General features: G+C 38.3%; 4 protein-coding genes across 8 annotated transcripts; 3 read left to right on the forward strand and 1 right to left on the reverse strand.

Annotated features, from left to right (window-relative positions):
- The first annotated feature begins 217 nt into the window (after positions 1 to 217).
- Positions 218 to 4904, forward strand: LOC147216949 (uncharacterized). The gene is made up of 4 exons (XM_086176791.1): positions 218 to 366; positions 1645 to 2227; positions 2328 to 2429; positions 3207 to 4904. The coding sequence occupies exons 2-4, from the start codon at positions 1649 to 1651 to the stop codon at positions 4302 to 4304; spliced, it is 1779 nt and encodes a 592-aa protein (XP_086032917.1). The 5' UTR covers positions 218 to 366; positions 1645 to 1648; the 3' UTR covers positions 4305 to 4904.
- A 6797-nt stretch (positions 4905 to 11701) lies between these two features.
- Positions 11702 to 34770, forward strand: patl1 (PAT1 homolog 1, processing body mRNA decay factor). The gene is made up of 20 exons (XM_086176784.1): positions 11702 to 11783; positions 13646 to 13751; positions 14660 to 14872; positions 14976 to 15216; positions 17235 to 17328; positions 17663 to 17743; positions 18440 to 18640; positions 19553 to 19654; positions 23284 to 23370; positions 24001 to 24218; positions 25677 to 25821; positions 28414 to 28534; positions 28641 to 28738; positions 29242 to 29301; positions 29386 to 29531; positions 29614 to 29773; positions 32027 to 32152; positions 33943 to 34034; positions 34144 to 34293; positions 34452 to 34770. The coding sequence occupies exons 1-20, from the start codon at positions 11769 to 11771 to the stop codon at positions 34471 to 34473; spliced, it is 2478 nt and encodes an 825-aa protein (XP_086032910.1). The 5' UTR covers positions 11702 to 11768; the 3' UTR covers positions 34474 to 34770.
- Positions 34771 to 41332: 6562 nt separating this feature from the next.
- On the reverse strand, positions 41333 to 70734 carry LOC147216951 (glycine receptor subunit beta-like). Its single transcript, XM_086176849.1, has 11 exons — positions 70596 to 70734; positions 63848 to 63977; positions 58656 to 58762; positions 56970 to 57037; positions 54696 to 54922; positions 51371 to 51453; positions 50647 to 50784; positions 45154 to 45306; positions 43605 to 43753; positions 42442 to 42597; positions 41333 to 42082 (listed from the first exon to the last, which is right to left on the reverse strand). Exons 2-11 carry the CDS (start codon positions 63970 to 63972, stop codon positions 41789 to 41791), a joined length of 1500 nt encoding a protein of 499 aa, XP_086032975.1. The 5' UTR covers positions 63973 to 63977; positions 70596 to 70734; the 3' UTR covers positions 41333 to 41788.
- Positions 70735 to 77594: 6860 nt separating this feature from the next.
- LOC147216952 (glutamate receptor 2-like) lies at positions 77595 to 144045 on the forward strand. 5 transcript variants are annotated; one of them, XM_086176650.1, is made up of 20 exons: positions 77595 to 77834; positions 84941 to 85081; positions 91322 to 91561; positions 92824 to 92945; positions 94391 to 94465; positions 100401 to 100454; positions 101738 to 101896; positions 102229 to 102396; positions 104610 to 104714; positions 104817 to 104924; positions 105372 to 105435; positions 105978 to 106120; positions 106703 to 106918; positions 108705 to 108859; positions 109369 to 109567; positions 111768 to 112015; positions 122313 to 122427; positions 128711 to 128845; positions 131331 to 131506; positions 142891 to 143359. In XM_086176650.1, the coding sequence occupies exons 1-19, from the start codon at positions 77735 to 77737 to the stop codon at positions 131499 to 131501; spliced, it is 2718 nt and encodes a 905-aa protein (XP_086032776.1). In that variant the 5' UTR covers positions 77595 to 77734; the 3' UTR covers positions 131502 to 131506; positions 142891 to 143359. The 5 variants fall into 5 exon arrangements, with proteins under 5 accessions (XP_086032776.1, XP_086032777.1, XP_086032780.1 ...); XM_086176651.1 differs by lacking the exon at positions 122313 to 122427 and adding an exon at positions 123209 to 123323; XM_086176654.1 differs by having other exon boundaries at positions 128711 to 128840; positions 131325 to 131506; positions 142891 to 143350.
- The last annotated feature ends 134 nt before the right edge of the window (positions 144046 to 144179 follow it).

Raw genomic sequence — 144179 nt, forward strand, 5'->3', positions numbered from 1 at the left:
TAATAAAGGATTTATAACGTCAGTGAACGTTGTCACCCTATCGCAAAACCGACCGTTGTCCTCCCAGACTGCGAGAGATTTCCTGCAAGTTCTCAGGTGTCCTTCCACCCATCGTAACTCCGAGTGCAGTATAGGAGGACGGAAATCGGAAAAAATCCACAGAATTATCGGCGACTTTTCAGTTTTATCCTCCCTCCAGCAGATGGCGGCGGTTCTTTGGCATAACTAAACATAGACAGCACGACTGCCCGTTGCAAACAAAGATCGAAATTTGGCTTGGCGCTGTCGCACAATTTCAAATAAAAACACGCACGAATGGCTGGCAGATTTGGTGTTTTATACAACATTCATTACCCAACGGAAAAGGTAATTGTCACGTATTTCCCTCTACCAGCAGTCGTTCTTGTATCCAACCAAATGTAGCGGCATTGCTAACTGCTGTAGCATTGCCGTGCTATTTCTGTATTTTTCCTCAGTATTATGCGAAAGACCCTTTATTTATTATTTTAAACTTCATTTTTAATCCATATTGCATATTTACAAAGCACAAACGTCTCACATCCGTTGTGCAAAGCTGGCTAGCTAGTTTTAGCTACCTTGATTCTCTCAAACGATACTGAAGTTCGGGAAGTGTTTTCTTAATATCAATTATTTCCGGTCAAAGCCAATCGATTTTTTTTGTGATATATATATATATTTAAGTCTTACGTCCAGACACACTTCAGTGTTCTCGGTGTAAATGAATAAGAATATCAAACATCACGTTCTCTGTAACAGAAGAGTTAAGGCGACGGTTCCGCAGATCATCCACGTCTTACAAGGTCTCTCAGTCATTCAGCACTTTTACTTTTTGCGTCATAACTAAGAATAATAACATTCCATTAAATATAGCCTTTTGTGAGCACGATGCTACAATAATATGTAATGCAGTCTATTTAACTAGAAGTTAGCTAGATTACCACATAAAACCAGTCTTTGGTTTGGCTCTGTGGTGATGGTTTTTCCTGAAATCATTCCTTCATCTGATTGAAAATTATCATTAAAATATATCACACTACTTAATACTTGAAGACATCTAGTAGTTTCTTCTGCTTAACTTTTCTACTACTATAAAACCCCCCAAAAAGGCCTTGGCTCAGGTGGTAGAGAGGGCATCACCCCCTCAGATTGGCAGCACAACTCCATCTGATGCTAGTGCTATTTTACCAAATGTGTTAAAATTAGGAGAGCTAGGTGATTTATTGGATTTTTTTATTCTTTTTTTACATGAATGGTTATAGAAAACTACTGTCTGTATCGTGTTTACATGTCGTTTACTTTTTGGTTTTTGGTTTAACAAGTCTTTGGTATCATAGCAGGGCAATAATTGCTATTTACAAAACTTTGCAATTTACAAAATTCTGCTGCAAAATCACTACTGAATTTAAAATTACGGAACAATGCCAGGACTGTGTTTTTTATTTTTCTTTACCTGTAAACATATTATATTATTAATTACTAGGAGGGTAAGAGGTGTTTTTTTTTCTCGTTTGTGTAGTCAGGTAGATGGTCATTCTATTCAATCAGTCATTTATCAACAGGCCTTGTCAGTCTAAATAAATGCTTGTGGTTTTTAAAATTGTTTTGGTCTTTTTTTTGTTGCAGAACCATGTACAACAGGGGCTGTGAGAGGACAAACTCAGACAGATCTACCTATGTCCATCAACGGCAATATGTTGAGCGGGGCTCAAGGCACAGAGAGACACAGCGCACACCGTACCAGAAATACAGTGGGGATGAGAAAATAAATAGGAACAGAGAGCGAAGTAACTCTCCCTATAAGGTCCACTCTAAAACCTGGAACAGATGGAGCCACACAGGGAGATGCTTTTCCTCCTCTGACTGTTCTAGCCCAGAGAGGAAGAAACGAAGGTTTATAGAAGATGACGAAGACAAATACAGACACAGACCTGAGGCTGAAGACAAACCGTACAGACACACGCCAGAAATATTCTCACACTCACCTGTATGCAAAGAGGTCAGACACTCATTGCAGCAGGAGAAGCTTGAGTATAAAAAAATCGTCAAAGGCTCCAGAACTAAGCATCACAATCAAGACTTTACATACCGGGTCCCACATGATAGTCCCACATACAAATGCAAGTCTGGATATTATGACAGAGACGGTCAGCGAAGGAGCTGCGACCAACCAACTGAGAAGATTTCATCACCTGATAGATCAACAAAGGTTAGTCACAAAATAGCCTCAGTAGTTATTGACTGATATTTATTTTTCACCTGATGCATCTGTGGTTTCATGGTTGATTGTCTATATGTACATTGAACAGAGTTACATCAAATCAAGAGAGAAGAGTAGCAGTGCCTCCACAGACCACAAAGACCATCATCATGCGCAAATGAAATTTATTTCGGATAGACCTACAGAACAGGTGGGTTTATTTCACAACAGATGTATATGGAGAACTTTCAGTGAATACTACAGTCTTAATTGTGTCAGAAAGTGACAGAATAACATTTTGCAAATGATCGATTTAGGTACTGAAAGCAGCTGACATTTCTGTGATGCTGCCTTTTGGTCATGTTAAGCACCCAAAGTCCAACATCCTATAAAATGGCCAAAAGTCCACAAAACATGGTGTTAACATGTCTTTGAACATGAATGTCTGGTTGGCTAGAAGTCCAACAGTGGCTCTTAACACTGCCCTGATTCGAAATTCAAACCAAAAATACACATTTGTTCCTTTGTTTTTTTCTGGTATAAAATGATGGTAAATGAATATTTTTCCATGTTATCTTTCTGAAAAGTAATTTTGCTGCTAAATCAAATCACCATTCATGCACTAGATTAAGATGTTTCCTTGAAAGTAAATTCAGCTTTTCTGACAAATTGCTTAGCAGTATCACAAGCTAAAATTAGCTCAACAGTTAAATGCTACTCAGATATCAAGATTTCACCTCCAATAATCAAATATCAGTTTTGTGGCCCAATTTTCTTTGTAGCAGTCTAAAAAAAATAGATGTCAACAATTACCACCATCACCAGTTGTCACTGAGGGATCTTCATGTTGTGGATGAGCTTATGTTCACAAGTAGCTAATTATGGTTGTAAGGTCAGGAAATTGATTGTCTGAAGGAGTTAGTTGAAGAAAATCGCTTGTTGCCACTACAGGTAAATTTCACTTTTATCGTTTTGTATTTCTCCCAAGGGTTTAGAGCCAAATATAACCCATCAAAGCACCGTTGCCCATGGGATGAGATCCACCAAGGGTTTCCAGCGTTTCCTTGAGGTGCTCAACAAAGGCGTAAATGTCAACACACTGACCAAGATTGTGACTGAAGCCCCTGCAAGAGCGAGTAAAGATTCCTGTTCTCCTGCTCCCCTCCAAAGCACTAATGGTAAGCCATGGTGCCCCAATACTGAGATTCAGGCATGGAATGGGAGCCAGGACGAGGATAACCGGTCATCCAGCCCAAATTCCAGTTTCCTGTCTGATGACAAGTCAGTGCACGGGCAGGACAGCAAATACTTCATCCCCAACAGCAGTTTCAAGATGCCCTCTGACCCTGGGAAGACCGCCGGGAACCCCGAAGATGTGGGCAAAAACAAAGAGATACAAGATGTTCTGCAGGCAATTGGTTTGGATTTAGGCTTTGAGGAACTTGGTAAAATGTCTTGTCGTATCCAGGAGCGTTTATATGGGAAGAAGAGAAACAAGTGTACTCAGCAGTGTACGAGAAACCAGGAAGATAGGCACTCATTCTCCCCAAGACGGCAGAGAAGGTCCTCGTCATCATCATCTAGTGGGTCAAGTTTTAACCCTTTAGCTCAAGACTGTAATGTAAAAGAAAATAACCACGCTGAAATCCCTTTAGCGCAGGAATATGAAGCCAGCGAATTTGTTAAGAGCACCAGTTCACCACAAGACAGTCAGATGTGTGAAAAACAGGAAAACACGGTTTTCTTTCAAACCTTTTCTCCTGCTGCATTCCCCAATGCCCCTACTGTTTCAAATTATTCTCCAGTCAGCAACACCTCAATGCCGTACCCACAATTCGCCCATAGCCTCCCCCAGGTTGAGCCAAGGCTTCTCCTGCCTCCCCTTCTTCCTTACCCCTATGTCCCTCCTCTCAATGCGTTCCCATCGGTGCTGGCTCAAACCGGACATGTCTTACCCCAACACATAGCAACCCCCCAATGCAGCCTGCCGTGTTTGACACCCAGTCAACATCCCATTCCTCCACAAAAGTCCAAATTAACTAGGCCTCGCTGTCTACAGGTGATCAAAACTGAACAACCTGTTTGAGAAACGGTGCATAAAACAAATTTTCAGTCTACAAAGAGCATACTTTTCTCTGGAAATTATTATCGTAGATTTCCAGACAGGGAGCATTTTTAAACATGTATGTGCAATTTCAACAATCACTGAGTTTACAAAAGATGAAACAATGTATAAGACACTAAGATGTTTCCCATGCTGTGATTTGAGTCTGTTTGCTCCTTTGCATCCTGCTGACGTAGAACTCAGGAGGAGATGGTGAACTTGTCCATTTCAGCAGGATTACAATATTTTTAATGGAGGGCCACAGGGTGCACACAAGGTGGGTAGATTTGGTTGGCATGTCTCTACTGCTTGTCTAATTACACTCACTGCAGTTGCAGCAGTTGGATATGAGGTGTTTCAACTGAATCTTCCAACCATAGTATCACCCAAGTAAGACAGAAATTCCTTTCTGACAGAAATCCCTGTCAGTTTTCCATTTATTTTTGGGGGTTAGACACACTAGAAAAAACATTCTATACATATTAGTATTGTAAAAATGTAATCAATGATGTTTCTTGATGAAAACCAGGTCAATGACTGTTCATGTTAAATTTTGTCGAATAAATCCAAGTTAAACATTCATACGTCGTGTTTAATCAGTGGCATTTAGCATGATTCTGTGCACTTAAAGTCTTGAGAACAGAAACTGGGGAACATGAATCCTACAGTCAAATAAAATTCTTTGACGTGATAAATAAACATACAGTAAGTACTGATTGTAAATTATCAGTTTCTTTGCTATCTAGAAAGGCCTCTTCATTAACATTGTCTCCTCTATCATGTAATTTCATATTTTAGCCAATTGCATTCATACTTTCAGATGTAATTCAGATGTTATATTTCTACTTTAGCCCTTTCTGTGTATAGTATGAATGTTCTCCCCTTACCCTCATAGGTTTACTCCAGTTAATTCCACAGTCCAAAATTAGCACTTGGTCAGTTGAATTCTAAATTGTCCCCAAGTATATTCTTGAAGATAATCACATAAAATTAACAGCAATTTGGCACAAGATTAATTAGTATAAAGATAAATACAAATTTAATTCATCTTATGTTTTATTCACTGGCATAATGATAGGTTTGGCATGCATGTCCAATGTTGGACTTTTTAAATCCAGAAAGACTTCCTTCTTCTAAGAGCCAATGAAATGTGAAATTGCTCACTTTGGCCATGACTGAGAAAAATGCATGGATTGATTGAGAGGAATTGCCTTTTGATTTTAAACCCAAATGGTGTTTTTGTTGTCTGAGTTCTGTGCAAGGTGCAGATTGGCCATGATAAACAACTTACAGTTTTCCAGGACTCTACAGATTCTGCAGGACTCACCGCTGAGAGAATTGCATGTTCAGAAGCAGAGATAAGAGAAAAGGCAAGAGTCTACGAATGAGTAATGATTTTGAATATTGGGATGATGGCAGGACCAACTAGAGTTGGTAGACATGATGCAGAGAAGGAGGGTGGGGAGCAGGTTTTAAGTTGTACTATTATGGTATTGACAGGAAGTGAAATGAAGTTATCGTGAAGAAGGAGTTTGTTAATGTTCTGTATTGATGATATATTCTGAAGGAGATCAGTATCTACAAAGTAGTGGTAGGTGTGGTACTTTGTGTTCCACAAAGTAGCAGAGATCAGTAAAGGTGAAGTGAGTAGTGTATTGATTATGGTTAAGAGACTAAAGGCAGTTGTTCCTGATGATGTATGGGTGGAGGTATGGATGTGTCTGGGAGAGGCAGTGTTAGAAGTTTCTGGTTAGATTATTCAGCTGGATCATAGAGTGAGTGGAAGGCTGAGGAATGGAGAAATGTGATGCCCCCCATTTTTAAGAATAAAGGAGATTTGCAGAAGTGTGGTTACTATAGATGAATAAAGTTGGTGAGCCATACAAATGAAATTGTAGGAAAGAGTATTGGAAAATAAACCTAGAGGAGAAGTCAGCATTTGTGAGAAACAGTGTAGTTTAATGACCAGAAAGAGTACTACAGATGCACTATTTGCTTAATGAATGCAAATAGAGAAGGTCAGAGGAAGCTGTGTTATGCTTTTGTCAATCTCTAAAAAGCATACAGCAGAGTGCCAAGAGACAAACTATGGTATTGTATGAGTCTGGAGTGAGAAAATCAGGAAAAATGAAATGGAAGGTATACAAGACAGTGGTGAGACCAGTGATGCTGAGTGGTTTAGAGACAGTGGCATTGAGGAAAAGACAGGAAGCAGAGCTGGAGGTCAAATATATGAAGATTTTGAGGTTCTCTTTGGGAGTGACAAGAATGGAAAGGATCAGGACTGAATCCAACAGAGGGACGGCACATGATGATGATGATGATTGTTAGATGCTGTAGATATAAGATCAGAGAGAGTTGTACCTGTGGTGGCTAGGGAATGTATCACAGTGAATATATCAGTAAAAGGATGCTGAGGTTGGAACTGCCAGGTAGGAGGCCTAGAGGAAGACCAGAGTTGATTAATGAATGCTTTGAAAGAGGACGTGACATTTGTTGGTCCAGCAACACTGAAGCACATCCTAGTGGGATGCAAGACCAGCCTCACCCAAGGCCGTTACACCTGGCGGCACAACCAGGTACTAAAAAGTCTTGCAGCAGTGCTGGAAACTCCCTGGACGAGCATGTACGCCCTTCCTTCCCCGTCCTCCTGTTGGCATGCAACTCCATTCGTGAGGGAGGGGCAAGCCAGCCTCGCCCCCATAAGAGCTGACCTTGGGCAACTGGGCAGTGCACAGAACTGGAAGCTGCTAGTGGACCTGGACAAGAAACTTTGCTTCCAAGCTGAGATCGCATCCACCAACTTGCGATCAGACCTCATTCTTTGGTCATCGTCACTTAGGCTCGTCTACATCATAGAGCTCACAGTGCCCTGGAGGGAGGGTGCAGTGGAGGAGGCCTATGAATGAAAGAAGCTGAGGTATGCTGAACCTGTTATAGATGCTCAGCAACAAGGCTGGAAAGCGAAGGTTCGTCCATTGGAAGTAGGCTGCAGAGGTTTCATAGCCCCTTAAAATCTAGGCTACTCAGAGAGATGGGAGTACAAGGACATGCCCACAAACAGGCAGTCAAGGACCTCTCCAAGGCTGCTGAGAAAGGGAGCCAGTGGTTGTGGTTGAAGAGAAAAGATCCAACTTGAGCCTTCAAGTGAGCTGATGGCATCTAGGAGGTGAACCTGGGACACTGGGATTCACTGCTGAACCCTCTGGAGATGTCGTGGGCCAATCAGTGAAACATCCATGAAGGAGGGCGCTCACTTGAAAACCCGAAGGAAGCCATCGTTCACTTGAACCCCACAGTCTCATCGGGGCCTTAGGTATGCTTTTATTGAGGGATATCAAAACCTAGTCCTACACAACAGCTCTTTTTATCCATTGTCTCTGAGAGGGGCCGGGTGATCAGCTGAGGTGATGCTTGTACTTAGTATAACTTAAACTGACCCCCATTCCAGCTGGAGTCTTGGAATACCGTAATATCCAACAACTTTTCATAGTGGACAGTGATGCCATTGATATAAGGATTGAGGCTTGATGCCATGTGGTCTGGCTTACTAATGTCATACCTTGAGTCAAGCACAAAACATTATAAAATGATCTGACATAAGCTGCAGATACTAGAATTGGCACTACAGCATTTTCTGTCATATCTAAAAGCAGCCATTTCCTCATTAACACACAAATGATGTCTTTCTCAACATTTTTCTGATCTTTCAGTGTCCTGTGGGCCATGTTGTCCAATTGCTGGAAGCCCTCAATGCAGTATGTAAACTGAAGACTCTAAATCCTCCACAGATGTGATGCGAGTGAATGTTTTCTTGTGTGGCCTTGTGATAAGCCTTATAAAGAACAAATGTATTGTAACATTGAAATATTTACACAAGTACCTGACAGTTTTGCCTTCTGAACAGGACTGCTTTATTTACCATGCACAAGGATTTAGCTATTCTTGTTGCCATAAGCCACACCAACACACACAGAACTCATCGCTCTTGTAGCATCCTTCAACAACCGTTTCTCACTCCCCTCCCACAAACTGCTCTCCCTGCATTCCTTGCTCACATCTTAAAGTGAGAGCAACAGCGGAAAACATCAATAGTGAGAACAAGAAGAACACCAAACACACATACCTTAAAGATCCATCCCTTGTCTACTACTCATCCCACTCAGAATCACAGGGCATGCAGGAGCCTATCCCAAAACCTGGAGGAAACCCACAAACACAACATGTTAGTTCAGCACAATAAGGAACCCTGTTGTAATCAAATCAGGGTCCTTCGTGCTGCGAGGCAGAAGTGCTAACTACTGTGCCGCCCCCCCTTAAAGATTATAACAGTATTTTATTTTTCAGAAAAAATAAAAGTACATATATTTTTACAAGAAAAATTGAGAAGTAAATATGTTGTAGCAAGTAGAGTGGTGTGTTTTTGCACTTTTAGGTGACACTAGGTGACAGGCTTGTGGTGCAGTGGGAGTTTTTGTTAGCTCTCAAATATTCATATTTTATCAGGGTTACTGACATTTTTTGTTGTAGTTTTGGGTGGTAGTATTTGTTCGAGAGACCTGATACAGTTCAAATCGGGTTTAATTCAAAGTGGTCACACCGAATGAAGCCGTAATGTTAAACCGTAATTGATGTGTTGTCTGAAGTTGTGGTTTTCCTGAATGTTGGGATGGGAAATACCGAACTTTACTTTTCAGTACTATCAGATTATGATGCTTATACTTTTTGCACCTTAAAGAAAAATCACATGATTGCACAGTGTTAATTTATAATCTTACTGAAAAGGCAAAGTGAGACATGAATAAAAGTTATGAACTACTGAAAAGAAATGCAGAGAAAATGGCAATAAATACATCAATGAGTTAAGTGAATAAAAATAAAATGAAAAGAACATGTTTGTGTTTTTCCATCCATTGTCTGTCGCTTATCTTGCACTCAGGGTCACGGGGGATGCTGGAGCCTATACAACATGAATAACAGATTTTTAGTAAATCATCTAAATGTCAAATTTATTTTTATTTGTTGATTACTGAGTTCAACAACATGATCTCATATAACATTTTATCACTTTCTCACTCGTCATCGGGTGAGGTACACCCTGGATGGGTCACCAGTCGATAGCAGAGCAACATATGCAGACATACAACCACACAATCACTTGAGGTAAGTTTTCTAATTTTTTTGCACTTGACCCGTTGCATGTTTTTGGACTGTGGGAGGAAACCGGAGAACCCAGCGGAAACCCACACAGACACAGGGAGAACATAGAAACTCCACACAGAAAGGTCCCCTTGTCAGAATCGAATCAAGGTCTTTTGTGCTGTGAGGCCGAAGCGCTAACCACTGCCACTGTGCCGCCCCGTTTGTGCTTTTCATTATAACAATTACCTGAGACTGTAATGAACTTTTTTTATTGGTCCTGTTTAGATATTTTGTCCATCTGGCAGAGCACAGCTTACTTCACAGTGTCTTACCAACGGTACAATTTGCACAATTCTGTACAGTTATTCATAATGCTTACATTATACATATAGTCATCCATATATTTATTGATGTTCACAATTTGATGCTACTACCCCATGTGCCCCCCAATTGTCCCTTGTGGACAAATGGTACTTTTTTCTAATTCTGATCTAAAAAACACACCTATAACCTGATATAACAGAGATGTAACTTCCATTAATAACATTCCACAAAGCAAAATCATTTGTCAATATTTTGTGGTATAGCACAGGTATGTATTTAAATTTGTCAACTAAATGAAAGAGCGATGACCATGGCTTCATCCAAGATTGAATGCTAGGCTGCATATTTGGGGAAGTTTAATAAACCAATGATACATTCAATTTCTCATCACTCATAACACATTAACTGTTAGCTGTCCCTGGGTATTTGGCTTTCATGAGACTATCCTGTAATGTTTTCGAATGGACGGGAGGTGGTGGAGGGGACTTTGAGCATTTCTTGTTGTTTTCAGCTTTACCTTTGGCTGCGGATGAAAAATAACTCCACACTGCGAGCATTTTCTCTCCAAGTCATCTACACTGCTCCATGAGCAGAAGTGTGGGACTAAACTTGGCATGACCAAGCTTCGGCAGTAAACCTTTGATTCTGACATCTGATAGGCTGCTATAATCAAGTGACACAGAATGCCCTCTTAAATACCCCCGGGCTGGACTATACATATATATATATATATATATATATATATATATATATATATATATACATATATATATATAATCTTTATTGAATTTATAATGCATAACAAAAAAAACATATACACAAGCATGATTAAATTCAATCGTATGATATTTGACAGGCATAGGGGCGGCGTGGCGCAGTAGGTTGAGCAATCATGGTTCATCCATGATGGGTTAATTATTTATTTTTTTAAATAAAGGATAGATCATAAGGAAACGTAAGGACACTTATTTTGTATACAAACAATTAACTGTAACAGAAAACAAGAATAAAGGCCTGTGAGAAATTTGAAATCAATAAATTAAAATAAAAAAGGTGGCAAGGGGAATACAATATGTATTTAGCTCAATGGATCCAAAGGAATATCAATCATAAAACGGTATTGGATTTTTTGATTTTTCTATATGTTTTAAAGATTTCATATATAATTCAAAATCGTTTTTAAAGAATTTAAAATTGAGGGGACATTTTTGCATTCTGTTTTTGTGTATGAACTTGGCCAAACCTAAAATAACATTGACACAGAGTTCATCTCTTTCGTTTCCTTAAGGTAAACCAAATGTTATATCATCTCTGATGGAGGCTTGTCTTTAATCCATTTTTGAGGTTTACTCCAAAAAACGTGTATTTTCGCATGAGAAAAATATATGGTCCGTGGTATAAAAATTGTCTTCTCAAAGTGTACAAACATTACCTTCAATATTAAAGTGTAACCACAATAATTCTTTAGATACGTTGATGTTATTCATAATGTTAAAGTGTGTCTCTTTTGCCTTCGTGGGTATGGATAGAGTGAGATACATAGTTCTCAGGGAGGCAATCGATTCCATATCAAATGTATTTAAAATATTAAATATTGATAAAAATATTATTTGTTAACTATTTGTCAAAACATATTTATTAATATTAAAATATTAATAAAGACAAAAAATAAATAAAATCTTCATCAACACGTAATCGGTATTTCTACAAAATAGACGGGGAATAAAATGTCGGGAATAAAACACCATTCTTCGTGAAACTTTTAAGAATGCTGTCGTAGGCGAATTTAAAGCAAAGGCGATAAAAATACGCGAGTAAAACAGTAACGACAGAAATGACGAGCACGCGGAAAGTGCTCGACGTCGGCGACTTCCTTGCGTGCTCGTTCACGTTGTCTCATAACGTACGTGAACGTCCCAACTGCGTCATCCGCACGCCGCCTGCCTCTCGATGCTTCTTTCGCAAAAAGCTTAAAGACAGATGTTTCGATTTCAGGTATGTTGTTGGCCGTAAACACACCTTGGCAGGTTCTTAAGGACAATTTGTAAAGTTCTTTTGAGGGATGGTGTCAGTTTTGTTTTGTGCGAGTTTTTGTACGACGAACGTTACCTATTGTTTACACGGCTGCAAAATTCAATGTTGTTGGCGGGGCCTGTGAAGCAGCCTGCGCGGCTATGATTTTAGGTAGAGCAGACGTTTTTTTAGTGAGCTCTGCACTCTCTGTTCGTTTTTCTGAATATTTGCTGGCTGCCGTTAGAAGAACTTTGTGTTCCTTTTCCAACGATACATTGCAGTAAGTTGCGAGAGCGAAGATAGCACTCCTTAAGAAAATTGCTGCGTGATGTAATGTCAGGGTTAGCATAAACGCTAGCTTCTTTCCCTGCTACCTTCGAAGTCATCGATACGTCTTAAGTTCTTGTGATTTAAATAAAATTAAATAAAGAAAATTTTTACCAATTGGTGCTCACTCTGACACTATAAACGTTGACAACGTAACATTGTGCTTTTTTCCCGGCGATTGATCGGGATGACGATGGAAGAAAGGGGTTGGTGGTCATAGCGTCACACTGGACGTAACAGCCCCATGTTTTCGTTATTATTGTGATGTATTTCTCAATTTTAACGATATTGTTTAAAAGTTAATTGGATGTGTTGGCATTTTGTATTGCTTAATGCTGTAGGGTGGGGAATACTTGATGTCCACTGAACAATTCGGTATGTTGCTCCAATCGGTAAAATATCCATCCATCCATCCATCCATCCATCCATCTATATATGTGTTTCTTTATATATATATATGTGTGTGTGTGTGTGTGTGTGTGCCCATTAAATGATGATCGAGGTCTCTGATCATTCAACATTTTGGCTCTGATCGTAATCTTGAGTTAGATTATATAGTGATAGTGAGGCCAAGTTGATGGTCTGAAATATATTACAAAATGATTTTTTTCTATACTTCAGACAAGTAAAATGCAAACCATATAAATACACTGTTGACAAAGGGGGCACACAACAAAAATGCAGATGGCACAGCACCAGGAAGAGTAAGGCTTATTCAGTATTTTTCTCAAAAACACAGATACTGTAGTGTTTAATGTTTTGTAATGCGGATAAGATTGTGAAGTTTCAAAATGACGTGCATAGCTGCTTCATATTTCTTATTCATAAAATGCAACCAAATGTTTGCTGGATTAAAGGTGGATAAATTTAAGTTTGCAGGAATCTAGATTTTGCTACGCTCTACATTTAGCTGCAAAATATATCTGGTATGATGAAGACATTTTTAGTAATCTGTCACCAATTTTAAATACCCAAGGAGACATTTAAATATCAGATAATTTGTTGCCTCAGTCAAATGATGGTGTCAATGTCAAGCTCATTTAGGTCTGAAAATAGTACTGATTCTCTGGACAGCTCATTCTCAGCAAAGACTCACAGGAGGAGGGCAGGATAAGGAGCCCATCTTAGCTGATGGTGGGTGCAAGGCATGGTACAACCTGAACCGGTCACAAGTCAATCACTGGACCAATATAAAGATCTGTCAGATTAAAACATTTGTTTACTGTCATTATGACAATACTTTATATTCCCTGCATGGAATGCATGGCTATTTTGAGTGACCTAATTAATTTTCGTAAATGTTTAAAAACATTGATTTGGCAAGATGGAAACAGATAATCCTTTATTAGTGGAGAAGATGAAAGAAGACAAGAATGGAGATTCAAAACGATTAATTTGTTGCTGTTCTAATAGTTATAACAATTATAATCTGCTGCAACAGTATTTCTTACCAATTTAACTCTCCTCTTTTGCTTTGAATGATCTTTTCACTGTTTTGTCCATGTGATTTTGTGTAGTCCCTGGATGATGACTGTACATTGGAGGAAGAAGATGAGGGTCTGGCAGAAGAAGAAGATGAAATTGATCAGTTCAATGATGACACCTTTGGAGCTGGAGCAATTGGTTAGTTGAGCTGGGCACTATATACAGGTGGTCCTCACTTAACCATGTAAACGGTTAACAACGGCTCGGAGTTCTGACGGGCTTTGCAATACCATTAAAATACGCGTGGAATACGCTAGGAGTGAGTTGTATTGTATAAGATAAGATAAGAACAACTTTATCTTATCTTATCTTATACAATACAACTCACTCCTAGCGTATTCCACGCATATTTTAACGTTAAGCTTACCCAGGCTTATAATTGGCTTATATTCATGCAAATATTAACATTAATTGATAAAAAGGTAAATTAGTACAGTACAAATGGCCAATATGTATACAAATACTGTACGGTAGTATGGTAGAAACTGTGTTGCGCTTAATGATAGACCCCTTGGAACGTAACTCCATGGTTAAATGAGGACCACCTGTAAACTTTTAGACACCTTTATAAAAATAAAAGATAGCAATGTCTAATTAGTTGAAATGAAAATGAAAACATCAACCACAGAGCACTACTGCACTTTGTCCATAATATACTGGTATATTTTAAATGTGGAATTGAGCTCAGAAACCTTTCAAAAGCAGTCAAGAAGAAGGAATCTCACACACTGTTACTGATTTTGTCTTTTAACATTTTACATTTTAACTTTTTATTTTTTTTCAAAATTTAAATATCATTTACAAACGTTTTAATTTTTCTTTTTCTATTTAACGATACTTTCTTGTGATTACGTTCCAATTTCCTTGATCGTTTTTAGTGAGGGTGTTCCACACATATTTTATCAGACAACGACTGATTTTATTGGTTTCTTTGTTTGTTGTCTGATTAGAATTTGTCACAGATGATTGTTGGTCATATAATCATTGTAGCAAATCAGAATGTTGTTATTTCACTCTTAAATCATTTTCTATGGCTTGTTTTCCAGATGATGACTGGCAGGAGGAGCACAAGCGCCTCACAGAGCTAGATGAAAAGGGAGCTCTAGGCGGTGGTTTTGAGGGGATAAGGGGAGAGTCAGATTTAGGTGGAGCTGGAGACTTGTCTTCTACCTGCACCTCCTCTGCTGCCATCCATCTCCCCCATCCATCATATCTCCCCTCATTGAACTTCTCATCGTCATCCAAACTGCCACGCCCAGGTCAGTGATGTCATCACCAGGAATTGACCTATTCAAGTGAAAGTATCTTAGACATGATGATAATGAAACAACTGTAATACAGTAAGTCAAAATGGCGTTTCAGATGTGGAGGATCGAAGAAGGGAGGGTGACCTGGCTGAGTCTCTAGCTCGACTAATCCTCGAGGCTGACCCAGCCATCGCTGGGGTCGGGGCGACAGAGAGGTCATGTCCTTCCCCGACCTCCAGGATGGGAGAAAACCCCAGAGCCAGGGTCCTGACCCAGCCCACCTCCATCCCGAATCTGACTCAGTCCCACCAACATCCCCATCATCCCCAACGTCAGATTCCTCTTGAACCCTCCGCCTCAGGTGAACGTCTACATTTGTCAATGCCTTTAACTGATCTTTGCTTTTAACAGTATTCAAACTATCGCACCATTGCAATGCTAAATTCTCATATTGATAAAAGTATCCTAAATATTTTTTTATTTATATTCAGTTTTACATTATTCAGTATTGAATAATCTACAAAAATCAGCAACACTAAGCTTTGACAGTCAATTTTAATATTAGGACAATGACGGGAAAAGCTTGAACGTTTGATATGATGCAGAGAGGCGGGGGATGTACTGTTCTTTGAGGAGACCAGGTGGAAAGGTAACAAAGTTAGAAGCTTAGGAGCAGGACTCAAGTTGTTCTATTATGTTATTGACAGGAAGAGAAATGAAATATGAGTCATTTTGAAGGAGGAGTTCGTTAGGAAACTAAGTAAAGTAGTACAAGTAAGAAGTAAAAAGAGTTCCAGATAGAGTATGGGTCTGGAGCAAGAAATTGAAGATGTGATGCTCAATATTGTCAGTGGTTATACCCTACAAGTGGGATGTGATTAGAAAAGGAGGAGAAAGTCTGGAGTAATGCTGGGTTTACACCTCATGATTTTTACAGTCGCAGGTTTAAAACTGAAAGTCGGAAGGAATTCCTCAGAGTCTTACTGGAGTCGCAGCATGCTTCTGTGATCTTGGTTGTTTTAGTGTAAGGTGGTCTCAGTCTTTTCTTAGTCATGGGCCTTCGACAATATCAAATGTGCTTGATAGTAATGCAAGTCTTTCAGTTTTTACGGTGAGGAAAGGCAGTGGGCCCTGACGATGTACCTGTGGAGGTATGGAAGTGTCAAGGAGAGGTGGCTGTAGAGTTTTGAACTAGATCATTCTAAAGTTTAGAATGATCTAGTTCCTTTAGAATCTAAAGGATCTTAAGAGGGTGATAGGATGGAGAAGTGTACTGGTGCAGATTTTTAAGAACTAGAGTGATTGGCAGAATTGCGGTCACGATAGAGGAATAAAGTTGATGAGCTTGAAAGTAAAGTTGATTATTATTATTATTATTATTAGTATAATAATTGTATCTTAATCCAGTCAAATTGAATTTTGGTCATGCTGGTTTGAAGTTCTATCTATATAGGCATTCAAATGTGTCATGCAAATGTTATCCCTTTGAACAAACAGAAGATGTCGGACTTTCATTAGTGAACGTTACAATAGCAGCATAAACCTCAGTGAAAGCTCCAAGTGACATTTGGCGATGAACCACATACTTTGTAGCAAATCTTACCTTTTTCTTCAGTTTGGAGACCAATGCTTTCCCTCATAATTCATGGCTTCTTATGGATTGATGGCTGCAGGCCGTAATTATATGATTGGCATCAGTTCTGTGTAAATAAAAGACTCCGTTAGCTGTGGTCTAAAACTTTCATGGCTTTCCCTTAATTTTACTTGTGTTTTCCAGACTCTAAATGATGGATCATAAGAATGTATTTTATCCGTCTGATTTTACCACTACTTAAATTCCTTAGGAAAGCTTTTTAGTCAATAAAATGTCTGTTTTTTTAAGAGTGTCCAGGAAAAGTGATAAACATTTATTTAACAAGAACCTATGTAGATATATAACAAAGTCTCTTTAAAATACATTAAAATAAATAATAGTAAAATAAAAAAATAATGCGCGGAAACTGGGGAATTTATTGAAAGGTTGCAAAAAGTTTTATGAAATTCTGAGAAACGTCTTGAATTATTTTTGTACAAGCTAAGATATACGTGACCGTTTGGAAAAGATCCTTTCATGTTAGCACTACAATTACAACTGGATTTTCTCTATTCACTGAAAAATGGAAGGTATTCCTCAATCAGCTTGACTGTTATAGAAAATGTTTTCAAAAGGAAAAAGCATCCTGAATGTTGCCATCCTGAATTGTTATCATCAATTTAGGAACACTGCTGGTTGATTTAGAAGCATATTACTGTTGCCTGCTATACCATTGTAATACCTTAAGTGATTTTTTGAAAAGAGGAATTGTCTGTGTTTCACTGTCATTCTGTGCCTTACCTCAGGCCTTTCCACTGGCCCTTCTCCCACAACCCTGCTCAGCTACCAGCAACAACAGCACCTTCTTCGCCGGGGGCCTGGAGCGATGGGCCAGGTGACAGATGTTACTTTTACTTGTCTGAAAACAAGGCCTTACACCATTTAGTAAATATGAGGAGAAAAATCATTTCCTGTCATAAATTAGTTGTCTGATAAAAAACATTGAATATTTAATCACAACAGAGGGTTTTTTGTTGTCGTCCTTATGATTTAATTCCCTGTGTCATTTGAATTAGCTATTTAATTACTGGACATTCTGCTGCCAGTGTAAGGTATAAAGATTGAATTATGTGCTGGATTTGGGTTTATGGTTGTTGGTTTAGTTTACTGAGTGGCAACTAAAGGTCATAGATTTAGAAGCGCTAACTATAATGTGTGGTCTTCTTCAGATGAACTCTCACAGTATCTGGGAGAACAGTATGGGCTTTGGCCCAGTCAGTGTCACCCCTGGACTAGTTACACACATGGAGGTGAGTAATTTGATTTGAATTGATTCCTTATGTAATGGGTGATTCTTAATGTTAACAATATACATTGAACACAAAGAGTTAAATGATAGTGTTTTGGAAGTTGTTTTTTTTTAACCTATGTATATACTCTATGCTTGTAACATGGAAGCAAGAGAGACAGCAATATGCGGTGGATATTTTTAGCTACTCTTAGTTTTTTAGCCAAAATACTGAACATTAGACCAAATTTCGCTTCTGATTGAATTTTCAATAAATTAATGACGTCTCGAGTTTTTATGTTTAACAATGTAAGAATTGAAATGTCTCTAAAGAGCAGCCAAAAAGAATGGACACATGTAATATTTGAAATAAGTAAAAATTATAGTCTCCAATTTATGATATCAGAATCCGATGATATTGAATTGATAGTGCTTTGCTTTTCATCAAATTGAGTTAAAATATCAATCTCCCAGCTCTGATCTTTAGATAGTGATAATAAAAATAATAGGTGGGGGTAATAATCATTGCTCTTTGAGTTGCAGTAGGTGGCAGCCCAAAAATGTAGGCTGACCTTTGTTTTTTCAAATGTCCGTGTGTAATTAAGAAAACGGAAAAATACAATGAAGAATAATTTGGAAAACACTGCCAAGACAAAGAATTCAGGTCTCTTTCAGCTTGTGAAGAAAGCTGTTTTTCATTTACATTTTCTATCTACAGGACAGTCCACTTTTGTCCATAATTAAGGAAGTTGGTCTCCCTAAAAGACCTCCTCAGTCGAGGAATGATGAAGGACGGGATTTGTCAGAAAGAGTCCCACCTCCACGCTCCTCCTCTCCTGTGATTGGCTCCCCTCCAGTGAGAGCAGTTCCTATTGGCACCCCACCCAAACAACCAATGAGCCATACCCTGAATCATCAGGTAAATAGCAGACTAGAGTTTCCATTCATCCATCAATCGCCTGCCGCTTATCATGTACCGAGAATCGCGGGGGTGCTGGAGCCTATCCCAGCTGTCATCGGGCGAGAGGCGGGATACTGGTCACCAGTCAGTCACATATACAGACAGACTGAAATTTTCAATTTTTTTCCCCAATTAACCTGCATGGTTTGGGACTGTGGGATGAAATCCACACAGACACGGGGAGAACATGGAAACTGTTCTGGAGAGATCCGATGGCTCATAGTACCCAACTTGTGTGCCAATATTCTTGTAGAAACCCCACCCAAATGAACCTTCCATTGGATAATGTCATAAGTCATCTATTAAGAAAGTGAAGACAGAATGAGCATAATCCCATTAACTCTCTAGGACCTCTGTGAGAGTGAAGGGCTGGTCCACTGTTCCAGGACATGAATGGAATCAACATTGTTCCTCCTGAGTCAGTGGTTTGATAGTATGCTGTCGTTGCCCTTCCAGTACATTGGCATTAACTTTCTTTTGAATACAAAAACCATGATCCCCTTTTGGAACACACCCTCTAGTTATTTTTCTTAAAACTGAGAACCATCCTAACCAGCAACCCCCTGGGCTTTAAATCCCTGGGGATTTAAAGCGGGGTTATTCTTTTCACCCAAACGTCAGTGCGTACTGCAGCTGGTCCTACGAATCATTGACTGGCATCATTGATCTTTGTCCTAGGGTGTTCTCGTAACCGATACAATTATGAACGACCTTAGGCTCGAACATGGCTGCTGTCATGCTCAATCAGTGCTTTGCATGGTTGCCCAACAACGATACAACACTTGGTTTGGATATATATTTAGACTGTAAATGCTATACTTGAATCAGTAATAAATGCATTCTCTTTTATGTCTGTGTTTGTGTGTTTAGATCCACCATTCCACAGCAGTACATGTGAGAGCCCCAGTTCAGCACAGATATCCCCCTCCTTTCCCTGATCGTCTGTCACCAAATACGCTCCTCAATATAGCGGTGAGTCTCTCAACATGCTACCTCTGCGGTATTCGATGTTCAATACCAATGTTTACAGCAAGTGTCAAACTTAGGGCTCATAGCCTACCAATCCATTTTTGTGACTTGGGAGAGCTTGCAAAAAATATTTCATTGTTGCATGCTGCTTTGCATGACTACAGTGGCCCTAAGCTATATGCTTTAATGATATAACTATATATTCCCATTTGAATAGTTGCTCAATGAAAGCCTCATTCTGTCAGGGAATTGTAATGGGAAAAAGTAAAAATACTTTGCAGAAGGAAGGTAGTTTTATTCAGCAAAAAAGAAAAAAACAATAAAACATTTATTCATGGAGGCTAAATGTTTACATAATTTGCTATTTGGGAGTATCCAAGAATTCAAATCTGCATAGGCAATAGGATGCCAAACAGAGAAGTTATACTTACCTTGGCCAGCAAGAAAAATTCGGAAAGGTTCAAGATTTGAGAAGCCGCCTCTGCTTTCAATTGAATCTACTTGCAAAGTTTATAGCAGAACTATGCATCTATTTATACCAGCTTAATCTGATAAAATCCGCTAAATTCCTTTCACAAATTGCTTTTTTAAAGCTGTGCGTCCAGAAATCTGAAAATATATTCTTACACTTTACATTGTCAAGAGACATTATTACAGACTGAATCAGGGAACTAATAGGAAGCTTGCTGAAGGAGAACAGTTACATTTTCATTAGCTATTAGGGAAAAAAAGCAATGACAAATCTGATAGTCTATCTAACAGGAGGGTTCCCATTGTTTTGGGACACACTGCAAAATGATTGACCAATCCAGCATTGGAAAACATATGTAATCTGAGAAAAAAAATGTAAAATGTCCCAAAGAAGCTTAAGTTGTCCTCCAAAATTATAACCCCCCCCCCCAACGACTCAAGCTTCCTTGAGAGTGAAAACAAATAAGTTAAAGGTTTTGCAACTGCATATCTGTTGAGGTACAGCTCTTCTTTGCTACTTGCCAGTGCAGCATCTCAGTTGATGTGATCAGCTATTCAACTTTGTATGTTTGCTATAAGCAGAAACATTCTTTGATTTCAGCAGACAGGCAGCTTACGGATGGTTAACTATGGTTAATGGGTAGTCTTAAATGTGCCACATTTCAAGTATGGAAAAGTACATCCTTGCAACACACTGGGGAGTGGGATAACTTGTATATGATATGTGGACTTGTCTATCATAATGCTGCAGCTTAAATTATCCTGGAAAAGTCCTGCAAAATCATTTCAGATAATGATGGGAACAGTTTTACAGGGCAGGAGATCCTATCTGTGAATTCCCTTCATGGGATAGCAATGGGGATTGCTAGTTTTTCTGAAGTTTTTAGGTAAATCAAACTTAACCTTAAAAATCGTGGTGAGGTTACCATGTCCTCTCTGTCTTTGAAGTTACTGGCCCAGTATTCTACTCTGTGATGTCTTGGTAGGATATGAAATAGTGATAGATTCTCTGCAGTGACTGCTCATGTTGATGTAACTTCAGAGTTCAGTAAGGTATGGCTACTGGCTACTCACTTGTTTCTTGGCATTAATTACATGGTTCAGGACAGGGTCTTGTATGATGCATGATTAGGAGGTTAACATTTGGGGATACAGTGGGGTGTCAAAGGGAAGTGACATAAAAAGGGTGAAATCTCAGGTTTTATGTTATGTTTTATGTTATGACAGGTCATTGTTTATTGTGACCAGTAACTAATTTGCACCAAGTTTGTGACCGTTTGGGCTGGTTGAAAGCCTTACATAGGTGTCTAATACTGTTCGTTAAGTTGAGGAGGGATCTGTCTGGTATGTTTAGGGCCAGACACAGTCTCCTTGTAAACTTTAAAAGGAGGTGACACTTTTTGTTGCTCTTACTTACTGATAGTAATGTATATATTGCTGTGCATTGCTGTTAGTGTTAATGAAACCCCATGCTGACAATAGTTAATCTATTAAGTCATTTAAGTTGGGGTTGTTTGAAGGCTTGAAGGTGTGCTTAGAGAATTTTGTTATTTTAACATACTGCAGGACTGTCATTGCAACATTTTCAGCAGATTAATTGTACAAACCTAAGATAAATGTTATACATGGCAAGTGTTAAAGCTCAAATATGTAATCTGACAAAAGTACTTAACTCAGCTGTGACTGAGAGAAAAAAAGTCAGATTACACCTACTGCTTTTTGTCTGACTCTAATCTTAATTTCAGATGTGTGATTTCAGAATCAGAAATACTTTGTTGATCCTGTAGGAAATTGTGTGATACCAGATGCCCCATACAGAAAGAAATGAAAAGAAGTAAAATGAAACTAAAATTAAGAAATGAAAATAATAAAATATAAGTGATGTCAGAGTATATGATACATAAGTTACCAGAGTAAAATACTGAGATATCATGATGTTATTACCGGACCAAGAATGACTTCCTGTGACGTTGTTAGTGGACCCTGGTAGAATATTTTTGAAGTTTTCTTCATCCTAAGAATTATATAGAATATTTTACAATAAAATTTAGAAATATGAGAGTGTGCTTGCATACAGTACTTTCACATCTACGTATATGGATATATATTCTTACTGTTAATGTCTGCCCTTTTTGGGTCAACCATAACGGCTAGCATTGAATGTAGTATGCTCTGACTCTGAAACAGTAAATATCACATCCATTTCACTTGAACTACAGTGACAAACCTTATTGTGTGTTTCCAAATGTTTTATTTACTGTTTGATGTTGCCAACAACATCCGTCAACAGACAACCGTGTCATGATTAGTTATTTATTCATTTTTGTATTACTGCCTGCATGGTGTCATGATTTTGTGAACTGTTTTTAAAGGGGTTACGCTGGACTTTTACAAAGCTTCTTGAAACTTCATTGGCCACAAGACTAACTAATTTTATTTTTTCAAATAGATATACCAAACAAGAAGTATTCACTTAATGTTGTCAATTTTGTATGTGTTGACAGTTCTTTTGACCAGTGTTCTCAAACCTTTCTTTGCGGACAGATCACCTTGATAATTCTTAGTGTAATTGTTGTTGTCAGTGGTGGTGGTGAGGTTGGGGGCTCTTTATGTGGCAAAGTAGTTTTGAAGGTTACATGGGTTTGTTAGCTACCCTGTCACCCCGTGTCGAACCTGTGAATCACCTGCTGAGATGAAGCCACAGTTTAAGTAGGGCTCTTGGTATTTTAAGTGCAACTCTTTTTGCTGCCATTCTGAGTGTGGCGCTTTCTCCTTGTTTATATAAGCTCTCCCGCGGCATCTGTTTGTGGGCCATCTTAGCATGGTTTAGCTGGCCAACTTGCCGATGCATGGAAAGACCCTAGAACTGAGTCAATTGCAGGAGTGAGGCACTGGTGCAAGTGGCAATTTTCCAAAATAACATACCTGGTAGACTAATGAAAGGATATAGGCATGATTTTAAACAATGTTCTTTCTTTGTGGCCCGACACCGAATGGTCATCGGCCAGGTACTGGTCTGTGGCCCGGTGTTTGGGGACAGCTGCTTTAGACCATTTTTGTTATTTTATGACCTACTCCAGTGTTCTTGTTCTTCTTTTGCCTCAACAAAAAAGAACTCTAATGTCATTATTTTGAGATCTTAATGTGTTGTTTTCATTCAGAATTCACCACTGTGTCGAGGTGCATTTCCTCCCAGAGTGGGTCCAGTTATCTCTCAGATTCAACGGACCCAGCTGCTAAACTCTCAGGTACAGTTGCTAAACTCTCAAGTACATAACTGTAACACATTCAAGGACATAAATACACAAACATTGAAACTGCTAATGAGACACTTTGAAAGATTTGTTTTCAATTCATAGTGCCTCTGAGATGTGGTTGCCAGTGATATACTGAATTCAGTAGGGCGTAATACTTTTAGAGTTATAATGTCAAACAGAATATGAAAAAAACAGACATACCAAAATAGTGAATTTAAATGTAGCTTAATGGTTCAAATGGCAAGCAAATGGTGTTAGGAAATGGTCCGGAAAAGCGGAACCAGTGCTTTCCCCTCCCCTAAATGTTTAGTTGCCTTAAGCAAGAATTCTATCTCTGTGTTTGTATTCATTTTGTGATTGTGATTGTTGTGTAATAACATTAGGAAATATTTAAAGAAGTATTATAATATTATAATATTTAAAGAAGCTCAGTTGGAATTGATCCCGTTGGCGATTAATAAAATGTACTAAATACAATAGTAAAGCAAATAAAGCAAATAAAAATCTGAAATGAATGGATAATTGTTTAATTTACGGGCATAACTGCGCTTCATATCAAGAAAAAAATCAGCTGCAATGAGTCTGTCTCTATTCACTTTACTTGTGTTTGTGTGTTTCCAGGTGGCAGGTCTTTCCCACAGCAGTCCTGCTCCACCCTTGTTACCTGGTGGTGGTTTCAGGCCATTCTTTGGTTGCCCCCATCCTCCACATGGTCATAGAATGGGCTTGCCGCCACCTCATGGACCCCTTAACCACACACCACCCATTCGGCACAACACCACCCACCTACATCCCCAACACCGCCGAATGCTCACACAACGCATGCAGAGTAGAGGAGGGTAAGAGTGTGTGTGTGTGTGTGTGTGTGTGTGTGTGTGCGTGCGTGCGTGCGTGCTGCGCGCGGAAAAAAGTGTCAGGCCTGCACACTAAACAAAGAAAGCATTCTTTTCAGACTCCTATCTTAAACGATTCACAGCAATTAAAACTGACTCAATGTATTATGCATTAAAAGTAATTAGATAGATATTGCAAAAATTAAGGCATTAAAAAGCATTAAACTCAATGTCTAGAGGCATTGAAAAATTAAATATACTTGATGGGGAAAACCATTGTTATTCACAATTTATTTTGATGAAGCTATAGAAATAATTTCGATCGGAATACTGTGATGATCGACAGGTGGAACCCTTTAATTGGCTGTTTTTGAAAGTTACAACTCTGGATGTTGAACATGGCGAAAGAGCGGAGTGTGGTGGTGTGTCCAGAAATTGGGAAAGTGTAATTTTCATCAAAGGTGGTTAGTGAAACATATTTGCCAATTGGTCTTTCACAGAAATCATGTACTGTATATATATTTGTATTTTATCGAATGGCATGTTTATTATTATTAGTGACAGGGACATCTCCCAGTCACTCCCTGCAGCTAATGGGTGCTATGTAAATAAGGGACTGATTTTGTTTTAAAAAGATCAGTGTTATCTAATTCAGAACCAAATTCTGTCTCTAGTGGCTCTAACATATAGCTCCAAGCATTTTAGTGCCTGTTTTTCTGACCACATTTGTAATATCAGATTGACAAGTGTCAATTGTGCGTGAGCTTATTTCTAGTGCCCTCACTGGGTGTGCACATCCTTAGTGTCTGAGAGGACAAAAGAAGACAAAGAGTGGAACAAAAGAGTTTAACCTGCTTGATTTTATGCATTATTTGAAGCTGTTACAGATTCTTAGTGTCTTACATGATCCTTTCGGTTTAGATTAGAGTTTAATGACACTTGTCTTTTGGACCCTTTCCACTACACAGTTCGAGCATGACTTGGCTCAACTTGCAGTCAGGGCCGGGGTAGGGGGTGGTGGTAAAAGTGGGGGTGGCCAGAGCTCTCCTAGCTGTCATTGGGGCAAGAGGCAGAATATACCCGGCAGTTGGTCACTGGGCCACGTTTAGTGATATAGAGCAATTCATTCCATTTCCAGCTAACCGACTGCATGTTTTTAGAGAACATGGGAGAAAAACAGAGAACTCAGGTGAATCCAGGAACCTCACAGGTTGTGTATAAAACAACATCACAACAGTGATATAGAGAAGGTACTAAGAAATGATGGAAAACCACCCAAGTCTTGCAGGAACTGTGGAATGCAGTGCACACATTTAGTACTGCTTTATAATGCACAATAATATCCTTAATAGTAAAATGAAAAACATTGTCCTCTTGACCTGGATTTTGTGACATTAGTGTAATATCGTAATATCGGTGGATAGAATACCTCTTGTAAAGACCTTGACGTGTCTTCTTTTGCAGGGACCGAAGCAGGATTGGAGGTGATCGGCGCAGCAGGGACCCCTACAGCAACCTGATGACACAGAAAGAGAAGGAGTGGGTCACCAAAATTCAGATGATGCAGCTGCAAAGTACTGACCCATACCTGGATGACTACTACTATCAGGTTAGTTAGGTATTGACTGATAAACTATGCTGGTGTTCTTTATTGTCCTTTTCGTCATTTAAAGCATTTTTCACACCAGTAAGTCCACAACGTTCACGTTGAAATATTACCAGTCCTGCAAAGAGCTTCAGATAACTTTCCTCTATCTTGTTGTCACCACCCTATATTGCTGTTTCATTCCATATTTATCAATTTTTGACAAATATAGATTGATATAGAGTATGACATTGGAATATTTTCAAGTTGGTGAGTTCTTTACAGTTTAAAACAGAAAGATAAGCTAATGTTTCCTGTTGTGACTCATAGCCAAAACTGCTGTGATATTTCTGTTACAGTTATTGTTATGAAGAAAAAACTGTCAGCAAAGGGAAAATTTACTTGGCAGATGTGTAAACTGTCGAATTATTTTTGCAGAAGAATAAAAGAAGTCGTTACAGAATCAAGACTGAAACCCTAATTATTTGGAATGGACTTCAGGCTTTGATTCAGTCTACAGAGAATTAAGCTATGGACAATAGTAGGGGCACCTTTCTTACTGGTGTGTTTTTATCAAATCCTAGCCAATAATAAGCCTATGACCTCTGTAAATTGGTCAGACAGTCCAAAATATTCTGAAATTGTTTTAGCTCTGGAAATGGCAAGCAAATGGTGGAAAAGGTTTAGCTTGATCCTTAACATGACCACCTTTTAAATGCTGGACCAGATATTATAGTCCTTTGATCCTTGGCTTTTTTCACCACCTGCTTTCATTAGTTGAACCAACCACAGTTGGTATAGAAAACTGTATTGAATATTAATTCATTTTGGTGAGATGGATATAAAAAAATTTATCTGTATATTGATATGAATGCTATCAACTGTTCATGAGTTACAGGTAGGCTAATATGTAAGGTAGCCTGTTAATCACTGCTATTTTTATTGTCTGTATCAAAAGAGAACAAAACATGAAGACTGCTCTTAACGCCTTTTCAGTATGGCTATAGCATCAAGTCAGTGAAAGGGAACCCCAACTTGGTGGAATATTATCCCCGTTTTATAGCTTGTGCTATAAGAATTTGATCTCAAAAATATCCTAGACATGAGAAAAACGTATCACTTGTACGCTGCAATTTTTGCAGTGCATTCTGGGTCTTTTTCATTTCGGCTGTTAAGCACAGCGAATCATCTCCCTCCATCCAACCCCACCCCCCACAAGTCGCTGTTACCCTTGAGCCGATCCCAAGCCTAGAAGAATGCAGAGCGTTGTGTCAGTAAGCACAACCTGTGTAAAACCTATACTACTGTGAATCAAACACACAACGCATTATTGGTAATGACATGAAATGGTTGCTGTGCTCATGTTTTTTGCTGGGCTACCTAGTGGTGGACGGCGTGTTTGCATTTTTTTTTTTGTCACACCACTTCACAGACAGCGGCGTCCAAGTGGATGCCAATCGCTCACCCTGTTTGCTCATCAGTCAGACCTGGGATCGTATCACAAAGCAAAAAGCACTAAGCCAGGGCTCGTATCTCAGAATATTCATAATTTGATGCGCTAGTAAGCCAAGGTTCCAATTAATAAGATTTTCAAAGTAATCAGGAGTGAATGAGTACCACTAAAACAGGCTATGAGTAGACAAACCGACTATGAGTATTTGAGTAGAATAATAACATATCAAGGTCAACAAGTGCTTATCATTAAAGTTCCCTTTAAAGTTCTGGGATTGAGCTAATCAGTTCTGTTGTTGAGGGAGTTAAAAAAAAGTTCCATCTACTTAGTGTTAATTAAATTAACAACAGGTATACTGGAGGGGCAAATATGAAATGACCCCAAAACAGGAGTGGTATTACAGGTGGAGACCACTGACATTTTCCCTTCCTCATCTCATTAGACTGTTTACAAGTAGTTTTGCATTTTGTCAGCGAAAGTGAATATACTGGCACCATGTGGCAATACCTGAACCCTACTGAAATTGAGTTGGCCAACTCCTTTAGGATTGCACTTCAATATGTGCCATTGCAAGTTTTAGTCAAGTATCAGAAGTCTCAGAGTATGGAGGACAATCCAGGAGACAGGTAGTTACTCCTTGTAAGCTGGACAGGGCCATAGAAGTTCCTTAACACATCAGCTGGACCTGTATCTGCTCCTTTTTGCAAGGAGGAAACAGACTGTTTCCTGACCACTGGTGTGCATGTCTGACCAAGCAATCCGAAATGGACCACTAATGGCCCAAATGTCTGCTACTGGGCCCTATGCTCATCGCCCAATGCCACGGAGCAAAATTTAACAGATGTAATAATAATTTACCAATGCTCCATGGATGGGACAGCTTATTCAGACCATCTATCCATCATCTGCCGCTTATCCTGCACTCAGGATCAGGGGAGATGCTGGCGCCTGCCTCAGCTGCCATCGGGTGAGATGCAGGGTACACCCTGGGCTGTTAGCATGTCAATTGCAGGGCCACATATACAGGGAAACAGTCATTCACTCACTTACTCATTCCCACGCAGATTTACATAATTACATATCAATTTCAAATTTGTCCACCTTCAAGATGTTTGTTTTTTGATTAAGTATGGAATTAATATCATCTGAATGTCCACATATAGAACTACTATGAGAAGATTTCGGAAAAGCGCCTGGAACGAGACAGAGACAGCAGCAAGAAGGAATTGACCACCAAACTGATCACTCCTCAGGTGGCCAAGATTGAACATACCTACAGGCCAGGTAGATTATCTGCTCTGCACCTTGTTATGAAGTGCCTGAACTTCTGAATGTTTTATGATTGATTAATTTATTTATTTAAATGTATCCATTTTTTTAACCCCAACAGTCCAGTTTGCAGGCTCCCTGGGAAAACTGACTGTCTCCAGTGTCAACAACCCCCGCAAAATGATTGATGCTGTTGTAACCACTCGCACGGATGATGAGGTACTTTGAAATTTTTTGGCACATTAATGTTTCTGGGTGTACAAGCATCAATCTGTTAATCTCTATTCCTTACAAATGGAAACTTCTTAGTTTTTTAACTGAAGAAGCCTCTCAGATGAGAGGCAAAATATCTAAAAAAAAAAAAAAAAATTTAGCAACTCCTTAAAATTTTACTGTAAAATTGCAGAATGTTTTTGATGCTATTTTATTCCATTCAGCCCTGCTCATTTATTGGTTTGCAGTTTACTAGTCGTGTTAGGAGCATCTCACATTGTTATGCCATTCAGTTAATCACTTCATGCATGAGGATGAATCATTTAAACAGAAATTTAGAAAATTCCTAAAATATTATTGCAATTTTTTTTTTAAACCAGAATCTAAAATGCTCACTACATTATGCATAATGCATTATGTATTATTTTGATGAAAGTCTTTTGCATTATAATGTCACAGCCAGGGTGACCTAACAAGCATATTGGTTCTTTCTCATCTCTTGCAATCAGGAAAAGAGGGAGAAGCAAGTATGGAATAAGAGGCGGCAGATACTCTACATGGTAGAAAAGGTGGGATGACGACGGCTGTAAATATAAAGTTAACACTTTCCCTTTCCACTACAGTAATCTGAAATCACATCTGTCTGTTTTCAGATGTATAGTTTGCTGCTGGAGGTTCAGGATTTTGAAAAATGTTTTGTCCACGCACCTGAGGAAGATCGGGAGGCTCTGCTGGAACAGCATAAGACCAACACTATGCAATTGTGCAGATCTCTGCAAGAGAGAGAGTGGGATGACCGGTACAGTCTAGATAGAAAATGTGGAAGTATATAGTACTGTATTTTGCACCCCACTAAACCAATTTTTCTCCTGTGTCCTAAGAGTGAGTGACGAGCAGTGTGTGATGATCATGTCAGTGAGGAAGGGCAAACGGCTCATATCCAGGCTTTTGCCTTTTCTGCCATCAGCCCAGGCTACTGCCGTTGTCATGGTCATTGCTCGCAATCTTCCCACCCTCGCCAAGAAAGATAAGCAGGACCAGGTAACTGTGTTTTTGTAATTTGAGAAATAATCAGTCAGGCTAAATAGACTGTATGAAAATAAATAATCAGGTTGATAAATAATCAGATACTGGAGCATCCTTACTTTTGGATCTACTGTCATAACAAGCTGCAATAAATGTCAGTTTGGTTACAAAAAAACATTGATTTTAGTCACAAAAGTGTAATAAAAGTGAATTTTGGTCTGTTTATGTGCACAGACAAACACGCACACACAAGTTGACAGAATTGTTGTTACCCTTGTGTTAATGAAAGATCACTGTAATAACTTGAAAGCCGACAAAAGTAAATAATAAGTTACAGATTTTAGAAATCAACCAATGGAAATCAGGCATTGCTTTTGAATTGTTGTTCAACAAAATCATGGAAAAACTGACTGACCTGGGCAAAAATGATACTATTAACTAAATACATTGTTGCACAATCTTTTTAGGCAATCAATGTAATCAAGTGATTTCTGTAACTGTCAATGAGACTTCTGCACTTGTTAACTGGTATTTTTGCCCACTTCTTATTGTCTCAGGTTTGAAAGGTACCTTCTTCAGATAGCGTGTTTCAACTCCTTCCACAGATGTGCAATACAATTTAGATAGGGACTTATCGAAGGCCAGTTTAGAATAGTCCCAATGATTTGGTTGTAGCCATTCTTGGGTGTTTTTAGTTGTGTTTTGGTTCATTATACCGTTGGAAGATCCATGACCTGCAACTGAGATGAAGCTTATTGACACTAGGTGGCGCGTCTCGCTCCAGAATGCCTTGAGAGTCGTGAGAATTCATTATACCCTGCATAGATTCAACACACCCTGTTCTAGATACAGCAAAGCAGCCTGAGAACATAACTGAGTATCCTCCATGTTTAAGTGTTTTCTTTTCTTTTACTGCTTTTCTTTGCATCTGTGACGGTAGCTAATGTGCCTTCCGAAATTGCTCTACTCTTGTCTAATCTGTCCAAAGGACGTTCTCTCAGAAGCTTTGTTGTTTGTCAGTATGCCTTGTGGCAAATTCCAGTCTTGCTTTTTTATGATTTGCTTTCAACAGTGGTGTCCTCCTTGTTCGTCTCTTTGACTCAAATAGCGACGGATGGTGCGATCTGACATTGATGTACCTTGACCTTGGAGTTCTGTCTCTTAAATTTGTCATCAGTTTTCCACTTACAGCCATATTCAGGAAGGCTAGATACAGTGCCTTGAATCTTAAGCCTCTGAATAATACATGCTATTGTACTTAGAGAATTTTGGCTTGGCTGTTTGGGATCACCATTGGAAGTGTCTTCTGGGATCTCCAACCCATACTCGCAACAGAAATTTCTGTGCACGCAGCTAGCCACCTAGTTTTGATGATCCTATGCACTGTTATGGGCTGGATTGTCTCAGGGACTCCTGTATATAGCCTATGCTTGGGGTCTTGTCTGGTTTGGTAGACCCCTTGATCGATCTTTGTTTAAGACTTACTGTTATTCTGCCATGATCAAGGCCTCTGTGCTGTCTTTTAGTCAAGCTTTTTCCAGGCACTGGTGTGTTTCCCCCCCCCCAATGTCAGCCACTCCTCTAAGCTTTAGATGGTATGTGCCATCCAGGGACTTATCTGTACATGACAGGCCTCCTTGCTCCTTACTGGGCTTCTGCACCTTGAGGCATTCAATCAGTAGGCGATCTTTGGGGGCCATCCTCCTGATTTACTGCTGAAGGCTTGCTTTTTCCTCATGGTTAATGTCTCTGAGGCTCACTTCTACTTCATAGTCTCAGGACACTAGACTTAAGATGAAACCCTCCATGCATTGTTTGGAGCTTCCTTGTCTTGAAATATATATATATAGCCCCTTCAGGGGTTGCTGTGACAAATTGTCTGCCTTCATCTAACGACATCCTCTGCGTCATTGTCTCTTACACAGACTTACTAAATACATGGCTTTTTATCCAGATATGCAGACTAGTGAGAAGATATAATTTTACTATGCGTTCAGAGTATCACTTGCTTCTAATTAAGGTTGGTGGTGGTGTTAGTGTGTGTGGCTCTACACTAACCCTATGATGACATTAGCCGTTGGGATAACCAAGGCTATGTAATTAATTAATTATATTAGAATTTTGCTGTAATTGTCCATAATGCATTATGTTCATTATGTAATTGGGTTGTAAATCCTCGGTACTTAACAATTTACAAATAGACACACACATAACATAGCTGGCAAGTCGGACTATATGATCAAGCCTGACTCCCTTTCCCATATCCAGGTTCTGTGTTGCTTAGTGGAGCCGGTTTCTACCATCATCCAGTCCTTATCTAGCTCCGCCCTCACAGACCTACTTCAGGAGCTTCAGGGCTGCGATGGACAACTGGCAACAATACTGCACAACAAGGTACAAAAGCACAGACAGAACAATGGTAACAGTGTTACACTGGGTGTACAAACACACACATACTCTTATGGAAACAGGTGCAAACATACCTAGCTTGAGTATTGTACAACAAGGTGACACATGCACACAGATGGCCACAGGAAAAACAAGGTACATAGACATACACAAAACTGTCCACACTAGTTTACAATAAGGCACACACAAACAGAACAATATCACTTGGGTTTTGCTAATTTTATTGCCTGTTTATGTATTGTAAAGGTATTTTATTGCCTATGTGTATATTATATATATTGTCTATTTGTACAGTTTTATATTTGTATTGTCTTCCCAGGACTACAGATGGAGATTAGCTATGAGCTACAATCTGATACAAACATCTCCGCCTCTGTGCTTATTGTAATTTTACACTGTCCTGATAAACTTTTTAAACTAAACCAAAAACTTGATAGTCTTGCAAATCAAGATTAGATATACTTATTTTATCTGCACTTTAAGATGCACTGAACTAAGGACCAAAATGTTTTGAAAACTTATGTACAACCCGTAATCTGCTAAATGTTGTGCCTGTCAGTTAATTGTTTTCAAGTGCCATCCTCTACAACCAACATTTGTTCAATTTGAATAAATAAAGGTCAAAAACAGTCATGTTTTGCGTAAATAAAATGTCACATGCGTTTTGTTTTTGTAGACATAGAAAAAGCATATGACAGGGTGCTAAGAGAGGAGCTCTGGTATTGTATGAGGAAATCTGGAGTGGCAGAGAAGTCTATTAGACTGGTGCAGGACATGTATGCTGGCTGTGAGACAGTGGTCACTGTGCTGTAGGGGTAACAGAGAAGTTCAAGGTGGAGGTGGACCTCCATCAGGGATCAGCTCTGAGCCCCTTCTTGTTTGCAGTGGTAATAAACAGGCTGACACATGAGGTTAGATAGGAATCTCCATGGACCATGATTTTTGCAGATGACATTGTGATCTGTGAGAGTAGAGGACAGGTTGAGGAAAATCTAGAGAGGTGGAGGTATGCTCTGGAAAGGAGAAGAATGAAAGTTAGTCGCAGCAAGATAGAATATATGCGTGTAAATGACAGGAACCCGGGTGGAACAGTGAGGCTACAGGAGGTGGAGATCAAGAAGTTGGAGGATTTCAGGTACTATCAGCCAGAATGAAAGGAAAGGTGTACAAGACAGTGGTCGGACCACCGATGCAGTATGGACTAGAAACCGTTACAGTAACGAAAAGACAGGAGGCAGCGCTATAGGTCACAGAGATGGAGATGCTAAGGTTGTCTTTGGGAGTGACCAGGATGGATAGGATCAGGAATGAGTCTCTTAGAGGAACAGCATATGTTAGATGTTTTGGAGAGACGGTCATGTACAGAGGAGGGTTTGTAAATATATGGGTAGACGGATGCTGGAATTGGAGCTGCCAGGGAGGAGGTCTAGAGGAAGACCAAAGAGAAGATTGATGGACGTAGTGAGAGAGGATATGAAGGTAGTTGCTGTGAGAGAGGAGGATACAGAGAATATGTTTAGATGCAGAAGGTTGACTCGCTGTGGTGAACCCTGAAGGGAAAAGCCGAAAGAAGAAGATGGTTCAAAGTACTTTATTATTTTTTTTGCATATAAATGTTCCTCAGTGTGTGTGTGTGTGTGTGTGTGTGTGTGTGTGTGTGTGTGTGTGTGTGTGTGTGTGTGTGTGTGTGTGTGTGTGTGTGTGTGTGTGTGTGTGTGTGTGTGTGTGTGTGTGTGTGTGTGTGTGTGTGTGTGTGTGTTTCCATCTGTCTCCAGTTTGGTGTGACTCTGCTGTATTTGATCTTGAGTGAGGGAGAGAGGATGCAAAGCTCTGATCCCAACTGTCAACTGATGGATGACAATCGATGGTGAGCCACTTAATGTGTCACACTGATATCACACATCATTGCACTTTTAACAAAACTGGAACTTCTATGCAAATCCTTTAAAATGTATTTATTTTTCACCTTTCCACAGGACTGAGTTGGTGTTTTCGGTTACAAGGGAGCTCCTCACGGTTTCCTCCTCAACTCTTTCGCCTCCTCTCTTTACCCCTTCCAACCTACTCTCCCTCTTCTCACGTTATGTTGACCGGCAGAGTCTGGAATTGTTACAAGACAAGCTCAAGTGAGTGAGGAACTCAAGATACCAACTTATTTCAGTGTTAAAAATGATACTCTATGTATTTATTTCTTTGTAGCAATTCACAATGTTCTGGTTTCAGTGATCAAACCAGCAGCTTGAAAAAAGTCATAGGAAAAACTAATCATTTTGTTTTTTTGTAGGATCTCTGCTCTGTCCAGGTAGAAATTGCCACATCATCACGACCCCTCAACATGATGCAGAACTGTGTGTGTGTGTGTGTGTGTGTGTGTGCGTGCGTGTCTGTTAGCAGTCTTAAGGACATGGTTGTTCTTCATTTTAATTCAGAAGAATCTGTTGTCACCTTTTTTTAAATTTTCGGTGTGTTTGTTTTTATGTGTGTGACAGAAAAAGTGTGACACAAGAAGCTTGAATGAAAATAAAATATCAGCATTTCTAACTTTCTTGTTTACGATTATGCCTATGATGAACTTTCAAATTAAAAGTATTTCTATTATATAATCTTGCAATTGTTGCAGTCTTTTTGTTCCATTCATAAGTGTCATATTTTTAACCCAGAATCAAATATCATATTGGTTAAAATTGTTCAAATCCAGAGGGAGATTTAACTCCTTGAATGTCAATTTCACTCATGTTTTTTTGACTCTTAAAAAGTCAAAATATGACACAGATTAACTGCACCTATACAAAAAAGCATGTTATTTTTTTGTTAAGAGGTATTTTTTTTATATTTATTTGCTATTAAAGTTAGTCAGTTGTGATGATTTCTGAGGTGTGAGGAAAAAGTTTGTTCCTGGCTGCATTTAGGACTTAAACTGTAAAGGACTAAGCATTTAACTAATTTCAATGTTCTACAAATATTTATGGTGAGAAATGCAAAAAGATGTTACAATAGCAGTTTGTGACAATCTCAGACAGGTATTGGGAATGTAAGAAGCCGGTGAAGTCAAATCCCTGAAAAAATGTAAAATGGTCTAAGTGGTGACGGTATGACATTATCCGAAGACGAAGGAAATATCCATATATTCTGTATCTCTTTCTGTTCGGTCTCAAGTAAATACTACTGACTGTGTGTTTGTGTGTGTGTCTGTCTGTGTGGTACCTGTCTGAAATCCCATTTTTAAATCCTCATTAAGGTGTCATTTGGTAGCTAAAACCTCCAAAATGTAATAATCGATAAATGCTTTTCAGCATCATACATTGATCAAGAATTCCAGTGTCAGTGCTAGTTAAAAATCCATTTACACACTCAATTAAAAATGCATATTTAAAGGATTTATATGATCAAGTGCACTTCTAATGACCATCTAAACAGGTTGTTATTCAAATATGTATGTCAAGTCATACTGTAAGTTGTTTCAGACATTACAAACAAAATAACTATCCCTTAATTGCTATTGTTCCTCATCCATAGATGTTGAATCCGTTTTTGATAACATGATATAAAATGAAACACATAATAGACTAATCTAATTGAAAAGCAAAAAATTTCATTCCTGTTTCTGCAAACACTTAATAAATGGGGCATTGAGCATTTATTGACAGTAACATTTCAAACGTAACGTAAAATAGAGATGCAGGATTTCAAGCAAAGGTCTGATGATGCTCTCAGTGCAGCACTTAGGTATATATTTGTTTGTCTTCTTCTCCTTTCGACTTTTCCCGTCACAGGTTGCCACAGTGAATCAAACTTCTCCATCTAAACCTATTCTCTGTATCCTCCTCTCACACCAAATACATTCATATCCTCTCTCACTACGTCCATAAATTTTCTCTTTGGTCTTCCTCGAGACCTCCTTCCTGGCAGCCCCAATTCCAGCATCCGTCTACTAATATATTCACTATCCCTTCTCCATACATAACCAAACCATCTCAGTCTGGCTTCCCCGACCTTCTCTCCAAAACATCTAACATGTGCTGCTCCTTTGATACACTCATTCCTGACATGCATATATCACTATACTGATATATAACTATTACTGTACTATTCAAACTTACATTTGTTTGTGTTGCACATTTTATCAAATAATTCAACATAGTCTTAAAAGTTTAAATAGCTAACAAGAATTTTATTTATTTTGATGTAAGTACTGTGAGCACACTGTCATTAACAAAATATGAATAGTGTTGTCAGGTCAAAGGTAAGGTGAATTGGTTTTTAGTTAAGCCAGTATAGGTACAGCTTTTACTTAACAAATATTTTATGTTTAGCTTTAACGCTTTCATATGTTTTAAGTAATTTCTAGTTACAATGTTTTAAATAAGAATTAAGTTCATGTGGTTAGATCTGGGTAATTGGGAAAATAGTTAACTTTGGCTGATGATTAAATTGAGCTAACATAGAAATGACTCAGTAAATAGCAGAAGCTACAACAAAAAAGGCCTCACCAGTACACTAGATTTTCATAAAAAAAACAACCTTTTTTATGCAAAACTTTTTTTTATGTAAATGTATTTTTTTTTTTGCATTTTCAAAGATAGTGATTTATAAGACGTGACTTGCGAACATAAATAATAAATAAAAAAATAAAAAAATAAATAATGAATTCAAGAAAACACTTCAGAATGTAATCATGTGTAACGTAACCCTATCCTTATTCACTTATAGATATTTTGAGGACCAGATCAGAAAGTGATGATAAAAAAATATGAATATGCTGTGTAATAGAATATTAAAGCCAAAAATTGTCACTTTTGAGTGAGTTTTGAAACGTTTAAATTTGCTTACTGTTGAATCTGCACCAAAACTTTATTTTCCTCTTAGGAAATTTCATCCAGAGTACTGATTTTACCGGGAGGTAAAAATCTTGAGAGCAAAAATGAATGGACAGTATGTTTATTTTTTTATGTCTTGAAAATATTATTCATTTATCATTTGTCAATACTATCTAATCCTACTCAAAGGGTATTAAGGGGTAGACCTGGCTGTCTAACAGCCTCATATAATCACAATTGATGGTTTAAACTGCCATTATGTAATAAGATACCCTGAAAGTTTGTGTGTAGTTTTCTAGCAACAGTGCCACAAAATATAAAAACACTCCCTCATGAGAATCTTATTATAATACCGTGGAGCCGTAGTTACATGACTTAAAAAATGTAATTATTCACAACTGACTGTGACAATGGATTTTAACAAAATGCATGATTTAAGAACACGAGATGAAATGCTGTACTTGTCAGCAGCAATCTATGCAGGACTCAAGGATTTCAATTTCTATTTAGGCAAAAATGACATTTTAACTGTTATAAGCTGGTTTGACCACAAGATGCAGACATTGTTTTAGAAACATGATGTCAAACATTTCCAATTGTATGACAAGCGGTGCTATAAGCACCGAGTAATAGGACCAATGAAAAATATGGAATTAAGAGATAAGACGGGCCTGTCCCATTCGCTGCCCAGTAGGCAAGCACCAGGGACTTAAACTTGATGCGGGCTTCTCTAATTGGGAATAGCTTCAGGTTGTGTGTCTTAACCTCTCATAGGCCATTAAAATCTGTATGAGCAAGTATCATGAGGCAGGATTAAAATAAATGGACATTGATTTTAATAGGTTTATCTACGTTCCCGTGGCCACGAGCCGTGGGTCGTGACGAAAAGAACACAGTCACAGAACCAAATGACTAAAATGAGCTTTCTCCTCAGGGTGTCTGAGCGCTCCCTTAGAAATAGGTTGAGGAGCTTGGCCATCTTGGAGGAACTCAGAGTAGAGTCGCTCCTCCACGTGGAGATGAACCAGGTGTGGTGGCTCAGGTATCGGGTTAGGATGCTTCCTGGATGCCTCCCTGGTGAGGTGTTTCGGCCATGTCCAGCCGGGAGGAGGCCCTGGAGAAGACCCAGGGGAATTCCTGGGGAGAGGGAATTCGGGGCCTCTTTGCTTCAGCTGATGCCCCCGCAACCTGATCCTGGATAATTGGAAAACGATGGACAGATGGATGTTTCCAAGAGATATATAAAAACAAAGTTGAACAATAAAGCCTTCAGGAATTTGAAATAAAACTTGTTTTTCACAATGATGCGAGATAAGGTCCTTAGCTATATACTAGCTTTGACTTTTTCTTTCTTTTTCTTTTGTTTATTGGTATCCTGATAGGATGTAAGTATCATTTACACATAAAAAAGTGAATGTAGAATTTTCTGAAAAGATTAAATGACATTTCATCAGTTGGCCTGAAAATTACATCGTATATATCTGTAAAGTCCCCTGAAATAATGTTTAGATTGATTCCAAGTTCGTACCCAAAAACATAAAGTTAAAATTTTTTGCTTCAAACCAAAATGAAGCTGAAATGTAATGTGCGACTGTTATAAACAGTTAAGTCCATTTGTTAAAACAATAGTTTCTCCTCCGCTCATCCTCTTGCAGGACCTGGTACTGTCAGAATCGCGGGGTCCCTCTCCCGCCTATTTCCAGCTTATCTCAATCTGGCCTCTCTGATTTTATCTCCAAAACATCTAACATATGCTATCACTCTGATGTAACTCCCAAATAAAACCTCAGCATTTTAATCTCTACTACCTCTAGTTCTCCCTCCTGTCTTTTCCTCAGCGCCACTGTGTCCAAAACCAAAAAACTTCACAGTTCCCACCACCATCGTGTACACCACGGGTGTACACTCATTTTGATCCGAGGGCCACAACTGGCCTAATTTGATGTGGTTTTCTTTTTCATGGGAGGTCTTCTGAGCCACAATTTGTCTGGTCCCTCATCCGGCACCTGTTTACCTTCGGTGACCCCCGACAACATAGCTCCCAAAATCACTGGGACACGCAAACCACTGGGTGGAGTGACTGAACTCTGAACTTTACTTGCTTCGTTTTTGTGCATGACTTAATATGCTCGGAACAAAATGACTTTGGGTTGAATATCTGGTGTTTTCCCAGCACCAATATGGATTTGGCAATTGCAACAGCGGCAATAGCGCATGGCACTTCACTAGACTGTTTGTCTCTTTGGTTACCGCCTACTGTTCAAAAGCATACTGTTATAGTAGAAAATTCTGAACTGTTTGGGAGCATGTATGGTTGTGACTGACTGAAGATCATTCAAGACAAAGTCCTGCCCCAATGCAACCATGATTGCAGGATGAGGGATATAAACAATGAATTATTTTTTATGAATGTTTGTGCAGACTATTTGGCTCATGGGCAGCTCAGTGGTTCATGCTTCCACCCAACCCAAGGACCCTGGTTCCATTCCCAGAGTGGACCTTTCTGTGTTGAGGTTTACATTTTCCCCGTGTCCACGTGGGTTTCTTCTGGTTTCCTCCCACAGTCCAAAACCATGCAACAGGTTAATTGGAAAAATTAGGACAATTGCCCATATGTGTGAATGATAGTGAATGGTTGTCTATTAACCGAATGTGGCCCAATCACAAATGATTGACTTAGCCATGTGGTGTTGTTTGGCGAGATCTGTAACACGGACACCACTCACATGTTTAGCTATTGTCTCCTTCTTCTGATCGACTGTAATTCTTACACCACTATCACTAGCACTGGTCATTTTTGGGGAGCCATAATGAGGGTAGCTTGCTGAAAAAAATATTTATTATATCAGGAGAATGTGGTGTACTAGATATGACTACAGCTATGCTACAATGGCGAAAGCCTGTGGGTTTGTTGTGTTTGTTCACCAAGGCTTGTTAGCAAGATAGATTCTAAATTTGATCGAAAAGTCTGTTTATAAGCCGATTTGTTCGTGATTAGGAGAGTTTATAGGCTGCAGTTCTACTATACACTTCTATGAAGCAGCAAATTATTTTTTATTTAAAAACTCACTTCATGATTAGACAGAATCTAATTCTGACTAAAACAACGATGAACTTGTTTGCTCGTAATGTAACACACTTTTGTACCAAAATACACTGCTCAAAAAAATAAAGGGAACACTTAAAAAACACATCCCTGATCTAAATGAATGAAATATTCTTATGAAATACTTTGCTCTTCACACAGTTGAATGTGCTGACAACAAAATCACACAAAAATGATCAATGGAAATCAAATGTATTAACCCATGGAGGTCTGGATTAGGAATCACACTCAAAATTAAAGTGTAAAAACAAACTCCAGGCTGATCCAACTTTGATGTAATGTCCTTAAAACAAGTCAAAATGAATCTGTGTTGCTTCCTGAGTGGACACTATGATTTCACAGAAGTGTGATTGACTTGGAGTTACATTGTGTTGTTCAAGTGTTCCCTTTATTTTTTTGAGCAGTATATATGCAAACAGATTGAGTACCTGCTGGAGACCACTGAACTCCAAATTCCCCTCAAAAAGAAATGTGAAAGGTCAGAGTCCCAAGAGATTCTTCTCACAGACCAATTAAACTCTGTTGTCTCCTCTCTCAGACAATTGATAAATCTTAAATTATAGATCATCACCCTCCCTGTCTCAGTCTACTTACAAGTTCATGACTCTTCACTTCTCTGACCCTGCTGTTAATAATAATAATAATAAAAAAAAAAGCAGAACATGATAAATCATGGTACACAAAAATCAGAAGCAAATGTCTGAGGTTTGTTTTCTTGTGTGAGGTTTTACCTCATGATTCAACTGGCTATGACTTTGCCAAATTCCCCAGCTGTGTGTGTTTGATAATGTGTTATCTAATCAGGAGTATTACAGGAGAGGAAATGTTCTCCAAATTTTAGCAGCTGCAATATTAGTGCATTGATACATATACTGGTGTAATAGTCATAATACAAACATTTGGTAAACATAAATATGCAGTCTTTAAATGCTTAGATTTTTTTGTACATGGTGGAAAATACCCTCTTCTGCTCAACATTGCATTTGTCTCATGTCTTTCAGGTCTTGTCCTGGACAAATGCATCGTTTTGGAGAACACTTCATGAATGAGACACCATTAAACTCGGCATTGCACGCTAAGACACACAGAAATAAGTGTAGCAGATAGAACAGGAAAGCACTGAATGTTTTATGTCTAAAATACAGGCAAGTACAAACACAAATTTGCTGTTTTTTTTGCACCAAATTAAAACATTATCATTGTGGAAGTAATGATGAAATTACTTTCAAGTAATTGTTGTAATGTTTTATTGAATTATATAAGATATTCATCAAGATGTTGGGAGCATATACTTATATTCTCTAACATAATATTCTCTAATATAATATAATGTATAAGTAGCAGTGGACTGCTGACGATCTCAGGCCTTACTTTCTTGGAAAAGCATTTATTTCTTATTTACAGCATAGAGGATTTCTCTAATGCCTGGGCAGTTTAGTGAGTACAGTTTGCACAGCCACTTTTTGGTCACAGATTCACATGCATTACTATCATGATGAATGAACTCAAAGGAGCTCTAAATGTCCAAGCAATTTAATCTAAAGCCTTACCTAGGGACTCCAATTAATTTCCCCAGCAAACATGATTCTAGGATGAAGGAAATCTGGACTGAGTCATCAGATTATACCGTAAATGAGTTTACTTTGTTTTTACTCAATTCATTTCGATTCACGATGCAAACCAGTGCCTCTTATTAGCTCACAAATAAACTGACCAGTAGACAACATTGAAGAAGAGGAAAGAAAAGGGGAAGAGAGCCCTTGCATAGAGGTCAATGCGTTTTGCAGCAGCAGGTATGACGGGTTTAGATGGTGGGGCCTTTTTGTTGGCTTTGCTCTGAGATTTAAGGGCCCCTGTCACTTCAACTGGTTTACCATAACAGTCAAAGTTTGAAAGTTCAAAGTCTCGAGGTAAAGATCCTACAATACTGAAGTCATTGGAACGAAGGTCTGACTTGGAGGTACAAACTTTCTTACAGCGAGTTTCAACCACCTGGTAAAAAAAAGAGAAAAAAGTTAAAGTTTGATGAGTGAAATATTCAAAGAGCCATAATGTATAATGTGTCATTGTTGAATTTCAGCTGCACTCTTTGTAGCCAAGAGTAATGAAAAGTCAGTAACAATTGCACCTAAACAAATGTAAAACAAAAGAAATAATCAACAGTAAGGGTCTAGTCAAAACAAGTGTTGCCATTTTTTCTTCTTAATGCAGGTATTTACACAATCTGAGAAACAATGATGTTGTCTTTATTTCCAGTCCAATTGTGTTATTATTATTTATGCGCCAGACTTAATGTATGCATTGAATGAATACTTTCAATGAAAATATTTTCTTTGTGGATTAATAATTACCTGCAAAATATTTACATGTATGGGTGTTCCACCAGTCCCATTCAATGTGTTAGGTTTATTTGAAGGCTTCGTTCCCTCTTTTTCTTTCAAAACTTTCTCTTTTGCGGCAATTTTGGCCTTTTCTTCCTCAATCAGTTTGGGACTGTTCAGTATTACCTTTAGAGGCAGAAAGAAACAAGAAGAAAAACAGAGTATTTCAATGTAGTTTAATAGAATAGATCAACAGAGTGAATTGTGTAATTGAAATATTCATGCAAAACAAAAGCATTGTTCACTGTCTACTTTTTTTTCCAAATTGTTTTATGTATTTCTGATCTCTTTCTGATCAGCGTTATTTTTCGGTGCCTTTTGGTTCTCTAACAGCTAAGATCATCTTAATTTGTGTGTGATTCCTATGTGATTTGATATTAAAAAACAAAGGGAGTAGGATTTCAGTTTATTTTTGCTTTTAACATTTACTAATGGAGAGATTGAGCAAGGAAACCTCACTTGATACATATAATATCATATAAGAAATTGTGTTTTATTAGACCAAATCTCTCTAAACAAACCTTGTCATTGTGCATTTATTAAATGATTAAAAAAATACACAAGCTCATATATTCAGGTTTTTATTTCAAACATGTGCAAGGTACAGTGAATAGGATGGCAGTGCCACTGTTATGCTTCATACAATTCTGAGCTATTGAAATCTTATTTGTTGATGTGACACATCATTTTCATCTGTTGTTATGATGCAGGATAAGATAACTATAGCTAGTAAAGTGTTCTTTATTATGCTGAAAACACCTTAATCGTCAAATAAGGCATTCAATTCTGAAATTAATTGCAGATATTTTAAGTTGTTCAGGCCACATAATGATTTAAGTAGTTATTCATTTTTGCTGGGAAAGCCCCTAAGCGTTGAGGGTGTAGAGTATGAGTTCACAATTCAGTTGTTTTATAATATACTTAATGTATTATAATTTCAATGACATGCTCTTCCACAGACCACCCTATTGACATATAAATGAAGAAAAAATGTTGTGAATAAAAAATTCTATACCTACTGAGACACGTGAATTTCGCGTGTGGCCCATTATTTTCGTTTTGTCATTATTCAATAACTCTTGATTTAAGCTTGGGATTTTCATCAGTAATTATGTATGTATGAAATAACACACCTGTACCACAGCGTATTCCACCAGGGATGAAAACCCAAAAAGTAGGCAGGCAATGAGCCAGATATCGATTGCCTTTACATAGGACACTTTTGGAAGCTCTGAAGCCAAAGACATACTCTCACTGGAAAGAGAGAGTACAGACAAAATACCTGGAAACACAAAATGCAAATTGGTTTCAGTTGAAAAGCCAACATAGAACTGATGAATATCTAAAATGAAGACAAACTAATCATTATCACAATGTGATACTATGTGTAATGTCATGCTATCACATTAAGCATCCCTTACATTTCAGTCAACATGTCTGATACCATGAATCATGGATAATTTGAGTACAACTAACTACTAATATTCCAGAAGCCTTGTCTTCCGAATTGGCCTTTTAATAGAAGTGTCCCAAAAGACCATCAAAAGGCTGGAACATAATGAAAATGCAGCCGCAACAGATGAACAGACCAAATACTCAGGTCAGATTGATCTGCTTTATAAATCATTTGACTTCCCAGCACAGAGAATGTGGTAACCACAGAATGTGGATCGCCTATGAAATACGACAAACTATTGCGACAATGTTAAGTAAATATGCACAAAAGTAAAGACTTAAGACAAGCGAATCAAAGTATTTGAATTTAGATTTCTTTCTGCCCCTGGGCGCTCCCCAATTTTTTCCATCGAGGTTTGAAGAAGCACATTTTAATTTCTGCTCTTTTGGCACTTATTCATTTTTGTTAGAATTCTGTGTTTGCAATATGAAAAATAGAATCCTCAATCCAAGCACATGTATATTTATAGAATCACCCAAATGCCTTGAAAATTGTAGAATTTGGAGCAAAATAAAAAAAAAATAATCCAAAGCAATAGCCACAAACCAAAATATATATATGATGTGTTTCATTGACATTCTCAAAGGTCCATAAACATAGTTAAACAACTCCCAAGCGCTATATATCAAGGCCATATTTTCATAGGTTTTGTTATTTTTGATTTTTCAAAGGCTCCTTCAAAACAGCCATCATTAATTAACAAACCCAAAATTATTTCAAATGAATGAGTGAGTGAATGATTGTTTGTCTCTATGTTTGTCTCTATAAAAAAACAAAAACAAACATAACATAACATAACATAACATAACATAACATAACATAACATAACATAACATAACATAACATAACATAACACAACATAACAGAAAACTCTAATAATGGATGTTCTGCAAATCTGAACTGATTTAATCATTCATATCTTACAAATACAGTATTACCATTCTCCTCTATTGCATATTAGACAATGTTAATAGTGCAACTGCATGTTTTGAAAGATTTGTTACAAAATTTGATTTCACATACATATTTGTAAATATATAAGATATTGAATGCAAGCAATTAAACATTTGAAATGTCATTCATTCTTCCCTCATTGCTCTTTTGTACTTGCAATATTGAACAATATCCTTTACACCTCAACCATGGCAGCTACTCAGGCGTTGTATAGTCAACTGTCAACACGATATGTGAATCATTTCAAATTTACTGTTCAAAATGTAACTCACCAAGGGGCACCCTTGCTGCTGAGGCATCAGGGTTAATCCAGAAGGATAACCAAGACAAGACAACAATCAACAAAGTTGGTGCATAAACTCCCATCATGTAGAAACCAACCTGGCGACGCAGTGTAAAAATCACTTCAACACAGGTGTAGTATCCTGGAAAGAAACACGGAAAAAAAAACATGTGCAGAATTGCTGGAACTATAGAGGGATAAAGTTGATGAACCATGCAAGGAAGTTATGGGAAAGAGTAGTGGAAACTAGACTGAGAGCAATAGTCAGCATTTGTGAAAAGCAGTATGGCTTCATGCCTAGAAAGAGTACTGCAGATGCAGTATTTGCTTTGTGAATGCTAATAGAGAAGTACAGAGAAGGCCGGGAAGGCCGGCTGGAGCTGAATTGTGTCTTTGTAGACCTCGAAAAAGCATATGAAAGGGTGTCAAGAGAAGAACTCTGGTATTGTATGAGGGGATCTGGAGTGGCAGAGAAGAACGTCAGACTGGTGCAGGACATGTATGCTGGCTGTGAGACAGTGGTGCAGTGTGCTGTTGGGGTAACAGAGAAGTTCAAGGTGGAGGTGGACCTCCATCAGGGATCAGCTCTGAGCCCTTTCTTGTTTGCAGTGGTGATGGACAGGCTGACAGATGAGGTTAGACAGGAATCTCCATGGACCATGATGTTTGCAGATGGCATTGTGATCTGTGATAGCAGGGAACAGGTTGAGGAAAATCTAGGGAGGTGGAGGTATGCGCTGGAAAGGTGAGAAATAAAGGTTAGTCACAGCAAGACAGAGTACATGTATGTATGTGAATGAGAGGAAGCCGGCTGGAACAGTGAAGCTACAGGGAGTGGAGATTAAGAAGTTGGAGGATTTCAGGTACTTGAGGTCAACAGTCCAGAGCAACGGAGAGTGTGGAAAAGAGGTGAAGAGACATGTTCAAGCAGGTTGGAATGGGTGGAGAAAAGTATCAGGGGTACCATGCGATAGAAGACTATCAGACAAAATGAAAGGAAAGGTGTACAAGACAGAGGAGGGAGAGTGAATATATTGGTAGACGGATGCTGGAATCGGAGCCGATCTTCTATTATTTGAACTGACCTGTTTTGGGTTTCTCTATTTCCAGATTTGTTTGTTTCCACGGTTTAATACTTTCCCATATCTATTTTATACACAGGTACCTAGACCCAAACTAATATCAGGTGGGGTAATGGGCAATCATATCATTTCAAATGAATTCTGACCATAAAATGTGGACAGAATATGGTGGGGTTTTAAAATATGGTGATATTTTCTCAAACCTATTTCTCTGTCATAGTGCCAAAAGACAGATGAATCACATTAAATCCACAGTTCCATTTTTAGCCATAAAATTCCTTCATTGGTTGCAATTGCAGTTCCATCAGTTAAGTGGAATCCCCTTCATGTGCTTTAATAATGAGCGAAAAATAGAACTCCGATTAAATAAAACAATTCTTCTTTTTGCATTAAGTGAGAAAGTCTTTATCACCAAATTGATGTTGGTAGTAGGTTGAAGCTATGGACCTGAGCTGCAAAGTTGCACTGGTAAGGTCCTTCACGAAGCAAGCAGGGTTTTCAAATCCTAATATTTTGGTTTTGTCACCATTCATGGAGCATGACTTAGGGTACATTTTCAATATTGATAGGATGTACATTGGGCTCAGTTGCATGAATTTTGGGCATGACATTGTTTCTTTTGAATGCTAAGAGCTCTCCTCACCAGATGGAAGCTTGTACATAATCAGTATTTGCAGTTATGGCTGGTATATTTTTTGCTCTGCCTTTTATCAACCAGGCCCCTATTGACACTGGATTGAAGTGTCAATTCAGTGCCATTTACCTGCAGTGGCGCAACAGATAAATGCCTAGGCATTTTTTCAAGAGGCAGAAATTTCCCAATGCAGCTGGACCTAGTTTTTCCTCTCTTTCTAGCTTAAAAACACTTTGCTGATAACCTGCTGGTAAGTCATTTCAGTATAAGGACAGTCAAAGTTTGAGAAGAAACAGCACTAGTGAAATGTCTAAACTTTCAAGCAATGATTAACTGCTATCAATAGTTTGCTAAACCTCTGCATGTTAAGTGAAGAAACGAAGTAAGCAAAGTAGTAGCTATGTACAAAGGGACCTCCGTTTTATATCTTGGACAATTTTTTTGTCTGACTCAAGCTTGTTTTATAATGATTCTTGATCTAATTTACTGTGTTTGCTTGGCTTGTCATGAAGAGTCATCCTAGATGTCTCCTATCAAAATGACATCACAAAGAAGTCATTGTCTTCATTAAAGAGAATATAGTCACCGCTGACATTTGATGATGACACAATGGACGGCATTGACTTTCACATATTTCACATTTTAACTCATTTCTGAGGTTACTGATAAATACTGCCAATCAAAATTTCCATTACTTCAACTGTAGTAACTACTATCTGCATATAAGAGAGCAGGAGGATGTAATGAGATACTGGTGGGAATTATACTAAAACCTAAGGCCTCTACTTGTTAGATTTCGACAGCAATTCATGGCATATACTGGCAAGAATTGCATAACAAGAAAATGCTTATACTGGTGTGAAATCTACCGCTGCAAAAGGCAAATACTTAGTAGAATTTCATAACATGCACAAAGACAGTTGGAATTTTACAACATGGAGGTGCAGGATATGGGCTATGAAAATACTGTGTGACCAAAATGACGCAAGAAACCGGCTTGTCATATACTGATAGATTCCTTGTGAAATCTGCCTTTTATAGTGATGAATATATTAACACCGTATTGGGAGTCCTGATTCGAGCAATGTCTATAATACAGTACAGTGAAAGAAAGTTAACACCGTCCAAATGTCCTTACAACCTTTAATCACGTTTTAAGGGCAAGGCTAATGTTTGAAGGCAGGAGGAAGATGAATAGATGGGAGGAGGTGATTATTTTACCTATTCCCTTTTCCCTCTTCCTTTAAACTGACCACTGCTTTGCTTTCAAAATCCCTTTAAAACACGCCTTTAACTGTTATTTTGGCAGACAGGAAAACAAAATAAATATAAAAAGAAGACAGCCAGCAAAGAGAAATGGATGACAGAGTCAATATTATAGTTTCTACTTTAAAATTTCCATTTGCGATTCCACAGTTGGCTTTTGGTACATCAGGTTGAAATTGGAGCAACAATTTTTAATTCCATCCATCCATCCATCCATCCATCCATCCATCCATCCATCCATCCATCCATCCATCCATCCATCCATCCATCCATCCATCCATCCATCCATCCATCCATCCATCCATCCATCCATCCATCCATCCCTCTTCTGCCGCTTTTCAACCAATGAAACCAACCATGTGTTGTCACTGGGTTGACTGTGCACAGTGCTTTAACATAATCTTAAGGCACTATACAGGAAGTTACCAAGTATTAAGTTCATACATTTGGTCTTATTATAACATCAGTTTGAAAATCTCATTGACAATTGAATGAACATTGATCACCCAAATTAAAATCAATTGCCAGAAACATGTGGAACTACCGAGAAGTTAAAATGAAGAAGAAAAATCATTTTACTATTTAAGCACTGAAGAAGCTTTACCCATGATAGGTGAAACATAATAAATGAAAGAAACAAAGTCCAGTTGCCACAATAAGATTTGCAAACAGGTGAGGAGATGACATAAGATAAGATCTTTTCCCTTTCGGTGTTTCCCTTCAAAGGCTTTCATAATGGATCATCTGCCTCCATCTTATCCAGTTCTGTGCTTTTTTTCTGAAAGGTTGAATGTTTCCTCAGAGATCCTGGGGGTGAATCCACTTCTTTCAGATATATTATATGATGACTAGGAACTAAGATCCTTTGGGGCAATACCAATCACGTGACCCACTATTGCCACATCGTGACCACATGTAAACAACTTTGTGAGCCCAATCTGCCTCAGGTGGAAATTAAGTTCTGAATACATCAATGATCCAGTTATATCACTGATAATAACATTGCACAAACAACTTTAATATAACAAACATACCTGGTTTCCAAGTAACCAGATATCTTAATGCTGTGATCAGGTTCTTTTATGGTGATGCTGCATTTTGCTACTTGATGGATGAGGTTACCTGTCCTTTACAGTATCTTTCCACTACGTCCCCTTGCCCTTCTCTGCTCTTATTAAAACTCTCTGAATACTTTAAGCTCTTTCATACATTAATAAATCACATAAGAACCAAGGTGATACGGGAATAACTATTAATTTTTAGAACTATTCTTATATTTAAAAGGAAAATGTTAAAATACAATATTTGAATATACCTATGTATTTTGACCAAAGTTCTGACTATTAACATGTACAAAAAAACACACCTGCTACAGCATGGCAACCATTGGATACTGTTTCAGTAACGATGCACAAAAAGCAGAATGCAATAAAATTTTATGTAAAATATCAACCAATGAAAGAATAGAATTTTTCCAATATAGAACAAACACATTGTTGACTCTTGGAGTGTTCATGCCACATGCAAGTATATTTGTCTACATATTTACTTGCTCTTACTAAATCATGCAACTTTGATTTTTGATATGTCTTTAGTGTTATTTATTACAACACATATATAGTGTTATTTTTCCTGAATCAAATTTTTAGATTTTGAATTACAGATTGTTTCTTTTCATTCTGATAAGAGTGAACATCCCCATACTGTTCATATGCTTTCCTCATTGTTTGAAATTTTTTCCTACACCATTTTATGCAGTCTTTGCTATTAAACCATGAATAGCATTAAGTCTGTTCAAAGGTAAAAGTAAGTTTTTACAAATCTTTCAGCTTTAACATATTAACAACGAAAGTAATAGATGACCTCTCTGAAAAATGACAAAAATTAGATGACAATTAGCCACCAAGAAGTAATCTTGGCTGATAAATGATTGTGAAACGTATGACATCATAAGGCTCTTATAGGCTACTGGTAGTTATAACATGAAAAGTAGATGGCCATATAGGGTGAATTTGAAACAAGACACATCTAATCTCGGTTAGTAGGCTAATCGGGGCTAAAAGTAAACAATTGTGATATTGCTTATGTGAGCCATAGAAAGCGCCAATAGAGGCAATTAAATTAAAAACAGTTGTTGAAGCCGCTAAAACATTTTTACATTACATCATCTATGTAGCAGTAAAATGAGGCTTCAACTATTTCTTCAACATAGACTAACATCTTTTAGAATTAGTATTAAAAAAAACCAAACTTTATTCTCCCTAAAAACTTGTGAAATTGAAATTATGTGGATTAATTACTGATACAAGACACAAATTTCAATTTTGTGCTCTTTTGAGGCAAAATTCAAATACTCATGTTTCAAATAATAGATGCATTTCTAGTTGTTAAATAAATCATATTATAAAGAAAGAAGATTGATACAATTTTTTTTTAGTCCCTTTATGCCTCATCATGCGCCCTGGTGGTGTAAAATAGGAGCTTGTTTGAATTTACTTACCTGTTCCCTGATAATATTTTGTGCAGTTTCCATATTTTATGTCTTCTTGTTTGATGTCAAACTGGGGTAGAGCAATTTCGTCCATCTGAACTGGGTCCGACTGCCACTTAAACACCAGATCACTGGTGGTATATCCAACTAACAATAGCCAAACGAAAAAAAAAAGAAAAAACAAATGGCCTTGAGATACACAGTAGAAATTTTACATACTCATTATGTTTATGTTTTGGCCCCAATGATATGATGAAACTGATCACTTGGGCAAAAGAGCTGTAATATTTATGTCGGCTTTTCTCTTTTTTTTCTTTCTTTCTGGGACTCGGTTTTTATACACCCAATTAAATAAGCTCACACTATTCCTTTTATGCTGAAGATGAGATGAGCAACAATCCTCAATACAAATAAAACTTACACCTGCCGCAATGTTCTTTTTTTCCCTAAGTCATAGATTTAATGTATTTCCTGGCTCGCCATATGCAGATTAATCAAAATGATGGGTGTGGGAGTGGGGGTGAATCAGCCAGTCATGAGTAGGATTTGTGGATAGATATACTGGCAGCAGCACTTTATCAAACCATAATCCAAGTACCTTGCGCATACAAAAGTAGATCCTTTTTCCTGTATTGTTACTGTGAAATCAATCCACTTTACTGGACCTTACTATTCAACATTATTATAAACCAATTATAGAATATTAGACATATTGTAAAAAGCATGTACTCACAGCTTTCCAGCTGCATCTTACACAGTTGCGTGTCCATGGGAAACAGTGTAAGATCCAAGGGACAGGACAGTGTGACGGACAGTCTAAACACAAACAAATAAACACTCAAAACGAAAAACACGAGCAGGATTTATTTATTAAAGCTCACCATCATCTTGCTTCTAGGGAGTGGAGCGGGGTATCTTTTATGGATTATTTTTTGTAATTGCCCCAATGGGACAAATAACATTTTTGGAATCTATATTGAATTTGAATTTGTAAGAGTTCAGTTCTCATTGTTTTTCATGTTTTTAATTTTGTTTTTATTTTATTTTGACACGTGTTAAAGACATATTTTTTAAAGCATCACAGATTTAATAACTGCTGGTTTGTGTTCTTCAGATATAAAGATACATTATTTTGTTTTCTTTACCAGCAGAGGAGGCATACTTATTTAAGTGATGAGACATTGTCGAGTAAATGTCAAGCATCATTTAAATATCTTGAGGCTGAGTTACGCATCCCCTTTTTTGGAAATCAAACTATGATCACCCTACTTTATATACAGAGGGGCATAAAAGTATTTAATAAGCCCCCAATTGAGCAAGTTAATAAATAATAATAAAATTATTTGATAATAATAAAATATAATAATAGTAATAATATAAATATTATATAATATTATATAATAATAAATAATAAAAACTAATGGGAGTGGCCTGTAACTTTCATCATGGGTAAACTTCAACTATGAGAGATTGAATGAGAAAAAAAAGAAAAATCCAGAAAATCACATTGTCTGATTTTTAAAGAATTTATTTGCAAATTATGGTGGAAAATAAGTATTTGGTCAATAACAAACATTTATCTCAATACTTTGTTACATACCCTTTGTTGCCAATGACAGAGGTCAGATGTTTTCTGTTACTTTTTCACACATGGTTGCTGCTGTTTTGGCCCACTCCTCCATGCAGATCTCCTCTAGGGCAGTGATGTTTAGGGGGCTGTTGCTGGGCAACATGGACTTTCAACTCCCTCCAAAAATTGTCTATGGGGTTGAGATCTGGAGACTGAAACGCTTCTTACAAAGCCACTCCTCTGTTGCTGTGTTTGGGATTTTTGTCAAGCCGAAAGACCCAGCCACATTTCATCTTCATGCCCTTGCTGACAGAAGAGGGTTTTCACTCAAAATCTAACGATACATGGCCCCATTCATTCTTTTCTTTACGTGGATCAGCCGTCCTGGTCCTTTTGCAGAAAAACAGCCCAAAAGCATGATGATTCCACCCCCGTCTTCAAAGTAGTTATGGTGTTATTTGGATGCAATGCAGCATTGATGGTAGCCTTTGTTACTTTGATTCCAGCTCTCTACAGGTCATTCACTAGGTCCCGTGTGGTTCTGGGATTTTCGCTGACTATTCTTGTGATCGTTTTGACCCAACGGGATGAGATCTTGGGTGGAGCCCCAGATCGAGGGTCTCGAGGATCGGTGGTCTTGTATGTCTTCCATTTTCTGATAATTGCTCCCACAGTTGATTTCTTCACAACAAGCTGGTTACCTATTGGAAGATCAGTCTTCCCAGCCTGGTGCAGGTCTACAATTTTGTGTCTGGTGTCCTTTGACAGCTCTTTGGTCTTGGCCATAGTGGAGTTTGGAGTGTGACTGTTCCAGGTTGTGGACAAGTGTCTTTTATTCTGATAACCAGTTCAAACAGGTGCCATTACAGGTAACGTGGGGGACGGAGGAGCCTCTTAAAGAAGAAGTTACAGGTCTGTGAGAGCCAGAAATCTTGCTTGTTTGTAGGTGACCAAATACTTATTTTACAGAGGAATTTACTAATTAATTCATTAAAAATCCTACAATGTGATTTCCTGGATTCTTTACTCCCATTTGTACCTATGATGACATTTTCTGGCCTCTCATCTTTTTTTAGTGGGAGAACTTGCACAATCGGTGGCTGACTAAATACTTTTTTGCCCCACTGTAGCACTGTTCCGGATACTGAATTATTCTCTTATGTCAGAACACATAAAGGGATTCTTGAGAGATAATGCACCAAGTTGTTTTCATTTTTTTTTATGTTAGTTTTATTTACAGAGTCTAAGTGTGTTTTAAACTGCTTCCAGGGAGGGATTAGCAAATGAAGTTGTATTTGGCAAAATCAGACAATGGAATGAAAGGTATATTTATAGAAGCAGCTCAGCACTGAGTTGTGGAGTTAATGCATCACCATACTGATGGTTCCTACCAGTGACGTGCAGTCACTAGAGGCAGGGGAGTCATCACGGAAAGAAAAAAACTTTTTTTTTTCAAAATTGCTAAAAAAAAGATTCACATTTACCATTCAAATATGAAAAAGAAACGTGCGGTGACACAGCAACCAGCTTAGTCCACTACGGATTGCACAATGATTATGCTAAATGTGCTGGCATGCTATGCACTGAGACTGCATTGCTGTCTCTATGTATGTCACTATTAAAAATTTCAAGCACTTTTAAATATGAAATAAATTTCCATAGTTTAGCTGATGTGCATAATGTATTTTCATCAACAACTGTAACGTGTTTCTTGTGCTGAGTGATCATAAAACGACTGCGAAGAGACATTAAGTGAGGCACGCAGTAACCATGCCTCATGGTAGGGGGCACTGGTGATCCCAGGGATCCTTCTTACTACTCGGCTGCAGAATAATAAAATTAGCAATAGCAAGCTACAGTAAACGTCAGTTTCCACCAGTCATGAACCTCACCGCATGCCACTGGTTCCTGAATATATCACCACAGTCTTAGTCTAAAACAGATACTATTATGGCACACAAATACAGAATGTGTATTAAGTGTAATCATCTTTCAGTTTTTGCCCATGTTCAACGGAAGGTGTCAAATAGTTTTAGCAACAGAGTAATGATTGAATAAAATGTGACAATGATAGTCTTTCAATAATTTCTTGAGTCACTGTTGACACAGAAACCCCCACACACAGTTTTTTCTATTTGATTTTTTTTGTATCTTTATCCCAGTATTTCTTCCAGAAAAAGAAAAGATAGCAACATTTCATACTTATTACTAGAGGTGGCGTTATCTTTTAAATATAATATAACTTGGTTTTTATTGCGAATTTAGATTGTCTAGTGAGATTTGATCCTCAGAGTTTTTCCAGTATAGACTTGCTTTTTTATCACATCTTTTATTTATCTGATGGTATTTGCTGAAACTATCCACATAATTTACTTTACTGTGACCTGCATAAATACTGTTGAACTTGATGTTATATATGGAGGATACCCTGTCCCTCTCAAAAAAAAAAACATTAAGAAAACATTAAAAAAAAAAAGATTGTACGTACCTCATACTAATCAAGACATCTCCGTTCCTGAAGATGAAGAGAAGGATGTTGTCCTGTGTGACATCATGAAAGTTGGCATTTTTTTCATTGGCAAAGAAAAGGTCAGGTTTCCACAAACACTGGAACATCTTGGGGTCAACAGTGAGGGCTTCACTCTTAAAATCAGTAGGAAGTTGAAGGCGAGGGTCATTCCATCTCTGGCGAAGAAAAATATTCACCCTGTAGTCCTTCAGAGAAAGAAAACACTAAATCAACCCACTTAGAGTTGAAAAGTTCGGTCATCTTGGAGGAGCTCTGAGTAGAGCTGCAGCTCCTCCATAGAGAGGAGTCAGATGAAATCTCTTTAACGCAATTCAGAAATTTTAGAAAGTTTTTTTTCCTAGAATAATTGGCTTAATTACTCTGAAGACTGCGGTTTGGATTTTTTTTTCCATTACTGCTTCATCATACAGAGTTGTTTCCAAATTATTTCCAAATTCTATGATCACCTATGACCTGTTTGACTGAGAACTTTATCAGACAGGAGTTGAAAGAACAGCTTACAGATGGACTTTGTTAGTTTATTTAGTAGATTGGTTTCAAGAAAGTAAAAATTATTGAAGTCATGTATATTATAATTACGTAGAACATTAGTATTGTATATTACAATTTATTGGCAATTTTTACGACCCCAATCTAAAGTGTCCTCACTGTAGAAAATGCCTCCTTGCTCTTAAATGTTTATAACTGCCTAGATTTGTCATGAATTCCAAAATTGGACAGTTATTTTAAACGCATGTTTTTACATGTCTGATATATGTCTAAATTACTGTAAAAATATTTGAAATATACTTCTCACCAGTTTGTGGATATCGTTTTCTTTTCCATTACATTAATAGATCAATTTAGACTTTACTTTCTCTTGAATGGCTGAATCTGTAATCCATTAGTGACTATCAATATTTTGCCATAAGTTCCTTTCATAAACTGAGCATATGATCACAACTGTATGTCTGACACAAAAATATTCTTATTGCTTCATCCATGGCCAGATGAGGTGAGATGGTTTGAAAACTAGAAGAGTGGCAGTGCATTATTCTCACTGCTTGTCTCGCTGTCACTAAGGCAGCTGGAAGGCAAATGCAGATCAGGGATAGATTCTGCATTGTGTCCATTGTGTCTGTGCCATGTGGAAGATGGCACGACAAGATGGCTTTGTGATTATGCAGAATCACATCAAATGCAGGTTACAGATAGATAGATAGTTTTATTTAATTTAACATAAGTTGACAGTTGACTATGAGACTACATCTGTACATTTAATGCCCCGTTGCCGTCACCCCATGGATAGGAGGCTTCACAGTGTCATTATTGGACTCCCGTTGTCTGCCTTTAAATGTGAGCGGAGTTTGTTTGCTACACACCTTGTAGCAAACATAAGGATACCGGCTCAGTCTGGCACCTTAATGTCAATCCAGTAGGAATATTTCATCAACATCCCAATTACATACATATTTGCCCGAAAGGCCGAATTTAGATACCGTCTGTTTTTTTTTTCCCTCTTTCATCTGTTACTGCTTTTAAACTGAGGGCAGTTGTTTCCACACAAATTCTACCTCTGTCCGGGACAGAATGTCAAACAATATCATCTATTCAGATTTGTCCAAAGTAGATTGAACAAAATTTGCTGGAATAGAAAGTACATTTTATAATGTCTTGCTAAGTTGGCACTTATCTGGTCAGTTGCTGGAGAACTGTGGTTTGACACATTTGTCAAAAAAAAAATCATTCGGGGAAAAATATGTTGGCAAAGAAAGCAAACTTGTTATATACATATATTTTCAACATGATCCAATATCATATCCGATTTTAGACTGTAGGTCAAGATATTGGTAAATATAGACATATACAGACACAAAAGAACACCCTTTTCTGATGGACCATCTCTTCTTAGCACATCTTGTGTGCTACATGTTCATATAAGCATGTTTACATGCAGACAGACATATGTATCAAAAATTGTCAGGGAAATGGCTAAAAGACCTTTTCGTGATTATTTTTCTACACCTCTTCCATTGAACTTTTGTCATGCAATAAATCAAAATGTCACATTAAATTGCTGGAAATGAGACCTAATACAGCAATCATAATTCAAACAGTTGTATATAACTGTCTAATTTTAGTATTACTATGATTGTGTTTGGGTCACCCGTGTCACAAAGCAGCAGAATGTGAGACATGAACATGTGTGTGTGTGTGTGTGTGTGTGTGTGTGTGTGTGTGTGTGTGTGTTACCATAGTAGTCTCTTGGATGGAACCAAAGCTGTTTATGAATATGTTCACCCGTGACTCTACTGGGATACCTGGAACACAAAGGACAAAAAAAAAGAGGTTATGATGTGATTCTTCATTGACATGTAATACATGGATGTGAGTTAAAGAGTTGATGTGACACTTGGGGAAAAAAATATTCCACCAATATTTGCTTACTAAATTACCAATAGATTTACAGTCAATAAAGTATTTAGCAGACATAATTTAAAATGGCCCAGACAGTAGTATTACCATTATTCTGAATTAATGTTTTTTTGTTTTATTATGCTAATCTGGGAGCATTACAAAGCAACACTTCAACAGGCTAGGAGGAGTTTATTTTTGTGACCTTATGCATGCGTTTGGATTGTGGGAGGAAAACAGAGAACCATGAGGAAACATGAGGAGAATATGCAAGCTCCACACATACACCCGTGTTGGCATTGAACCAGGACCTTCTTGCTGTGAGGATCGGGGGTTCTAAAAACCATGCCATAAAAAATAATTTCATAATTGTGACAATAACATAAATCAAAACCCAATAATCAACAAAGTTCCAATTCATAACATACAAAAGTTTATAGCTCATTGATGTTTAAATGCTACAATTGCCTTCATTAAAACCTAAAGATTTTCACTGTGGCGAAGATTTAAATCTACTGCACGTCCATTTGTCCATGTAGTTCCAGTATGGTTTCATCAGTCCATGGAAACACAACTCACACACACACACACACACACACACACACACACACACAGACACACGCACACCATAAGATGGTGATTTGTGGATGACTTTGTTAACAAGGAAGATGAAGAGGACAAAGACTGAGCAGAGGATGAAGGTCAGCATCTTCCATATGACTGGGGAACTGCAGCTAATGTGATTAGAGAGAAAGGTAGGAGAGTACTTCCTTAGTACTCAACCATGTAGTACTTAGTACTGAACCATGTAGTACTTAGTACTCAACCATCTAGTACTTAGTACTGAACCATGCATGTGGGGGAGCTTTTTCTCTGCCTTGGAGTGATCATATCCTGCTGCAAGCCATAATAGCATACTATTCGATTATATATTTGTGTACTCACGCTGATCAAAATCAGCGTGAGTGACCAGCTCCATAATACTGTGTAGGCCCTGACTTAACGGAATATGAACATTACAAAACATACAATGAAGCCACTGACTTGCCTTCTTTTCATAAGGCATCCTGGTGCCATGTTTCCTCCAGGCAAGGAATGCAACAAACAAGTGAAGAGCCACATAACATGAAATAATACCTGAATGACCTTCCACAGAGTTCAGACACACACATGCAATGTGGGAAGTTATGGGAGTGTACAGCCTTTAGATTCAGAAATGAGGCTCTATATCCAAAGAATTATAACATTTTGCCCTCTGACACTTTTCAATTAGAAAAAAATATTAATGTTTTTAGTGAGCTTACCCATTATCATATAACCCATTTTCCTACCTTCGTTTAACTTTTTGGTTGCTAATGACTTCTTCAGATCAGGAAAACCCCTAAGAGCTGCAGATGGTGATGCATTGCTTCCCATAATCTAGCTGTTGTTAGCCTAAAATATCTCAACCACAAATAATTTTAACAAAATCTATCAGTGTAACATGTCTTTTGTTTATCACTTACCTGTATTTTAAAGTATTACCTTGAAAGTTAGGCCTTATTCTTGGATCATAGCTGACCATCAGACGGTTCAAGATGTTGGAAGTGGAGTTAGCCGGAACCTGGGCTAAATCTTCGGGTGACAGCTGACTGTTAAACAAGATTTTTTATGGAAAAAGGAGAAAATAATAACTATCAAATGCATTTAAATCTCATCTCTAGATCTTGCACCCTCTTACAAAATATCTGACACCTACCTGAGAGGATGCATTGCCTGCAGTCCGAATAAAAAAACTTAAAAATCAGCCAATAAATGTTACGATCATTTTATTTTATTGTGGTAGAGACATACAACCATTCATTCCCTCATTCACACACCTGGGCAAAATCTTCACTTAATGATTTTGGATTTTGGGAGAGAACGCAAACCAGTGTGTACCACGCCATCTAGTATTTCACATTTTTGAAATAAACACCAGGAAATTGTTTAATTGACTGATTTATGCACATTGAGTATCAATATTAATAAAAGCATGTATTCATGTATTCAATTGAATCTACAGTTTTCACCATTGATTTATGCATCCCTGAATAAGGAAGGACTGATATCTGTAAGCTGTTTAATCAACGACCGATATTTAAATTGGACGTCCTACAAATGTTTGTGGTGATATTCATTGAAATATTCCAAAATTATCATTTGGTGCCAGTGTCATAATTTCTTCATAACAGCCAATCTACGTTGCCATAATTGCCTGGTTTTGTTGGGTGAAAAGAAGAATTTTGCTTCATGTTACACAGTTGAAGGTCATGTTTTGAAAACTCTAGTAATACGTTAACATTATCAAAAAATGCCTATATTGATGATGCTGTTTTAATTACAGTTCACAAAGACGTCAACACATTGGCGAGTCGCAAATGTTGGGGTTTATATCGATGCTTGTTTTCTGTGTGATTTTGGGGTTGCTGGGAATTATGTGGATGTGGTTTGGGGTGCAATGACTTCTTTTTTTTTTTTTTTTTACCTGGAATTGAGTGGGAACAGTAAATTGTATTGCTGGCCTGTGTGGCGTGGCTGTGGCCAACAACAACTATTGATGTGTTTCCCTGACTTAAGTGTTACAATCTCCTCTGCCAGAGTAAATTGGGGGAAAAGTGAAGCTCTCATGTTTGGAGAGTGATGTGGAGGCCTCCTTGTTCTCCCCTATAACCTATCCTGAAGGTGAGAAAGGATAAAGTCCCAAGGTATGTTTCAGTTTAATGATAACGCTGTGACGAAGAATTGGGAGGGTCTTGCACAGAAATGAGATGGCAAGGTGGCAAAGTGGAACTGGTTACATTCACAAATGTCAAATAGATGCAGAATGTTGGTCTTAAATAACCTGGTAGGCTCCCTACTGGGGCATTGGCTAGACTGTCTGGACCCTCCATCAGGTCTCTTGGCCCAAGTACAGTCAAAAATTATCATTTTTTTCTGGAATGGTTTGTATTGAAGGCCACAGCCGATTTTGTTTTTACCTAGAGACGAGGGGAGTCAGTGCCGTGTCCACCTGGGCAGCAGATTAGTCACATTAAGAGTGCAATTTGTTCTGAGTTACCTTGCGGGACCTCCTGATTTAGTTTGTAGGCAGGTGGCCAGCTGCATTTGCAGGCGCATCAATAACCTGCCGCTAGATGCTGCTCTCTTTTTAACTGATTTTAGATTGTTAAAGCTAAATGGTTTACCTTGTTTTTCTTTTGAAATTTTTAAGTCCTGTGTTCTGTTAAAATGGCACAGCTTAGGACAGAAAGAACTGCCTCTCTGTATAAGCTGCTATTTATTTGTGTTGCCAGGCTGGATGTGTGCTGCAGCTCCACCCCAGGACTGTCAAAAAGACAGTGGTTTTAAAGCAGCAGCTGGAGACAGCAGATCCTGTGCTCACCATGCTCAGATGGTGGACTCTCTGCTAGTGATCAATTCTACCGGGATGGTAAAGAGAGGGTAGGAACTCTGGAGGCAGAAACTGTCCGCAAAAGAAAAGAGTCTCAAGATGCCTTCCCCGATTTCAACCTAAACCCTGGACACTCTACATTAACTGAAGGCAATCGACAAAAGAAACCTGCATTACAGAACTGTGTGTGTGTGTTTGGACAGACAGACTGTGTGGACATTCCCCCCAAATGGAGGACGCTCGACAAGTCACCTCTAAAAGGTGGCTGGTGACGTGCATTGGAGGATCCTACATGGCGCTGTTACAGCCAACATGTTCTCAGCTGTGATAAATCCCTCCATTTTAATCAAGTGTCCTTTCTGTGAGCTGTGTGACTGATCTTTTCAGACCCTTAAAATAATGATTTTAACCTTTTTGGCCCCACTTTCTCTGGCCCTGTTTTTATTTGCTGTGTCAAATATGACAAAAACAACCCAATTAAATGTGAACTTTAAAACTTTTTAATTTGGGGGAACTAAACTGGCTATTTATATAACTCTGAGGGACGGATTACATTCTGGGCATAAACTAGACCCTGTGGCATTGTGAAGGTGCAACATGAAGCCAAGGCTGAAGTTGAGGGGCCACAGGGAATTTGAATACATTTTTAGAGCTGTGGGGTTTACAGGGTAGGGCACTTTATGTATCATCTCCAAACAAGGACATCTGGAGTTCTGAACAATCCTCTTTTTGAATCTTATTTAGCCACAATCAGGCAGTTGTTACCATAACTCCACTTGTGCAGTGTGTTTTTGAAAAAATTACCCTATAGGTAATGATGGCAGTCATTGTTTGGATTAAATTATAGTTTATAACACTTTGGATATAGACTATGATCATCAGATTTATTACTATCTTCATTTGAAAGTGGAATCTTGAAAGGACTGAGATCATTATTTAATTTTACATCCAGACTTACGGTATATAAACATTGAACTTCACATACTCGATGTGACTGTATGTCAGGTGATTTAGGACCTAAATAGAGTCCCAAATAGGCTGACAGCCAACATTTTGTCTGCGAGCCGATTCTGGTCTGTGCACCCAACACGGACACGTCACGTTATGAATGATGCAGGAATTAATTCACTGAAACTCCAAGTAAAATATCATCAAATTAATCGCAGGTGGCTCAGTTGGGAAGCCTATATCTGTCTCCAAGCAGGAAGTTTCTTGGTTCTGTTCTGACTAAGGTGCCTGTCTGTATGGCGTTTGCATGTTCTCTTCATGTCTGTTAGGTTTCCTCCCTTCACAAGGGTAAAACATGCAGTAGGATAATTGGAGACTTAAAACTGCCAGGATGTGTGAATTTAAAACTGATCAGTTGTATGTCTCGCTGAAATCAACTGGCGACCAGTCCAGGATATGCCCCGCCTTTTATATAATGACAGTTGGGCCTCCCTTGTGCCCCTAATTGCAGGATAGATATTGAATGAATTAATATTATTAAGATTGCTTTAAAACGTATTATTTAAAGCAATGGCCACTCTGTGCTACAATTCTTTAATAAATTGTTGTACTTTTGAAATGAAAACAGGATGATTAAAGAATAAAATAATGAAAGCCCTACCCCACAGCTCTTGAGCAGTTGAATACAATTAGAAATACAAAACCGTTTTTGTTTTGAATTAAAAAATTTTTGATACAATGAAGAACTTGATCAGTTTGACCCTTAATACATATCAATACAAACACTGCTGCTTCTGTTGACAATTGATTGGCACTTAAGATCATTTGGATCTACAATTTTAATGTGATATCAAATCATACTTGATAACTGCAATGTAATAATCTAACTTTAAATCTCAAAGTCTTAAACTGGTGCTTATTAAAAAAACAATTTGTATTAACATGTATATGTTTATACATCACCTTATCCCACCCCTGGCCACTTTCATTTCATGCTCACAAACAGCCCTTTTGTTTTTGAGAATTAAATATGTAGAATCACTGTTAGCATCTATGCCCATCTTTTTTCCCCACACGCCTCAGTGATATAGCTGGCAGTTGTGGTTAAAAAAAGGTCTACAGTTTTATAGTTTTGCAAGTATGTTGTGAAGTGTTGTGGGGAGACTTGCAAGACAGTCTTCCCAGCACCCTTTGGTTGACGCTTTGTTAGACTCCTATTGTTTTATGCTTGAAAGCCCAGGTGTTTATGTTAGTGTCCTTTACAGGCACATGTGATGCACTAACCCATGTGTACTTTATGGAAGGATGGACTGTGGCGGCACCACGACCAAGACTGTTTTTGTTGTTAATCATACCCTAAGGATTTTGTATTTGTTGCATGGATATAAACCTACATGTTGATTAAGAACATAAATTTTGCAGAAGTTATACATCTTCTCCATTTGCTTGCTGCAATCCTGATTACCGCAACATAAAATGATACCCGTATCGATATAAACAATAGATCTATTTTACTCTCTTGCATCAGGCAGACATAATAAGATAAGACCATCTTTTAAAACATCATGCACATGATTCATGTAAATCTGAATATTTTTTATTACATAAAAGACACACTGGATACATTCCTGCAAAAAAAGTCATTTTTGTAATGACCCTGGTCAATCATATGGTTGCTTTCTAATTAAAGGGGCATCAACCAGTCAAGACAGAAGGCTTCCCATATTGATCTTATATCTGTACAGTCTGCGCAGTAAAAGGTAGTTTTTCCTTGATGTCATCAACCTTATGCTTGCTTGGGGGGGAGGGGGGAATGTTGGCTCTCTGTTGGAAATTCCAAAAAATGCAGTCTGGAAAGATCCTACGTATAAATTTTCACAAGACAACTCTACTGTGATTTGGGGCTACATGAATAAAATTTGACTTGACTTTCTTAGTGCCATATGAGAAGTTAAATGACAAATTCTATCATATACACACTGTCAAACACTTTGGATTTTCTACATTTTCTACATTACCAAGAAGATGGAATTTGGAAAGTTGCAAAGTATCGTGCGCCTCATATGTCATTTAAGGACACATCTGTACTGACAAGAAGTTCTTAACTGATGAGCTCTATCTCGACAATGAACACAATATTAGGCAATTTCACTTGCATGTATGATATTAATTCTAGTTGTTGTACTTGGTGGAGATTTAATGTTGGATAAAAGGCAAAGAAAGAAAGTATGGTTATGAAAAAATGAAATAATATTCCAATAAAGTGATAGAGTTGTAATGAAAGAAAAATATGACTAGATTACTGAATGAATGGCCATGTGTTTGAAAACAGTATGTCTGAAAAACAATTACTTACGAAGGACAGACGACTTGCTTGCCTTTTTTCCCCTTTTTTGTGGATTTTCCTTCTTTTGCTGATGCTGAATGCCAGCAAAAGAACAACAACATCAGGAAGAACACTGCCTTTATTCCAGCAGCCATGATGCCTGAAACAGAGTAAAATATTTCAGCATATACTTTAGTACATGAACAAAATGTAATTTTGACTTTTGTGTCAGTAATATAGATCACTTTGAAAGAGAAGTATGCCAACAGGGGTGGTAATGTTCATTAATTCATTCATTCATGCATTGCCCTGTGGTGGACACTAAGAGCCTTGGCCTCTCACCCCATGGGACTAGGAGGTGGGGGTTGTGGTTTAAGCCAGGTATATATTCGTGATTGCCTTCATCATGGCACCAATCATTGGTGAGGACATCACAAATCTACATTTAATTGACGCCGTGTCGTTCACCACCTATCCATGTGAGACTGGGGGTGCGGCTCTGAATGCATACTAACTTCTTAGCATCAGGGGATGTGTACCAGCGTTTGCTGCTGGATTTTCTGTTGCTAACAACGCCCACATTTTCCACCGCGGCTACTAGGTATGGTGTGGAACACTTCATCCGCGCGGCGGGACTGCCTAGACACGGCCAAGTTGGCAACTGCTAAGGTGGAGTTCACCACCATGGAACATATGGGGATAGTGTGGTGGTCCAACAGCCCGTAAGCCTCCTCACTTGACATGGTATCCAAGGCCGACAGGTCGTGGTGCCCCTGCAGCGACCTTTGCCAGTTGAATACAGTCACTGTGAATGACCGTTGTCCCATCCCCCACATCGAAGGCTTCTCTGTGTGGCTGTCAGATGCAACAGTGTTTTCCAAGGTGGACCTGGTGCATGGTTATTGGCAGGTGCCCGTCTGCGCAAAGGATGTGCCCAAGACCACAGTGGTCATCCCATTTGGACTTTCTCAAGTTCCTACGCATGCCTTTTGGTTTGAAGGGCGCCGCTCAGACCTTCCAGAGGCTCATGGACTCTGGGCTGTGTGACCTTGCTTTTGTGCTCGTCTATCTTGACTGGTGACCAGCCCGTCGGTGAAGGAGCATCTTGAGCACCTGACACAGGTTTTCTGTCACCTGGACGAACACGGCCTTATGGTCAACCCAGCCAAGTCAGTTTTGTTGTTGGTGATCAACTTCCTGGGTCATCGCATTTCTCTGCAAGGTGCAGTTCCGTTGCCTGTGAACGTACTGGCGGTCACTGAATTTCCGTGCCTGGCCCTGGTAAGGGCATTGCAGGAGTTCTTGGGCATGGGGAATTTCTATAACCGTTTCCTTCCTCACGCTGCCCACCTCCTTCAGCCGCTTTATGGTGCTTTGCGGGCCAGGCGGGGGAGCGACAGTCAATTGGATTCAAAAACGGGTTCAGGCTTTTGGCAGGGCTAAGTGCACCCTGGCTGACACGGCCCCTCTTGCCCAACTGGCCCCCGGTGGTCCCATAGCATTGCCGACTGATGCATCAAACATTGCCGTTGGGGCCGTGGTTGAACAGCAAGTTGCAAATGTGTGGCGACCCCTTGCATTCTTTCACTGCAAACTCCAGGATAGCGAATGCAAATATTGTGTTTTTGACAGTTGTTGGCCCTGCTTCTGGCAACAAGTCGTTTCCATTTTCCTCTGGAAGGCCGCTCATTCACAGCGTACGTGGATCACAAGCTGTTAATTTTCCCCATGTTCAAAGTGGCTGAGCCATGGTCCACTCGCCAGCAGCGACACCTTGCGGCCATTTCAGTGTTTCCCAAAAGCATTTGGCATGTGGCCGGAAAGTGGCGGAAAAACCCGTTGCAGATTGCCTGTTGTGCACTTCTGGATGGACGTCTCGGCTATGGCCACCGACCAGCCCGTCGACCTGGATGTTTTCACCATGATGTTGATGCATACGGGCCTCAAGCTGGAGGAGGTGGTGGTGCAGGAAGGTGACCCTGCTCACCTCTTTGACGTCTCTACTGGCTGTCCTCGCCTAATGGTTCCAGTGGCTTGGCATCGGCAAAGGACGACCTTGATGGATCGCAGGCGATGCATGCTGGTTCTTGGCCAGCCACTCAGGGTCCCAGGACATTTTTGCCAGAGAGATCTGCTCCCCCTTTCCATCCGACCACGGTTTTTGTTTGGGCCCCCTCGCCCTCGGTTTCTGGGCCCTGTTCACCACTGTTTCCCGCAACCTATTGTACCTGTGGAGCTCATGTTGGCCCGGTTTGTGCTTATGTGACATGACACTCACCGCTCGCCCCTTCCGCCCCTGTGCAATGCGCCATTCCGAGTTCTTGCACTAAGAGTTTTGTGCAGAACCTGTGGCGAGTGATTTGAGCCGGGTATACATTCACCCTTGGAAGTTCACTGGTTAGTTGTTTGTTGGTTCTCATTGATTAAAGTTGAACTAATCCACGACTCTGAGACGCCATCACCATTTTCAACAAATCCTGATCTCAGTCATACTAACTCATGAGGTTCCCAAGTCAATCCCAGGCCAGAGAATATTCAGTCCCTCAAGTGAGTTCTCAGTTGACCGCAGGGCCTCTTACCAGGCAAACATGCTTAGATTGCCTCTCATAAAAGTTATAAAGTTGTAAAGTTTATGGTCAAAGTGACAAATTGAGTCAAATGTGTATGCTGAAAGCTTTGTTCTCTGGCTCAATTCCCTCTTCCTCATAGATAAAACTAGCTGTGCCCACATTTGTGGATGCCCAATTGAGGCTCTGTTCCTACCCTGCAACCTGAACAGGGCCTGAATACAAATGAACTCCTTCAATATAGGCAGTAATTTCCTTTGAACCTGTAGGGATAATCAACTAGCTACCGGTACAAAATCATGGCCTTAACAAAGAGGTTCAAGTTTCATTTGGGCGCTTTTGAGTGTATTTGGCAGCAAACTGCCCCAGTGCCCACTGCAGGTCTAGTGGTAGCAAGGCAAACAAGTCAACATTTTAAAAAAAAAAAACAAAGAAGCAATCCTCAGGTCTCCATTCCTTACACTCTCCTTCTCACAACTATGCCTAGAAATCCTGCCTATGATGATCGAAATCAAACAAAATTAACAGAATGGGTGACAAACGGCAGCGCTTGCAGAGTCGAGCACCCTACAGTAGTGTGTTTGAGGTTGTGTCAAGAATGCAGATGCAGGTCTCGCAGCTTTTGTACAGAGATCGGATGGCTGGGAGTATTATTACTTCTCTTAATCAGTAAGCAAATGTAGAAGGACCTATGCATTCCCATAAAAACTTAAGGATAGCAACAAAAATGAGAAGCTGTTCCATTGATCCACATCTTGAATAGAATCTACTCTTCTGATTCAAAGGATTGATCACCTGCTGGACTCTCCTTTTCAGTACCCTGGTGCATCCTACCATTGCTTTTTGTTTCTTAATTACAAGGAAATATGTTATGTTGGAGGTTATTGGTTATTTATTCTTTGCTGGCTGCTTGGTTTAAGTAACTAAAAGTTTAAAATGTAATGGCAAAGATGACTTCTGGTCTGGCATGCCTGGGAATGTAAGATGTTTCATACCTATTTGGATGTTTGGAGGGTATTTAAATTAAGATCTCCATAACTAAGATTTACTAATAAACATCAAGCTACTTAAATACAGAATAAGAGCTGCATTGAGAAAACTTGCTTTCTTTATCATGAACACAGTAACGAAACACTATTAGGAATGACGATTGCGGCCAGGCTAAATAAAGCCAACTGGATACATCCCTGCAGGCAATTGACAAAGTCATCAGAAGACTTTCTTAGTAAGAATGCCAAGAAATAGCCTTATTGTCACATTCAGTTATACTTACAGCACAACATCAGCAAAATTTGACCACTGTATGTAACCCATCCTGGATGAACCAGGAGCAGAAGGCAGCTAATGAGCAGCACAAGGGGAGAAGTTATGGGTTCAGTGTCTTGCTCCCCAACACTTTAAACAGGCTGGAAAGAGTACGGTAATTGAACCAGTCATGTTTGGCTCCAAGGACGACCACTATCACAACCTGAGCCAGGCAGCCCCCTCATACAAATGCACATGAAATTGCTCTACCGACTACCCTCACCAACATCACTCTCAGAAATGAATGAGCTCATACACCTACAGTACCAGCAATAACATTATTACCACACACTAATGAGGTGAGCAGCACTAAATTCAATTCTTCAGAACTGAAGACGCCTCTTGGATGAGAGGTAAATCATTTCAAAGGAGGAGAGTCAAGAAAAATGAATGAAAATAAATGAGTATAATACATTGATATCTTACTTTTACATAAGTGGACTTCAGGATTTCAGTGACATAATTAATTTATCAAACAAAAATACTTGCTGTTGAAAAATAGCTGTAGTTTCATTTTCACAGTTTTGTCACGATATGAAGTATGGCATTAAAAATACAGAGGATTTCAGGGGAAGCCAACCAAACAACAGACAATATTACATGTTCAGCAAATTATGTAAGTACAGCAAGCAAGTCACCTTGGCTGTATGTCATCCATCTTAATATAGCCTGTACTGCATATATGCAACATATGCTCTATTTTCTGATCATATACTGTATGTAACCAGATGGTACATGGTAATAATTACATTATCAAAAAAAAAACACTGAACTGTCTTAGAATCTGTTTGTTCCGCCTGCTGTATGTTTTTTTATGATGGAAAGCAGGGAGCGTATTCGCAACGGTGTGATAATGCTGCCATGGTATTTCGGGGTTAGATTGAAAAGTCAAGAAGTTGAGACATGCCTTGCTTAGACAATGGTGAGACAATTTAATCATACTGTAAGGGAACTTATTGATAAAATATGAACACCTTGTGGTAAAATGTGATGCTGTTAGCTGTAAAAAGCCACTTTCTGTTTGTTTATTTTGGAAAGGATTGCTAATGGCAAAAAACTGCCTGTATGCCGCCAAAGCAAAGTGTCCGTGTTCCAGGGGCCTCGCAGCATGTTCTTTTTTTCGTTTATTTCCTCATTTCCTTGCTCCTGCACATTGTAGTTTGGACATATCTTGTAAATTGTTGTTAGTGTTTTATTTTTCATATTTCGGGAAATAAAGGACCCCAAACTTTGACATTCCACGACCCCAATTTTAGTTCAGTAACACACTCATCTGTTTTTAAGTGTCGTTTCAAGTCATGCAAAGGCTGACTGATAGTTTAATATGAATCTATTAATAAGGATAACTATCACTGCCAATTTCCCTTAATACAATAAACTGTACATCCTTACAGGCTTTTTATTGTACAGCTTAAATTTAAACAACTCACTCTTTCTTTCACAAAGGGAAAAGAGAGAATAGATACTACCTGATGCAACATTGTCATGTTATCTCTGTCACAGACATGTGACCCTTTATCTTCTTATTAGCCTATTTTGCGTAACATTGTGTCAACTCAGAGATGCTCTGCATGAATTACTGCTCAATGACCCCTATTCGTCTTTTGTGAACCACAAATTATGTTTTGCTATGTCAGTTCACTGAAAGATGCTTTCACAGTTTGGTTCCGACAATGTCTGATGAAAACTAATGTATTTGATCTCTCTTGTTCTTCTGACCTGCACTGATTAGCTTGATTTAATATTTCCTACAAACACTCTGCACAATCCTCAAGTATGATAGTACGCTCTTGCTATTTGATAATAGTGGCTGTCTGAGAGTGATAAAATTCCCCTACCACCCAAAGACAATGTACTTGAGATGATCTTGTGTAAGATAAAGAACCCCTTTCTCTCCTTGATGATCTACTTTAGCAGCCTCTGCTCCAAGTGCCAAAAGATCAATTTAAATTCAAATTTTAAAAACTTAATTTGCGTATTGGCCAATTTACATATCCAGTAGAGTCCATATTTTCAATCATTGCAATGTCTTGATATAGCAGTTTTTACCACAACCAAAGTGTATTGACCGCATATGAATTTAATTATGCTGTTAAGGTACAGTGTACACAAAAAAGACTGGTTAAATACGGCTGTAATGGCATTGTTCATTTGAAAATAATCTGCACCTTGAAAGCCATCGCTCTTCTTTTACTTTGACTGGCTTGCAAGCCACTTAAAAATTGGAATTTAAATGTTAAAAATATAATTAATGGTGTGGTAGTATACTGCAGGACTGGGTAGCATATTCTATATTACTTCAATAACAAGAGTGTAGAATTCCAAACAATATAGAAATGCATACACCAAGCAGCTTTATCATCCAGTGAAGGAAGCATAGGGAAGGATAGTGGGGTGGTGGGTGGAGGGCACTGCAGCTTTAGAGTACTATTAGGACGCAATGACACAGCTTGCTGAAGCTGGTCTGGTCACATTAAAAGATACTATTAGGACGCAATGACGAAGACTGCTGAAGCAAGGTGCTTGCCAAAACTCAAAAAGATAATTTCCACTTTCCTGGAAAACTATAATGGGTGTAATATCCTCTTAAACATATTCATACAAAATGTAAATGCATGTACACGAAGACAGGATACACAGTCAAAATCAAAACCCATTGGCTTGCAATATTGTCCTTGTTTCTCTCTCTTAAATACACATGTGCATACTCACACACACACACTGACACACTGACACTCTCTCTCTCTCTCGCTCACACACACACACACACACACACACACACACACACACACACACACACACACACACACACACACACACACACACGCTACACATACATTTTACCGACATCCGCAAAGGAAAGGTAGGACACAGAAAGGAACATTGCTTCTGTGGTCAGGTCTTACCTCTGGTTGGAACATCAGTTCTGCTGCATTACAGGCATTTGGTCGTTAGTCACTGAGATGCTGTCATGGCTGGAGTCAGGCTGTGTGCCTTTCCTCTCTCACTCCCAGTGCTGTGTGCGTTCCTTTATCTGCACTGCTCTTGCATCCTATTCCAAGTAACTCTGTGGAAGACTGCTTACAGAGCAGTGTGAGGAGAAAATAAACCACACTATGCTCAAGAGTCCTATTTTTATAAACGTCTAAAAATGCTACTTCTTTTAAAGATTTTTTGAAAATATGCTCAGAAAGAAAGAAATCACATTATATTTTTTCCTATAAAAGAACTAATCCTATACATGACACAATGATAATAACAATGATAAAAATAATAATAATTGAAGGAAAAAAATGGCTTTCAAAGTTATGTGAAATATCTCACGTGAACAATCTCAGTTCATTCCTTCTTGCTTTTGATACTTTAAAAAAGTACATTTAGACAAATTACAATGAAGTGGCATAATTGTTCCTGTTTTGATTGTTGCATTAGTTTTATTACAACATTCTATCATGGACATGTTTGTCATCAACATCATCATTGTTTCTGGCGAGGTCATGGTGGCAGCAGATTGGGGGGAGTGTGTGTGTGTGTGTGTGGGAGGGGGGGGGTGGTGTCAGCCCATGTTTCCCTGTTACCATTAGTGATTCCCAGGTAACTCTAAGGCATTCACTGGCCAAATACGATTTATAAACCCCTCCCTGACCAGGAGCCATCCTTGTCATGTTTTTTGACCACCAAACTGAGCTTTACTCTGAACTCACCAAGGAAGTGCATGGTTCTCATCTCTCCTTTTGGGATAAGCCAAGGCACCTTGCAGATGAAACCCATTTTAGCCACTTGTATTCGAGACCTTGTTCTTTTGGTTATTCACAAAACTTTGAGACCACAGGTTGGTAAATCAAAGATCGATTAAGAGAATGGGTGTCAAGCCACCTGATACAGTACCTGTATCATCGCAGGTGTTCCACAGATTCACCTTCCCATTTCAAGCACCATTTCACCTTCATTGTGAAAAAAACTTCTCTTCTTTACTCTTTTGCCCATCAAACTTGCACATGACCATTCTCTACTTTCTGGGACTGAACCATGGCCTCTGATTTTGAGGTACTGACTCTGCATTCAGCTGCAAAGCACTGCATTAGCTGCTGGAGGTCATATTGATGAGAGACCAACAGCAACACATTCTTTGCAAAAAGCAGAGGTTGGTTACAGGTCCAATAGAATGACCATGTCTTCGAAAAGCTGAAAAGTAATTCTGCAGTACCTATACCAGATATTCCCTTCAACCCAACTTCATATCCTGTTTGAGAAGATTATGAACAGAATCAGTGACAAAGGACAGCTCTGGTTAAGGCCAACCCATTTGCACATGCAGCAGCTTAGACATTACAATGACCCAGTGACCCCATACTCATGTAGCATCGCTTATGGGATATTTCTGCAGTGTAAAAGCACATGAAGAGGAGGCGACTGAGTGCCCCCTTAATCTACAGGATCTGTGTGAGAGTGAAGAGCTGGCTCCCTCTCATGGCCTGGGCAGAATTTGCATTGTTCCTTCTGAATCAAATGTTCAACAATCACACTGATTTTCCTTTAGAGACTTGGTATAACCTTTCCACGTGAGGCCGAGCATCAACTTGTAGTCAGAACATACCTTCTAGCAGCCCCTCATCCCTGGCAACCCAACCCCTTTTTTAAAATAGGGACCACCATCCCTAGCCACCCTTCCCCCAGCACTGTCCCCAAAGGTAACTTCTAAGAAGGATGGCAGCCAGGGCAGCCTCACAAGATCCAACATCTTTAAAGTCTCTGTCCGACACTCATCCACAAATGCAGCACCACCTTGCAGTTCATATCCCATTGGGCATTTAAATCAACCTGGATTCTGTGAAACAGAGAATGAACTGATGTCGAAAAGTACTAAACTAAATTCCACTGAGATTTCAGGACTCCTCAATTCTAGATTCGTACATTTGTTGTACTGGATAATATCGTATATCCCTGCAAGCAAGGGGAAAAGTGAGCCGGTTTGATCTGGTAACGTGTTCTGCATGTTTAATGTCTTTCTTTTGTTGTGAAATAACAGCAAGCAGCTGTGTTTTGTGTTACTTTTTTCAAGCTTAACAATACAAAACAGCTCCGAAAAGAAACTGCTTATGGGCTACCGACTGGTGATTTTGCGCAGCAGTACATGAGTGCGCGTGCACGTCTACCATTGAAACACAGTGACATTTTTGTGAGTCTTGTATGTCTTGAAAATTAACCACTATTTGAAACATAAAGTAACTGAAGTGGCAAATTGAAAGTCTTTGTCCAGAGGAGGCAGATTGATGCGATAAGAATGGCAGATTAAAGAACAATCTTTAATCATGTAAAAAAAGAATTCTTCAATGGAGAAAAGGCCAACAAAACAAAAAAAACAAAAAACTGAACTTGAGTAAAGTGTCAACTTTAGAATCTCCGGATACGAAGTACAATTAGTCAGAAAAGATGCACTGACAATTTATTGGAAAAACAAATCCAAAACTCGAAAAACATTACAAACGGAAACATAGATTCTATATACACATGCGCTCTGATGTGAAAACAGATTGATATTATTAAGTCTAGACAGGGTCAAGGAATAGGTGTAGACAATTCACAGCCTCCTGGTCTTGACAGTATTTCAGACACCTATTAGAACATGTCACTTTCACATGCACAACTATTTCACCCTGGAGAATTTCACTGAATGCAATGAAGACGACTTATTGCTACACAAGTAGGCACTAAAGTGCTTGCACACATCCAAGAATGACTGATAATTCTCATGATAAACTTATTAGGCTAGAACTAATCAACAGCTGTCACCAAATTGTGAACCATTGGACCAAAATGAACTATATTTTGAGGAGATGCACTGTAGACATGACTATTCTGCATAGGCCTGAATAGGCAAATGAATAGGCAGCAGGGGAGAACAACAACAGCAACAACATCATAATTGACAACAGAATGGAACAGTAAGGGTGAAAAATAGACAACCAAAAATAAACAACACTATAAATAGAGTGACAATAGCAATGGCAAAAAAAAATGATGAAACATAACTTGGCAGGATGTGTGCGGGCTGGGACCGACAAGGACAAGAAAGACAGCAGAGTTATGGCATGACATGTGAATGGGTGAGGTAGTGAGATTTTGAAAGCAGCGCAGATGCACCTCGGGCCGGTCAGAGTTGTGTGAAATTTAAAACAGTTACTTCAATATGATCTGAATCAGAATCAGAAATACTTTATTGATGTCAGAGGAAATTTATATCCCTGTTTTCTCCTCAAAATGTACAAATTCCCTTTGAACCCTAGACATGAAAATACCAGTATATTCTTCTATTCTCTCTTTACAAGCAAACAAAAATATATCTTTGCTTTCTAATTATAAAAAGTTTGATTTTACAAATCAATATTCAAATTTCATCCAGTTACATCCATATTGAACTTAATAGAGACACCGCTAAATAAAGATTTGGTGGAGATAATATCAGATGTTTGGGGCGATGTCTTGGACCAAGAGGCGTGGTGTTATTTCACAGGAACCACAGGATTTAGGGTTAAAGCACTACGAGACTATGGTAGCATCAGCCCTCTTTTTTGGAGTAGTCTGCTGGGCCGGTGGCACATCAGCAGAGGACAAGAAGATGCTGAACAGACTGTTGAGGAAAGCTCACAAGGAACGAGGAAATGAGGAAAGTTCTTGTTTGGACGACTGCAACTCCCTTCTTGCCGGTGCCCCATTGGTGACCATCAGGCCTCTGGAGCTTATTCAGAAAGCGGCAGCCCATCTGGTGTTCCAAATTCTCCCACACAACTCTCCTTATGTCCCTTCACCGACTCCCGGGTGCCCACATTAAGTTCAAGTCCCTGTTGCAGTGAATGAGGCAGCCCCGTCTTATCTCCAGGTTATGGTCAGGCCACATGTTCCTGACCGTCCCCTCCGATCTGCCACCTCTGGGCGACTGTTCACCTCATCACTTAGACCGCTCAAACTGGTCTTGCTCCTCAATGGCAGAACAAACTCCCGAAAAAGGTCAGAACAGCGGGGTCGCTGCCCATCTTTCGCCGTAAGCTGAAAACATACCTCTTCACCAAGCACTGCCCTGCTAATCACGCTTAGCCTCCAACCCCCCGACCCCCCCTCCAAAAAATAAAATAGAAATGATGTACTATGAACTGAATGTATGTATGTACATGGTTCTGACATGGCTGTTTGGTTGAGTGGTCACTTCTGACTTCCGACTACAGGTAGTTCGGATCTTCGGTGACTGAATTGGACTTCTTGTAAGTCCCTTTGGATAAAAGCATCTGCCAAATGACTGTAATGTAATGTAAAAAGCCAGCTCTACACTCATTGGTGGTGGTGGGAGAGAAGAGCATGACAGCCAAGCTATCATCTCTGATGGACAACCTGTCCCACCTGCTTCAGGACACCATCATAGCACTGAGCAGCTCTGTCACAGACCGACTGAAAGAACAAAATGTTTGAAGAAGCTGTATTACGGGTCGTTCCTCCCTGCCTCTGTTGGACTGTACAACCATCACTGATCTCGTTGGACAACCATGCTACTCACGTCTTGTGCACTATGGAAATTGACAGCTTAAGTATGTGCAATATCTTGTATTCAGTCACTGTTTACACTAAATATAAAGCCTGGATTGTATATATTCTGGAAAATAATGTCCATACATAATGTCTTATTTTCTATTTTTATTGCCACTACAGTATGTTATGACTATAGTCTATTTTTATGGGTACTCCAGTTTCCTCCCATATTCCAAAAAACATGCAGAAGGTAAATTGGAAAATTGCCCAAATGTGTGAAAAGTTTTGTGTCCATATGCTCTGAACTGTGTGTGGCTCTGCGATCGACTGGCAACCAGTCTGGGTTGCATCCAGCCTTTCTCTCGCAGGCTTTCAGGGAGAAGTAAAACGGAGAATTTTAAAAGACAACTTAACTCTTACAACGTACTGTTTGGGGTGCTTTACCTACCTTTTTTTTGGGGGGGGGGGGGGGGTGTCTTTGTTTTGTTTGCGTGCGCCTTGAATACAGCTCCAAACTTGTATTTATGCCTCATTATGATTCAACATGTGTCAGCCAAACCAATAATACCACGTCTGACAGGCTGTTTTATTACCTGTTAAAGATGATAAATGCATAAAATTATTACGTTCTGCAACAGGAGCTTTAGTGCATATATATACCCTCACCTTTGATATCACACACATGCAATTTGTCTTCATTAAAAAAGATGCCTTGTTTTGAGCCTTTGGGTATTTGAAAGCAAAATAGCATCCTTTATTATTGCGCTATTAATACAAAGTCTGTGATAACATCAAACCAGACTTTGCATTGATTGTAGAGTATTAAGATAAAAGTCACTTAGAGGCAAGAAGTGAAGCGGCCTCCTGGATGAGAGGTGAAAAAAGTCCAGTCACAACAGTAAGATTTGACAACAACTGACTGAGATCCTTCACTGACACTTTTGACTGTCCATCTTTTAACCATAGGTTTCATGATCAGTGTGTAGTAGGAGTAGCAAAACCAATAAAATATGTGTGTATGACCCAAACGTGGAGTGCTAGAAATAGTCATATTAAATTATATGAGGTCTCAACCCAGATGCTCCACACGGACAATGATATGAAAAGCTAGAATTGGTTGACATCATGCAGGGACGGAAGTATATGCTGTGGATTCAAGCAACCAGGTGGAAAGGTAACAAGGCTAGAAGCTTAGGAGCAGGATTTAAGTTGTTAAATCCTGTTGTTAAGTTCTATCATACTGGCAAGTGGTCCAGGGTGCTCCCTGCATTTTGCCCAGTGACCGCTGGGACAGGCTTTAGTCCCCCTGCAACCCTTTGTGCAGGATAATGTGCATGTGTAGATAATGAGTGAATTAAAGAATGAATGAATGCATTCAACATAATTATATTGAATATGACCGCTTCATTTGTATCACTATGTTCTTTAATATGTCTCCTCTCTTTTGGGATTCATTTTCTTTTGTCTATTTTTCCGCATCCACCACCCTGTGAATCCTCTTTTCCTCTTATGACTACCCTGTTACTAATTATTTCAATTGCTTTATTTATTTATTTCACCAAGGAAAAACATCCCATTAAGATGACGAACCTCTTTTTTCAAGGGAGTCCTTGCCAAGATAAGCAGAAATAAATACACAATTTTCCAAAATTATTCTGTTAAAACTGAAGCAAAAATGAAAATATTATGAAAAATAAAAATAATTTTACTAGCCCTTTAGGAGAAATAAGTGCATGTTACGGGAAATGCCCTCAAGAGGAGTCCCAGTTTAGTTTTTAAAAATGCTCAATGAAATAAAAAATAAACACAGTCCGTTTCTTGACTTATAGCAACATATTACGTTTAGAAGATGCAGAAGAGACAACCCCCTCCTTTAACCCACTTCTGTGAAATTTAACAGAAAACACCACACGATCCTATGAATGGGCAGAGTAAGGAGCAGCGCTTCTCGTTATAATTGAGGTATAAATGCATGTAGACAGTAATCCGAGTATTGGCCTACAAATGAAAGTGTGCCAAATGCTGATCCTTCGCTTGGCCAGAACAGGCCACGATCAACATCTAACATTTGGACAAATTGGTGTCCAAATCGTTTTTCTTTAACATCCGCAAAATCACAACAACGAAGAGATTAAAAAAAAAAACGATATCGGTGCATTCTTTCTGTTTCTTTTATCAAAACGTCGTCGCTGCATTTCGTTCCGGTTAACACCAATCACAGCAACGGAAAATAAATCCGTAAATATCCGAATCAACTCGGAAAAATGATACATTTCGTTCGTTAAGAGCATCTTTGAGCGGCTTCTTCTCTCATCACTTGACTTCGGCCGCTCGGCGTCACCGGCGCCGCTTTCGGAAACCCTCGGGTTTTTCCGTGTCTCTTCGGTAAGAGACTGGGCGCGTGCGCTCGCGCACTCGAGTCCAGCGGTGAGAGCGCATCCCGGATCCGCAGGGCTGACGCCATGAGATCGAGCTGTATGTGAAGGAGGAGATATCTTCAGCTAGAAGCCGTTATTTCGGGATAATGTGGCGCAGAGGGACGCTGAACGCAACGATGAAGCTGATGCTGGTAGTGTCACTGTTGTGGCGCAAGGCCTTTTGCGGATCGCCGAGCGTTCAGATAGGTAGGATTTTCATTTCTGTCATGACGCTGCTTGCGCTCAACCCAACCTCCACTTCATAAATGAGACTGAATTCATCCCTATATAATGTGTATTTTGACATCCCACATCCACCGTGTCCTTTTGTCGGGCAGTGTTATATCTGCCCGTCTTGTAAGGTTTGAGAAGGCCTTCTTAATGTACGGCTGCCGCTGCAGTGTTCCAGTTATGTCAATATTGCTGTGAGCTTTTATAAGCGTGCTTTCTCTTATTTGCGGCTGTGCACATGAATATTTCTCTTGAATAAATATGCCGCATTTGCTTAAGGAGGGCAATTGCGAAATGTATTGAAATCCACCTCTGGCGTATTTCTAACAACTACATGGAATTGCAGAATTATGTGCATAGGTTTTATGATTAGCTATCGAGGACAACTGGTCTGTTCTTCGAATTACATTAAATGGTTGCATGCTGTTGACCATGTAGACGTTTTGATTTTTTTTTTTTATTATATTTGTTGTTGTTGCTATTGTTATGTGTGTACATTGTGTGTTTCTGTGTGTTTAAATGCTGATACACATGTATGTATTTCTCCATTTCTCCTATTGTCTGTCTTTGTGACGCCAAAACCAAACTAAGACGTATGTGCTTTTTAAATCTGAAGTCAAATACACCATCCTCTGTAGAACATCCCCAATCATATTATTTCAGATACAAACGGGGGCCAGGGATAAAACATGCCAAACCCAGTGTAGGCATTTCTTTATAAATACCTATAATTGTGATAGTCGGATTGAAAGGCGATGAGGTTGCCAATCGACTGCCTGGAGTCATTACTGAACCTGCAAAGTGTGTTGTATATTAATTTTAAGCTCAGCAGTTTTCAGCCTGTCATTGACATAGGTGGGTGTTTCAGCTCTTAGCCAGTATGAACAATTACTCCCCCAGTGAATCTCCTGCAGAAACTGCTGCTGTGACACACTACATACTATTTTGAGGGTTAAGCCGAGCTGATACCAGGTTTGAAGTGCATTTATCAAAATGGTTTTTAAAATAGTTTAACTAAAATGATGATAATAGCAATGATATTGATAATTAGCATTGTTATTATTATTATCGTTGTCATCACTGATCTCCAACCTTTGCATGAAGTAGACTCCAACAATGTGTGGTAACGTCTAATTTAATTTAATTTTATCTACGGGGTAGAATGGAATTGATACACAAGGAATGATGGATGGGATAAAGTAATGGTTTTGAGGGAAGCCTGAGACTTTCAAGTTACCTGAAGTCATCAGTTTCAAGTTCAGTCGTAGTTCAAGTTACTTTTCCTTTTTTGAATTAAAATGGGACTTTTTTCCATGTAAAAAATTACCTACTAATTTACTGGTTTAAAACTTGGAATCCTACCGGCCATCATCAATACTGTAATTGTATGGAATAGTTGATTCCTCTTTTACTCAATTAACTCAACTCTTCACCCCAAATAAACAAACAAAGGGCAAAACTCACTAGTAGTAATTGTAAGATATACAATCACCCAAGACTGGCTTTCTGTAATGGGACTGACATGCATAATCAAGACATACTATAACAAAAGCAAAAATGGCAAAATTGGATACTTGGGGATATCATTGTTTTGATCATGTTAGTTAAAACGAACATGAACCCTTTTATGCATGGACGTCACGCCTCTGACTTTGCTTTGTATGCAGTGCTCACACATGGTAGGCACACACACACGTGTGAGAGCACAGACACACACAGTATAGCAGTTTCACCTGATTACAATGGAAGTTAATTGCTAGTCACCATTTTTTGTCCTAACTTTTAAGGTTGTGGCCTCTGGCTCAAGTTATATAAATGTTTAACAATGCTTTGGGGAAGTGGGAGATTGACATAGACAACTTATTTATTGATTGAAAATCCAGAATCATTTGAGCATTTGAAAGTATAATTTTTGTGGCATTCACTCAAGAGGTATAGAATCAAGTGTGTCAAACCCACTGACAAGTAGAGAAGCATGGATTTTGTAGCCTCACATAAAAACTGGCAAATCCATCAGCGCTTAGATAAGCTGAATTTGAACACAAGACTCTTACAGATAATCCTTTCATGTCATTCAAATGAAAGCATTTTAACCTTGAGTGGCACATGTCCCCCAAAGATTGTAAGCAAAGTAGCATTAGACAGAGGATACCAACAATAAGACATTGCAAATTGACAGGAGGTAACCACCTCAGGATATTGAAGCTGGACAGAGGGTCAGCACATTGAATTTTCACCTTTTCAAGTGTAACATCTGCTTATTGAACAAACATATGCCTACCTCAGATACTGGAAAGGAAACTCAGAATACCTCAAATTGTGCAACTGTTCAGAAATACTAAGAACTGCATGGCTGAAATTTCATCATTTGCAATTTTATTCAAATAGGATGGGGGTATCTGATGGCAGTACTCTCTAACTGCCATTAAGACATTGTGATTGAGTTATTGTTTCAACTAATTGTGATGGCTTTGTTTTCATTGGAGTTCAGACAGAAATATCTCTATGCAGTTGTAAGCTGTGGGTTTATGCTGTTTAGAAATGATGAGAGAATTGGTCTGTCAGCTTTTAATTTTGAGCACACCAAAAACAGTGCAGTGATAGAAGCCCATAATAGTAGCCTCCCACTGTACCTCACTCAAAGTTTTTCACAAAATATAACACTTATTAAACTTTTGGATAAACAATTCAAACATAACAAAGTGATGGCCTGTAAAAGTCACACTCAAAAATTGTTCTTAAGTCTATATCCCATACATCTTAGTTTCATTTAGTCATCAAAACTTTTGTTCAATTGTATCCAGGAGGACCCCCTGGCATGCCACTGCACTATTAAATTGGTGTGGCTACTATTCATCTTGTCTTCTTCCATATTGTTACTGATGTTATTTACTCTATTGTTAAGGTCATTTATATTGTTTTTCTTGGATATATTTGGCCTATACTGTTGTGGTCAAGCAGTGTTCTACATAGTCTGTGCCATTGCATTAATAGCAGTTCCTGTGAGCTGTGATAAAACAGCATTTCAATAATAAAGGGAAATTTAAATATATATTTATATATATATAGATATATATATAAAAGAGAAAAATAAATAAATCCATCCATCCATCCATCTTCTACTGCTTATCCTGCATTCAGGGTCGCAGGTATTGTTGCTGTCATCGGGCAAGAGGTGGGTTATACCCTAGACTGGTCGCCAGTCAATGACAGGGCCACATATACTGTATGGAAAGACAACCATTCACTATTTCAGTCGCATATCTGGGCCATTTCCCCAATTTTTCCAAGTAATGAAACCGGAGAACGCGGTCGAAACCCATGCAGACGTGGAGAACATGATGCAAAACAGAAAGGTGCCCTATCGGCATCAAACCGGGTCCTTCAAGCTGTGAGGCCACTGTGAACCACTGTGCAATTGTGCGTCCCTTTTTTATATTTATATTTATATTTATATTTATATATTTTTTATCAATATGACTACTATCGTTTCTCCAACATTATTAGAACTTTCATATTCTGGTCTGCAGGAGTTAAGGAAAGAAATTAGATGACACACAGCTGAGCTCTATACTAAACTGCACACAGAGAAGGAGCTTAGCGTTGTTAACAGCATAAACACTAACTTGCAGTGTTATACTTGCTATCATGACAGTCCTAGTGACAGGTATGGAAACAGTAAAACTCTGACTACTGCAACAATATATGACATTGAAAAAGTCTTCATCCAGCTGAAGGGACAGAGGAGCCATATTTGAACATAATCTGTATGATACATCCACTTCCCTTAGATATCCCAAAGACATGCAATTTGGAGTACTTGTTTGACAAATGAAAAAGCACTTACCTGCTCCTTGTGAAACAGTGATAAGTTTTTTATGTGAAGTTATTAATTCTTCACAACTATGAATGGCCACATTCCAAATCCTGTATTCTCATCTAAATTTCTACCTCTGCTTTGAATAGATGAGTGTTGATTGGACACTGATAAGACATCCTGGAAAAAAAGGCAATCAACAGGTTTCTCATGCTTCTAGTCAGTATGGGTGGTCCTACTGTTTGAATATAATTTTCAAATATGTGGGGTGAGTTCTGTGAAATTGTCTTATGTAGTCTATCACTGATGTGTTCCTCCTACAGACTATTTAAAGACTATATGAGTCAGGTTGCAGCGATTGTCTCACTTCATCTGTTCACATTCCTGTTTTCTCCTGTTTTCATACGTTGCGGTACGTTGGATCAGGTGGCAGGGAAGACAGCCGGACTTACCTGGTCAACGGAAACATGCAGTGAGGGGAATGTTTGTGAAGGACCTTTCAGGAAGGTCTTAAACTCCCCATCTCCGGAAGAACATTTTGTGCGTTCCAAAGGAGATTTTGGGACATGGAGACTGAGTGGTCCATGTTCAAAGCTTCTATGGTGGTGTTGGTTGGAAGATGTGGCTTGAAGACCATTTGCAGCACTCAAGGTGGCATCACCAAGATGAGCTGGTGGACGGCAGTTGTGAGGGAACCCATTCAGCTGATGAAGGAGGCCTTCATGGTTTGGTTGATCCAGAGGTCTCAAGAGGTAGCAGACTTAGGGGGGCTTTGGAGATGGACTTTCACTTTGGCTACAGACAGGTGATGGCAAACTGTTTGGTGACTGTGGAAGGGAAAGCGGGGAGTAATCGAGGCTGTGTTGGGCATGGAAGGGTATCTGTTGACCCGACTTGAAAATAAGTGGTTGACGATGACGATGATGATAATGTGGACGATAATCGACAAAACATATGTACCCAAAAAATATATCTAGTATGATGAAGATTAAATTTGGTCTCTTGATTTGGAAACTTAAATAACACACCCATTCAGATTAAGTTTCCAAATCAACAGATTATCAAGTGAAAATAAATAACACATCCATTCGGATTATTTTCACTGGCATAACCCAATATTTGTAATACAAATTAACTTAAAGATGGTAACAATATTTAATGCTTTTAGAATTGTTGTCATTTGGGAAAGTTGCCTTTTAATAACAACCACCATGCATAACTGTCTCACTGTCAGTAGAAGGAACAGCAACATATGCCAAACCAATAAACAGTGCATTATACTTTTATATCAAAGACATAACCAGACATTGCCAGGGAAAACAGATTCATGGTAATGCAAACAACCAGTACCTCATAAGATACTATTGAAAGATAAAGAACTCTATGACCATAAGAGCACATTAGCCTTTCATATATTGATTTTTTGCTAGGAAGGATGTTTTTCTGAAGACTGAAGAGAAGCTTTTTGGATGTAGTGAAAGAAAACATGAAGTTAGGTAGTACAGACAATAGGGTTGGATGGCGGAGGTTGATTTGCTATGGCGACTCTTGAGGTGAGCAGCTGAAACAGTAAGAATAAGTAGATGCTAGAAAAAGATGTTAGGAATTTTATATCAATCAGTACTTAATATCACATTGTGACTGCACCTGTTTCAATGTATTTAAGCTTTCAGATCAGTGCAGTTATTCCTCCTGCTATATCCTTTCTCTGGGAAACACCCCCTCAAGTAATTCACTGATTGGGTACAATTATTATGCCTACACAGCCATTTATCTCAACCTGGTATTTGTCTCTAGTTTTGAAAGGACCTAACATTCAACAGAGACCCTACATTGTAAAAGGTACTAGAAAATGCACTTCGTTCCAAAATCCATCCTCTGTAATATTTGGAAACTTCGAATGCAAACTGAGAAGTGCCAGACCCAGATAAGGGAAATTTGAAATGGACATGTTTTGTTATTTCACAGCAAATTGTTGTTGGCTGTAAACATTTAAAGTTTTCAGAATATAACTGTGCATCTTTCATAATGTAATGAATGCATTCCTCTCCTTTGTGTCAACATTTTAATTTTATTATCATTGTCTTTTCTTAAATGTAATAAAAAGTATCTAAGTGCCCCGTTGCTTACGGAGGCAGTTTGGCAATTTTTCATTATTTACATTCAACTGCTATTATGATCATAAGTATACCAGTTTTGAATCCTCTTAGTAGTTCTGTAGTATCTTCCATAATAGAATATACAGTGTGCAATTTACTACAGCCGGGAGATTACTTATAAATTTGGGCTAGGTTTTGTCTTGGACATTGAAAATGGTTTTCGGAGTGAAGAAAAGAGACATGGCCAGGTCTCAAAGAAAACTGACACGCCTCTATCTCATGCCAAAGTTGGAACTGATAGAAGAGGTGAGTTTAATGGTAGATGGCACAACATGTGAAAGAAGTTGTCATGGCGATGTGATAGATCCAAGTTGATTAAGTAAATACACATGTAGTAGCAGATGAGGCTGATGGAGTGTTTTGATTGGCATCTAATGCTGTCATGTATGTTTTCCATAATTTAACATAATGACTTGAAATTTAACTATAAAACTAAAGTCACTCAACTGGCCTGACTTTGGGGTACAGTTTTTTATGCTACATTGCAATCACCCCATGGACAGGAGTCTTCTTGGTGTCATTTATGGACTCTCATAGTCTCTCCTTGAATATGAACTGAGTAAACACTTTGTTGCAATTGTAAGTATGTTCTGTTTGGCGCCTTAACATCATTCCAGTATAAAACATTTAATCAACATCCCAATTGTCATACAGTTTTGACCAAAATGCCAAATTTTGTTACTGCCTGATTTTTTCCCCCCTCTCTTCAATTTGTTATTGTTCTTAAACTTGTTCCAGTTTTTTCTGTACCAGTTATACTTTTCCAAGCCTTTCTGAAAGTCTTTTTTTTTACCCCAATGTTGGAAAGATTTTGTACCAATGGTCATTACAAACCAGACACACCTTCTAAGAGCTAAAAATGTGAAGATCCTCCAACCCAATGTTTTAGCCTTTTCAATTTGACCATGTTGTAAGCTTTTCATATTAACTTATAGGACTAAATATACCCTTGCTTCTTATGATATCCCCCAATGGCAGGTGCCATTTTAACTAAATAAGCATTTCAATCATCTGTGGTCAAATTGTTGTGACTGATCTGCAGCTAATTCTGTTTTTCTTTCCTCCCTGTCTCACTCTGACCTTGTCTACATCTCCATGTGTCTCAGGTGGCTTGTTTCCTCGGGGGGCAGACCAAGAATACAGCGCATTTAGGGTTGGCATGGTCCAGTTTGGGATGGCGGATTTCAGACTGACTCCACACATAGACAACTTGGAGGTGGCCAACAGCTTCGCTGTCACCAACTGCTGTAAGTTTTTTGTGCTCTGTCATTTTGACTATGGCTTAATACTATAGAGGTGGTATGTTGTTTTTTTTTTTTACAAGGCTGATGGGATTTCAGGCTCAAATAATGTTAATGTTGGGGCATTGACTCAGTCACGCTCCTACTCAACCATTCAGTTAATCATGTAAATTTTTTTATTTGTATTTACTGAAGGGACTTGCACTCAGGGAATGCCGATGCAATAAAACAAACATAAAATCCAGCAGCGTCTGGGACAGAATGTTAGACAGTTCACCGATTTACGTTTGTTCAAAGTAGGCAATAGTAGATAGATAGATACTTGTCAAAATCTTCTTGTTGTGGCAGATAAACTTGAATTTCTTCACTTGAGGACATTTCAAATCTCATCAGAGAGGTTTCTTCAGTTCTTCAATGGGGAGTTATCAGATATACCTGCCAGGGTTGCAGGTGGGCTTAGGTTAGATAGATAGATAGATAGATAGATAGATAGATAGATAGATAGATAGATAGATAGATAGATAGATAGATAGATAGATAGATAGATAGATAGATAGATAGATAGACATGGTCAAAAAATCTTATTGGTACTATCTACAAATGAAGAAATATACATACATACATACATACATACATCATGTATACATGTCCAAGAATCCCACTGTGAAATAACACTGGAAAAAAGTATATACAGAGATAAGACTCCAGATGAGGTTTCTTCTCTCTACTTAGGTGATGTTTTATAGCATTATAGTACCACGCAGAAGAGTAATAATACCAGAGATTTTCTCAAGGATACTAATATTAAAAGTTGTCACAGGTTGTCATTGTCTTGTTGGGGATATGCTTCAAGAAAAATTACATTTATCAAAAAAAAAATAATATCTCAGTAATTGTAAGAAAGCACAAGAAACACACAACATTCAGACACAAAATACAAATATTTACATAAGTTTTGCTCAAGATTTATCTTGATGATGTATGTTTTGTCAAATGCTGTTGTTATACCTGTAATCCTATTCTACAATTACAAGAAAGTACAAGTGATAAATAGGGTTGGACGATAGCAGGATTTTCCTTTCATTACAATACTATTAGTTAATGGTACTTATTCGATATTGATACTGATACTTTCCCGCTTAAAGCAAAATCTGATGGTTGCTTGGTGTTCATTAGTAATTTTATTGCAAGGCCAATATGAAATAACCTGATATAAATTCAGAATTCTAACTTCCATTTATATTCTGATAATATTCTGATATATTTTGAAAACCAAATTTTGTCAGCATTTTCCACTATAGTATGAGCATATGAACCTTTATCTTTCTCAACTTCATGAAATAGCAATTGAATGAGTTGTGAATGTGGTCTTCATCTGCACAAGATTCATGTAGCTCAGTTGCATATTTTGGGTAGTTTAATAGATCACACATCACACATTAATTGTCATTTGTATGCCAAAGTTTTTTGCCTTTCATGAAATTCTCCTTCACTCAGCGGTGGAGTTTCTGACTAAATTATTCAACAGGATCTGAGAGAGTGATAAGATGTCTGAAGAATGGAGACGCAGTGTGATGGTGCGCATTTTTAAGAATAAGGGGGATGTGCAGAATTGCTGGAACTGTAGAGGGATAAAGTTGATGAAGCATACAAGGAAGTTATGGGAAAGAGTAGTGGAAACTAGAATGAGAGCAGACGTCAGCATGTGTGAACAACAGTATGGCTTCATGCCTAGAAAGAGTACTACAGATGCAGTATTTGCCTTCAGAATGCTAATAGAGAAGTACAGAGAAGGCCAGAGGGTACTGCACTGCGTTTTTTGTAGACCTAGAAAAAACATATGACAGTGTGCCTAGAGAGGAACTCTGGTATTGTATGAAGACATCTGGATTGTCACAGAATTATGTTAGACTGGTGCAGGACATGTAGGCTTGCTGTGAGACAGTGGTGTGGTGTCCTATAGGGGTAAGAGAGAAGTTCAAGGTGGAGGTTGGACTCAATCAGGGATCAGCTCTTCTTCCCCTCTTGTTTGCAGTAGTGATGGACAGTCTGACAGATGAGGTTAGGCAGGAATCTCCTTGGACCCTGATGTTTGCAGATGATATTGTGATCTGTAGTGAGAGCAGGGAACTGAGGAAAATCTAGAGGTGGAGGTATGCGCTGGAATGGAGAAGAATGAAAGTTAGTCGCAGCAAGACAGAGTATATGAATGTGAATGAGAGGAACAGTGAGGCTACAACGAGTGGAGATCGAGAAGTTAGAAGATTTCAAGTACTTGGGGTCAACAATCCAGAGCAATGGAGAGTGTGGAAAAGAGGTGAAGAGACAGGTTCCGGCAGGTTGGAATGGGTGGAGAAAAGTGTCAGGAGTACTATTTGATACTATGTGATAGAAGACATCAGCCAGAATGAAAGGAAAGGTGTACAAGACAGTGGTGAGACCACCAGCGATGCTGTATGGCCTAGAAACAGTTATAATGACGAAAAGTCAAGAGGCAGAGCTAGAGGTTGCAGAAATGAAGATGCTAAGGTTCTGTTTGGGAGTGACCAGGGTGGATAGGATCAGGAATGAGTCCATCAGAGGAACAGCACATGTTAGATGTTTTGGAGAGAAGGTTAGAGAAGCCAAACTGAGATGGATTTACATAAACAGCGGATGGATAGTGAATGTATTGGTAGACGGATGCTGGAATTGGAGCTGCCAGGCAGGAGATGTAGAGGCTGACAAAGGAGAAGATTTATGGATGTAGTGAGAGAGGATATGAAGGTAGTTGGTGTGAGAGAGGAGGATAGAGAGAATAGCGTTAGATGGAGAGGGTTGATTCGCTGTGGCGACCCCTGAAGGGAAATGCAGAAGAAGAAGAAGAAGAAGAAGAAGAAGAAGAAGAAGAAGAAGAAGAAGAAGAAGATGAAGAAATTCTCCTTCACTGTTTATTAATGGACAGCAGGTGGTACAGGGACTTCGGGGCTTGCTGGTTGTGTTCATGGTGACGTTCAGCCTCATTGAAACTGTCAGGGTGTGTTGTCTTCAAATCCTTAAAGAAGTTGCTAGTGTCATTGCTATAAGGCACCAATTTCTTGCATGAGTCTTGGTTGTGGGTGAAACATTGCACCACACTGCGCTTCCTTTTCTCTCTGCCACCCATATTGCCATGGCGCTGCTGAGTTCACTCAGATCAGCGGAATGCGATCGAGGCTTTGATTGACTAAGGCTGCACAGTTGGACAGTCTGCCAAAATCATGTGACATGTAAAATCATCTACTATACACCCAGGCTGATTTTTACATGCCTGAAACTCCCAGAAGTGAAAAAAAGACACTATTTGTATTAGCACAGTGGTATTGTGATATTTCAAAAAGTATCTATTCCAAAATATCAGCCAGCAGTTATCGATGTACCGAAATGCCCATTCCCATTGTTAGAAGCATTGCCAACATACTGATTTATTTTGGAGAGTATTCATGAAACTTTTTCATGGCATTAAAATAACAAAGGTAATATGTACTGAACCGTTAATAGTTTTTGAGCTATGCGGTTGTTGGTTTTTCGTGTTAGTCTGCTTTGGTTTAAAAGTTGTATTGACATAATTTGCATATTGATTTTTTGTGAATCTGTTATTACTTCTTTGTGATTGTCATTGAGCACAATGTCTTTTATGTTTGCTGTAGCAACTGGATTGTTTCTTGAGGACAGTTTGACGTGTATATATGATATATACTGGAATGTTATATGATAAATATGTTATACATTTGAGGTACCTCTTCAGTTTTCAGGAAACTAAATATATAGAGCTGTAATGACAAGCTGAATTAATGAGTACCGTGACCTGGATGACTAACAACCTTACCAGACATTAGACTATATTATTTTCCCATCACTAGTTGCATACAGTATGCAACAAATGATTCATGTCAAAATGTTATCACACTTCATTTGCAAAACCTTTCGAATCTTGTCTTATTTATTCTGAAAAGATGATGTTTAATCTTTAAATAGGGCACTGTAGAGTCAATTCATGCTCAGAAACTAGATCAAAGAGGTAAAGCAGAGGCAGTGTACTCTTGTTACATCAGAATGTGATGTAACAATGGCCTTAGGCACAGGGCTCTGCTATTTTAAGCACAATGTATTGGACTGAAATGAATACATAGAGAACTTCTATACTCTTGCCTTTTTCTTGGTAAACACATCAGAAGTTCCACACTATTTTAATTATTATTTTACAAGAAAAGTGACCAAATATTTAATCAAATGCAAGCACCAAAAATCATACTTAATATCCCAAACCTAATTTGTAGCTGTTTTTCGAGTAATGCTAGCATAGAATAGAAGCAGTAATAAACTGTGTTTTTGTTAAAATACTGATGACTATTGTATTTCTCATGTATGATTCAGGTTTCACTTTGATATAACCAAAGCCCAGCTTTAGCAGTGTCAAATTAGATATCGCATTGTGTTATTGTGCTTGTCTATCTCAATATATTTTGTCGTTCAACAGTTAATAAATGTAGCCTGGAAATCAGATGAATCTGACGATCTTAGAATCATTCTATTCAACAAATTCATTCATTAGATTCATTGTTGTTTCCCCCACTTTTGAGAAACCAAAAATTCTTGTCATTAATGTGGGAACAGGATACAGGGGTCTAATGGAAGGATGGACTAATAGCCACTCATCATCAAAAATGCACAGAAGGCTAGAAGTGTCATTGGGTGTTCCCTGGACATTTATTGGGTCTTTTTTCATCTTCTAACTGGTAATAGTTTAGAACAAAGAAATATACTTATTTCATACTTCATACTTCAACCCATATTTTTACCGTACTTCCAAGGAACCCTCAGTTAGTGCAATTCTTGGCAACACCAACTAAATGCTGTTCTATATTTTGGATGTTAACATCAGTTTGTTTGTTATCGTTTCAATCTCTGATTAACTTTTGTGTCATTGGTTCCATTCATTCTTATTTTTTATGGTCTTCCCATTTTTGTCCCAAGCACAGTCAGGTCTGTGGTCATTTAGGCCAACAGGATAATGAAATGAACTAAGAGACCAGAGCAGGACAATATGCTGTGGTAAAATGATCTGGCACTGCAAGCCTATGGGGAAAGAGTTATGATTATGTAAAAATATCTAATAACATATCAAATCAACTTTTCTTTCTTTATTCTTTATCTCTTTGTTTGAATGGTAAAGATAGGTGTTGTTTAATGTACTTTAGGTAACATGTTTGTCAAAAATAGCTTATACTATCTGCAGAGTCATCAGTCAATGAGTTGCTTGTTTCTGATGTGAGGGAGGAAGCCATAGAACCCAGCAGAACTCCAAAGAGACCGGCCACAGTCAGTCAATGGAATCAAACAAATCATTTTCTTATTATGAGGCACTGCTAATCCTGCACCACTGGACTGCTCCACAAGGATCATTCTAGCTGTCCTTTCTTTAAAGAATAAAAGAATGTTTTGAATGTGAGTTTTCTGTTTATTTTGCTTTGTTGTGCTTAGCTGTAGGCTAATACCCATGAATAATTGTTATATACATGTAAATATACATATATTTGGGGGGTATATTTCAATCCAAATTGGCAGCACTTAACTATGGGCTGATCTGCCCTATAAGTCAAATGCTTAAAAACTGCCCCATTTGCATTCCCAACCAATACATGCGTTTTGCAATGTGAAACAAAATAGTTTGCCACATTAGGTGATCTGATGTCACGCAAAAACCTTTATCCTTTGACGAAAAGAAGTGTTGAAGCAGAAGCCAAAAGTCCACTCTGACTAAATGTCAATAAATTGTCTACCCAATTAGTAAAATGGCATTTGACAGAAACTTTATATCAGTTTATACCTAGAGGTCTTTTGTTAATTGGAGTTACTGGTTCAATCACACATCTCCCCAGAGACAGGTAGGGGTACTGTACTCGAACAAGGTACCCAAGATATGTTTGCCACCCTTATTTTGTCTACACTTCTTGCTGGAGAAAAAAGTAATATTCTCACTGCAATGGTATTGCACTATGAAAATTCTTCGTAGAAGCTGATTTTCAAATTAATAAAATAATACAAAATAATGTAAAATACATATCTAATCGTAATATTTCATCAGTGCATATTTTTAATGTTTGGTGTGAACACAATTGAGAATGGATGAAAGGGTGATGAGATCAAGTATTGTGAGTATCACCAAAGTGACACAACATATAAGTCAATATAACCTTGAATCTTTTTTCTCTATCCCCTTTCCAGTTTGTTCACAGTTCTCTCGAGGAGTCTATGCAATTTTTGGTTTCTACGATAAGAAGTCAGTTAATACGATCACCTCCTTCTGTGAGACTCTTCATGTCTCTTTCATCACACCTTCATTCCCAGCAGAGGGAATGAATCAGTTTGTTCTCCAGATGAGACCCGACATAAAAGGACCACTAGTTTCTCTGGTGGAATACTACAAATGGGACAAGTTTGCCTATCTATACGACAGTGATCGAGGTAAGTTCACCATTATTTTAATTCTTGATTGGACCTGCTGTGTAAAAACTTGATTTCTTTTTTCATCACAATCAGGCTCAAGGTTCAGCTGCCTAAATATCTGTACGATAAAACACTTTTTTTCACCCCTTACACAAGTGAACTAAAATGATTTACCGATACAGAATCAACAAGGGCGTAATTGGAACCAAAGAGCTTTGTAATTTATTTTCTGGGACACACAAATGATCGGATGTTTCAAAGCCAAGGAGTCTCATTGCCAACTGTGATGTGTTTTCCCGCTATTTTTATTGTCAAATTGAGAATGTGAAAGGTATGATGTGGCCCAATCAATAGTGTGGCATCTCTTTAAAAAGAATGAATGCAGTGGCAAGTTCAGTAGCATCGAGAGGCATAAAAGACCTTAAAAGTGGATGATCAAAGAATACATTCCTCTCCAATGGAAAACAAACACCTAAAAGTCACAAAAATTCTATTTAGATTCAGCACCTGTGACATGTTAACTAGTGGTAGTATGCCTAAACTTGATATGCCAAGGTTCTAGTTGTATAGGCATTGGACAGTGTTAAGGAATAGAATTATACAAACAATAACTGTCTGATCATTGAGATGAAATTTCTATCAAACTCCTTATAAAGGTATGTATTGTATTGAATAAAAGCTTTGATTTACACCTGTGGTGAAAAAATCATTTTTAAAATCATTGCTTAATTTTGCAACATTGGTGCTTTTGACAAGGCACTGAAAAAGAAATGCAAACCTTTTCAAAGACATTACTTTCAATACTCAAATCCAATACATACCTCTGATCAATCTGTTTTGGCGGGAACTGTTTCGAGGGAACTTAACCATTAGTAGTCAGTGTATTTGTACACTATGATTTATTATCTCAATCGTAATAATTTTAGACATAGTGTGTACATTAGAGCAGTGATATGTCCTGTTGAATTGACCAGGCTTTTGATATTGAAATGCGCAGTACAAACCTGAAAATATCCCATTCACATGTTTGTAAGTTTATTTGAACTGAAAGAATATTGACCCCGGGTAGTCACAGGCATGCAAAGAGTTATGCTTTGTGATTTTTTTGAAAAAGTTTGTAATTCAACATGATGTTTTTAAAATTATGCATGTCAGGTTATTTTGATAAACTTTGAAGGACAAGGGGCTTTTCCTTTCCCATTGAAAGGGAAATGGAAATGTATTTAATTTAGTAAAGTATTTATAATATGAAGAAAAGTTTCATGTGTTTTTGTGTGTAGGTCTTTCTACTCTTCAGGTCATTTTGGACACTGCTGCTGAAAAAAAATGGGTTGTCACAGCAATAAATGTTGGAGACCTGAAAGATGAGCGTAAGGATGAAGCATACCGTTCGCTATTTCAGGTATTCTCCTCCCTCATGGTTCATAATTCAGGGTTTTTACTCATACCTCAGCTAACTGGAACTACAATGACTATAATGTGTTTCTTTTTATGTATATATAGGAATATTTAATGGTTTAGAATGCAGTATTTGTTATATGATAATCAAAAATTCACCACCAAGACCAACCTAATGCATATGCTTTCTACTTTCTATTAATGACTTTTGTCCAGGGAACCAAATAATTTATTGTAACGATCGAGGATATGCTACTATACTAACAGGTACATTTAACATGATAAAGGAATGTCTTTCATATGCTACCTGCATAAAAGACAAAAAAAAATCATACTATACTATTCTATACTACACTATGTTATACTGAAATTTCATTTGGATTTAATCTGCATGGCTCAGCGCCATAAAAGTAATTTTAGAATGCTACTTCATAAAATTACATGCCTCAACTCTATTATTATAATGAACAGAGATCAGTTATCGTTACAGTTGCAGTAATTTTTTGATAAACCTCAGAAAAATTCTCACAATGCTTCAGGCACCTGTCATTAAAGCTTATTTACCAAACTTAGTTTTTGAGACGTTTTTCCTCACATTGGTTCAAAAGAACCCAGGAGGGTTGACCAGAGTTATAGCTTTATAGGGTTTGGACTGTGAAGGTTCTCAATCATCCAGGTCAGGGTGAATTCTTGTCGAAATCTTCTTTGGGGCAACTGTACTTGAATTTCTTCACTTTACGACGTTTTACTCATCATCCGAGAGGCTTCTTAAGTTCTGAATTTCAGAAGAACAAGAAGATTTTGACAAGAATTTTATAGGGGTTCTTTTCGATCAGGTGTGAGTCATTAACACATTATTTATAAATCATTGCAGGATTTTATGTGTTCAGGAATTTGATAATTGTTGAAAATCCCAAGACATGCCAGTTAGGGGATTATAATGTTGTTTTTTGTGTGTGTGTATGTGTGTGTGTTTGTGCGTTTGGTGTCATTTTTTTGTCTGACCTTTCTTTTCCAGTCCAGACCCCATGAAATACTTAAATGACAAATACTTAGCATCGGTAGCAACACATGGAGGAATGCTTTTTCTTTTGGAGGCTGTAAATTTCAGACTTGCCTACATGCTAGTGTCCACAGTTAAATAAGTCTTGCATCGTATTAAAACTTTCTGATGACCATTTGTGTAAATTGTTTATGTAATCAATTTGTTCTATTATTGTTTGTCTTAAAGTACATAAGAAGTATTAGAATGTCAAAACTGTGGGGTTGTTAGAAAAGCAAAACGAAAATTTCAAGTATTCAACATTTCAAGTAATTTAATGTAAAACATTCTAGAAGATGACTATTGTAATCTTATTAAGTAGACCCACGCCAGTCACAGTATGACAGAGTTTAATTGTGTATGTTTTTGAAATTGTTCAGTAATGATTCTTATTACTTGTGCCTTAGGACCTGGAGATCCGTAAAGAGAGACGTATAATCCTAGACTGTGAACAGGACAAAGTCAAAGACATCATGGAACAGGTTGAGAAAAATAATAGTACTACTTCTGCTGATTATGCACGAACATCATCTATCCATTTATTCATTCAACCATCCACCATCCATCCAAGGTTGAAACAGAGACTGGGTAAGCTTCTTACATGCCTTTCATGGGTAAATAGATATTTTGTCATAAACAATTTCCTAAAGGCTTTATTTAGATATTTGTGCAGTTGTCCGGGTTACCGTCATCATATCTAGTGATGCTATATATTTTACTTGGATTATTATTGCACAAGGCAACAACCGCATAGATACAGATTTTCTGAAAGTCTCAAGTTAATCGAAATAATGCCACAATATTTTAGTTGTGATTTCTCATGTGGAGACAAGAAACCAGTATCAATTGCTAGAAATGTCCAAATGGCTGCATGACATCTGCATATTCATCGCTAAGCTTCAACCGTGTACAACATTGAGGAGCTCTGAGGGCTCTGTTCCCCTTCACAACTTTTATCAGGTTTTCTTTGATTGACAGAAGAAAATCTCAACAAAAAGAAGGACGCATAAACATTTTTGTGAAATATAAAAAATATAGACATTTTGATACTGCACATAAATCAAGTTCCCTTTAATTATCCCATGTGATTAAATCAAAGAAGAGGCTTTAATTATCAATGAAGTTAATGACTGTACAGAATATGACCAGTCAAAAAATAAATCAAATTTGTAACCACACATTACTGTTACCATCAGGTTTATACTGCATTCCAAAAAGGAATTGTAGATGAAACACTGATAATCTGTGAAAGTCCTTCTTTACTGAAATAAAAAAAGGGGAACAGTTTTTCTATAAGATTCTTACATTTATTGTTAACACACATAGAACCTATAGTACGGTACGTGAAATCATCTAGGACTCTTTTAGTGGATTCCAACTTCTGTATTAAAAGTTAGAGGATGTATTTTTTTCAATTTGTGCATTGTCATATATATGATAAATTGTTTTATTGCTTATTGTTACACATTAGTCAAAATCATTTCTAACATCGAAAAACATTTGATAACTTAAGATTATTCATCACAGAAAAATATACAGAAGTAAGCAACATGCAAAAATAAACAGCCCCTCTCCCCTGCTGTATGTTTCCTCTTAATAATAATATGAGTTGTTCCTACATTACTACCAAAGATTGAATGGTGAGACAATAGGGGACTTATACACATTTTAATTATCTAAACAGCAAGGCCCAAAGGGCACAGTGCAGCGTGCTCTCATTTCATTAAAGTATCACTTAACATCTGTTAGGAGCCATACATGACCAGTGGGAAAGGAAACTGTTTCAATGGGGTCATTCTTTCTCCCTTTGATCATTTGTAGATGTGTAGGACAGGTTGTTTTTTAAATATGGTTAAATAAAAAGAAGGTCAGTGGTTATACCCTGTCAAGAAATTGTTTGTAGGTATTATGATGACAGGTTTCTCAAGGGAAAAAACAAAAGTTAGTTCTTCCCGCTGAAATAAATGCTCTCATGAGGGGATGTGAATCACAATTATAAATAGCTCACAATCAAGAGCAATTCAACCCTCATATATAATCTAAAAAGCATCAAACTCTTGCAATATAAAAACATTTTTTTCAACAGTCCCCACCCCCCAAACAACAATTTTATTGAAACCAAAATATAATTCCTTTGGAATATGTCTTGATTGGTGCTTAAAATGATCTTGTCTAAATATGCAGGGATGTCTCCGATAAAGACCCCCTGGGATGGCAGTTCGATGGTTCAAAACTAATCTATGCCATTTTGTCTATGGATTACTTGGGTAGTCCTTTTCCTAGGGCAAAACAGAGAACAGCATATCCATTTTTATGGGAAAATTGTCAGTAAAATTTTCTAATTATGCTTCTGTCCATCTCTGAGATGAGCTCAGGGAGGTATGGTGTATGGTGTTACACTTTGACTCGAGTTAATCATTCTCTGCACACCTTAGGAAACACAGATAGTTTAACTTTTCTGCACTCCTTCCTTGCTCTACAAGGTGATTCAGCTATCCCATGAAAAAAGGGAGAGAACATTTTGAAATGTATTTAACATTTTCTGAAATACTATTTGTGCAATGAAGGATAGAATTTTTTTATCACTGACCTTGATGATGATCCAGCAATACTTAAAAAAAGCCACTTCACCACCCACCCAAGTAGTTTATTATGATTTTTGCAACAGCTTTTAGGTGAGCCTGAGTACCACTATGCAGATAATATCCACTCAGAGCCCTGCAAGATAAAACGATAATGAATCAGCTAAAGGGATACATCACAATGTAAAAAATGAGAAGCAGTCTGACGCATAATGCTGGGACAAAAGCTTTCCAGTTGTTGCTCAAAGTTGAATCTGCAACAATGTTTGCTGTTCAGATCAACCCATACTAACACCTACGTGTATGCAAGTTGCAAGAGAATACAAAAGAAACCTATGGGTCTATTTATGTGTAATTACATAAGAGTAAACAGCAGGACATGAATACATACATACATACATACATATATACATGCATGCATACATACGAACATACATACATGCACACATACATACATACATACATACATACATGCATACATACATACATACATACGAACACACATACATGCACACATACATACATACATACATACATTCATGCTCAGCTACTGTTCGGCAATACAGACACATTCTATGTACTGCATAGACCTAACACAATGCTGATTAATACAATGCAAAAAGCAGAAGGCCAACAATTTCTTTTGCGAAACAATAACAAAAAAAAATGGAGTACACAAATGGAAAATGCAAGATGGGAAATGAAAAAGAGTTTCTTGTAAAAAGCAAATTGACTAAAAAAACAACAAAAATCCATATACTGTAGCTTTTAGACTAATTGAACTTATGTTTAATGATGTCCTTGGTGTTATATCTCCTGACTTTTTTATTTAATGCTTTGGTTGGCATGGTTAATTAACACTAACACATTGTTAAAGCATATACTTGCTCAAAGGTGTGAAAGGGTTTTTTTCAAAGCACATTATATAATATTTTACCCTTGATTTTTTTTTTAAATCATGTTTTGCCAAATCTTCTTCTTCCCTTTGGCTTTTCGCTTCAGGGGTTATGGAATCATCTATCTCCATCTAATCCTATCCTCTGCATCCTCCTCTCTCAAACGACATCCATAAATCCCCTCTTTGGCTTCTTCTCGCCCCCCTGCATGGCCCCCCAGCATCCTATCCATCCTTTTCATCTCTTGCTACTGCCAGCTCTGTCCAACATGCACCAATAATTAATGTTTAATATGGCTGCAAGAAAAAAAAAAAAGTTTTTTGGTAGAAGGCTGGCTCCCCCCATAAGGATACAGAAATCTTAAACATGTCTAATAAACAATCCTTCTTATCAGGCACTATAAAGTTTAGGATAATACTGGGTGATGTATAGCTAAACAGCCTCTCCCCTATTTTTTTCAATTATACTTTATTAAGCCCTCGCAGGAAATTATTTCCCTGCACTTAACCACTTATGGATTAACCATGAGTAGTTGGCAGCCATTTAGTAGCACCAGGGGAATGGTTAGGGCTTCAGTGTCTTGCTCAACAACACTTTGACAGACTTGGAGGAGAGTGGAAATCGAATCAGGAATGTTCGGTTCCAAGGACGACCACGCTCCCCAATGAACCACGCCGCCCCATATACACTTTCTCTTTTCTCCATTTCACCATTTTGTTCCTGCAGGATAACTTACTTTAACTTATTACATACATTATGGCTGGTTACATCTGGATTAATCTTGGAGTAGCAATAATTGGTTGAATGTTGTGTTCATTATATATGAAATTAGTGTAAAATTATATTTCTCTTATGAGATATAATCCCAGCTAAAGTAACTATCGAAAACTACTGAAAATATTGTACAGCATGATACTACATTGCTGGAAGGAGGCAAAGAAGGTCCCTGGTTCAATCCTGACAGGTAGGAGCATGTATGTTTTCCCTGTGTCTGCGTGGGTTTCCTACCATCCAAAAACATGCAGCAGGTTAATTGCACAGGATAAGCGGTATTGATAAAGAATAAACAAATGCAATGCTGTATCATTTTAACTTAACACTTTGTATTCACCAATAAAAGGACTCCGGTATTTTCCCAAGATATGAGACAAAATCTGTCTAAAATGTCTTAAATGTAAAGAGCTTCTGGAGATGACTAATTGCAATTTGGCCTCTGACAATCCTGTAGAAACATATTATAAGCATTGTATTGTTAGGCCAGTGTTGAAGGAGAAGTCTGGAATTGAAATTGAAGATGTGATGCTCAGTGCGGTTATTGGCTATGCCCTACAGGTGGGATGTGAGTTAGAGGAGAAGGAGAATTTCTGGAGTGAATTAGATGAAGTGATGCAGAATATCCCCAGAGGTGAGAGAGTGGTAATTGGTGCAGACTTCAATGGACATGTTGATGCAGGCAATAGAGGTGATGAAGAAGTGATAGGCAAGTTTGATATGCAGGATAGGAACATCTAGGGACAGATGTGATAGACTTTGCAAAAATGTTGGAAAGGGCTGTAGTTCATACTTTTTCCTGAAAAAGGCAGAAACATAGGGTAACTTATAAGAGCATAGGTAAGAGCATGCAGACTACATCTTGTATAGACAGTGTAATAGTAGTGGTGGGTCAAAGGCAGAGCAGAGGGCAAAGTGGTGGAAGGTGAAAAGGGAGGAGTGTTGTATGGTTTTCAGGAGTTGAGAAAGGCTCCGAGTGGTCAGGAAGATCATCCAGATGACTGGAAAGCCTCAGCTAATTTGATCAGCGAGACAGGTAGGAGTGTGTCATCTGGAAGGGAAGAAGATAAGGAGAGTTTGTGGTGGAATGAGGAAGTGCAGGAGTATGTATAGAAAAAGAGGTTGGAGAAGAACAAGTGGGACACTGAGGGGACTGAAGAGAACAGACAGGAGTACGAAGGACATACGATGACCTCTATGCAAGGTTATGTTTACTTAAGTTACAGTTATGTTTACTAAAGCTAAGAAAAAGTTCTTTAGACAGAAAATAAAACAATTTGATTATATTGTGTCAAACAAAAACAAAATACAGAAAATGGAAATAATGAAAGTGAATAATACACAATGGGAAAATTGAATAATGCCATTACACAAAGAAAACATAATGGTCAGTAGTAATCTTGTGCAGAGTGTGTCACATTTTTTATGCCAGTACTGATCCGAGGCTTCCCTGGAGATTCTAGTTAGTCCAGTCATCTATCATTGCTTAGCTGCTTTAATAACATATCTGATTCTACCTTTGCTCGGAGGGTGTCACGTTCGATGAATGTTTCTTTAAAATAAAATAAAAATCAAGTAGGTGGGGGGCAGTGATGTTAATGAATGAACATTTAAACAAAAGTCACATGAAGAAACCTATAAAATTAACAGCTATGATTGTTTCAGGGCTCTAATCCCAAAATGCTAATGCTCCCCCTGCTTACCCTCTCTTTCTGTTTTTTTTTGTTTGTTTTCAGATTTTTTTTGCTGGGATTTCTTGAGACAGCATGCTTGTAGAGTGGAAAAAACATTCATTTCAATAAAAGCAAAGGCAACATTTTGTCATTTCTTAAAGCTTTCAATGTACAGCACATTGAATTGCTTGCACTTACAACAAACTGTTTTTATTTTGTGGCAAGATTTTTCAGTGAACATTTCTACCAAGTCAAAAGGTCCTTTGTCATATTGACTGGTCTGTCTTTGCTGTGCATTCTCCATTTTTTGCCAAATCACCAGCTTCAGTCAGAACTTAAAACATCATCTTTCAGAAATGTCTTATGTTTAGGATTGTGAACAAAAATAATATAATTTCAACACATAGTGGAAAAAGACATGTTTTTTAATTTAGGGACCTTGACTTGCACATTATTAGTTAGTGATGTTAACCGATGTTTTTCTGTTGTCTTTAGGTCATCACTATAGGCAGACATGTAAAGGGATACCATTACATCATTGCAAACCTGGTGAGTCATTATGTCTGGTTAACTTTTGCGTGTGTGTGTGTGTGTGTGTCTGGGTAGGTATGCACTGTATACTCTTTACAATGTTAAAAAAATAACAATGTTCTTCTCTCCCCTTTTGGGTGGTAATGTGTTTCCTTCAAGCTTGTGTCCTCCACCAGAGGCCTGGCTGGTGTAAATAAACAGTCTCTGGTATGGATCAGAGAAACAGACCATAATCGACTTGTAAATAGTGTTCATGGTTCACTTCCACTTGAACTCTGATGCGGTTCCTTTGAGGTCAGAAAGTAAACAAACTAGATATAGACCAGGGGTCAGCTACCCGTGGCTCCCTGTGGCTTTTGAAAATAATCAGCAAGTATTTTATTTTAGTTCATTCATTTTTAAAATGTAATTTTAATTTGAAGATTATGGTGATCTTGTAGCGTCCAAATAAAATGTTTTCAAATATTTTTGTCGCTCTTGATAAACGACTGCACATGCCAAAGGATTACAGCACAGAAAGAGGACAGCCTTTTTGGTTTGCTGCCAGTGGATCATTCAACTTCGGCTTTTTTTCATAACAAGAAGAACTCAAAATACGCATTGAGTATTTTTCTTAAAAGTAACCTTCAACCAAACGTCTTTTTTTTTGCAGTTTCAAATGTCTTTTTGCATGCAGAAATTTAATTTAGTTTTCTCTTCAGTTGTTCATTACAACACATTTTATTTATACATTCAAAGTGTTAACTGTCACATGCACAGTTTAGAAATGTGTTTCCCTGTACAGGGGAATTCCTACTTTGCTCTCTGCAGTGCATTTGAATACATATCATAAAGGAAAAAAAAAAATATATATATATATATACATATATATGTATACATATATATATGCAGCACAGCTTTTAATCGGGAAGATGAAAAATCTTTATTCACAATTTGAGTGAAAGAATGATGGCAGTGGGTTTGCGTGCCCTAAGATTAAAAAGCGATGTGTTCTGCTTGCTGAGTAAGCGGTGGATGGGGAGTCAGTTCCTTGTTCTATCCAACAGACAATTGCTTCTCTTCTTCATTGTCTTCTTCTCTGGTGTTAATGACAGGTTTTTTGAACCAAATGGAAGATATATTAATGTTACAGGCAGGCAAATGTTGCAACCGCATTATGTTGTTGGAATGCTTTGACAAACCAAACCAAAGGAAAGTACCAACATTCTGGACAATGTGAAAATTACTAAAGAGTTGTTTCCCTTTACATTTTACTTTGAATGTTAGATTTACTTGAAATTAGTTTTGTCTCCCTGTTGCAGGGTTTTGTTGATGGGGACCTCTCTAAAATTCAGTATGGAGGAGCAAATGTGTCTGGCTTTCAAATAGTGGATTTTGATGATCCAGTGGTGTCAAAATTTGACCAAAGATGGGAGGCTCTGGAAGAGAAGGAGTATCCTGGAGCAGATACACGAATTAGGGTAAGACTTTAGCACTTTACATAAATTTACCGATAGCATGCTCAAGGACATCAAAACTCTTTATATAATCATGTCTGCATTAACAGTATAACAGTCATGTTTAGAAATACGAATTTTGGTTGAAATTTTTTGTGATACTTGAAGCTATTTTTGCATGGTAAAATAAACTCAAGAGAAGAGCAGCAATTCTACTAATTTTAGTTGTCACAGTGGCTGATGGCTTTACAAAATCAGTCCAAAGAACTGTATAGATTGATAAATGTCAATAACCAGGAAGCACTGACATCATACTCTTTGAACCCTTATTGAAGTGATTTTTCTTTGTGTTTTAGTACACTTCAGCCCTTACATATGACTCCGTCAATGTGATGACCGAAGCCTTCCGTTTCCTTCACAAGCAGAGAATTGATATGAGCCGTCGTGGTAATAGTGGCGACTGCCTTGCCAATCCAGCTGTGCCATGGGCACAAGGGGTGGAAATTGAACGTGCCCTAAAACAGGTAAATAAGTGGAGCGTTGTCATTGAGGAGAGACAATGGCTGTAGTGAACACGTTTTTCCAGAAAAGACAGGAACATAGGGTAACTTATAAGAGCGGAGGTAGGAGCACCCAGGTAGTCTACATCTTGTATAGACGAGGTAATCTGAAAGAGATCGGTGGCTGCAAAGTAGTTGTAGGTGAGAGCGTAGCCAGACAGCATAGGATGCTGGCTTGTAGGATGACTCTGGTGACAGGGAAGATGAAGAGGACAAAGGCAGAGCAGAGGACAAAGTGGTGGAAGCTGAAAAAGGACGAGCGTTGTATGGTTTTCAGGGAGGAGTTGAGAAAAGGCTCTAGGTGGTCAGGGAGAGCTTCTAGATGAGTGGACAACTACAGCTAATGTGATCAGGGAGACAGGTAGGAGAATAATCGGTGTGCTGTCTGGAAAGACAGTAGATAAGGGGACTTGGTAGTGAAATGAGGAAGTGTAGAAATATATACAGAGAAAGCAGTCACCAAAGAAGAAGTGGGACACTGAGAAGACTGAAGAGAACAGACAGGAGTACAGGGAGATACAGCAGAAGGTAAAGATAGAGGTAGCAAAAGCAAAACAAAGGGCGCACGATGACTTGTATGCTCGGATGGACAGTAAGGAGGGAGAGAATGATCTGTACAGGTTGGCGAAACAGAGAGATAAAGATGGAAAGGATGTACAACAGGTCCGGGTGTTTAAGAATAGAGAAGGAAATGTATTGACAGATGCTAGAAGAGTGATGGGAAGATGGAAAGAGAACTTTGAAGACCTGATGAATGTGGAAAATGAAAGCTTTATGGATGTCGTGAGAGAGGATATGAAGGTAGTTGGTGTGAGAGAGGAGGACACATAGAATAGGGTTAGATGGAGAAGGTTTATTTGCTGTGGCGACCCCTGAAGGGAAAAGCCAAAAGGAGAAGAAGAAGAAGAAGCAGATAATTAAATGGGAATATGCTGGCTTTTACTGTCAGTTTGAAAAAAATCCCAATATAGTACAATGAAGCCTTTAGTGGGTTACTGCTATGGATGCTAAGTATCTCTATATTGGGGAGGTTGGAGAACGGGTGTATGGTGTGTGCTGTTCTTGGTTTTAGAAATTGAAATGCTGTCTCATAAAATTGCATTAAAACATGCAGCTCTGAATAACAAGCTATTATTTGTCCATCTCATAGCCCTTTGTAATGTAGAGGTGTATTTAGTCTCCAAAGGCAGTGTCTCAGTCATTTTTAAGTTTTTTGGGGATGTATGGTTCTAATCAAAGCTTTGTTTGAGAATAAATGTGGTGAAAAAAAATCGAATGAAGATTATTTCCAGTTATAAACTGCTTCTAGGAGTGATTTATGCTTTCAGCCCCTTTTATTATTGTAAAGTGCGTAGCTGCGTGTCTGCTAGATTGGCTGTTAAAGTCATATACATGGAGCGGCAATAAGATACTCTCCACACAACTGCACCTTACCAGACATTGGACAGGTAAAACACAAAGACATTATGCTAAATTTACCAAACTGGGCTGATCCACACCCCTCTCAACTCAAACATAAACAAGACTATCATCATGTTATTTAAGTTAAGCACAAGCTGACAGAAAAAGATGACCGTTACACTCTTTGTCAAAGACTTTAACCTTGATAAACAGGTATTCTGGATCATTTAAGGGCCAAAAATGCTAGCGAAAATGAATTCTTAGTAATGGTTCATCCTATGTAACCGACTCTAAAATTTGAATGCATTCAAATTCATTTGTACACTTTATTGTATATCTTGGGCCTTTATTTTTTTCTAGCGCTAATGCCAATGGAGGTGTCATTATAGATTGTAACAGAAATACGCTTTCCAAAATGTTCGCAACAAATATATTGTGCATCAATTCATTAAAATCCAATTAATATCTACATCTCAAAAAAATTGTGGGATCGACTTTATAAATTCAAAAGAAAAAGACAGAATACAAGTGCAGAGAGTCATGTGAAGTGCTCACCATAATGGATCATTTTCCACTAGGCTGCACCTGCCAGCTTACAAATGGAATTAAATTTTAATTTTGGCTGATTATTTGGGTTTGATTATTGTCTTGCAAATCATTTGGAGCCACCATTTTTTATGTATTGAGTTCACACTTTGAGTTTGCATCTTTTGTGGTTTATTTGAAAAAATATAGTAGCTGTGTGTGTGTGTGTGTGTGTGTGTGTGTGTGTGTAGGTCCGTGTTGACGGTTTGACTGGAAACATTCAGTTTGACCAGTATGGGAAGAGGGTCAACTACTCTGTGACAATCATGGAGCTGAAAAATAATGGACCTGTGAAAGTAGGTGAAAAATGAGTTATAAATCATAATTGCATAATTATAATATCATAATAGCATTTTGCCATAGTTAGGATGTAACTATTGTTTTTTTTTTGTTATTAGATAGGTTATTGGAATGAAGTGGATAAGATGGTGGTGACAAAGTCAGACCTCTACCCTAATGACACCATGGGGATGGAGAACAAGACGGTCATCGTTACAACCATACTGGTAAAAAAGATATTTATTTGAGTTTGCTGAAGAATAAAGAGTAAATGTGGTCCTTGTGAAAACATTGTTATAAAAGCATCAGCTGCTGATATAATCAATGGTACTTTCAGCTAAGGATTTCAAGATTACTAGCGCCTAAAATGGAAGCAGCTGTTAATATGTAAATTTGGCATTTAAAGGGAACATTTATTGTGAGAACACTTGGTCTCTAGAAAGAGTCTGCAGAACAGGACAGAAACAGAAAATAAACAAATGGTAAACAACTCTAATATGAACATCAGTGTGTCGTGTAAGCTATACACAAAAAGACCTGAGCCCACCTTCTGGCCTCTGGCTCCTGGAAATAATGCTGAATGCTATACTCCTGTCCTGCCAGGAATGGAGGGATGAAGTAAACAATGTTAAATGGATTACTTAAATGGTGTGCGCCTCTATTTTTGTGTCTAGGAAGCCCCCTATGTGATGCTCAAGAAGAATGCTGAGCTGTTTACAGACAATGACCAATATGAAGGTAGTAGATATTGTCGATTATGGGATCTGACCCCTTTACTTTACTGAAGCCTTAAATATTGCTGAAAAAACTCACAAATTCAGTTTGCAAAGTTCTAAAGCTGAACAGTTATAATTTTTTTGGTTTCATCTTTTCATGTGTCACATGCAATGCCATATGTTAAACATAAAGACCGAAAAAAGGAAAGTTAACATTGATTTTCAGTGTACAAATTGGTCACACTGAGATTCATACTGGATTCCTTTTGTTTAATGGTGTTTATTGAATTCATAAAAATATTTTTTACCATTACCCATAACAATACTGAAGAGTCTTTTTACTCTCTCAAGGTTACCACAGTCTAATATTGCATCATGCTATATCCTCTATTAATGGTATTCAAGGAAGACTTTAAACAATCTGAATGAACAGCTCAAGACATCCACAGCTTCCAATTTGCTCTTAGAAATCATTTGCACAATAACAATGCCATTTTCATTTGTACTTAATGGTTGCCTATTTTTGAAGTTAAAATACTTTTTTTGTTTGTTGATTGATGTCAGGTTACTGTGTTGACCTAGCTGCGGAGATAGCAAAACATTGTGGAATACGTTATCAGCTTCGGATTGTGGGAGATGGTAAATATGGTGCAAGAGATGCGGAAACAAAGATATGGAATGGGATGGTTGGAGAATTGGTGTATGGGGTAAGATAAACATGTGCACAAACATATATACAGTATATCTTTGTTGTTCATGTTGACAATCCAGTATCACTTTATTAACTGTGATCATAGAAACATAGCTTATAGGATGACATGACCCAGTGTTTTCATGTTCTGGATATTTGGAATATTACTAACATAATATAATACACAAAATTGAAGCCCAACTAAATAAAACAATTTTGAATCAAAACTAGGGATTCTATGTTGATTTTATTTATAACTGATGACCATTTTAGTTTGAACATTTGAAAGACTGATAACAATTAATCAGCAAACCCATTTCATTCACAAAAATACTTTTTTTGTATTTATGTTTACTTGTTTATTTTTTTTACTCTGTTCTATAATTGATTTGGGGAGGTTGTTTACTTATCAGATCTGTATCTGAAAAATAGCAGATTTAAATGGTAACATAATGTTACTTTCATGTTTTAGTTCTATCAATGGGTTAGATATTGAATTTTAAAGAAGTTTTGTTTTGTATGTTAATTTTTCCTTTTCTCCCTTGCAGACCTTTAGTACAAGTTGCCATCACATTTTGTTTTTCTGTTTTTCTAACAGAAGGCAGACATAGCAGTTGCTCCACTGACCATTACACTGGTCCGTGAAGAGGTGATAGATTTTTCCAAACCCTTTATGTCTTTGGGAATCTCCATTATGATAAAAAAGCCACAGAAATCCAAACCCGGGGTTTTCTCCTTCCTGGACCCCCTGGCCTATGAAATCTGGATGTGCATTGTCTTTGCCTACATTGGTGTCAGTGTCGTTCTCTTTCTGGTAAGTTGGTCTATGGATTGATATGTTTTTGGGTGACAAGCATATTGCATTTACAAATAAACAATGCATATAGTTTTCCTGGCTGTGCAAAGATGCATGAAATGCCTTTTTTCCAAGGCTGTCATGGTAGCCTCTTTAATGCTTGTTGAACAGTAAATTCCAGTATCCCAGTGTAAAACTCCAGGTCACAGCACCCTCAATAATGGCAAATCATCTGTGATACTAGTTTCTTCCTTCTTGAGTGGAGAGAGCCAGATTCATAACACATTCATAAACGGTGTTCAAGCATAGCGCTCCTACTCCCTATTTGTATAACTTTTCAGTTATATTCGTAAAAAATGTATACATTTCATAATATTCTTAATAAGTTATGTAATGGATACATACAATTACGTTTGAATAATGCATTAATAAATAATTGAAGAAATGAAACGTAATACGCATAAATAAATCAAGGCAAAAAATCATTTTTGCAGCAGAACCACTATCCCTATATTCATAATTTTATTTATTTGATTTAGTTATTTGTTTATTAGTTTGTATATCCAAATAGACACCTTTACAAAAAGCCAGGTTGTGGACAATAATATATTTTTTTTCTTACTAGCCAATGTCTTGCAAAATATGTGTTTGAGCAAATTCAGTTGAAGTAGATCTTTCACCATTGGATTTAAATTGGGAAAATTTTAAATATAACTGAAGCACTATGAAAATATACATAAGTGAAGAATCCTACTTCACACAAGACAGATCAGTAATGATAACTGGAGGTGTTATGAGGTATGGAAAATTTGGGTCGGAGTTTTGTAAACACAAACGTCAATTCAATTCAACAACATTCAATGCAATGCTCTTGTCAGCCGTTGCCTATTGCATACCTCATCCCCAACACATATTATATCCCCTTCTGGCATGTTAGATTTACAACAAGCTGCATCTAAAAAGACAAGACTAATCAAAGTCTAGGATCATTTTTTGCACATGGACAAGAGTATATAGGGAAAGGATCCCTTGTGCTTAGCTTATTTAGAATAAGACCATAATATTTGATCTTGGTTGAATTTGGTTGCAGACCCATCATGTTGTTGCTCTTCATCGGCAAGCAAAATATGTAAAATATGTTACAAATATTCATAAAAACCAAACAAATTAAATGTCAAAATTAAAATACATATTAAATTGCTTGTGGCATATTGAAGTTTAAAACTCACAAAGCATCAAGGCCACATTAATAGGTCAAGTTACTCTGCTGCAGACAGTCACGCTTTACCTGAATATTACCTCTATCATATAGACATAGAAATACAGAAGTACCTAAGAAGATACATACACAGAGAAATACAAATTAATGTAAAAGTGTGGAAATATGCGAATATCACAATTGATAAAGACATGCATAGATAAATGAATATTCAGACAGATATACAGAAGTTCCAATATTTTGATTGCGTATATTTATCTTGTAATTTACCCTAGCATTTTTTTAATTATCTGTCTTAAGTTGCATTAATATTAATTCCTTTTTTCATTGTTGGTGCTTTCCACAAAAAAGTGATTTGCAAAAAATGAAAGAAAGAATGACAGGTCATGAAGGAGTGCCAGAGTAAAAACAGTCGGGTGAGAATAGGCTCCAAGAATAAAAAAAAAAAAAAAAAAGCCAAAATACTGAAAATATTTAGGTGGGAGTGGAAGAGCGAAAAATGCATCGATATTCAATGCAAAGTAAGTTAAGCCCTGAAGTTAAAAAAAAAAACGGAAACCTCAGCAATTTAATTCTATTTTGTAGGTATCCAGATTCAGCCCCTATGAATGGACATTGGAAGAGCCAGAGGACGGAGCGTTGCCACTGACAACAGAATCTACCAATGAATTTGGGATCTTCAATTCACTTTGGTTTTCTTTGGGTGCTTTTATGCGACAGGGTTGTGACATTTCCCCAAGGTAGTATAAATGTGATAAGACTAATTTCCAAATTCTGCTTGTAAAAAAAATCTGTAAGCCTCTTTGTGTGCAGTTTGATAAACACCAGAGGCTGAAGTTTGGATCACATTTTGGCCTGCATATTAACATTTTTTGGGGAAGATTTGGACCCAGTTCAGACTTGACATCAATGTTAATTTTGTGTGATATGATCACATATGACATTGGACTTTGCTTGTACTGTTTCAAAGAATCTGTCCTAAATTGCCTGGTCTAAAAATGTCATCATTTCTTCCCCGTACCTTTTCAAACCAATTGCTGCATCACATTCCACTCAATTGCTCTTTTTGTTGGTTTAGGACAGAAAAATATTGCTTTGTTTACATTACACCCTTCATTTGCAAAATAACATCTATTGGCTTACAAAAGATTATCAAAACCTAAATTGCAAATCCACAGGTACATCTACTAAAGGGATTAAAAAGTAAATTTCTTTTGTGTTTCATCTTCTTCTCGGTCTATGCCTGCAGGTCACTATCAGGACGTATAGTGGGAGGTGTGTGGTGGTTTTTCACCCTAATAATAATTTCCTCATACACTGCCAACCTGGCTGCCTTTCTGACAGTGGAGAGGATGGTTTCTCCAATTGAGAGTGCTGAGGACCTTGCCAAACAGACAGAGATAGCTTATGGAACACTGGACTCTGGATCCACCAAAGAGTTCTTCAGGGTAAAAACTGCTTTATGGTCCTTATAATAGACTGTTTGCAGGTTAACAGTGGAGCTTATATTTTCCTCTGGTAACAGGATGCACAGAAAATGTGAAACCCAATATTGCATGACTGTGTTTGTTGTGGTAATGACCTATTGTAATATTACTAACTTTCAGGTCCTTTTATAACCTCTTGTTGTATACCATAAGTGAGTGAGTGAGTATCCTACTGCGATACTTTATGTTTCATATTATGTAGTCGACAAGATACATTAAACTGTAATATAGTGAGTGTGGGGACTGCTGGTTAATATGTTGCAATCCAACGTCTCATAAGGTCAGGGCTGACAGTTCCTCACGTAGAAATAGGTTTACTCTGATAACCAAGTATAAGTCATCTCTGAGTTTTGCGTTTTTGAAACTCAACATCCTGGTTGTTCCACTTCTATGTAGTTTTTATGTCAAACAAAAGAGAGAATGTTCTTTGTGTCCTATCTCACACATGTTGTGAGCATGGTCAAACTAAAGATAAAAAATGGAAGATCCCCTTTTCTTGTTAATGCACATTAACGACAATGTAAAAATTTTGTGACAAACAGAGGAAATGGGCTTTAAGATCCAACATGGTTAAATGTGCCTTTGATTAAATATGAGTCAAAGATACACAAATATACAGTACATGATTCATACCCATGCTATTAGGAAAGAGAAAATGAAAATTATTATTTCTGTTTGTCAAGAATGGTTAGAGTTCATTTGTAATTGCAAATAATGATATTTTGTAATAGATGGTTAAGTAATGTACCATTCTCAAACCCCAAAAAGTAGGTGTGTTGCAAACAATTATTCATTCTTGCCCGGGGCTTTTACAAAATGCATGAAAAATAGCAATTATTGTAATTTCAAATAGTCCAATAGTCTTGTTAATGAACTGCAGCAAATATTATTGTCAGATATTTCAACATGATCAGCACTACATGCTTTTTTTACAGTGTTATACAGCAGCAAGTTTTTTTATGCTGATTAATACATTTATTTAGCTCCAGGTTTAACTTGGGAAAACCTAGTTACATCATGTTTTGTACTATCAATAAAAATCAAAAGGGTCAAGTGACTTTCTGCTATCAGTTGAGCTGAGGCACTTAGCTTGAATTAACTGCCACTTAGCTCAAATTAACTGTCACCGTCTTCATCGAAGAGCATTATTTGTAGCCGTAATTTATTATTCTAGTAGTTAATGCAGTGTTACCTAAAGTTAGTTGAAAAACACTTACTGCCCATCTAGGTAATGCTTCATCATGTAGATCAAAAATCCACTTAAGAAAACACTAAATTAATCAAGCTTGCCAAGTTCTAGAAGAAATAGCGCATAATTACATTAACAACAGGTCTCCCAACACATGCTGTCACTACAACCCTCTGAAAAGCTGCTTTCTAGGAATGTCCTTGGAATCTCTTTTAAACTGCACTGCTCCAAAAAATAAAGGGAACACCAAAAATAACACATCCTAGATCGGAACGAATGAAATCTTCTTATTAAATGCTTTGTTATTTACTCAGTTGAATGTGCTATCAACAAAATCATACAAAAATGATCAATGACAATCACATTTTTCAACTCATGGAGGTCTGGATTTGGAGTCACACTCAAAATTAAAGTGGAAAAACACACTACAGGCTGATCCAACTTTGATGTCCTTAAAACAAGTCAAAATGCATCAGTGTTGTTTTGTAAGTGGACAGTTTGATTTCACAGAAGTGTGACTGACTCGGAGTTACATTGTGTTGTTTAAGTGTTCCCTTTATTTTTTGAGCAATATATTTCTACTGTGTTGATGACTGATTTCACTTACAACAGGTCCTGGGAGATATTTGGAACTGCCAAAATCGGAAATTGTTTCAGAATACCAAAATATCTAAAATCTAAAATATATTTTAAAATATGTTACATGGTTTTCTGATATTGGGCATTAACTTGTCAATATGGAAGTAATTTTCAGATTTATAAAATATAGATTATAGCATTGATTTGTTGATTTTTCATTTAAAGTTTTATGCCAACACAGATTTACTGAGTCAATAGCTGCAGCATACCCTACATCAGGCTTACCTACTGTACTTCCTGTACCTACCTACTACCTTCTGAAATTTGCATAAGAATTTGTAATTTGTATGAAATTCTTCTCTGAGAGCGTGCGTCTGCCTTGCTTTTTTTCAGCGCTCGAAAATTGCCTTGTTCGACAAGATGTGGCAGTATATGAAATCAGCGGAACCATCTGTCTTTGTTAAGAAAACATCAGAGGGTGTCCTACGTGTCCGAAAGTCCAAAGGAAAATATGCTTACCTGCTGGAGTCTACCATGAATGAATATATCGAGCAGAGGAAACCCTGTGACACCATGAAAGTGGGAGGAAACCTTGACTCCAAAGGCTACGGCATTGCCACACCGAAAGGATCCCCATTAAGGTGGGTGGATCACTATAACAATGCAAGCCTACCTGCAGTGCCATGTACCATTCACACTACTAACCTGCTGCATAGCGTACTGTCTCCTTTCCCTATTCGCATAAAACCTTCCTTTCTAATCGAATTTAAATTCTTCCGATTCTTAATTTTGAAGCTGTAAGCAAAACAATAAAACTACACTGGCTGACCACCTACTTCAATTGTTAAGGTTCGGAAGACAGTAATAATCGGCCGGTGCATGAGCATTGCTCAGTAAGATAAGCTGGTACGGGGCGTGATGTAGTGTGGTCCCAGGCCTTTGTACCTACTGAGTAATGCAGTATGCAAGTGTAATGAATGGGTCATGGCGGCTTACTTGTTGTTATAATAATCCACCTACCCTGATGATATCATCTCAGTGGTTTGTATTTTTATCCATAGTTACCACCTCTGGCCCATGACCACTGGTGGTTGCTGTGTTGACTCGGGGAGGGTTGCAAGTTTATGATTCCTGGTCTTAAAGAATTATTGCATTTTTTTCTTTCAAAATACAGAAATATTCATACCTACTAGCTATCTAATTAATTAAATAAAAATGACAGAGCGATTTTAGAATAATGTTGCAGGGTCCATTAATTATGATATAGAGATGTAGGAAAAAAGTAGTTCAAATGCGCTGACTCTTTAAGACTTGGATCAAGGGGTTAAAATACTCAACTGTATTTTATACAGGTGTGTGTGTGTGTGTGTGTGTGTGTGTGTGTGTGTGTGTGTGTGTGTTTTCCCACTTTTATGTATGTGTGTGCTTGCTTTGTGTGTGTGTCTTGGTGGTCTGGTTGAGGGAAAAAGAGTTTGTGCAAAGGTTTTTGGACTGTCAAGTCATGATATTTCATTTTAGCTTCTCTCTTGAAATTATTCCAATGCCGCAAAAAAAAGAAAAAAATACAGGACTTATCAGAAGACTATATGTTCAATCAACCTTTGGTTCCTTTATTATAAGCGACAATCAGTGAAATAGAAAAATTACCTTTACTATATTTTCATTTGCCAGTATTTCTTCCGCCAGTTAACACAAAACAATAAGTGCCCAAAAACATGCATAAAAGTACACTATAATATTTCTAAAAATAGAAAGAGCATAGTATTTTGCAGGCACAGTATGTCTGTACCATGTTTATACTTAAATATTCTGCATATATGTATAAAATAACTTGATTTCTATCGTCAGACTATTATTATTGTAGGATTTCAATTAATGCATTGCAAAAAATGCAATGCATTAATTGAAATCATAATACAAAAAATCATTTACAAAACAAGATGTTGGTTTTATTAGGGAACAGTGATTTTTTCAAATATTGCATTTTGTTTCCAAGATGATTCAGTAGATCTGCTATGAATAATTTTATAGTTAGTAGAAGTTCAATATTTGATAGGAATTAATATCCTAATTGGATATTTTACACAGAGGTCTTGGGGCGAAAAGCTTCCATTATACAAACACCAATGTTTATTTTTCCCGGATCATGTACCAAGGACTTCAGTGACATTTGTTGATGTTATCGTGGTAAAATCTTGGGTTTCTTAGGTTAAGTCAACAGATTTAACTGAAATATCAGTTTTAGTGAACTGTGAAATAAAAAAAATTAAAAAACAGTCTCGTAAACGTATCCCTCACAACTGATTTTTACACAAACTCTTTATAGTCGAAAATGTTGTTTCCTACCCTGACTTCTTGGTGGTTGTGAATGCAGGTGGATGGACAGTGATCATTATTTTGATTGTGCGCTCAACATCCCAGGAACTGTTTGATATTTCACTGTCATTGAAAGAATTTTTTTCTTCCAGTAATAACAATGTAATAGTCAAAATAATTTCCATATTAGAAGTGCACCCAAACAGCATGAACCACCGGCCAAACAAAATCAACTAACCTTTTCTTTTGATTATAAACACGACTGAAATACTTCAATGATACATCTGAAGTCACACCATAACTCCCAATTGAAATCTTACAAAGTTTGAATCCAACAAGTATAATAAAATGTATTACTGTCCTGCCATTTACAGACTCAATCATAAATTCTGTCATTTTATATCGATATGAATAGCAAGTCAAGTGCAATATATGTATGCTTTTATATTTGTGAATATGAACTGCATGGGCTAGTTTCTAACAATTCTTTCTTTTCATCTTATTTTACCTACTTACCTGACGCTGTCTCTCACTCTCTAATGTCTCAATGTTGCTGCCTCTAATTCAGCTCCTTTGGCTTATCTTTCTCTATCAGAACTATATTCTCCTGATCGGAACTGCTTGTATTTTTCATATTAACAGTTAAAGCTCCATTAAGCAATTTATACAGAGAAAAGTAGTAACAAAGACATTATCATTCTACCACCCTGGGCTTGAACAGAACATTCTGGACATCTGAACTTTCAAGGTGATGTCACTGAAAGCACAGTTGATGTCTACAAACACATGTAGGTATTCAAGGTTGAAAAGTTTGTCGAGAGAAAAGGAAAATAATACCTTCACTTGCCTCTACTTCCATCTCAACAAGTTAACTCTGAAGATATGCCCCCCTTACAACGCTTGAAAGAAAATAGGCAAAGGGTATCTGCTGTGAGCTTATTCGTTACAGATTACAAAGTCTTAAATCTTTACTTTGGTAGATTCCATTTCCATCTAGCTAAGCCAAGTCCTTACATCAGAGTTTTTCTGCCATTTCCCTTTTTCTTTCTGAAAGGCAGTCATGTAATTTTTTTTAATCCTTATATGATGCATGGCACTGCATGAATTGGATGGATTGTTGTCTTATTGCTGCATTTGTTTAACAACAGCAGTGACCACTTTGAATCATTACCATTCCCTGGAAGGTTCATATTTGGCCCACTGTTCCAAAAAGTAAAATTTTGATGTTTTTATCTATAGATCGAGCGACAGTGTCGGACGTTCGAACTGGATGTACAAGAAACCCTTTGAATGATTTGAATATGAAATAATTGCTTAATGGAGCTTTAATTGAAATGTTTTTCATCTGGTATGGTATGACTATGGTTGTTGAACTATGGTAGAACCAGAGGCATATTTTTGAAATTTTTAAACCTGTCAGTCAGAAAAAAAATCCTTATTTTAAATTGAATAGAATTGAATCTATAACTCAGTGAACATAATATTCTACTTTCCCATGTCTCTGCTCCTAGCATAGTGGCAATCTCATGTTTCCCTTGTTGCTACTCTTGCAGTCAGAGGTGGTGATTGAAATTACAATATCTAGGTTCAGTTCACATAAAACCTAGAATAATCAAACTCATCATCAATATAATCACCATGAAACAAACCTAAAGTGGTATCCATAAGAATTTCAGTCAGTGAAATCTGAGGTACACTAAACCATTAGTCTTAACTGTCTTAACCATCACATTTACTTTTAGATACTCCAAAGTCATGACATCCCATTTACCACTACAACTGGGGCACAGATAGACACCATCGGCAACAATTCCACTACCATTTCATCCACCATTTGCAACATCCAAACTATTTTTAATTTTTTTTTTTTTCTTTTAAAGCTCTTTAAGCTGGATTGTTCTATTTCTTTTTCAGGAGTAAAATTGTTCCTATAGGAAGCACAATAAATTATCATGTGAGATTGAAAAATCACTGAGGAGGAAATAGTGGAAGATATCATGATCTAAAATACTCCACTGGGCTAGCTGCACAAACATGTATCTTGTGATTGCACACATATGGTGTGTGTGTGTGTGTGTGTGTGTGTGTGTGTGTGTGTGTGTGTGTGTGTGTGTGTGTGTGTGTGTGTGTGTGTGTGTGTGTGTGTGTGTGTGTGTGCATGTGTGTGAAAGAGGGGGAGAGAAAATAATGCTGAAGAGTGAGCTAAAAAGAGTTCAAGACAACCAATGACAAATAATATCTCTACTTGCCTCTAGCTCCATCTCAACATGTTAACTCTCTGAAGATATGTCTCCCTTACAATGTTTGAAAGAAAGTTTAAGTCAACCAATATTAGAAATGTATTTTCTGCAGTTTCATAAATTTAAATAGCCAGGTTTAGACAAAAAATCTGAACAAATAATTATTTCAGTTATTCTCCAACTATGAAGTCTTGAAAAATCAGATTTTCGTAAAAAAAAAAAAAAATGCAGTGATCATATTTTCCTTGAGTCAACCTAAAATGCAACCTATTTCAATAATTACAAATGCCATACTCCATCAATATGCTAAAATATTGTCACACATACAGGATTTTAACTTGTTGGGCATAAGATTAGCTGAAAGGTTTGCCGTTTTGCAAGATAATCTCGCCCTTTCTTTTGACATAAATGTCACATGACAAAACTCCTATGTGCACAATGAAGCAGAAAAAATTAGAAAAAAAAACACTTATCTGATAATACATGAAAAATACATGCTTTTTATTTTTAAATTATAATATAGAAATATAGTCAGTGAACAATAGAATATTCTTGAATATCTTTAACAAAGACCATACGATAATCAAATTAAATGTTTTTTTCATTTCCTGAAAAAAGTGTTTTTTTCAGATTGGAGGTTTTGCATTCCAGCTTCTTGAAGATTCATTTATAGAATATAGAATCATTTAAGACTGTAGAAAGCCTGGGTGATTCAACACAGACCAGAACCAAGGAAATTGCTATGTCTTTGCTGGAGCTTTACTCTTGAATTGTATTTGATATATCTAATACAATTGTATAGATGTATTCCCAAATGTGCATTCCTCTATCATTCCTCTATGTAGTTCAAATTTATGAAAAAACATCACTGTTTTATCCCAACTGACACTCCAACCAAGTTGTTTATTATGTTGTCGTTTTTTGTTGGCTATTCTCTTTAATGCAGTGTCTAGGTTGGAGATATAGACACTGGAGTTTAATTCTGGAGGACTGTTTTCTCTGTTTACAGAAAGTCTCACAAAAAAACAGGCTATCTTCCTCATCTAATATTGAATATACACTTGAAATGCAATAAGTCATAATTATACACTTATTAACGCTTAGCATTATAAACGTTACTTCCACCTCCAACTACTATGAGGGCCAAATTACTTCTCCTAGCATACATTTTTGTTATAGTATGTTAAAGCTTAAGGCTTCCCAGGTTTGGGAGAGCGAGGCTCAGCACACCGCACAGGCTGATTCAAAAGAGTTTTTTTTCTCTATATCTACACAAATTCTTACATAATTAAAAATTTTATATATTGATTTTAAATACTTAAAAAACACTAAGTGTCTTTATATATATCTATAACTAATTGGTTTATATTTATAATAAATTGTATCAAGGAATGAACAACCTAGGTTTCTCTTAACATAGTGCCCCATATTAATGTGGAATAATACAATTCGTGAGTATACACCAAGGGATAGTTTAGTCACTGTAAAATCGATCAGCAAAGTCAACCTGAATGGCAGTATATTTTGTCCTTTCCCTTTTCATACCATATTTTGCACATATCTTTGTGCAAGCTCTAGTCATGGAGGAATATGCATTAATCCAGTAAAAGGTCCACTTAAATTATTCCAGTAGGTCAAATTATATCATCCAGGGTAGGCAAACTTCAGTTGTGTGTGTGTGTGTGTGTGTGTGTGTGTGTGTGTGTGTGTGTGTGTGTGTGTGTGTGTGCGTGTGTGTGTGTGTGTGTGTGTGTGTGTGTGTGTGTGTGTGTGTGTGTGTGTGTGTGTTGGTCATAATAATCCTCTTTTGAGCTTGTTGTAGAAACTAAACCTAGACCTGTCAAGTTTTATGAAGACATTTAACCTGAGTGAGGAGTTGTTGGTATATATAATTAGAGCCCGAGGAACAAGATAATATGGCTGTTGCCTGAAGTAGGGTTTGAATGGGGGGTTGTTAGGAAAGGTTATGAATCATTTTACCTCCTGATATATATTGAATCGACCATGTCATTTGGGATACACTGGTTTTAAGGCAGGAGGGTGTTGTCCTGTCCTGGGACTGAGCACTGAGTCATATGTGGCTTAAAACGTGTGTTGAAAGCCACCTCTTCTGTTGAGTGATGGTCTCTCCAGTTTGACATAGAGGGGTTCTTTTGCCCCTGTGTTAACCCAGTTGTCTTCCATGGCCAAAAATTACCATCTTTAAACGAGTGGCATTTGTCCTTGAGATGCATGTGAAGTACTGAGTCCTGACCTGAGGAGCTTGCTCTTCTGAGCTGGACAATCCATTGTTCTGTTTCCCAGATTTACAGGTGATGACATTCCTCACTGTATGTCCCAATCTTTTGTCCTTTGGATGCGCAGGTGTCTCTCCCAGCACAATCCAAGGTGTTGGGAGTACAGGAATTTGATGTTTGTCAAAAAATCCTACCTGTTTTGCTAAATTCCTGCAATATACAATCAGCTATAGTTTTTTGGCTTTTGGTCCCATTGTCTTGTTTTATACTGGAACTTTAATAAACCCACAATGGGTTCACACAGCAGAAACTGGACGGTGCAGCAGAGGTAGTTCGGTTATAAGTATTTTAAGTTGAACACAGTAGCATAGAATTATCTAAATTATGAAATTTAGAAAATATAAAAAATTGAACCCTTGTGCAAAATATGGAAAACCAGCAGCGGACAACAGCTGCTTACATCAGCAAGTGAGTGTAAGGCAAAGTAGATGCATGAATGAAAATTAAGTCTATTGGGAGGAGGCCTGTGTGTTTAACAGTCTAAAAAGCAACTAGAAGGAAGGACCTTAAAAATGTCTCTTCCACACACTTGGGATGAAGGAATCTGTTGCAGAAGGAGCTTGAGCTCTTTTTTCAGTTTATACAAATATCCACTTAGGATAGGATTAGGATTTTAGTGATTTCCTTGAGTGATGTTGCTCCATTCCTCTTCCATTCCAGTGCAGTTGCTAAAACAAGCTTTAAAAAACAGAGTTTCAGTCTCCCTTTCTATCTCTCGGTCTCTTTCTCTCTATTTACGTGTATACAGTGTGTGTGTGTGTGTGTGTGTGTGTGTGTGTGTGTGTGTGTGTGTGTGTATCTCAAATTGTGCTTGTTTCATGTGAAATGATTTTATGTTCCCGATTCAAAAAGATCACTTCCAGCTAACAAGACTCATCATACAAACTGTAATGACTCATCTATTACATGTTGCGTTCTGTTCTTGAGAACATTTCAATTTTGAATTTCTAGTGATTTTTAATGACCTGTACACCTTTTTGATATGAGCTTGCACATGTTGGAATCAAGTACTAAAAACTTAAATTTTGAATTTGTTTGTCCATAAAAAGTCAAATGAAAAATAGTCAAAAGTTAATTACAAACTACTTTGAGTTAAAGTTACCAAGGAAATTAATTTTGATACCACATAAATGTACTAATTAATTATAATTACAATTCATAGTCATGTAAAGTAGCACCTTTTGTAGTACCCCAAAGATGACAAGGCAGGTTTCTATTTGTCCACTTCTTGTGTGCTATCCAACAATTATTGTGATCGGTCAGGAATTCGAAGTGGGCTAGGTTTATGTGAAAAAGAAAAAGTGTTGTCATTTCCGCTTTCCGGCTGGTGTGGAAAGTTGCACAGTGATGGATGGTTTTGAGGATCATCTGGCCAAGGAAAATGGAAGGCTATATAACACAATGTTGAAAGGCATTTTAAGACATGCATATGGATAGTTCAGGAGTCAAAAGATGGCGCTGACATCCATACAAATTCGCTAAGGCCAAATGTGTGCAGAACAGGGCAGCAGGAGGAAATTCATCAGATCACTATACAGCTCATGGTAGTTGGTAGTAATACCAGTAATAACAACAAACCTTCTACCTTCTCTTCAAACATGTTGTTTTAATCATCTACCTCCTTCTTTGTAAATTCAAAAATTGCCATCTCTGCTATTGTCACCATGCCATTGCTTCATTGCTACTGTTTCTGTGGAATTCCCACAATGTTTAGCACCCTCGTGCTGCAGTGAGCAGGAACTATGATGATTCTATTTCTATCTTGATCGCTATTCTTTTCTTGTTCTTACCGCCTTGAGAAAAATGAACACATTTCTCTGTTCTTATGAAGTATGGGTCTTACAGTATGTTGAGCTGCCATCTTTCTGCCATAAAGTGAACTGTGAGCACAACCTCAAGAAATCATGATATACTAATGGTAAAAGAAAAAATCGGTATTCCTGAAACCATTTTGAAGCTGTCTGCAAGAACTGCCAACAGGTGTTGCTCCTGTAAGTGACCATATTGATTTTCAGGGGACCACAGGCATGTGTGTGTGTGTGTGTGTGTGTGTGTGTGTGTGTGTGTGTGTGTGTGCGTCTGTGTCCTTGCTTGCATGCATTTGTCTGTGTCTAGAAGAATGTGGAAGGTGAACCTGAGTCCAGCTTTTAACACTAATCAAAGTCTCATCCCATTTAAATTCTAATGGCTGTCAAGTCTTCAGAAGTTGAACAATATATAATATAATATATATATATATATATACACACAATACATGAAGAGACGGGTCCAAGCAGGTTGGAATGGGTGGAGAAAAGTGTCAGGGGTACTATGTGATAGAAGACTATCAGCCAGAATGAAAGGAAAGGTGTACAAGACAGTGGTCGGACCAGCGATACTGTATGGCCTTGAAACTGTTGCAATGACGAAGAGACAGGAGGCAGAACAGGAGGTCGCAGAGATGAAGATGTTGAGGTTCTCTTTGGGAGTGACTAGGATGGTTAGGATCAGGAATGAGTCTATCAGAGGGGCGGCTCATGTTCGATGTTTTGGAGAGAAGGTCAGAGAATCCAGACTGAGATGGTTCGGTCATGTACAGAGGAGGGATAGTGATTATATTGGTAGACGGATGCTGGAATTGGAGCTGCCAGGCAAGAGGTCTCGAGGAAGACCAAAGGGAATATTTATGGACATAGTGAGAGAGGATATGAAGGTAGTTGGTGTGAGAGAGTAGTATCCAGAGAATAGGGTTAAATGGAGAAAGTTGACTCACTGTGGCGACCCTTGAAGGGAAAAGCCGAAAGAAGAAGAAGAGGAAGAAGATATACACATACATATATGTGAGTTACAAACATGTGAGTTGGATGTGAGTTAGAGAAGAAGGAGAAGTTCTGGAATGAGTTAGATGAAGTGATAAAGAATATCCCCAGAGATATGAGTGATAATTAGTGCAGACTTCGATGGGCATGTATGTGCAGGCAATAGAGGGGATGAAGAAGTGATGGGCAGATTTGGTATCCAGGAAAGGAACACAGAGGGACAGGTGGTGCTGACCAGGGGCACCCAACACGTCGATCCTGATCTGCGGGTCGATCGCAAATGCAACACGGGTTGATTGGGGAGCCCTGCCTTTAAAATTAAAAACTCTACCGCACAACATAAAAAAAAATCACTGAACTACAAGTTGCAGAATACGCTACAGCACAAGTAGTGTGGATAGGTCGCATGTCATTACAAATAGCTATTAGCCTACCAACCATCCCCACTGCGGCATTGAGGCGCTTGATTGACATACAGTTCAGCCAATCCGAGATCTCAATATGAATACCGTTCCACCGTGACTGATGGATTTAGAAGTGTGTTAGAGGCTGGGCTACCTGATAGTTGACTGAGTCCATTCAGTGCAAATGTAATCAGAGTAAGGCAGTGGCCAAAAATGGAAATGGCTGTAGTGAACTCTTTTTTCCAGAAAAGACAGGAACATCGGGTAACTTATAAGAGCAGAGGTCAGTGAGGTCAGTGAAAAAAAAAGTAGAAGAAGACGAAGACTTCCTGGAGCACAGAAGGTCCCTATAACTTTATGGAGTACAATGTTAGAACTGAAAGAAATAAAGTTCGGGGGCACTGAAAATATTACTTGAGGTTAAAACCATACTAATAGTAAACATATCAATCATCCAACATTTATCTTTTGATTGGCAAGAAATCATCATATCTTACACTAAAAAGTGATTTAACAATCCAGCTTAAGAGCCACTTATGCTTAGAAGCCACTACCTGGCTGTTAGTTTGTGGATACTGTGTAGTTATCAAGTGAACAAGATAATAATGAGAAATTGATTGTTAAAAGATGTTTGCACCGTCATACCTATCTTTGCGCTTCCATCAAGACATTCAAATTACTCACTCATTTGTTTTTTGAAGACTTTAAAGGTTGAACTAAAGCTTATCCTATGTGTAACAGATAAGAATACTGCTAAGAGAAGCAATCCACTTTTTTGTATCATTTTTAGTCCATGGATGGGAAGTTCATTCTGCTAACACTCATACAAGCAGGACAACCCACACTGACAACCGAACTGCTAACAGCCACTGTGTTCATGTAGAAATGCGGTGAACCTGGCGGTGTTAAAGTTGAACGAGCAGGGCCTGCTGGACAAACTGAAAAACAAGTGGTGGTATGACAAGGGAGAATGCGGCAGCGGAGGAGGGGAGAGCAAGGTTAATACACACACTGTCACACTAAAACACAAAACCATGAAGGCAGCTTCGGAGCTTCAAGTCTCAAAACAATAGAAGAAGCAGCACAGACCTATTGCGCCACATGTGAGCCTCAAAAGTAGATAAGGTACTCATGCAACGCCGCAGATTTTGGCATTAGAATTCTAACACTCGTGAGCTTTTCATCGCTCATGTTTATGATAAAACATAAAAAAAGGAATTAGTAAATAAGTATGGTGATAAGTACACACCAAACAAGTGGCGTAACAGTCTCTGCTCCTACTTCTTATCATGTGTTGCGCACTGTTTGGTTGAGGTCAGGATTAGGGCACATCTCAGGGATGACCCCAGGCTAGGGTCAAGTGACCTCACACCAGATAGAAGCAACAGTAAGGAAAGGGGGCTGTTGATAAAGAGTTTGTTCAACCTGACCAAACTCATTTTATCTACAGCCCTGTCCTGGAGCGTGAAAAGAAATGAAGGATTTTCATTGCAGCACCTCTCATCCTCTGTCTCAGGGACCAAAAAGTTGGGACTTGAAGACCTTTTGAATGAAGTCGTCATTTTGGGGAAAAAAAAAAATCATACGTGTAGAAAACACAGCACTTTATATTTGCTCAACTACTATTGTAAAATGTAATACAAGTCTGTGATAGATATCGTTCATGATTGATTAAGCTGGTGACAGATTGGTTGCTAAACCAGAGGTTGAGAACCGTTGCTCCACTAATAACATAATATAACATTGATAATAATGTTATTTATGTTATTCCCATTGAAGAGTGCCAGTAAACCTTGCCGTATTGAAACTGAATGAGCAAGGAACCCTAGACAAGATGAAAAACAAGTGGTGGTACGATAAAGGAGAGTGTGGCTTCAAGGACTCCACTAATAAGGTTAGTTTTACATGTCTGTGAACTATTCAAACCCACATTATGTTTCTGTTATGAAACGTTCTGACATAAAACACGGTTTGATTATTATTATGATTGAGAAAACAGTACTTTACAAACTAAATCTTTCTTCTCTTCTCCCTTCTTTAAATAACAACAATGGAAATTTGTATTGGTTTTTGAAACGTTTTCAGTGTTCTTAAGAGAATGAAAAAATGGGATGTTTCTGCAAATGAGAAATATGTTTAATGTCAATTTTGTTCACCTTAGCGCAGGCAGTGGACATAACCTAATTTTAATTCAGATTTAGAAATAACACAGCCTGGAGAAACAATACCCTGCTTCCAACAGAAGTACTTGCAAAGAAAAAAACAAAGGTGGATGATATTGAAATTAATTTTATCATAATGTTCTCCTGCGGCACGCATGGCCTTTTACAGGGGTTTCCCATTTCCCCCCCACAGTTTATAGCATCCAATAGCTTGATCATCTACTCATAATGCAACCGTTGTTACTAAATGTTTTTTCGTCACTTTACTCTTTCAGGAATGTTGATGTGTAACATTTATTGTGCTCCATATCAACTGTGCTGTATCAGTTGTTACATTAACATAAAGCAAATACGCGAACAATATGGATGCTCTTCCAGTCCACCGGAATGAAGATGGTAATATGAAACTATTGTTTGATCAGATAGACAAAGTTTAAAAATTAAAAAACAAACATTCAAATCAATGTGAATGGCCAGCTTAATCTAGTCAAATTGATCACAATATACAATGCCTATAAAAAGTAATCACCCCCTTCGATGTATCGAAAATCATGGTCAATATACTGTGGCTTGTTTGACAAAAGTTCACATTCAAAAAACTCTTATCAAACATGACTTGTGAACAAAAACCTGTTTTACTTCAACTTCTCCACCTGAGGCAAGACCTCTTCCATGACAGGGATTGAGCTCTTCGCCTGTTTCTGGCTAAGAACCATGGTCTCGGATTTGGAGGTGCTGATCCTCATCCCAGCCACCTCACATTTGGCTGCAAGCATACCAGCAATAGCTGGGGATCACAGCCTGATGAAGCCAATACAACATCACTTGCCAAAACCCAATCCTCGGGCCACTGTACCAGATCCCCTCAACACCTTGGCTGCATCTAGAAATTCTCTCTATAATAGTTATGCACAGAATAGGTGACAAAGGGCAGCCATGGCGGAGTCAAATCCTCACCGTAAATGAATCCTACTTCCATCTGGCAATGCGAACCATGCTCCGACACCAATCATACAAGTACTGAAGAGCCGTATTACTGGGTTGAGAACCCCTTATTTCTGGAACACCCTCCACAGAATTCCCCATGGGACTGCTCTCTGCAGATCCACAAAACACATGTAGACTGGTTGGGCAAGTTCCCATGCGCCTCCAAGGACCCTGTTGAGGGTTTAGAGCCAGCCCAGGATGAAAACCATGCTGCTCCTTCTGGATCTTAGGCCAGTGGACCCTCCTCTCCAACACCCTTGAGTAGATTTTTCCAGGCAGGCTGAGTAGTGTGATCTCCCCTGTAGTTAAGGTACACTCCTTGAGCCCCCTTGTCCTCCTAGTATTTAGCAGCTCCCTCTGGAGTCCCCCAGGCCAGAAAAGCTTGGTAGGATTCCTTCCTCAGCTCCACGAGAAGGTTGGAGGATTTCTTCCTCGACAGACTCCGATCACCTTACGGCCACAGTTCTGGTCTGCTGACTCGACAATGGATGCTCTGAAGATGGCCCACTCAGGCTCAAGATCTTCAGTCTCCCATGGAGTTTAGTTGAATTCCTGTAACAAAACACCTCTCGGGTTCAGATCAGGGGGACCTTTCCTCCCAATCACACCTTTCCAGGTCCCACTGTCACTGCCCATGTGAGCATTGAAGTCCCCCAGTAAGACAAAGGAGTCCCTGACAAGAGTGCTCACTAGCAGCCACTCTAGGGAGTCTGAACTCCTGATGGGTGCATTGGCCAACATAACAGTCAGAACCCATCCCCCAACCCAAAGGTGGAGGGTTAAATCATCCACCAGGTTGAACCCCAACCTACAGATGCCGAGTCAGGTGCCGATCAGCATGCCCACACCTGTCTGACACCTTGGGGGAACTCTAGTATAGAAAGGAGTCCAACCCCTTTCAAGATGCCTGGTTCCAGAGGCTGAGCCGTGTGTCCGAGGTGAGTCTGACTATATCATCTCAGCCTTGCACACCAGAGAGAGAATAATCTGTGTTCTGAGAGTCAGCTCTCCCCCACTTTGGCCACCATCCGGGTCACATAGCACCCAACCCCCTTGGCAAATTCCAGGCAAGAGTTAATGTGAGCTATTCAAGAGTGGTTTTAACTTTCCAAATAACGACTCTTCCAAGCAACAATTGTTGCATGTACAGTTTCTCCCATCTGGGCCACTGACACTCTTAACCACTTCAGAGGTCGTAAGTGCCTTCCTCACCAGTCTGCTTCTCACCCGTCACTCATTTTGTGAGGACGGACAGTTCTCGGCAGAATTAGACAAGTGCATTTCTCCTTCCATTTCTCAATGATGGATGTAACTAAACTCACTGGGATGCCCAGTAAATTGGAAAAGTTCTTGCAGCCCTCTCCAGTCTTGTCCTTTTCAATTATCTTTTCTCTGATTTGCTTGGAGTGTTCTTTTGTCTTCATGTTGCAGTTGTAACAGCAATACTAACGAACCAGAGACTGCATCCTCCAGACACAATTTGTTTATTACAATTACTTGAGGCACATTAACTGTACTCATGTCATCTCTATTTCACAAGTTGTGACACTGCAGAAATCAACAAGGTTGACCTCTGTTGAATTAGGTCAGTCACATTAAAGGGGCTGAATATTTATGCAAACACTAATTTCTCACTTTATTTATATTTAATTAATTGACAGTAGTTTTTCACTTTGACATGGAAGATGACTTTTTCAATTTTTTTTGTCAAAAAAGTCTAATCATACTGGCCATCATTTCATATATAAGAGCACCAAAAAAGAAAACATCAAAGGGGGACTGAATACTTTTTGGAGGCATTGAACATCCCAATGCACACGGACAATTTAAAAAAAATACAGCATTGTCTTACGAGGCAAAATTACATCCTCCACCAGGTCCTTGACAATTCAAGTTGCATATTTTAAGAGAAAGACAAGCAAGCCGGGACGATATGATCATATAGCTGGAATTGTTTGACGATGTGAAAGAGCCAACAGACCATACAGACATTATCTGAAACACATTTATCAACATGCAGTGATGCAATTAGACATCAAATTAATTAGACCCTGACTTGTCACTCACAGTGCTCTCGTTTTTGTTGTTAAAATAAATAAATGGATACAATTATAGCATATATGCAGTTTAATGTTGAAGAGCTCTTCTAGACTCACTGCAAATAGTCTGACAATTTGCTACATGAATATTACCTACATTATCTACATAAGCCGCACAACCTATCATCAAATTTCTGGAGCACATTTTTTTTCCCCAAAAGTCATCACCAAGCAGATGTTTCAGCAGTTTTGTTTTGTGTTTTTGGACACATGTTATTATGTTGAGAAACAATATATATTGACAGAGATGTTCTTCATCCTAGTTTGCTTTAACGGCATAAGTCTGGGAAAGAGCGGGCACAAAATGCATCTTAGAACAGACAGACATTATTAGTTATAAATGGAGTTTGCATTTTGTGGAGGTGTTATTTGTGAGACTGATTTTCAAAATGTGTCCTAATTATTATTAATGTTATTATTATTATGTGTCCCATTATTATTATTATTAAATGTGTCCTAAAATCAATATTGTAGATAATTAAAAAAGGATTGTTAAATATGTTATATCTATGGACTTGAAAGATTTGTATACATATATATGTGGTGTGAAACATTAGCTTTTTTGATACTGAAGACATGTAAGAAAAATGTTTTTGAAGCCAAATTTTTCAAAAACCTTTACTCTGACACTTTTGGAGTCAAGGTACCACTTTGAAAAACCTTGGACTTGATCTTATAAGTCAGGCCAATACATACTTAAAGAGTTTCCAAATAATGTGTAATATTTGAGGAGAGTGCAATTGTTTCTTCTCAAATTGATCAAATTTCTTAAACAATTTGATTGCTTTGCCAGTCAGTTGCGCCGGTGATGTCTGGAACAATGTGGTATCATTGCTTGTGGCAGCTTTAGATTCAAATATAGTTTCTATTTCAAATCATATGTGTTAATCCAAAATTATTTGCAAGGTATAGTTGGAGTGAAATTAATATATATTGCTTGTGATCACTCTCTGTATTGAAAGGTTGTTGTTGTTTGGCATCCTAGTAACTATGATCAATGGTCCGATTCATCTTTGGACTATGGTCTCAAATGATTTTTTTTTCTTATTCCTCTTCTTAAAACTCCTGAGATGCATTTCCGTAGCATACAAAATGAAGATTGTCTATTATTGAACACAAATATTCACAAGCACCTGTCATGTTGGTATTGTGGGCTGTGACAAGGCAGTTATCTGAACTTTTTATTTAAGCGCAACATCCATGTTTTTGGATGTTGGAAGACGGTCAGACACAACTTGAATATCAAAAGCAGTTCAGTATTAGTGCACAGTAGGGATATCACAAGTTGCAGCCCAATGTCTAGTTTGATTCATCAGTGGGGGTAAAACTAATAAACTAAAAAAAAACTATGCTGATGAGTTGGGGTTTCATACTTTTACAATTATTTTAAAATGAGACCACAAAGACAAGAGGGAGTCTCTGTGGTATCTCACCTAAGACTAAGGGGGGTCTTAGGTGAGATATACCTAAGACATGATTTTTGAATCATGGACATTGAGCACCAGCAAACATGAACTTGAAAAACAGAGGCTGCTAGTCCTGAATATCTTTTGATGCCATAGTTTACCTTATTCAAAAAATCTTTACCCTATAATTTTGCATGGTTAATATATTGCCTCGATATTCTGCCAGTGTTGTATAGTTCGACTGTAAATGTGATCGCAAAGTGAGATCTTAATAAAACTCTTGAGTAAGCAGCTTGTGGAGACAATTTAACTACATTATAAAGCTGGTGCTCATTATTTTCAAACACACAGGCACATATTTCTTACAAATAATATCATACACAATAGCCGATAAAATCAATTTATGCTGTGTGCTAGTTAACCAATAGCGCTACTCAACACAAATAACCTACTCATTCATGTCTTTGATTGGATACGTGTGTGTGTGTGTGTGTGTGTGTGTGTGTACGTATGTGTGTTTGTGTGTTTGTACATGCGTGCATGCATGTGTGTGTGTGTGTGTCTGTGCGTGTGTGTGTGTGTGTGTTTGTCCATGTCCTTTTCTGTTCGTGTGTGCGCACATACTAGGAGAAGACCAGTGCTCTGTCTCTCAGTAACGTAGCAGGAGTCTTCTACATCCTTGTGGGAGGTCTTGGACTGGCCATGATGGTAGCACTGGTCGAGTTCTGCTACAAGAGCCGTGCTGAAGCCAAAAAAATGAAGGTATGTTATCTTTTCAAATTTCACTGCAAATCGCCTTAATTGTTAGTGAAATTAACTTTAATGTTCATTTGAACTGTACTGCATTATGTGTTTACAAAATTGGATACACTCAATTTTACATGGGGCTTAATTCAATGTTGTGAAAACCTCTGGTATTTATAAAATGCATTCAACACATTTGCATGACCAAAAGAGAACATTTTAATCATCGTGATGTTGCAGCCACTCAGACTTTGTTGCTTTTAGCTTGGTAATATATCAGTGTAGCAAAGTAACCTGTGAATGTTTCCCTGACAAAAAATAACTACAAGATTCTCGAGAGACACTGAAACATTTGGTTCTATTGATGCCCAGAAGACCAAAACTGTCAGAGCTGTGTCTGGTGTATGTGATTATTAGAAAACTCATAGTTGACCAAAGGATTCTTTTGTTTAAGTTGTTCAACAAGAAACCATCACAGCAGTTGAAGGTAAATTGACCATGTCTACATTGGAGAGTGGATCTTATTCACATTCTTTGGCCTAAGATTCAAACTTTCCATTGCTGACCCATGGAATAAAAAGCCAGTAAAGTTAGAAAACATAACACTAATGGAATGAGCAGACATCACATCAACAGCATATTGCCAAAAATATTTAGCATTTATAATGATTTATAATTTATTATTATTATTATTATTGATATTGTTATTATTATCATTATTATTGTGATTTAGTAAGTAACTTAAATGTCTTTTGTGTTTATCTGAAATACAAAGCCCTGACACTTTTGTGTTTTGTATATTTGCATTAAAATATTTTCTGATGTCACTATTGCAGATATATTGGAATGTAAAGAATCAGTGTCCACATATATAATGGCAATAACATTTGTTTTGAATCTCCCCACATATCATTTAATTTGTTTTGGGAAACAATAACACTAGTTACAGCCTAAACTTACCTTTCCTGTCATTGACAGCTGTAAGTGATGTTTAAATGATTTTTCCAAACTGACCAAATAGTGTCTGTGTTCAGTATTGGCAGCAATTTCATGGTTACAAAAATGCCCCCGTAGCGCTGGACACTACCATCCCTCATTAACTTCTCTTTTCACAATCCCCACCTAACAAATAGCTAGTAAAAAAAGACCGGCAGACGCTTGAATCAATTGGAAAGAGCTTAATGAGAAAAAGTAAATCTGATCTCTGCAAAGGCTGGTTTGTAGGCTACCTGTATTAAGTATGCAGATTTGTTTATTGTTTCATAGGAACAGGTAATCTATAAGCTCTCTCTGTCTCCCTCTCTCTCTCATACAAACACAAACACACAATAAACACACACACATTGCATTACATACATATTGCAGTGAGTAATACTTTTGCCTCAATCTGACATTGCAGGTGATTGTTACAAGTGGTTAGTAGTGGTTTTAACCGAGTATTCATAAAAGAACTCTACCTCGATCAAATAAAACCTGAAATATTCCAAATTTTTACTTATATGTACATTTAGTCATTTATTATACAGACTGCCATCTTGCAGGGAAAGAATGAGGAGACACAAGAGGAAACTTCTTTAGTTTATACAAGGAAGCAGGAATGCATCACTCATTCTCTGACTTTGTACAGCAATATCTTTGTGGTGCATTCCTTACTAGTAGTAGATTTTCTAAATAATTGTATTTGACGTCAATGAAGTACCATGTAATTTAATCTTATTGGATAATAATCGCAATTACATACAAATCTGCCATTGACTTTTGAATTGCTGGGAAACGTAGATGCAATGATTGGCTCTTCTGATATGCAGCATACATCATGATTGTTATTTCATTTATTTACAAGTTTGAAAGGGTACGGTTTGAAATACATCCATAATGCAGCTTCCTTTTTTGTAATTTCAACTTAATAGCTACTATTTCTGCTCCCTCGGGTACTCCGCTCCCATATACTGTACATCCCTTCCATATTGGACTAAGAAAGTGAAATACAAAGATTGTGACCTGAAGGATAATGAATATACTGTTTAGTGTTACAGAGTCAAAATTTGATCAGAACATTAATTGTAAGGACATCAATGTTTTTGTGAGACAAAACAGAGGGAATAATTGGACATAAATGGGAATTTTTGGCCAGTTGTTTACCACTCATGTTAAGAAAAGTGTTATAGTATTCCTCCATTTGTGTTCATACAAATTTCAATGAAATTCCTGCCAACTATAATAGATGCAGTAACTGGACCTGTATAAATTACTTGTGAATTCATTACTTTTGTCATAAAGTTAATAAATAAAATGGACAGGTATACCAGGTATTGCAAATTTAGACCTCTGGATTTAATGCAAAACACCTTATTTTACATCATATTTTGTGACCCTGGCCCCCTTTCCCATTTTCTCTGCATGCAATCTCATGTAGTTTTCTCCAATATCAATCATTTGCATGTTCCAAATACACAATAATTGAGTAAATAGTAATAACATTGACTTTATTTGTGTTATGAAGGTGGCAGCCAACACCTTGTCGTCCCCCCAGCACACAGGAAACTACACACACACTCTGTCTTCTCCTCAACATCCCCCAAACTACAACCTGGTGTCCCCCAGTCATCAACCAAACTACACCACCTATAAAGAGGGCTACAGCGTTTACGGCATTGAAAGCATCAAGATCTAATACGGGTAGGAGAGTTATTATTGATAGCAAAAAATATATATAGCTAAAGAAAGTCCAAACCTCATAGTCACAAGCATAGCAATTTTTAATTCTTAATTTGTACCATTCATACCAACTGTTGCATTCACATGCCGGCGCAAAGCAACATTAATGGTGATATGTTCGTGCACATGTGTATGTATATATATAGATATATATCTATATATATCTATAGATATAGATATATATATACATACAGACACACACACACACACACATATATATATATATACGCGTGTGTGTATGTACATATATATATGTGTGGGTATATATGTGTGTGTGTCTTTATGTGCGTATACATATGTAAAATCATAGATGGTTAACTTCTCTGTTTTTTTAATAATTTTTATGTGATTTGGTTTCAATGTTAAACCAATTAAACTACTACACTTACTATGACTATAAGTCTTGTTGCCATTTTATCTAGTGAATGCAACAATTGCAGCTCAGTTTGTTTGTTGAGATAAAGTGATCAAAGGCGATTAATCAGAAAATATAATGGGGCAAAAATAGCTTGAAGTTTCTATTTTTTCCCTTCTGCATCCGTTTAAATGTATTATTATTATTCATATCATTATTAGTGGGACTAGAAGTAGTTGTAGTAGTATTAGTAGTAGCAATGGATTTAGTGGATACTCAGGCAATGATGTGAATGCAGCAGTTCAAACGCTTAGAAACTGAAACGAACTAGCTTAACTGCAGTACGGCTGCAGTATTTTACTTTTCACTCTTCATACAACGGCTTACATCCCTCATTTATTCCATTTTTTCCTCACCCTTGTCTCCGTACACCTCCTACAACATTTTAAGCTACCTCCTCACTCTATCCACTTTTCTCCTCCTCTTATAGTGATTTTTTTTTGTTTCCACTAGTTTCCTCTATTATTCTATTCCCTTCTTTCCAGCCAATCAGCTGAAATAATGGTCTGCATCATTGGCCAATCATTGACATCGGCTTTACCATCAGTTTTCCATGAAGTCTCAGGATAATTTTAAACTCAGGATGGTTTCCATTCATTGTTTCTTTAAAAATCTGGGTTTGTTTAAGATACCATTATGACCGAATGGGTTTTTTCACCAGCATTAACCACTTCTTCAGCAATTCCTAGCAATGTTTCTCATATGATGAATTGTTAACATTACAAAATATCAATATAAAACCACTTTGGTTTTTGAATGGATCATTTGGAAAATCGTGTTTGTTTGTTGTCACGGACAATGACCAGAATCACAAAACATTTTCAGGTCTTCTGATTTGGACTTGTAATGCATGCCATGGAATTCTGCCTTAAAAGAAATTATAATCTCCTACTGAAAAACAAGTGTTGGGTTTGATGAAACCAACAGATATTGACTTTGGGTGCTGTTATCAAGTGAGCAACTAGGTACTCTGTCATCCAAGCTATGGTTAATCATGTCACATCTTATCATGACCACTTGACTGTTTCTTTCATGAAGACGTTTTACTTTTCATCCAAGAGACTTCCTCACTTTTCTTCTACCTGCCCTTTTGATCATTTGGGTTGTGCAGTACCTCAAGGAGCTACAGGCTATCAGCGTGGAGACAACTGCAATTGCCATGATTGCATTTGACAAGAATGTACTATGCAGTGCAAATTTCTACAAGCAGCATCCTGGATATTTATCGTCAAGATCTCTGTTTTCAGCTGAAGTGTTTTAGTCCCCTTGCAAATGGTAGAAAACAAGAATATACAACATTGATGACAAAGATGTGTTAGCAGTACTACTACTGCAGCTGAAGGAGGCCAGATGGGATTGGTATTGTGGTGGCTCAGATTTCAAGGAAAACTCTTCTGTAGAATACTTATCTTGATTTGCAAATTCCACTTTAGAGTTTTGGAAACAAAACTCCATGCACTGCTGCCAAAAACAAATGAACCACCCATAAATCTTAGAGCATGATACCGCTCCATGATACCGTTCCAAGGGGGCTCAGGCCAGTCCCTTACCTGGATAAATACACAGGGTTCAGGGTAATCTGAGGTAAAAACTTTGCCAATCTAAATATACAACTCAATTCAGTGACTTTTATACTTGATTGGTCACCTGGGTTAGTAACAGTCGCCATAGGTACTGATATTCTACAAGGTACAGGTGGAAGTTGGGCTGCTATGGGTCAAAAAAGAAGAGGAGAAAGGCCTGTTAATAACCAGAGAGGGGAATGAAAAGGCAAGGGTGAGAATCGGACAAATTCTTATTTGAATCTGTGGCCTGAGAAAAAAAAAAAAAGAGCTTTTGAGGGAGAGGGACATAGGGCTATTGAAGAAAGACAATATTTAGACTATCCATCCATTATCTGCCGCTTATCCTGCATTCAGGGTCACCGTTTTTGGACTGTGGGAGGAAACCGGAGGAAACAGGCTTATTAGAGTTTGGATCAGCCTGATCTCCACCTGTAAAAAGATGTTGCAGTACAGCTGATTTCCAAGTGCTCGGGATTTTTAATTTGATTCCATTGTTAGAATATTTGATTTACTCATGCTGAACATGGACCGTAGACTAAGTTGATTTTCCTCAAACTTTGACATGTTATAATCCGTACACTATGTGGCCAAAAGAATTCGCTCACCTGCCTTGACAAGCATATGAACTTCAGTGACATCCCATTCCTAATCCATAGGGTTTAATATGACATTGGTAGACCCTTTGCAGCTATAACAGCTTCAACTCTTCTGGGAAGGCTGTCAAAAAGGTTCAGGAGTGTATTTATGGTAATATTTGACAATTCTTCCAGAAGTGCATTTGCGAGGTCACACAGTGATGTTGGATGAGAAGGCCTGACTCAGTGTCCAATTTAATTCATCCCAAGGTGTTTTATGGGGTTTAGGTCAGGACTCTGTGCAGGCCAGTCCACACCAGACTGTCATCCATGTCTTTATGAACCTCGCTTTGGGCACAGTCATGTTGGAAAAGGAAAGGGCCAGCTCCAAACTGTTCCGACAAAATTGTCCAAAATATCTTGGTATTTCAGAGTTCTTTTCACTGCAACAAAGGGGCCAAGCCCAGCTCCTAAAAAACAGCCCCACATCATAATCCCCCTTCCACCAAACTTCACACAATGCAATTTAGACAAGTACAATTCTCCTGGCAACTGCCAAACCCAGACTCGTCCATCAGATTCATTACATTACAGTGGAGATGCCGGGAATTGAACCCAGGACACAGGACATACATGCAAACTGAGATACATACGCCAGATTGCCAGAGGAAGAGGCGCAATTCCTTACTTCCAGGAATGCGTCTCCAGTGCTCCACAGTCCAGTGGCAGTGTGCTTTACACCACTGCATCTGACGCTTTGCATTGCATTTGTTGATATGTGGCTTGGATGCAGCTGCTCAGCCATGGAAACCCATCCTATGGAGATCTCTGCACACTCTTCTTGAGCTAATCTGAAGGCCACATGAAATTTTGAGGTCTGCAGCGATTGACTCTGCAGAAAGTTGGCGACCTCTTCGCACTATGTGCCTCCGCATCTGCTGACCCAACACCATCAGTTTCTGCGGCCTACCACTTCGTGGGTGACTTGCTGTTGTTACCAAACACTGGATTTGTTGCACAGGTGGCATCCTTTACCGCAATTCCACGCTGGAATTCACTGAGCACCTGTGCGCGTTCTTTAACAAATGTCTGTAAAAACAGTCTGCATGCCTCAGTGCTTGATTTTATACACCTATGGCCATGGAAGTGATTGGAGCACCAGATTCTGATTATTTGGATGAGCAACTACTTTTGGCCATATAGTGTACAGTATGTGTTACTGTATCATCTGTTAACATATGAAAATAATTGTCTTGATATACTGATGGAAGATTAACTTGTAACCAGATGAAGGAAAGGTGAGTGATTTTGGCTGACTCTGGTTGATTTGATTATCAAGACGAAATCCATGGCTCCTGATGAAAAGTTTAATCCGCTTTATTTGGATAATAACACTGAGATGATTTACTGTGTCAAAAGCCTTATAATTCTTAAAATTGAGAAAAACTATATCAACCACACAACACCACCTTTAGCAAATAATTGTAATATTTTCATTTTGTCAACTTTAACAGGCTGATTTGCACATTAAAAGGCAGCTCAACAGAGCTGTGACAAGATTCTCAATAGATGGCATGAGTGCAACCACCGAGAGAGAATACAAGAATGAAAATATTGCATGTTTTTGAAAAAAGGCAGCTTCTCTTTTTTTATTGATGCAAGTGAAGTTATGCAGGAGTTGTAGGTGCTCACTCACTTGTCGTGTAATATTCAATATAGTGTCAGCTGTTTTTTATTTTACATTCTATTAATTCCTTTGTGGGAAATTGTCCCACATAGGGAGCAGTGAGCAATTGCTCAACAACACTTTGACTGGCTTGGAGGAGCTCAGGATTCAAATCAGGAATAACTGGTTCCAGGAAACCTGGTCTTTACACCTGAGCTATGCCACCCTCTAATTTGGTATAAAACCAAGGTTTCTCATCTTCTATTCTCTGCTACTTCGTGGTCCATAATTGTCACCTGTTCTTCTTTTCGCTGTCTTTCATTTTCATCAATGTTCTGTTTGTTAGGACCTAAAAGGCAATACAAGTGGGAGAGAGTTCAAAAAACAGTTTTACTTTGGCTCTGCCAGCAGATGCACGGTTTGTTGTTTGAGTGTAAAGTCTGTGCTGGGAGAACGCTGGCATTCAACTCAAAAGGGGCCTGGTCGTGAACAAGAGGACAGGCCGGAGAGGACTGGCATTCATCGACGGGGTAGGGAACTGATCCCATTAACAGTAGTTGTCCACTTCTTTGGAATCCCCCCCTGACAACCCATAGCATTTCTGAACTCTTCCTTGAACACCTTACAACACTTAGTTCTCACCACGTTGTCCTCTGCTCTGCGTTTGTCCTTGTCATCTTCCTTGTTACAAGAGACACCATACAAGCCACCAGTGCTAGTATGCGGTCTGGCTATACTCTCACCTACCAACACTTTGCAGTCTCTGATCTCCTTTGGATTAAATTGTCTATTCTAGATGTGGTCTAACTGTGTGCTCAAATCCAATCTTATAAGTAACCTTAAGTTTCTGCCTCATCTGAAAAAAAATATTAACACAGCCATGTCTGTCTTTTTTGCCTCGTCTACCACCAACTGCCCCTCTGTGTTCCTATCCTTGATAACAAACATGCCCATTACTTCTTCATCTCTATTGCCTACACAAACATGTCTATTGAAGTCTGCACCAGTTACCGCTCTCTCACCTCTGGAGATATTCTGCATCACCTCATCTAACTCACTCCAGAATTTCTATATCTCTAACACACATCCCACATGTGGGGCATAGCCACAAACAACAGTGAGTGTCACACCTTCAATTTGGCTTGAGACACATCAGTCTATCCAACACTCTTTTCACCTCTTGACTGTTCCTAAAAAAACTCCTTCTTCAAGATAACTCCTTTTCCATTTCTCTTTCTATCAATACCATGCACCCAAGCCTCTAGCTTTGGAACCTTTCCACTTGGTCTCCTGGACACACACTATTCCTTCCTTCCTTCTCTGCATGTCAATCAACCCTGTAGTTTTTACTATCATCATCTCAATGGTCCTTACTTTCTGTCCCAGACTTTTGCCTTTCCTCTTCTCTCTCTGCCTCCAAACACGCCTTCCTCCTCTCCTTCTTTGACAATAAACGGAAACAGTGGAAGATACGTGTAGTGGCTAAAGTTCCCTCTAAGTATTTGCCAAAGTATTCACTCATTTAACCACTCTAAGACGGAAAGAACGAGTCTCTACGCGTGTTTACTGTTGACGACGGTAGCAAACAGTGTGTTCGCTCCGTCCTTTACTGAATCAGTCCAGTATCCAACAGTTTTACCTTTATACACATTTGAACTGATCACGTCATAGCTCAGCGCCCGCTCCGAACCTTATTTGGTTAACATAAACATAAATACATATGCCATGAATAAGCATGCATTCAACAAAAAAGCAAAATTAAATACAATAAAGTAATTATAAATAATTATGCTATAATCAACAATCACCAAAATATAATGCAATAATATTATATCCAAATCTGAGACTAAATTACAAAAAATGGAAAATGGGACTAACAATACGTACTGCTTGCTGTGACAATGAAGATTTTAGGCTGTAGATGTTGCTGGCTCTGCTAACAGTATAGGCTGAAGCTGGGGCTGCAGGTACGAACCAGTAACATTCCTGGATTGATTCCAGAGCTCCTACCATTACGATCTCTGACCCCTGATGCAGTTGCAACAACAATCATCTTGAAGGAACACCAGTTTGTTAAGTCACCATTATTCAGATCGGTTGCTGACAAAGTACCAGAATAATTTAGTGATGAATTGTGTATGCCACGGAATCCATCCATTCATTATCGACCGCTCATCCTGCAGTCAGGGTTGCGGGGATGCAGAAGCCTATCCCAGCTTTCATTGGGTGAGAGGCAGAGTACACACTGCACCAGCCGCCAGTCGATCACAGGGCCACATAAAGAGGCAATTCACACATTTGTGGAATTTTTCCAATGTATTTCAGTTAATCTCCTACAAGTTTTTTGGACTGTCGGAAGAAACCAGAAAACCCAGAGGAAATTCACACAAAGGGAGAACAGGGTCCTTTATGCTGTGAAGCACTAACCACTGAGCCACTGTGCCGTTTCTGGAGAATCCAAAACATTTATACAGTAAATATAGACAGGATTCTGACCAATGTGGCGTAAATAAGTTGCCTGATACAGATAAAAGCATATCAATTGCAAAAAAGAGGCTGGACGCTGCTACAAGCCATTTTAGACAGTTAGTAGCCACATATAAAAATTGGTTGTAACTTAGGATGTAAATTGGAAACTGGCTGTAAATTAGCACTTGAAATAAAATAAAGGTATAAATTTGGAGTGAGAAAAGACGATATCTCATACCGCTCGCCATCAACGATCTAAAATATCCAAAAAGCTGGCAGTGGAACATTTAATCAGTCTCCCTAAGAAAAAATGAGGATGTTGTCCTATAAATACTTCCTTTGGATAATATTATCAGGAAGTCAACTCTTCCTATCATAACTGCACTCAAATACCAATACATAATAGTAATCTCATGTCTTAATCCTAACTTCACAGGTTACCGTGGGATACGGCTCAATCTAATGCTAATGTCCTCCTCTGTTAATTTTGTAATGATTATTTAAGTTATTGTAGGATTTCAGCAATCTTCCATTTAACTGGCATCACAACTGGTAGAAGCAGTAATGAATATTCGGTATTTGTGCCTTCCCTTCCCAAAAAACCCCATACACCCCTCTGCTACTGTCACAATATTGCTTTCTACGGTATCTCTCTGTCTTCCTAATATGATAATACCGTAAAATAATAATTCTATAATATTTCAGTGATTTTCAGTGCATTCCTATGTATCATTGATTGTTGGTGTATGTTGGCAAGCTGAGCACTTTCGTGATGAAGTTGCAATATCCTCTATTGGTATAAGTTGACAACAGAGTATTTAGTATTAAGACACATTATTTCTGTCTACAATGATAGCAAAGTTTAGCATGGGCTCTACCGTAATTAGTTTGTTGCCATTAAGAACAAGTCACTACGTCTATGACTTTGAGCCACTGTGCCATGGCAGACAAGTTTGGGACATGAGAGATCATCAATTTTGCCTTCTGATATGATTCAGTTTCACTGAATTGAAATTGATAATTTATTCATCTATTGTCACTAATCTTTTATTATCATTCACTTGTGCTTGCAATGTAGTGAGTGGCAAAGTAATAGAATATTCTTCCATATCAACTAGTGGCAGCTGGTTAGCAAATGAAATTGTTACTGTATGACATTTGAATCATCGTTTCATTATTAACGGTGACAGTAATGGACAAATATTTGAAAATGCCAATTCCAAAGAGGACCATGAGCAAATTTCTGACTTCAATGAAGGCGCCAGTATAAATGGTGATCAAAAGAAAGCAAAAAAAAAGGGACCTTGAGGCAATAATCCAAAATGTAAACAAAAACTGGATATACTGTCACTAAGCAGGCAGCAGCACTGAATCTGTTATGCTTAAGGAAAAGCCAAATAACAGTAAGTGAGAAACAACATCTGTCACTTCACATCAGGAAAGTGGGTAATTTTGTTCACATCCAATGACACTGAGAAAAGACCTATTTGATTCCTGAATGCATCAAAAGAGTGGTTTTGGAAAATATGTACATAAGTGGTCTCTTTGTTTTGCAGCTTGATGATTCTACGGTTATGAGCAGACTTGTGTAGACATAAGTAGACATTCTCAGTTGATTAGGATTAGGACAACATCAGAGATTTGCCATTTTCCAAGTCATGCCAGGAAAAAAAGAAAAGGATATGAGTTTTTGGGGGTAGTGGGAAAACCAAACAAGGCAGCAACCATGGTCAGGTGCAACAAATGCTTTATTTGCTTCAGTTAAAGAGACACCCAAAGTCACGGTTATGCACAGATTTTTGCACTGCAAGGTACTTGTTGTTAAGACTTTACCTCCAGATTTAGCCCCTGTTTTGAAAGATATTTTGCACATAGTAAAGTTTTTATAGGCATAACGTGGAAAAAGCATATTATCATCTTTTAGCATCTGAGTAAAAGGAGCTGGGGATTAAGCATTATTGCTACTTGCAGACTACAGATGGTTGACCCACAACAAAGTGTTTTTTCATGCTGTGGGTGTAACTACAAGTGGAAAGATGTCAGTGCTGCTGCACTGTAAGACAAGATATAAACATTTGAAAACTCTTGAGGAGAGGTTGCAAGTATTTTCCTCTAATATCCATTGAATGTCTAGCATGGGATTGGGACCCATATAGCTCAGCAGCAGTCATTAGAAAGGGCGTGACCTTGCAAAATCAGGATGATCTATCTGAAGTGAGAGAGGATTGTGGTTTAAGGCTCATCACACCATGACCCCATACTCCAGCAGCAACCTCCATAGAATACTCTATGGGGACATGGTCTTGTGTTCTCCTCAGAATCTACAGTGCAAATGTCGATCAGATGAGCATACTCCAGTGAGCCTTGCAGGATCGCTGCAAGAAGGACCCACTGCAATGTCCTTCTTGAAATCAAAGTTTTAACATTCATACAGACTCTCGTTTTCAGTGCTTTGACAAACATTTTACCTGGGAGGCTAGGAAGCTTTCCTGCTTGTGACATAACTTCCAGTCCCATATTTCATAGATCGGGACCACCAACCCTTATCTGTCACTCCCTGGGCACCAACCCCGCAATGTCCAGTTTCCCGAGCAATGTCTGTACAAAACGCTTCTACACATGTTGCTTTGCCACTAAGAAATTTCTTGACTACCTTTCTCATCTTCACCTTGGATTTGGATGAGCACACTTGGTCATCTGACAATTTTCAAAAATCTCCTGAAGGCCAACCAAAAATCCTTCTCAATGGCCTCCCTAAAGTCCTCTGTCATCAACACTTCTGTTTCTGCCACCACCACCAGGCTTTCTGTGTAGTGGTTTCAGAAAATCCCCGGGCCAATTATGGTGGAAAGTTCTCCTTATGTTCGACAACCTCCCTCATTTGCAATTGTGCAACAACAGGCTCTCATGTTGCCACCCTGGCTGACACTTTTCTGACCACAGCTCCAGAAGTCAGCTTCAAAAATGGCAGCCCTGAACATGGACCATACAGTTTCCATGTCCCTGACATTATTGTGAGAAATTCCTTTGGAGTAACAAGTTGAAGGGTTTGGATTTATTGGGGTCTGTCCATTGAAATTCCCCACCAGCTCAACTTCCCCCATCTGATGACTAGTTGAAAGTTCTATTCCACCCTTAACTCGTGTCCAAAAATATAACTATAAAGTCTATCGTTGATCTTTGGCCTAAGGTGCTCTGTTCATTTTTATGGCCAAATGTTTGCAGTTAACTCCAATAACAAACACCATTCTGGTTCAGATCTGGGAGGCCATTAACAAATATAACCCCCCCGCTCCCTGACATTTCTGTCCTTTTCCACATGAGCAATGAAAGCCCCTCAGCAGAACTATGGAGTCATCAGTTGGTGCTCCATCCAGGATACCTTACAGCAACTCTGGATATTCTGAGGGATTGTTAGACACAAACAACCATTGGATATGTTCTTTCCTCCCCATGATATTGCAAGGAGGCAACACTCAGGCAGGGAACCACACCATCAAGGCTGACATCAGGGTTGAAGCGCTTTATTTAGGTAGACAGGCAGGTAGGGTGTCGCTGGCAATTCCCTGGCCCCGAGACAGAGTTGCACAAGGCTGGGTCTTACCAGGACAGGCCCCAGGCAGGGCTGGGTCAAGGCAGGATCTCGGGCTGGGTCAAGGTCTGGTGGTCCACCAGGGGGTCTCACGGGGTCAGGGTCCGAAGGTCCAGGGGGGGCTCTCGCAGGGTCGGGGTCCGGTGGTCCACCAGGGGGTCCCGGTCTACACTCCAGGTCCAGTGGTCCACCAGGGGGTCTCATGGGGTCAGGGTCCGAAGGTCTAGAGGGGGCTCTCGCAGGGTCAGGGCCAAAGGTCCAGGGGAGGCCTAGGCCACAAGGGGGTCATGGGGATAAACATGGCAAAGAGGGAGTCCGGGAACCACGGCTCGGTCCGGTCATGACAGGGGTCATGGGGGGCCCACAGTGGTCAGGGTTGTTGGACAACCACAATCCCCCGGCGCCAGGCAGAGCGTGTCGCTGCCCTTTATAGGGATGTTGATTAGCGGCCGCTGCTGCAGCTGGCATTGATTACGAATTGAACCCAGCCGTGAGACCCTGACACTTCTGTTGTGGAGAACTCGACACGATGGTGCTCAGCTGAAGGTTTGTGAGTATCCCAACACCCAGTCAACACCTTCCTCTCTGAGCAACTCCAGAAAAGAAGGGAACTAGCGCCCTCCAGGAGTTTGGCCTCAGAGTTAATGATATGTGTCGAGGAGATGTTTTTCTAAATGGTATCACACTACTGCCAGAATGACTTGAGAGTTTACAGTATTGGATCTCTTTGAATCTGCTATCATATTAATGCTGTGGCTCATAAAAATCACTCAGATTTGCTCAGTCTTTGTCATTTCTCATAAACCACTTCCCGATGCTTTGTTCCTGAGATTATTTGTAAAATGCATTCGAAATAATAAAGATTTAGAAATAGGATGTAAATATGCAATGTAATCATAATCATATTTGAGACTAGTATCTTTATTCATTCCTGGCCCATGGAAAATACAAAGCCCAGAAGTAATAACTGTTGTATTCCTATGAATTGTCCGTCAAAACATATTTTTAAAGAGGTATTTTTTTTCATCTTTGGTTTTGATCATAATGCTATTCTTCTTTTCAGATGAAATTCACTGATGCAATGCGCTCGAAAGCTCGTCTATCCATAACAGGATCGACTGGTGAAAATGGTCGCGTCCCGGTGGCTTATCTCCGACCTGGATTACCCATGAGCCTCAGCATGACTGATCTCTCCTGACCATGCCCAAGCCAGTGCCTTACAGCCAATCAACATGCATCATTCCTTCCCCTTTTGAACGGAAATACTTGGTATCTCCTTCACATACCGATCTTCATGCCCTGAGGGTTATTTTCCTCAGTTCTCAAGCTGGAGTTTAGCCCATCATATCATCTCTAATGACAATGATGTTGCTCTAACATCCAGCCAGGAGAGACTTGAAGATGTCCTTGTACCACTTGGCTGTCAGGCTTCAGCAAAGACCTGCCCATCTATTAATAAAACAAACCCTAAGACTTATCAGCAAGATGGTTGGTCCACCACAAATCTACAAAAAAAAAAACAATCAAGCACAGTGGACAGATTTCTAAAATAAACACACATCATTGTTTCATAAATGTTGCCATTGAGACGCCTCTTGTATAGAAAACAAGGACAACTGTGATGCTGGCATTAACATGTTAATATTAATCAGGGATGTTATAAAGGATTATTGGTATATCGATAGACTCTTGGTAAAAAATTTATGTAGAACAACTGACATCCTGGGATAATACACTTCCACAATAACTCCCCATTTGTTGACAAAAGCTAATCTTTTTTGAAACTTATTTTACATTTTTTCTGCCTGAAAATAGCTAAGTAGTAGAAACTTTTCCAGACCCAACTGATGCTCTGGTTTTGCTTTTCATTCTTTCATTCTTTCTCTCTCTCTTGCACAAAAATTCACCTGTGGTCTCTTACATTTTTATTATCTATCTTTGTCTCTGCAACTCTCTTTTACTACACACACACACACACACACACACACGAGATATGAAAACACTGGTAACAGAATACCTAATCGATACACAGGGATGGGCAAAGAAAGTCAGAAATCTTAATGTGGATTCAAACACTTAAGATATTTAGGACTTAACATTGCAGTTTATAAAGAAAAATGCAGCACATGGATTCTGTGATATGAAAGCATCAGCACTGACTGCTGGCAGTTTTGACCAGGTTGTCTAATTTTTTCTAAAAATACTTAAAAAAAAAATAGCCATTGCAATACTTTGAAAGACACCATAAAAATTAAATAAAATATTTGTACAGACTGTTAGTTGAAAACATTGTTTGTCATTTTGGGATATGAAAACCACACAAAAATTAAGTGAAAAACACATAAACGTAGG

The sequence above is a fragment of the Fistularia commersonii genome, chromosome 29 (assembly GCF_037954325.1).
Source record: "Fistularia commersonii isolate RoL2024-O1a breed Wild chromosome 29, RoL_Fcom_v1.0, whole genome shotgun sequence".
Classification (NCBI taxonomy): domain Eukaryota; kingdom Metazoa; phylum Chordata; class Actinopteri; order Syngnathiformes; family Fistulariidae; genus Fistularia; species Fistularia commersonii.

What these genes read in the sequence shown, in the direction of transcription:
- LOC147216949 (XM_086176791.1), top strand. Translation starts at nt 1,649, where the DNA reads ATGTACAACAGGGGCTGTGAGAGGACAAACTCAGACAGATCTACCTAT. An exon ending in CACCTGATAGATCAACAAAG is followed by an intron (nt 2,228 to 2,327) that starts GTTAGTCACAAA and finishes TACATTGAACAG; the next exon opens with AGTTACATCAAATCAAGAGA. An exon ending in CGGATAGACCTACAGAACAG is followed by an intron (nt 2,430 to 3,206) that starts GTGGGTTTATTT and finishes ATTTCTCCCAAG; the next exon opens with GGTTTAGAGCCAAATATAAC.
- LOC147216952 (XM_086176650.1), top strand. Translation starts at nt 77,735, where the DNA reads ATGTGGCGCAGAGGGACGCTGAACGCAACGATGAAGCTGATGCTGGTA. An exon ending in CCACCAAAGAGTTCTTCAGG is followed by an intron (nt 109,568 to 111,767) that starts GTAAAAACTGCT and finishes GCTTTTTTTCAG; the next exon opens with CGCTCGAAAATTGCCTTGTT. An exon ending in GCGGAGGAGGGGAGAGCAAG is followed by an intron (nt 122,428 to 128,710) that starts GTTAATACACAC and finishes CGCACATACTAG; the next exon opens with GAGAAGACCAGTGCTCTGTC.
- patl1 (XM_086176784.1), top strand. An exon ending in ATTCCTCTTGAACCCTCCGC is followed by an intron (nt 15,217 to 17,234) that starts CTCAGGTGAACG and finishes TCTGTGCCTTAC; the next exon opens with CTCAGGCCTTTCCACTGGCC. An exon ending in CAACAATACTGCACAACAAG is followed by an intron (nt 32,153 to 33,942) that starts GTACAAAAGCAC and finishes ATCTGTCTCCAG; the next exon opens with TTTGGTGTGACTCTGCTGTA.
- LOC147216951 (XM_086176849.1), bottom strand. Translation starts at nt 63,972, where the DNA reads ATGGCTGCTGGAATAAAGGCAGTGTTCTTCCTGATGTTGTTGTTCTTT. An exon ending in AAGCAAGTCGTCTGTCCTTC is followed by an intron (nt 58,763 to 63,847) that starts GTAAGTAATTGT and finishes CTTGTTTAACAG; the next exon opens with TCAGCTGTCACCCGAAGATT. An exon ending in TAAGATGCAGCTGGAAAGCT is followed by an intron (nt 50,785 to 51,370) that starts GTGAGTACATGC and finishes GGCTATTGTTAG; the next exon opens with TTGGATATACCACCAGTGAT.